Below are 144,179 nucleotides of genomic sequence, written 5' to 3'. Positions count from 1 at the left end.
GAGTTACAAATATGGAAAGTTACATCCGGGTAGGAAATCTTCGCGCGCACCCCAGTGTTCAAACCTCGAGGGTTTTGCCGGAACCCGTGATCCGACATTTGGCGCGCCAGGTAGGGGTGCGCCGAAGCTTCCTTCCGTCGCTGCACACCCCGTTGCTCCATCGACTCCATGGCGGACGCTCGCCGCGCTCATGCTGAGCGCCGGGCTGCCCTCGCCGCCCGCGTCGCTCTGACGGCTCCCGTCGGCAGGCCACCTCATCGTTCCCCATCGCCTGCCGCCAACGCCACCACCGGCCCGGCGGGGAACGAGCAGCAAGCATCCTCACTGCACCCCTCAGTGCGGCGGGACCGCCGCACCGCCACTCCATCACTGACCCCGGCCGGTTCTTCGTCCCATGCACGTAGTGCTCCCATGGACGCGCGGGCCGCGCTCCTCATGGTGCACGAGCTCCTATGCTACCGCCTGGTCAATGACCTCTACGAGGACTGGCTCGACCGCATCGCCGAGCTCGTCCGTGCCGCAGGGGGCTCTCTGGCGCCGTCCCTCTCTCTACCTCGCCCTCTGCCAGCCACGGGCGACGTGGCTCACGGAGCACCTCCACCACCTCTGCATCAAGACGGCGCCCTGGCGCCAAGACGCGCTGCTCCATGCCGCGACCCACCGCGTCCAGCGCTTGCGCGTGAAGAGAGAAGCTGTCAAGAAGTCCCTCTGCCGCAAGAAGACGCTCCGCCGCTCCTCGCACCACCGCGCTAGGACTGGCTGCTGCGGCAAGACCGGGCGTCTCCTATAGCGGCAGGGCATGGACCCCACCAAGACCAAGCTCTACCTCCAAGGCGGGCCCCGGTTACCACGGCCAGCTGCCGCGATTTCACCCCCGAGCTGCGTAGCGTCGCCTGGCCGAGAAAGTTCAAGCTGGATCTGCCTCCTCGCTACGACGGCACCCCCGACCCCGCGGAGTTCCTGCAACTCTACGAGCTGAGCATCAAAACGGCCAACGGCGACGAGAAAGTCATGGCGAACTGGTTTCCCATGGATCTAAAGGATGGCGCCCGCTCCTGGCTCCTGAATCTGCCACCGGGCTCGATCTCCTCCTGGGACGAGATGCGCAACCACTTCGTCACCAACTTCCAGGGCACGCGCGACCGCCCGCCGGCTGCGGGTGACCTGCGCCGTGTCAAGCAGCAACCGTGAGAGACCCTCCAGAAGTACATCTAGCGCTTCAACAACGTCCGCCTCAAGATCCCCAAGGCGACGGACGAGGCCATCATCTCTGCGTTCTCCGATGGCGTCGACGACATCAAGATGAAGGAAGAGCTCCCTATCCACGAGGAGTTGTGCACGTCCCTGGAGTTGTTCAACCTGGCGACCAAGTGCGCAAGAGCTGAGGAGGGGCGCCTCTCCCTCCTCGAGCTCCCAGCTGCAGACCCGGAGGAGAAGAAAGCCAAGGCCAAGGACGTGAAGTGCAAGGGAGCAGTCGTGCTCGCAGCGGAACCAGACACCAAGCATGGCAGGGACCAACCGGAGTCATCCAAGAGAAGCCGTCCATTCTGCACCTTCCACAACCTGAATACCCACAACACCAGTGACTGTAAGGAGCTCAGAGCCATTCGCGAAGGACGCTTCGGTCGACGCCCCGAGCGCGGTGACCGGGGCTACGGCCGGGGAGGAGGACGTGGTGGCGGACGCTGGGACGACCGTGGCCCGCGCCAAGAGTGGCGCGACCGGCCTCGTGAGGACCGCTGGCAGGATCAGCCTCGCGAGGGCGCTTGGAGGGATCAGCCTCGCGAGGATCGTCCTCAGGGCAACGCTGGGCTCCCTCCGCTGCCGCCACTGCCAAGAAGGAATGATGACCACCATCAAGATGAGGGGGCTGGGGGCTTCAAGGAGCCGCGTGCTATCGCCTGCATCTTGGGCAGAGCCCAGGCCCCAGCCTCGCAGCGTATCTTCCAGTAGTTCGCCTGTGAAGTGAATGCGGTCGTCCCCAAGCTCGAGGCCACATGCCCGCTCAGGTGGTCCCAGTGCCCCATCACGTTTAACTCGGCAGATCAGCTAAAGTGCGCAGCTACCACTGGCGCCCTTCCGATGCTTTGCTCCCCAGTCATCAGCAACATGCAAGTTACCAAGACCCTCATCGACGGCGGCGCATGGCTCAACTTCCTGTCCGTCCACATGTTCGACAACCTCCCAGTGCCATATGACCAGCTTCAGCCTACCAAGCCTTTCTCAGGAATGACCGACGGTTCCAACACACCGATAGGGCAAGAACTACCGCACCGCGCTCCTTGACTTCGACGTCGCGCACATCCGTCTGCCGTACAATGCCATCCTCGGGTATCCAGCCTTAGCCAAGTTCTGGCCGTGACACATCACGGCTACAATGTCCTCAAGATGCCGGGGAGCGGTGGTATCATCACGGTCCCATGTGAAGAGACAGATGCGGTGTGCTCCCTCGAGCGTGCCTTCCAAGCTGCAGCAACCGACGACCCCGACGGCAAGGGCGAGGTCCGTCCTGAGGTCATCCCCAAGAAGAAGAAGCAGCTGCGCTGCGCAGGGCCTCGGGAGGGTGGCGTCGCAGCTGGAGCCTCGTCAGGATCAGCGCCCGCTCTAGGAGCACCTTCCTCCATCGCATAGGGAGACGCGCCCGGCGCCATTCTCGGGCAGGGCTCGGGGGCTTTCTTCTGGAAGGCCTCAGACCTTGCCCACATCACGAGGGAGGCGCTTGGGCACCACTTGGAGCCGTGCTTCGCGGCACGTTTCCCTCAGGAGGACACAGGGCAAGGATCGCCCACCTTTCAGGAGTTCATCACCAAGAGCACCCAGGAATTGCAAGACGCAAGGGCCATGCGCGGCGACTGCCGCTCACGAGGCGCAGCTTCCCATCCAGGCGAGGATGCCGGGCTACGTGTCTGCATCGACGTTCTAGGGCTCAACAGGGCCGCTTCTCAGGAGCTTTTCTGGCCTTCGCGCGTGGGACACTGCGAGAGCCCACCGCACAGCTACGTTAGCATGCCCTTTGGCCTGCCGAGCGTGCCATCCGCCTACCAGCAGAACTTGCGGCGCATCCTGGCGGCTCAGGAGGCCAGGCACCACGCCGTCCTGACGGAGATGGAGACGGTCCTCAAAGAACCACCTGGGCCCCCGGAGCCTCCTGAGGCTTAGGGCCCCGGTGGCTCGTGAGGAGCAATTCCTTCACTGCGTACCTTCAGCTGCCCCAACTCTCCTTCGTCAACAGAACCAGGTGACATTTTCCAAGTTCATTTAACTGGGAGCGCCCCTCGGGCTGCATCATTCTCGGGCCACGTGGGTCTGTCCCTGTGGCATGTATCCCTTTTCTTATGTCTTTAGCTTACCTTGTTGGGGGCGACCCTCGGGCTGCATCATCCCCAAGCCGCTTGGGCCTGACCAAGTGGCATGTATCTCCCATGCATTTACTTAAGCCTGTTGCTCTCCATGCTTAATCTACCTATGATTATTACCCGCTCGATCGTCGCCTCCCACGGGGCCTTCTCACACCGGCACAACGCTGGTGCACGGGTCCGTCCCTGCCACGTTGATAAACCTGAGCGGTCAAGCTGTGGCTCGCAGCATGCCTCGCGCACGTCACCTGACCAGGCCCTCAGTGCCTTCACTCCCTCACGGAGCAACTAGCGGCAGGCTATCAACCATGACGGCAGATCGCATTCTTCCTTGTACTGGCTCGTAGGAATCTCACGAGGACAACATCAAGTGGCACCGCGAGCTCCCACCTCTTCCATGTAATACGCTTGCACGTTAAAAGGGTGGCTCCTGAGCATCGCGACTCAGGAGCTCTTACTGGCTCTCTAGCCCTCACCCCCTGGCCTTGACCACGGCATGCGACCTGGCATAACAGCGGCGGCTGAGCTCGCTAGAGGGCCGGGACCTGAGGACGTAGAGCACAAAGGAGAGCATGGGAAGGGGGAGACTCGTATGGGCTCGACCTAGCTATGCAGCGGATGTTTCCGCACCGGCCTAGCGCATCGCGAGGAATCGACCCCGGACCGCCCAGATAAGTCACAAGCTCAAATCAATTAATCGTTGGAACCTAGGGGACACACTCGCCGCAGCCCTGTTGCGGCAACGTCGCCTCCCTTTCTTATCTTACCACGTCTGCTTGTGCGCTAAAGGGGACCCCCTGAGCATCGCGCCTCAGGGGCTCTTACTGGACCTCGGGCCGCTCACCTCCTGGCCTTGATCACGGCACGCGACCTGGCATACCAGCGACGGCTGAAGCTTGCCTGGGGACCAGGACCTGTCAGCGTAGAGTGACAAGCTGTCGCGTGATTCGAAAGGGAATACCGAGGCTAAACAGGACTTGCGCTCACAAGACTTCCATAATCAGGATAATATCAACAAAAGACATTGCATACTTTTTACACGCCCCCACGGGGTACTTCTTGACTCCTCGCAGGGAACTTAAGACGAGAACCTAGGAGAATCCTATCTACATACCCCCGCGGCCGACGCCACCATCAACAGTGGGCCGCGGGAGGCCGGAGCCAACCTCATCCAGATTAGCGACGGCGGCGGCCGGACGTTGCGGCCCTGCTCCTAGCACGACGAGAGCTCGGGGGCACGTAGCTGTCGTCACTCGTCTCCGGAGTCTCGTAGAGCTCAGGAGAGCCGCTGGACTCCCAAGAGTCGTTGCTGCTGGAACCGCCACAAGCGGGGCGTGCCTCACCCTACCGCTCCCCCTCGGGGCAACACTCCAAGCGGCGACCCTCTGCGTTGAAGACCTTGAAGAACAGCATGGAGGCACCGTCGTACTCGAAAAGGATCGCGAGGGCGCCCTCCGCACGGCAAACCTGCGCGACCTCGCCCCAGCCGCGCGTCATGAAGATCTTTCCGGTGGAGACCGCTTCAACCTCAGCTCCGGTCGGCGGAGGGTTGCAGTCAGCATGCTAGAACCAGAGCTCGAGAGGCCCCCTCGGCGACATCACGCCGGAGAAGAAGCGCGGGAAGCGGATCCAGGAGCTTGGGGGCATCACCGCCCACGGCACAAGCACGCATGAGGAATCCGCGGCATGGACTCCAGGAGCGACGGCGCTCGTCGTCGCGGCGCATCGACCTGGCCCGCAGCGCCTGCGCCGGCGCTCGTTGCTCCTTCCTCCTAAGCCCCCGACTTGGGCATACAAGGGCCGTGGATACCCAAGAGGAGGCCACTCACACCAAGGCCTCGTCACCACCTGCATCGCTGCAGCGTCGCGGCGGTGGACCGACCTCTTCTTTGGCAGAAGTAGCGCCGGCGAGTCGAGGGGGACCTTTCCCTTCTCCTCAGCTGAGAACCTTCGGATCGGCGCCATTGAAATTGCTGCTAGCAGTGAAGCGGAGGAGGAAGAAGCAGGCGGAACAAGAAGAAATGGGTGACGGGGGCTCCGCCCCCTCCCTCATTTATAGCAGGAGAAGGCCAACCAGCGCCCCCCACGGTCAAAGGTAATGATGGTTTTCCTTGCATGTCATAGGGACTTGTCAAGTCGGGCAGTTGCCGAGGCAGCATGGGGAAGCGGAGACGCCCATGTCCAATCAACCGCCACGCGTCGACCGAGCCCGCATGCTTTTGGGGCCCGCGGCGCTCCGCTCTTGACCTTTGGCTTCGCCTCGAAGCCAAGCCCGAGCGCGCCTTGGGCCCGGGGGCTATTGTCGGTGTTCTGGGAATGGGGGTCCCCAGACTTGCCTGCCTGCGGCCCACGGCATGGCTGAGCGAGCAGGCCCGTACATCCCATCTTTATCGACAAGGCATTCAAGACCCTCGCGAGGGGCCATGCCTCGCGAGGCGGACGACACAAGACCTCCTCAGGAGCGGCCTCGCCAGGCAGGCTCACGAGGGGCGGAGAGATCAAGGCAAGGCAAACCGCGTGAGGTCCTCGTGACATGAGCCATGACGATCGAGACCAGGCGGGCGCCAGCGCGCGCAACGTCCCTGTTTCCTCTTCGGTGCCAAGGGGGCAAGCGCAGGCGCGGAGTACCGAGGCATGAAGCAAAGGTTTCTATATCGGTGCAACGAGACCAAGACCAGCAGGACGGCAAGACGGAGGTCACCATGGAGCCCAAGACGGCGTCACCACCAGAGCCTTTTGCAGGCGAAGACTACTTTTGTCAGGATAAGCTGTACTAGCTGTCCCCTTTCAAATAGGCCGTTGTTGGCTCCCTTCCCGCTCAGTATTTGGGGAGAGGACCAGGGCTTATATAAGTAGAGCTAGCCACCACTGTAGGGGAGAACTCATTCTGAGGCATCTCACCCACACAAGTTCGCCAAACACAAGAACACGTCAACCTTAGGAGGCAGTTCTTCCCCTTGTACTGTTCATCATCAGCCCAAGAGGCAATCCACCACCACCACACTGGAGTAGGGTATTACACCACAACCGTGGCCCGAACCAGTAAAAATCTTGTGTCTTACTGTGTTGTGAGTTCATCGAGTTTGTCCGTGAGATCTTAGAGAGCTAGGGCGTGAATCGATACGGGGGAATCTTCGCGCGCACCCCAGTGTTTGAACCTCGAGGGTTTTGCCGGAACCCGTGATCCGACACAGCCCCCTTGCGCAACTCTCCCATGGGAAAGGTGGCGCGGTGGGGCCGGACGGCGTGTTCAGGGGCTCTCCTGAGGTTACTGTAGCCACTAGGGTGCCCTTAGTTGTTTATTCACCTGCGCAGAGTATGGTGCTTCCACTCTTGCGTGGGCATAGCTGCTCCTCGATTGTGTCATCCGCCAGCGCGGAGCATAGGGCTTCCACTGATGAGTGGGTGGGAGCTCCCTCTGAGGGGAGACTCCGGGGCGTGTACAGCCTCATCCCGACACGTGGCTTGCACGACATGACTAGAGGAGGTGTATATGGGCACCCATGAGCCAGCGCGGAACTCACGGGGCCCTACCTCAAGGCGGGTTGTGCCTCAATTTTTGGTTCGGAACGTTTGTGAGGGTCCTGCGAGATGGTCAGGTCACCTACGCCGAATGAATCTTCGGAGGACACTGCATGAGAAGGCCAATCACCAACGACCCCAGGAGTTGACGTGAACGGGGCCAGCCCGCTAGATAGAGCTCAGCCGCTGGGTTTATCGATGTTGCAGGGACGGACCCGAGCACAGACGCCATGCCCAGTCTTCTCATGCAACGATCCTGAAGAAAGACAACCGACGCGTGCCTCCCGCGGCGGCGAGGCATCGGCTCGCGTGCCTAACTCACCCGCTCGCGATTAGCTCATACGAGAACAAGGCACCCAGGACCACGGGAGGTGAAGTACACAGAACTGGCCCGCGAGACAGAGCTCGGCCACTTGGGTTTAGCGATGCTGCAGGGACGGACCCGAGCACAGACGTCGTGCCAGTCCTTAATCATGAGGCGGTCGAGGGCGGGTTTGTGAGGGCGCACGATATTCATGGTGGCGAAGCACCGGACATGCAGGTGGTAACATGAAGTAACTCATGATTAAGGATAATGCAGCTTGAGGGCGGGTTTGTAAGGCTAGTTCTGATATATGCGCAAAATGATACACGTTGGAGGGGCAGGCCCATACAGCTTGAGGATAATGCAGCCCGAGGGCGCCCTCAATTGAACAAACCAAAAAGTCACCTGGCACCGTCGCTGGAGAAGTGTTGGGGCAGCTGAAGATGCGTGCTGAAGAGGTTGCTCCTCAAGGGTCGTTTGGCTCCTAGGTCTCGTGAGGCTCCGGAGGCTCGGGAGGCTTGCGAGGGTCCAGCGCCTCCTCCGATAGGATCGCCTAGCGCCTGGCCTCATGAGCTACCAGGATGCCCTGCATGTAGCGCTAGTGCATGGCAGCCATGTTCAGCAGGCCGAACGGCATGCGAAGATGGCTGCGAGGGCAGCCCCCACTCCTTCCAACGTGGGACGGCCAGAAGAGCTCCTGAGAAGCAGCCCTGTTGAGGCCCGAGATGTTGACGCGGACTCACAGCTTGCCACCCATGTTCGGGGCGGCAGCTGCATTGAGTGATGCGGGGTGCCGCTCGCCGCGCATGGATCGCGCCTCCTAAAGCTCTTCTATTGCCTTGGTGATGAATTCCTGAGCGCCTGCGCCCTACTCACGGAAGCGCGCATGGAAGCATGCCTCCACATGGTGCCCAAACGCCTCACTCGTGATGCTGGTCAGGTTAGAGGCCCTCCAGAGGAGAGCCCCCGAACCCAGCCTGAGAAGGGCGCTGGGCGCGCCTTCCTATGCGAGAGGGAAGGGCGCCCCAGCAGTTGGCGCGGGGCTTGAGGCACGATCATCGGACGCCCGAGCCTCTCGAGGGCCCCTGAGGAGGAGCTGCTTCTTATTCTTGGGAACGGCCTCGGGAGGGTGGATGGCACCCTCGTCATCTGAGTTCTCGACCCTTGCGGCCTGGTAGGCGCGCTCGAGGGAGCACACTGCATCCTTCTCATCGCAGGCGGTCGTGATGATGTCGTAGCTTCCTGGCATCTTGAGGACGTTGTAGCCGTGGTGAGACACTGCCATGAACCTGGCAAGGGCTGGATACCCGAGGATGGCGTTGTACGGGAGGTGAATGTGGGCGATGTCAAAGGTGATGAGCTCGGTGCAGTAGTTGTCGCCCTTGCCAAAGGTGAAAGGGAGGTGAATCTGCCCCAGCGGGACGGTGGAGCGTCTGTCACCCCTGAGAAAGGCTTGGTGGGGAGGAGCTGGTCATAGGGCACCTGGAGCCTCTCGAACATCTTAGAAGAGAGGACATTTAGTCCCGCGCCACCGTCGATAAGTGTCTTGGTAACGAGGATGTTGCTGATGGTCGGTGAGCAGAGCATAGGGAGCGCACCGGTGGTGGCTGCACACTTGAGCTGATCCGTAGAGTCGAAGGTGATGGAGTACTTGGACCACCTGAGGGGATGCGATGCCTCGAGCTTGGGGAGGGCCATGTTCACCTCATGAGCAAACTGCTTGAAGACGCGATGGGAGGCGGGGGCCTGAGCACCACCTAGGATGCAGGCAATAGCACGAGGCTCTTGGAAGCCCCCGACCCCATCATCCTGGCGGTGGTCACCGTTCCTCCTTGGTGGCGGCAGCAGCGGGGGGAGGCCAGCGTTGTCCTCAGGACGATCCTCACGAGGCTGATCCCTCCAGGGGGCATTGCGAGGCTGGTCCTGCCAGCGGTCCTCACGAGGCTGATCCCTCCAGGGGGCATTGTGAGGCTGGTCCTGCCAGCGGTCCTCACGAGGCTGATCACGCCAGTCCTGACGGGGGTCACAATTGTCCGAGCAGCCTCCACCACGGCCTCCTCCACAGCCATAGCCATGGTCGTTGTGGTCAGGGCGGCGGCCAAGGCGCCCGTCTCGGATGGCCCTGAGCTCTTGGCAGTCGTTGGTGTTGTGGCTATGCACGTTATGGAAGACATAGAACGGGCGGATGCCCTTAGAGGACTCGGGGTGGTCACAGTTGCGCTTCATCTCAAGCTCAGCCGCGAGCACAGCCGGGCCCTCGTGCTTCACATCCTTGGCCTTAGCCTTCTTGTCTTCAAGGTCGGACTCTGGGAGCTTAAGGAGCGAGAGGCGACCTTCCTCTACCCTCGCGCACCTGGTTTCCATGTCGAACATCTCCAGAGCCAAGCACAGATCCTCATGTATGGCGAGTTCTTCATTCAGCTTGACATCATGAACACCATCAATGAATGCAGAGATGATGGCCTCATCCGACACCTTCGGGATCTTGAGGCGAACGTTGGTGAAGCGCTGGATGTATTTATGCAAGGTCTCCCCTGGTTGCTGCTTGATGCACTGCAGGTCGCCCGTAGCAGGGGCACGGTCGTGAGTGCCTTGGAAGTTGGCGATGAAGCGCTCACGCGGCTCGTCCTAGGAGGAGATCGACCCCACCGGGAGATTCAGGAGCTACGAGCGCGTGCCATCCTTGAGAGCCATGGGAAACCAGTTTGCCATGACCTTCTCGTTGCCGTTCGCCGCCTCGATGCTTAGCTCGTAGAGCTGGAGGAATTCGGCAGGGCCAGGTGTGCCATCGTAGTGTGGAGGTAGATCCGGCTTGAACTTGTCGGGCCAGACGCCATGGCACAGCTCTGGAGTGAACGCTCGTCCGCCTGCCGCGCTCATGGGTGCCTGCTGTGGAAGGGAAGCTTGGTCTTGGCGCCCACGTGCTGCCACCTCGGGCGGCACACGGTCTTGACGTGGCGGTGCCGGGAGCGCATGCGCCTCTCCTTGAGGCCGCTGCACCACCTGGCAGTTTCTTCGTCGCGCACCGGCGCCCTACGCGGCGGGTCGCGCTGGGGGGGCTCACGCCTTGGCTCCGGGATGATATCGCACCGGGGAGGAGGAGGAGGCGCACCATAGGCCACGTCGCCCGCCTGAGGCAGTGGGGGAGGCAGTGAGCGAGACGGCGCAGGAACCTCTCCAGCAACGCTGACGAGCTCGGTGATGCGCTCTAGCCAGTTCTCGTAGAGGTCATCGGCCGGACGATTGAGCAGAAGCTCGTGCGCCATGAGTAGCGCAGCCGGCGCGTCCACCCGCCTGTGGCGAGCGTGGGAGGATGATTCCATGGCCGGAGTGGGTGACGGAGTAGCGGTGCGTACATCATGCCGCACGAAAGGTGGCAGTGATGAGTCCTGCTGCTCATGGATGGCAGGGTCAGTGGTGGCGTTGGCCGCAGGTGAAGCAGAGCAACGCGGGGCGCCACGACCCACGGGCGCCATCGTAGGGACGCGAGCGGCCCGGTGCTCGGCACGGATCCGGCGGGCATTGGCCATGGGAGCGACGAAGAGGGAATGAAGCGGAGGGAAAAGGAAGACTTCGACACCCCCCTACCGGCGCACCAAATGTCGGATTGAGGGCTCCGCAGACCCAAGAAAGGTTCAAACTCAGTGACGTGTGCGAAGAACTCGACCTCTCCAGCCAACGAATGCCTCGCTCTCATTGCCTAGCTCGGTGAACGGAAAAGGGAAGGGACTTGGCAGTTTACCCAGGTTCGGGCCACCTTGCGGTGTAAGACCCAACTCCTTCTTTGGGGTGGTTTAGCCTCGTGAGGGGCTGAGGATGAACTAGTGCAGAGGAAGAACAGCCTCAGGAGGTCAGTTCTTGTGTGGGTGTGAACTAGTGAGGGTTCAGGTTCTCCATCAGATCCCCTCCTACGGTGGTGGCTGAGCTATATTTATAGTGGCCTCGCTCCTCTTCCTCCAAAATGAAGGCGGGAAGGGATCCCACAATGGCCAAGTTTGAAGGGAAACAAGTAGTTCATCTTATCCTGACGAAAGGTGGTCTTCGCCTGCAAAGCCTCTACTCGTGGAGCCGTGATGGGCTCGGCGATGACATCCGTCCTGCCGTCCTGGTGGTTTGGGTCTCGTTGCACGGGAATGGAAACTTTTTGCTGATTCCTCGGGACCCGGCGCCTGCGGTTGCCTCCTTAGCACCAAAGAGGAAACCTGCCGCTCTGCGCCCGCTGGCGCCCGCCTGGCCTTAGTCGTCATTGCTTATATCACCTCAACCTCATGAGGTGAGCGCCTGCATAGGAATCTCCACTTCTCAGGAGGCTGTCGGGGGAGGCCGCTCCCTCCGGAGGTCTTGGTGTCGTTCGCCTCGTGAGGGTCTTGTCTTGTCGATGCTGAAGATGGGCCATAACAGGCCGTCGATGGATCCACGTCGTGGTCCGCAGATAGTCAGGTCTAGGTACCCTGGTTCCCAGAACGCTGGCATCTGGAGATAGCCAGGCTCCCTCCGCTCAAGAGGGGGAGCAGGAAGAGGACGAGAAGGAGAGTGACTCCTCCCGTTCGAACAAGAGTGCAACATCGGACAACGCTGAGGAGGAGCATCCCCCTCATGCCCCAAAGAAACATTGTAGGCCCAAGCTGGTCCTGCCTGATAATAGCTCGTAGTCCGACAAGGAGTCCGTAGCGTCCGAAGAGGTTCCGGAGAGGAACCCCAGGGTCAAGCCCCCTGGCCAAAGGTATGAATTCAGATATTTTCCTGGTGCTTGTTTCGTTATTCTATTGTTGATAGCATGTGTGCCCTTCATGTTGCAGCCCACCGCGTGCCCACCCTATTGACAAAACCTCAGAGGGGACTTCTCCGCTAGCCGAACTGGTGGAGAGTGGGTCTGCATCATGTTATGGGCCTCCTCCAGTCACCGAGGAGACCGGAGAGGTACTGCCCGAAGGACCCCTACTAGCCCGGACACGGGAGGTGGTGGGACGAGATCATGGGCGAGGCTAACACCTCGGTCACCAAAGACGAGGAGGAGGGATCCCTCCTGGTGAACAAAAAGGGAGAGCTTGGTCATCCGAGCCCTCCCGAAAGACGGCTTCAGAGCCCCCAAGGCCCCCGGAGGCGTCAATTCCACCCTCCACCAAAGGAGGAGCTGGGGCCCACCGCCAGCGCCAAACACCGGTGATCGAGTTGCGGCTGGGTGGCCAGATGTGATGGACGGGCCTTGAACAGCTCCTCCATCATTGTGTTGCACCACGCCCTAATGGGTGTGGTGTTGCAAAGTATTCGGTACGTTAACAGTGGACTGAAGGCCTGCTGACGGACTTCGAGGTAAGCCATGTAATGCTCTTTTCATAAAGCGGATTTTTTAACAAAGTTGTACACTCCTTGTATATAGCAACCCCGGAGACTCTGTCGGGATTGAAAAATCTAGCAGAGGATCGAAAATCATTGAATTGGGAGTCTGAACTATGTGAGTCTTTCTGTTTTTGTTATTGTAGGCCTCGAATCTAGCGGCGGCCGCAAATGCCGCGACGCTGGATGAGATGAATTGGAAGCTCAAAAGCTCAGATGAGGAGCTTGACCTCGTCAAGAAGCGATTTGACGAAGCGCAAGGTTATCCCGGTCGAGACTTTACATTTCTCTTGTTGATCAAAGTGTTCTGGATTATTCCTAAGCAAAAGGTGCTTAATTATGTTCGCAGCTGTCGTCACGGAGCTCGAGGGACTCAAGGCCAAACTAAAGAAGGCCAAGGAGGAGGCGGCCGAACATAAGGCAGCGGCCGAATGAGTGGCCACCGAACTCAAGACGGTGAAAACCGTGAGTGGGAAGCATGAGGCCAGAGTGGACGAAGTGTAGCAAGAGCTCAAGGATGCCGTCACTAAATGTGAGGACCTTGAGCAGAAGAATAAATATCGGGCCTCTGAGCTGTCCAAGGTGAAGCAGGAGTTCCAGGATGCGAGGACGGAGACGCGGGGAGGGGGGCAAGAAGTGAAGCAAATTGTTGATGGTAAGCCATACTTACTGCAGAGTGTCTTTGGTGGCCGCCAGTTTGCATTGCTCACGTGAGTCTGGCATTGCTCAGGCGCGTTTGCGAAGCTCCCATGGAGTCCGGTGGATGCGGCGAGGCATTATGCAGCTCGGGAAGGTGATACCAAACACAAGCTGTTCTGGGCATAGTTCAAGGCGCCCGGACCCCTCCCCTCCTGAGCAACTAGATGAAGTAGTTGATGGAGCTACATCGGATGCCTGAGCCAGCCATGAAGGACCTCTGTGTCCGGCTATGGCCCGCGGAGCCAATACCGAGCAGTTACTTCGACCTAGTGTAGAAGTTGTGCCACGCGTCCTCCCTGATTGACGATGTGAAGCGCTCCGCGTGTATCAAAGGAGCTTGAATGTCCTTCATGAAGACCATGGTGCACTGGCCAAAAATCAAGCCAGTTGAGATGGCCACCGGTCCCCCACCTGTTGGAAAGCAGCATGGTCGTCCCGAGTAGTATTTCTCCATTGTTATGTATGGTGCCCGGGCGATAGACGACCTGTGTCCCAAAGAATTAATCCTTGAGTGAACTATCATGTATAGAATGACCATTAGACCATTTGTTTTATAATGCGGACCTTTGTATGGTTTATCATACTTGAATCTGCTTTGATTTTATTTTGACTATTGTGCGGGCATTTTGAATCTGAAGTTGCCACTCGTCGGCTTCAGCCCCCATGTAGATACTATGAGGGGTGTTTCATTCTCCGCACTATGACCCTTAGCCGACGTCTCTGTGCCCGGAGGTGGTAGTGCATGAGGGGAATAGGGCAATCGGACTAGGTGGCTTTATTACCTTCACTTATCCATTGGAGCTTGACTGCGGGGGCTAGTGACTAGCCCTGAGTGTTTTGTGATGTTCGGTAGATCCGAGTTATATGCCTTTATCACATGGTTTATGCAAAGACAAACCCTTCATATAACACAGGCTAATTGTTATCGATTCTTAGTTTAACACTTGTCATCAGATCGCCGACCAGTTCTAGCTTATGATGACAGTCAGTTTTCGGCTTTCTCCTCTGAGGTACTTAACCAGGCTAGCCAGAAGTACAATCGCAATGGTTGTCCCTTTACCTTGTTAGCCAAACATGCGGAACGTAAGAAGGTAAGCACAGGAGCCGGGCAACCCAGCTATTGATCCAAGACATAATTCGGAATCGATGCATATAATGCAATATCTGAGACGTCAAACACATAGAGAAAAGATAGTGCCAAACTTGATGCATAGGGTGAGTATTATGGTCGAGCCCCCAGTCTATTAGCCAATTGCATCTTTAAAGAAAATGTGTACCGAACTAGTGTATGGTGGCGTTGAAGAGCGGAAGAAAGATGAGTGCAATGTAAATGACTGCAGGGTGACCGGAAAGGTGGTCTTTATTTCCAAAAAGCTCATGATGTCTATCCTACAATTCAAACTACCAAAGCATCTGTTACAAGCACTTTAAAAGAAAAAGGAAAAAGTTTTACAGATGAAAGGTTTACGCAGGGCCTTGAAGCATGGGTTGATGTCCCTACTGTGCCCTGCTGCATGTTTGCGCCCCTTTTCTTATGTTGGGGAGAAGGACTCCGTGGAAGGGGTGATAATCAGCTGACGGGTCGTTGACAAGGAGCCTTGAGAGGTCGCCGTGCTGTTCTGGGTTAATGTGGGATCAGTCCTTAATGGTACCCGTTTGATGTCAGAAGACGTATCTGACCGTAGTTCGATTGAGCCCAACGCTTTTAGTTTAATTAGTCCCCACAGCTGCCCATGGTGTTTTGAGTGCGAAGTTGTGCTAACGAGGCACGTAGTGTGTGACTGGGGTAGGCATGTTGTGGGGGGTGTATACCTATTTACGTGAACCGTAGGGAGGCTCCTCAAATGGATAGATCTCGGTCCCGTTTCCTTGCTTCTCATGCCTTGAAGGCGGGTTGGTTTTTGGGCCCCTCGATACTGGTTTGGACTTCGGCCGCCAGGGTCGTTGTATGTTCCTCTGTCCGGAGTGAGCGTTTCGTATTGCCATTGACTGTAATGACACCCTTAGGTCCAGGAATCTTTAACATTAGGTATGCATAATGGGGGATGGTATTGAAACGAGCAAACGTCGTTCGGCCCAGGAGTGCGCAATAGCTGCTTCGAAAAGGGACAATGTGGAAGATCAAGTCTTCCCTGCGAAAGCTGTCCGGCGAGCCGAAGACCACTTCCAAAGTCAGGTTGCCCAAGTAGCGGGCCTCCACGCCTGGGATTACCCCTTTGAAGGTAGTGTTACTGGGTTTGATCCTTGACGGGTCAATGCCCATTTTTCTCGTTGTATCCGCATAAATCAGATTGAGGCTACTGTCTCCGTCCTTTAGGACTCCGATAAGGTCCCATCGATAATGGGGTCAAGAACTAGGCCCGCCGATCCTCCATGACGGATACTGGTCGGATGGTCCCTGCGGTCGAAGGTGATCAGGCATGTCGACCATGGGTTAAATTTCGGGGCTAGAGACTCTACAGCGTAGACGTCCCGAAGTGCATGTTTCCACTCCTTCTTGGGTATATGAGTGGCATAGATCATATTCACCGTCTTTACCTCAAGAGGGGATTTTTTCTGGGCCCCATTGTTTGGCCTGCCAAGTTCCTCATCATCCTCGCTGCAGGTGCTTTTTCCTGGGTCCTCGGCTGTGAGTGCCAGCCTATTTGATCACCCAACAATTATGGTTGGTGCAGTTGGCGGGCTTGTCGAATGTGCCGTGGATCTGACAGGATCTGTCTAGAATTGTGTCTAACTTGGTGGGTCCATCCTGATAACCCTTACAGGGTTTCTTCTGTGCTCCTGTTTTGGAGTTGCAAAATCGGGCATTCACTGCCATGTCTTCGGCCTTGCCGCCGTTGTGGTGACATTTATTTCTGTTGCGCCGTGGTTTCCCGTTTGCATCCCGGACTTCCGAGGTGATGACGTCTTCTGGGTTGGTGCTTCTATGAGCCAACCAGCTGTCTTCCCCCATGCAAAAGAGGTTCATAAGAGAGGTAAGTGCTGACATCGTCTTCGGATTATCCTGGCCGAGCTGGCGCGCTAGCCATTCGTCCCGGATACTGTGCCTAAATGCAGCTATAGCTTCTGCGTCCGGACAGTTGACGATCTGGTTCTTTTTGGTCAAAAACTGATTCCAAAATTGTTGGGCTAACTCTCGGCGCTGTTGGACCATGTGGCTCAGGTCATCGTCATCCAGAGGTCGGACATAGGTACCTTAAAAGTTAGCTTGGAAAGCATCCTCGCGCTCTTCCCAACTCAGTATGGAGTTTTCGGGGAGGCTATTCAGCCAATGCCTAGCTGGTCCCTTGAGCTTGCATGGCAAGTATTTTATCACATGGAGGTCGTCTCCTCGAGCCATATGAATGTGGAGAAGAAAGTCTTTGATCCACACGACCGGGTCTATAGTCCCGTCATATTGTTCGATGTTTACGGGTTTAAACCCTTCGGGGAACTAGTGGCGTATCACCTCATCCGTGAAGCACATCGGGTGAGCAGCGCCCCTAACTCAGGCTACGTCACTCCGTAAATCGGCGGCTGCATCGGCCCGATGTCGCTCCCGAACTCTATCGTTCTAGTCATGCCATGGCTGGAATCCGTTACGTCCAGCCGCGGCGTACTCTCGAGATCCATAGATGGATCTTGTCTTTCCTCCTCTATTGGCCAGGTCATGACGGAGCTCGTATTGGTATTCTGGATGTGCCGCTTCCTTGCCTTTATGGCGAGGAGGAGCGAGTGGGTATTCAGCCTCTCCGTCCAGCCTATCCCTTCATCGAGGGGGCGATCAGGCTGGTCTGCCTAGGTATATCTTGGTGGAATGGGCACAAGGGCCTCATCGATAAATTGCGACAACAGTTTTCACTGAGGATAGCTTTTTGTCCGCCGCTCATAGCCGTACCCTTCTTCAACAGTTAGGACTTTAGTTAATTTGTCGTTGAGGGTGTCTTGTTCGGGTTTTATCCGTTGCTCCTTTTTCTTCAAGCTTTGTGCGGTGGCAATAAGTTGTCTTTTGAACCACTCTTGATCCAATGGATCCTCGGGGACAATGAAATCCTTGGCTCCAAGACTGACCTGCTCTTCGGAAAGAGGGAGGTAGTTACTGTCTTTGGAGTCATTGAGGTCCTCGGGTTTTAACTGATCCTCGCGCTCCTCCGAATCAGCTGGCTGTTGTTTGGCGGCGGCGGGGTCGCCGATGTCTCCCATGTTGTTCGGGGTGTCGTTTTCACCAGTGCCCGTGTTGCTTTCTCTGCCTTGACGCCCCTTGGATCGTCGGTGCTGTCTCTGGCGTTTAGGCGACTCCTCGCCAGGCTTGTTGTTATCTCTCCTGGGGGTGTCGTCACCATTATTGTCACCATCGCCGTTGTCCTTGGGGTGTCTACCATCTAAACATCATAGGTGGAGGTGGTCATCCATCGGCCAGTGACGGGAGGGGCAGTATCATCGTGGGCCATGGTTTCGACGTCGACGTCCATGTCGTCGGCCTCCTCAGAGGCGTAGTCCAACATGTCGGTTAAGTCCTTGATAGTGGCTACTAATAAGTGGGTGGTGGGTGGGACGTAAAATTCCCTGTGGCCCGCCTCAAGGTGCCGCCAAATGTAGGCCGAGGATGGGCCATCCAAGATAGTCATCATCTGGATGTGATCAAGTGCCTCGTTTAACAGGGCGAGTCTAGTCGGATTGGCATATGGGATTTCCTCGAAGTCGACCTCCAGTGTGATGGTGAAGCCAGGGTGGGCCTGGCTAGGGCTAACTCCTGGTCTTCGGGCGCCGAACTCTCGCCAAGGCTCAAAGCCGGATCTACGGTAAGGAGGGCAAGTCCGACCAAGGGTGATTCTCGGTGCTCGGGTGCCGAACCCATGTTGAGGCTCAAAGCGAGATCTGTGGTGAGGGGCGCTGAGTCTGGACGGGGGTTACCCTCTGTCTTCGGACGTGGTGGTAGCATCCAGGCTAGAAGTCGAATGCGAGGTAAGAGCCGATCCGGAGGTCAGATCGGGTAGAGGTCCCAAAATCGATGATTCGGGGTCCGTGGGCGTTTTAGATGAGGTTGAGAAGCCAGCAAAGATTAGATCGCCCCAAGTGTCAGCGGTGTACTCTAGGTTACTGAATCTGATCTTGTGCTCAGGGGCGAAACTGTCGACCTGGTCGAGATGAGCGGTCGAGTTGGTATGCAGAACAATGCTGCCAAACGCGAAGAGCTAGCCAGGGACGAAGATGTCCCTGGTGTTAATGCCATCTTCGATGATCAAGCGAGCCATTGATCCTTCGGCGATCCAACATCAGAACTCTCAATGAAATTACAAATGTCGGTGTCAAAACCTGCGGATCTCGGGTAGGGGGTTCCGAGGTGTGGATCTTGGATCAATGGGGAACAAGGAACGAAGGACACGATGTTTACCCAGGTTCGGGCCCTCTTGATGGAGGTAAAACCATATGTCCTACTTGATTATATAGAAGTCTATAGGAGGATTACAGAGTCGATCTATCACGAGATCAGATGAACCCAACCATAGGCTAGTAGGATGATGGTTGTTGTTCTAGCCTTTACGGACTAATCCCTCTGGTTTATATAGACACCAGGGGTACTAGGGTTACACATGGTCGGTTACAATAAGGGAACATGCCAAATCTTCTATCTTGATTTGGAGAACACACCAAGACTTCGAGGGTTTCTTGTCCAGATATGGAGTCACCTTATAGCTCGGCCTTGTAGTAATCGTATTGTGGCCCACTTATCCGGCCCACCAGAGGTAGGCCGGGCAGCCCGAGGACCCCCTAGTCTAGGACTCCCTCAGAGGGGATCGGACGGATCCAGACGACAGTGGGGAAGTGAACGGTGGCGTCGCGCAGGCCAGGGGAGGCCAGGCAGGTAGGTGGCATGGCGCGCCGAGCGTGTGCGCGCGTCAGGCACACGCTCGCGTCTATTGGCGCCAGAAGGACGACGACTGGCGCTGGGTTAGTGGGCCTGCGCGGTAGCTGGGTCGGCTAGGTAAGTTAACCCATGTAAGTTTTTACCTTTTTCTGCTTCTTTTTTCTATTTTGTTTTCTCTGTTCTGATTTAGTTTAGGGACTAAATCACTCTAATAAATTCTAAAAATTATTGTGGATGTTAACTGAATTATTCCACAGGCCCACAACTAATTTCAGAATATTTGGACCATTTAAAAAAAATATATATATATATATCATTTAAATGGCTCTAATTCAAATACTTTTGGATTAATCCAATGCCCATTTATGCCCTGGAAAAATATGCACCATTTTTGGTTTAGGTTTTCACCTTGTGCGAAAAGTCATGAATATTTTTGAAGGGCATTTTGGTTTCATTGAAAAAGATTTTAGTTAAACCTAGTTGGTTTAGTTTGGTTCTAGGGTTTGGATCAATCTCCAATTCAAATTTAAATGAAATTTAATGATGATGCAAGCAAGATTATAGTCTAATCATTAGTAGAACTAGGGATGTAACAACGGCTCTCATATGGGACTCTGACTCGGAGTCAAGATACGAGACCGTGCATGAGACTTCCCCTTCGTTCTCAAAGGAGAGTGATGATTTGCCACATCATACGACATTCATCTTTTGTGGCGTTACGGATCAGGAGGTTGAGCAAGGTACTATCCCTTCAACCAAGGCGGCGAAATGAGTTGAGTATGGAGACATTTGAACCTACATCTCTCCGACACCCACATATGACGAGATGCCCCAATTTCCATGTGAGGAGAGCCACCACCCCATGAGTAATATGAGTGACTCCACCATATGTTACATTGAGCGCATTTCCTATGAGAGGATGAGTGTGAGCAACATTAATCCCACACACGAGAACATGCCACGCATCCTATGTGAGGTTGAGAGCCATCACCACCATTTGAGTGACCCGACCAACCATATGAGTGAGGGCATACTAGCGGGAGCGATTGAGCCACACCACTTAGTGAGTGAGGTAGTTGAGAGGGCATGTGAGGCCACACTACTGCAGGATGCTGCTAACGCGACACTATGATCACAGACCCTTTGACGAAACTGTGTGCAATGCATTAATCATAAATGGTGATGTAAAAAAACGTCAAAAAAGATGCAAAACGTTTGCGATGGCGGAGCCATCAAATATGGTTCCAATTTTAGTTGTGTGTGCGATGCAGGGCATATGGTTTACTTCAATTAACTGTTTGCGATGAGGAAGAAGAACATAAACGGGCAGACAGATGAAGGCGTGTGCGATCTACAGCATACAGTTCACTCGGATGAACTGTTTGTGATGAGGCGGAACATCAGAAACGGGCAGCCAGATGAAGGTGTGTGTGATATACGGCATACAGTTCACTCGGATGAACTATTTGTGATTAGGAAAAACAAAAGAAATGGTCAGCCAGATAAAAGTGTGCGCGTTATAGGACATACGGTTCATTGCGATAAACTGATTGTGTTGAGACAAGAGACCAGAAATGTTTCACATAAGCAAGATGTGTGTAATACGCGGCAAACATCCAATTACATAGGTGGCTAGTACACACATGACATTTCCATGCACCAAAGTAAACTATTACATGCATAATTAACTAGGATAAACGATCATTTGATCATCATCTACTTCTTGTGCTCGCTCGATGTTCATTTTGTGCTAAGTTTCCATTAATTGATGGTGTTTTATGAACACACCACTGTTTCCCGCCATTTCCTCACCTGTTCCATGCCACCCAGCAATATTGCGCATAAACCTAGGCGGCGCGCGACAAACGGAGGCAACAAGCGCAACCTATAGCACCTCCACCTTTTCCAAGCAGACCAACCCACCAAAGCGCCGCCTCTGGCATCAACCTCGTTGATGAGGAAAACGAGAAGGTGCCACGGCCCGTCGAGGCTGAGGCGCTCCCCGGCAACGCGATGGACGACGCTGTGATGCGCGTCATCGCCAGGGTTGAGCAGACCCTTGGCGCATCACGTTTCAGCATCGCAGATCAAGATAGGCATGTCAGCATCGAGAGACTACAGCTCGCCGCACAACATGATCGATGGCGCGCCGCAGAGCAAGCTAGGCGCGTCTGCGCCGATAGGCTGCGGCTCGCCACACGTCGAGACCGTTGGAGCGCCACAGAGCCAGAGGCGCAGCACACCGCACAGCAAGAGCGGATCCATCAGTGCTTGACTGCTGTCGACAGGGCATCGCAGCTGGGTACACGTCCCGTCAGTACCCCCATTCCTCGCCAGGAGTGGGCAGAGGCCCTCTGCGTCATACTTGCACCAGAGGCCGGCCGCGCCGTACTTGCACCGGACGCCCGCCGCGTCGTTCGCATGGGTCGCGCCATTCGCCTTGTCCGTAGCCCACTCGATGCGAACGTGCTGGTCGGTAGGCTCGACCGCCTCCTTGGCCCAGGTGTCCACCTGGGCGCAGTGGAGCAACATGGCCGTCGCATCCTCGAGCTGGTGATCTCCAATGAAATAGCGAACTTGGAGCTCGAGATCACGCTCCAGATGTATCGCGAGCGTGTCGACCGCCAGGACGAACGCCTGCACGAGTTCAGGCAGAGCCAAGAGATACCGTAGGCAAGGGCTACTGGTCATAGTCTCATGGACGCGTTTTATTTTTTTGAGTCGTTTCGACGTGGATCGCTATGTATTCATAGCAATAATAATATTGCTTTCTTTATTGCTTTGTTTCAATGTGTGTACTCTATTTCCTGTTCTTATATGTTTTGTTTCAATGTGATACGCTTTCCATTCTATATATGTGGATGATAACAGTTAGATACAAATTAGTATAGAAAAATAGATCGGAAATGAAATTCATAATATATATATTAATTGTTCATTAGTTCATCACAGAATATATGTAATATCATCAGATATACGTGATGATACTTAACTACTAGGTACAATGCATAAAATAGAAAACAAACAATACTAAAACTAATAATCCCTCCTGGGGCAGTATTCCGTCAGCCCCTCGCCAGCAGCTCCCTGGTGCACGGCGTCTTCCCAGCGCGGAGGCAGTACTCCGCCTCCTCCGCCTCGCGGCGCTTGATGTACTGATCTGCCTCCTGCTGGCAGAAGAGCACGAACGATCTTGCCTTTTCGCTGGGCGCCCACCGGAGCTCGTCGTCGGTGGCACGCTGGAGCTTATCGGCCCACCTCATGCAGCGATGAGGCGCCGAGCACCTTTGACCTTCCTCGCGAAGTACCCGTCTTCATACACCTCCTCTGCACGGCGACGCGCCCACCCCCAAAGCTCCACTGCCTCCTTTTCCAGGCGGCATCACGGGCTTCACAGGCAGCCTGGTACCTGGCTTCCTCCTCCGCGATCTCCTTACTGAACGCCACTTTCCTGGCTTTCTCAGCCGGCGGTCGTACTGGCCCTAAAAACAATCCAAAATTGGGGGTTCCAGTGCAACCTCATCCGGCGCGCGTAGGGGTCCTCCTCGTCGCTGCTCTTTGACTGAGCGTCCTCAGGGGGCAGCGACTCCTCGTCGGCGCATGGGCAGATCGGCGGCGCCATGGCAGAGATTTGAGAGAAAGAAAGAAAGAGAGAGAGAGAGAGAGAGAGAGAGAGAGAGAGAGAGAGAGAGAGAGAGAGATAGAGATAGAGAGAGAGAGGGCGAGCGAGGGGAGGATGTAGATGAGAATGCAGGCGGGACAACATGAGCAAGGTAGTATTTATTGGCGGCCAGAATTTAGATCGACGGGAACAGTACACACGCCGGTCGCCAGAATTTATGAGTATTGTGTGAACTTAATAGCTGACGGTTTCCAATACAGAACCGTGTTTGATTAATAACCCCTGCCACTCACCTTTCAAACCTAGAGGCGCGAAATAGAGTGCCAATCGTGTGGGGCAGTTGTCTTGCCAGATCTTTACAGTTTTTTTCTTGAACACCAGATATTTACATCGTCTGGTGATTTTTTAACTCGCACACAAGTACAGAAATATATGATTCTTCAAACCGTTATGGTTAGCCGTTGCATGTACATGTAGTTCAAATTTGAATTACGGTCATTAAATGGCTAGAAAATCACTTAAATGTCTTTAAAAGGTCAAATGACCCCTAGAATTTTCCAAATTTTCACATGACAGTTGTATTAGTGCATTTTAAATGTAGAAAAAAATGAAGGCCATAAGAAGAAGCTATCTCATGTTCGTCATCAAACATACATTGTTCCCTCTCAAAACCACGAGCCTTCTAGTGAGTTGCTCCAGTTTGTGAGGGGTGTGTGTCCAAACTTTCGTCAAACAGGCCAATTTTTTTACCACATCATCTTGGTGGCATGACATTACATCAAGCAAGGTTTCATGTTTTTCTGATCATTTTTTAATTTTTTGGAATTAAAATGCCATGGCACTCCATGCATGTGTCCATGCCGTGAGACCAATATGTTTGAAAATTCCTTCTAATTAACTGCACATGGAATTAACACTCACACAAGTACACAAATATGATTTTTCAAACTATTATGGTTAGCCGTTGCCTGTAGATGTAGTTCAAATTTGAATTGCGGTCATTAAATGGCTAGAAAATAACTTAAATGTCTTTAAAAGGCCAAATTACCCCTGAAATTTTCCAAATTTTCACATGACAGTTGTATTAGTGCACGTTAAATGTACAAAAAATTTGAAGGTCGTAAGAGGAAGCTATTTCCTGTTCGTCATCGAACATGCATTGTTCCCTCTCGGAACCATGAGCCTTCTAGTGAGTTGTTCCGGTTTGTGAGGGGTGTGTGTCCAAACTTTCATCAAACATGCCAATTTCTTAACCACATCATCTTGGTGGCATGACATTACATCAAGCAAGGTTTCATGTTTTCCTTATCAATTTTAATTTTTTGGAATTAAAATGCCATGGCACTCCATGCATGTGTCCATGCCGTGAAACCAATATGTTTGAAAATTCCTTTAATTTACTGCACATGGAATTAACTCGCACACAAGTACACAAATATGATTTTTCAAACCGTTATGGATAGCTGTTCCATGTACATGTAGTTCAAATATGAATTACAGTCATTAAATGGCTAGAAAATAACTTAAATGTCTTTAAAAGGTCAATGACCCTGAAATTTTCACATGACAATTTTATTAGTGCACGTTAAACATAGAAAAAATTTGAAGGCCGTAAGAGGAAGCTGTCTCCCGTTGATCATCAAACATGCATTGTTCCCTCTTGGAACCACGAGCCTTCTAGTGAGTTGCTCCGGTTTGCGAGGGGTGTGTGTCCAAACTCTCGTCAAACAGGCCAATTTTTTTACCACATCATCTTGGTGGCATGATATTGCATCAAGCAAGGTTTCATGTTTTTCTTATCATTTTTTAATTTTTTGGAATTAAAATGACATAGCACTCCATGCATGTGTCCATGCCGTGAGAACATTATGTTTGAAAATTCCTTCCAATTCACTGCACATGGAATTAAGTTGCACGTAAGTAAACAAATATGATTTTTCAAACCGTTATGGTTAGCTATTGCATGTACATGTAGTTCAAATTCGAATCACGGTCATTAAATGGCTAGAAAATCAGTTAAATGTCTTCAAAAGGTCAAATGACCCCTGAAATTTTTCAAATTTTCACATCACAGTTGTAATAGCGCATGTTAAATGTAGAAAAAAATTGAAGGCCGTAAGGGGAAGCTATCTCCCGTTCGTCATCAAACATGCATTGTTCCCTCTTGGAACCACGAGCCTTCTAGTGAGTTGCTTCGATTTGTGAGGGGTGTGTGTCCAAACTTTCGTCAAACATGCCAAAAAATTTAGCACATCATCTTGGTGGCATGACATTACATCAAGCAAGGTTTCATGTGTTTCTCATCTTTTATTTTATTTTTTGGAATTTACATGCCATGGCACTCCATGCTTAATTGTGTCATAGCCGTTAGACCAATATGTTTGAAAATTCCTTCCAATTTACTGCACATGGAATTTAATCACACACAAGTAAACAAAATATGACTTTTCAAACCGTTATGGTTAGCTGTTGCATGTACATGTAGTTCAAATTTGAATTACAGTCATTAAACGGCTAGAAAATCACTTAAATGTCTTAAAGGGTCAAATGACCCCTGAAATTTTTCCAAAATTTGACATATGCAGTTGTATTAGTACTAAACAATTTCTCGTACATTTAAAACACCATCCGTTGTCACTTTACTCCAAATTCCTTTTTCACAGGTAATAAAAAATATCAACAACATCACACAAAGTTTTTTGTAGGAACTGTTTGCGATGAAAATTCCTGGGTCTATTTAAGTCTTACTCTTTAAGCTTCGCCGGCTCGTCTGCTCCAGTGCCGGCAACCCCTGAATCCATGAATCTCGATCCCCATTCCCGCAACCCCTTCTTGCATATATGACGTCATGGAAACGCTTCGTGAAGGCTCGTACGATGGTCGTGTCCTCCCCGAGCGCCGCCGCCTGCGTCGAGAGAGCGGCTGCCTATGCCGAGAGTGCCGCCGCATCTGCATTCAGCGCGGCCGCATCCGCCGAGACGGCGTCTGTGGTAGCCGACAGGGCAGCTGCAACAACCGAGACAGCTGCATCTGCTACTGCGATGGCGGCTGCAAACGCCGAGAGCGCTCGAGTTGTCGTTCGTTCCGCCGATGTCGCCCTGGCCTGGGTCAAGGCCCTTCGCGCCAAGATCGAGGATGCACATGCAAAGATATTCCAGGCCACCTCGGAATCCAGTATGCAACCCACATCTGAAAAGGCGACAGTTGCCATGGAGCACCTGCTTCCTCATGAGATCACCGAGCGGGAGCTGGAGATGCAGGAGGCGACGGAGATCAAGGAGCGTCGGGAGGAGGAGTTGCGCATGGTCAAGGTTGAGAACAGTTTGTCCGTCAAGGAATCGGTGGCGGAGTACTAGTGCGAGCTCTGGCGCAGCCACTACTACGAGTACTACTACCTTGAGGGCGGCGCCGAGGCGGTCGACTTCAGCAGGGGGGACGCGGAGTCCACCAACAGCGGCATGTCACCAGGACAAGTCATCGACGTCTCATCTCACACCGGCGATGCATAGGCCGGCGCGGCGGCGGATTTTTTATAATTATGCTTACTTAGGCTTTGTTTTTAATGTTGGTCTTTTGTTAGAACAATGTTTAGGTCAACTGGCTCTGTTTAATTACTAAAATTGCTTGATTCAGTAAGTGTGGTATGTGTGTTGTACGCTCTTTTGTGTGCCAAATTAGCAAGCAATGTTAAATTATGCAATGACGTACCCAGGGAAATTTCCACCAAAATTTGAATTATCAAACTCATCCCATGCGTGTAAAGCAGAAGAATCATTTGCGATGCGCACAATCGTTGAAAGTGAATGGTGTCCGGCAGAACCGCGCGCAAAGTTTTCCTTCACATTTCGAAATTTTTGGCCTACCGCCAAAATATCTACCCCCTTCCCCACCCTCTTTTCTCCCCGACCACAAGTCACATTTACCCTGTTTCCTCCATCCTTCCTTACTTCCTAAGCTATAGCCACTTCCTCGCTTGCTTCCTCGCTCTCGCCCTCTCGCATCCTACCGCCGGGTCGCCATGGTCTTCTTCAATGACCTCTCCAGCGGTTCCTCCTCCTCCTCCGACTCCTTCACCACCTGGGTATGCCTCTCTTCTCTCTCTCGGGATATGACTTGGAATGAAGGATTTTAACCCGGTAGTCGATTTGAGTCATTTCTTCCTCTTGTAGCTCCCTAGGGCCATCAGTTGCAACGAATGGAGCGGGGTGGATGAAGATCTGTCTGCTCGTTGTCACCATCAATCTCCATGCATGAAGCTAGTCGCGTTTGAATTTTTGGACAGTGGGAGGAAGTTTCTGGCATGTGCTCAATATAAATTTTGTTTGGCAGCGTCGTCCACCCAAAGTCAAAAACATCACAAATTTTGTGTTCAATATAACACTTATATAACACAAGTCTAGGTTGCTTACCTTGAGACTGCTCGAACCTCTGGTTCATCAGGTTGAGGTCCTCCTGGGACCTCTCGAGCTTCCAGTTTACCTCCGCACTCTCCTCAGAGATGGAGCTCAGAGCCGAGGTCGAAACCTGCAGTCAAGAATTTTTTACAGAAGCCCACAATGAATTTATTGGAACTCTAGGATGATTGCCTTATTTTGTTTGGCAGCGTCCTGGGGGCTGCATGTCAAGCTCCCACTAATACACGACCTCAATGCCGGTTTCTTGAAACTAGCATTGGGCTTGGGGGCTACTCACCGACCGGGCCGTTTAGAAGGACACAAGGGTATTTCCTTGGACTCGTGCATGGATTTACAAAGAAAATATAATCACAACAATTACTCATGTACAAGGATAAAAGAGTACCTCGAAGCTCATGACGAGGTTCTTGAAAACCTCGTGCAGGCCGGCCCCGCGACCTAGAAGCTCTGCAGCACCGTGCCTATCAAGGCATGATGATCCTCCTTGAGGGAGGAGCCCTTCAAGGCCTCCTCCACTTCTTTGGTCCACCCCGTGCTAGCCCGCCCTTGGTCAGTAGGCGGGGGTGGCATGACGACCTCGGACCCAAGCGCATGGGTGCCGGGGCGAGTGCTCTCCAGCTGCGATGGTGGAGCTGGAGCAGACATTGGCTGGGCCGATGACTGGCCCAACCCCTATTTGACGATCTCGGGGATCTTCTCCCCCAAGTCCTGTTGGTCCGAGGCTTCGACCTCGCCCATGGTGCCCGACTCTTCGGCCCATGCCATGTTGACCTGGGGGCGCAGTGGATGTCGCCTCCCTCAGTTTGTCATGAGCTGGTGGGGGAGCAGCTAGCTTCGAGATCCCGCTGGCAGATGGCAGCCCACTCGAGGAGTCGCTGGGGCGCACCTTCGATGGACTGTGTAAAAAGATTCCTTATGAGATCACTATTGCTAAAAGAACTTATCAAAAGTACAGGGTACAAAAGCAATAACGTACCCTCGGGCGGTTTTTTCCTTACCATAGCAAGGGGGTCTTCCTCTGATCCGTCGGAGAGCTCGACACTCTCCAGGGCCCTGGCTGAGGTCCTCCTCGGCCTCTTTGAGCCCTTGGGCTGGATGCCAGCTTCGGCATCCCCCGACGCCACCCTCCTCCACGTAGTCTTCATTGGCGGAGGAGGAGTGGATCTCCTTGGACTGGGTGACCGAGGTCTCCCGAGTCCGAGCACTCACCTTGCCCTTCTGGTACTTCGGTCCCATGGGGGCCACCATGTGCGGCTCCTCGATGAGGAGCGCTATGAGCAAGGGAGCTCTTGGCTCCTTTGTTAGTGGGGCCAGACATCGCACTTTATGCACCCAGGCCAACCAGTTCTTCAAGTATCAAGCAGAATGAGTCATTAGAATCTACCCCACAATGCAAGAGATAAAAATTTAGATTTGTGTGTTAGAGCACTTACCGGGGGGCTTCGTATCCATCCTCGAAGCTGAGGTCTTCCCCCTCCTTGGGGGTCTTGTATGTGGACAGCTTGTGGAGCCGTGTCCACATGCCGGCTAAGGAGGAGCGAAAGAATGCACTTGATGGGGCCCGTGTCCTCGGTTTCTGCTCCCACATCAGGGTGGCCCAGAGTTGGAGTGGGAGGATGCGGCGGTTGAGCATGATATTGAAGACGTCGGTGAGCTAGAGGTTCCCCGTTGCGGACCACCACTTGATCATGGTCTCCACCTCCTCTAGGTTTCCCCAGGTGATGTTTTCTTCCTCTAGGACTTGAGCTTCTTCGGAGGCCCGGCCAAAAAGGCTGGGACCTCGGCTTGGCCAGGGGCGAGCGGCTCGATGATGTAGAACCACTCCCACTACCACTCCTTCATGTTTCAATGAAGGTGCCCTTGAACCATTCTGTGCCCTGGTTCTTGCTGACCATGGCCCCTCCACACTCCGCCAGATTGGAGCTGCTAGACTGTAGCTTGACCCAGAAAGTCTTCAGCCATAGGCCAAAGTGCAGCTTGCAGCGAAGGAAGGCCTTGCAGACCATGATGAAGGAGGTGATGTGGAGGATGGAGTTTGGGGCCATGTGGTGGAATTCAAGCCCGTAGTAGAACATGATCTCGCACACGAATGGGTGTAGTGGGAACCCGAGGCATTGGATGAGGTGGGGGACAAAGACTACCCGCTCACCTACATTGGGAGCGGACACTTGTTGATCTGCGCCTAGAGCACATGCGGTGATGTTCGCGGGGAGGTATCCTGCAGCCCGCAGCTCTAGGATGGTGCAGTCCGTCACCGTGGAACTGCCCAGTGCCCTTTGAGGGTATTGGGCATCGGTGAGTGGGGAAGGTTTGGACTCGCTAATAGAAAGGAGTGTGAGATTGGATCTGGGCACTGGAGCTAGACGAAGCGGTGGGTGGGGGAATGAGAGCGTGGTTGCTGGCCTTCTCCTCCCTTTTGCTCTTATAGGCTGTCGAAAGGCCAACACCCCCCCCTTGCTGCGCCGATAAAAATGCCACTCCCACGAAAGATACCGTTAAGTATATGGGGGGAAACAAAATCTTGATGATATCCCTGAGAAAATGGGCATGATCTCCACCTCGATGGGATGTGCTAGTAAAAATGCCGCCTCAAGTCGTCATTTAGGGGAAGCAGTAACTGCAAGACCCGTCGTGGGGGGAGCCGTTTCAATAAAGTTGTCAGACTAGGTGAAATTGTTCACACCTAGGTGGGTGGCCTTCAAGGTTAAGTTGCCCAATCTCTTCGAGCAGGGTACAAGCTTGGTTGAGCCTTGGTTGGCACCGCTCCTTTAAAAGAGTGGTTTGAGAATCATAAAGGGGAACTCATCTGTCGAGCCAAGGACTCCGTATCCGAGGTTGCTTTCGTCAAGAGCATCATCCTCGGCATAGAAGACCAGTTCGGGGGCTACTGACACTGTCCTGGACTAGGGGGTACTAACCTAGTCGGCCCATGCTCCATGGATTGGACTAGTGGGCCTTCATTCATTCTCAAGAGGGACTCAGGAGGCAGTATGTAGGAGGCTTGATCGAGACTACTTCCACCGAAGACTTGTCGTATATTCCAAGATTTCTCCTGTCGCCTTGTACCTAGATACCGACCTTGTAACTCTAGGTACCTTACCTGGCGTGAATATAAGCCACGCAACACGATTCACCTAGCCCTAGAGTTAGACCACATCTTACGATCTCGAGGTAGATCAACTCTGTACTTGATACATCTCCATTAATATAAACAAGAGCAGGAAATAGGGTTTTACCTCCAGCAAGAGGGCCCGAACTTGGGTAAAACATCATCTCCCTGTTCCTGTTACCATTTGTTTGAGATCCACATCTCAGGACTCCCTACCTCGAGGTCTGCCGGTTTTGACACCGACACTCCTTTCCTGAGTTTTGCATGTCTTCTCTCTAGATGTCGAGTAGTAGCAACAACACTCATGCTTAAGGCGATGTATCTTCATCTGAGTCCTACAACCCTAGGTCTCTAGCAGATGGTCAGGGATCAAGTAATCTAGAACGGGATAGAGCCGCCACAATCACCCTTCCGGTCAGGACACAGAAGAACGCTCAAAGAAAGCCCACACACCAGCCTTAATGTGTATATGAAGTAACCGACATCGATTTAAAGTCTTATTTTCCAACTAAACAAGATAAAGCACGCACGAGGTTCAGGAGTGTGTGTGGATTTGTTGGTAGGGCAAGGCTCAACATTAATCTGCGAGGGTTTCGGAAGGCTGACACAGAAACATGGCAAAGGATAGTCCGAGAGATCATGGATTACTTCAACGTTCTAGAGCAATGGAGAATGCAGGTGGAACACGCAACACTGAAGAAGGCCGGGGATGGTTGAAGAAACTGGAAGCACGTGTTGTACAAGAAGTACTTGAGTGAAGGCAAGGACCCAATCCCCGCATACCCCACAAATTACAAAGGCAGACTGGACAGAATTACAAAGGGTTAGGGCAACTACAGAGTTTACTGAGAAGAGTGCCAAGCAATCAGAACTTCAGAAGAGGAACACACACCCCACCATATGAGTGTGGCACGATACTACGGCATGAAACCGATATGGGATCAGGAAGACAAAGAAGCAGTAGCCGTGGGTGGGAAACTAGCCTTTAGTGAAATCAGGGGCGAACACGCTAGAGACTACTTGCAGGCATGTGCAAGGGGGCGTGACGACGAAACTTATTACTTTGAAAACTCACATGACGAAGAACTATATCGTGTGATGTTAAAGGCTTCCAAGATCCCTGGAAGGTTCTATAGGAAATCAGTGCCCTGTGACATTATGTCTGATGCTTTGGAAACAAAAGACCCCCTGGTCGTGCAAAGGGTATAGGTGTCAATGTCCCGCACAAGAGGGCTTTCACACTAAGCAAAGAAGAGAGGCTCAGCATAAAAAAAGTGAGGAGTGAAATGAAGCAGAACCAATTGTATGAAAGGTTGAGGAGGGAAATGTATCTGGGGCTTCGAAAGGAAATTAAGGAGTCAATGATGATGTAGAAGACCCTGTTGGCATTCTGGGAACCAGGGTACACAGACTTGCTTGCCTGTGGCCCACAACGTGGCTCCATCGACGGCCTGGTACGTCCGATCGCAAGCTATGATGACTGAAGCCAGGCGGGCGCCAGCGGGCGCAGAGGAGCATGTTTCCTCTTTGGTGCTAAGGAGGCAAGCGCAGGCGCGGGGTCCGGAGGAATCAGGCAAAGGTTTCCATTCCCGTGCAACAAGACCAACACCGCCAAAACGGCAAGACAAATTTCATCACCGAGCCCACCGCAGCGTTACGACCAGAAGCTTTGCAGGCGAAGACCAACTTTCATCAGGATAAGATGTACTACTTGTCCCCTTTCAAATTGGACACTGTGGGATCCCTTCCCACCTTCGTTTTGGAGGAAGAGGACCGAGGCCACTATAAATATAGGCTAGCCACCACCAAGAGGGAGGCCCAATCAGCCGATCGGAACCTCTCAACTCATTCACTCACCAGAGCAAACCCTGCGAGGTGGTTCCTCCCTTGTACTAGTTAGTCCTCAGCCCCTCGTGAGGCAAATCCACCACAAAGTAGGAGTAGGGTCTTACACCGCAAGCTGGCCCGAACCTGGAAACTGCTGTGTCCATCTTCTTCCTTGTTCATCGAGCTAGGCTGTGGGGGTGACGAGCTGGTTGGCTAGAGAAGTTGAGTTCTTTGCACACGCCCCAGAGTTCGAACCTTTTCTTGGGTCTGCGGAGCCCTGAATCCGATATTTGGCGTGCCAGGTAGGGGCGTGTCGAAGCCTCTTTTCCACCGTTCGCTCCGCCGCCGTTCCACCGTTCCCATGGCCGACGCTTGCCGTGTCCGTGCCGAGCGTCGGGCCGCTCGTGTTGCTCAGACGGCACCCGTGGGCAACGACGCGTCTTGCCACTCTGCCTCCCCGGTGGCTAACGCAACTACAGACCATGCTGCCCAAGAATAGCAGGACTCGTCGCTGCCATCATCCGTGCGGCGCAACGGCCGAACCGCGACTCCATCACCCACTCCGGTCACGGCATCGTCCTCTCACGCTCGTCACGAGCTTGCGAACGGGCAGGCTGCGCTGCTCATGGCGCGCGAGCTCCTACGCTATCGCTCGTCGAATGACCACTATGACGACTGGCTCGCCCACATCGCCAAGCTCGTCAACACCGCTGGTGAGGCCCCTGCGCCATCTCGTTCGCCTCGCCCTCCGCCATCCCTGGCGGGTGACGTGTCTCACGGCGTGCCTCCTCCCCCTCCTTTGCATAGCGTGGACCCCGAGCCGAGGCGTGAGGCACCCTAGCGCGACCTGTTGCGCAGGGCACCAGCGCACGATGAAGAAAGCTGCCAGGTGGTGCAGCAGCCCCAAGGGGAAGCACACGCGCTTCCAGCACCGCCACGTCAAGACCGTGTACCGCCAGAGGTGGCGGTGCACGAGTATCAAGATTGGGCTCCTCCTCTGCGGCTGGTTCCCATGAGTGCGGCAGGTTGCCGTGCATTCACCCCGGAGCTGTGTCGCGTCGTCTGGCCCAGCAAATTCAAGCCAGATCTATCTTCGTGCTATGACGGCACTCCTGACCCTGCTTAGTTCCTCCAGCTCTATGAGCTGAGTATCAAGGTGGCAAACGGCAATGACAAAGTCATGGCGAACTGGTTCCCCATGGCCCTCAAGGATGGCGTGCGTTCATGGCTCCAGAATATCCCGATGGGGTCGATATCCTCCTGGGACAAGCTGTGCAAGCGCTTTGTCGCCAACCTTTAGGGCACTCACGACTGTGCTCCTACAACAAGCGACCTGCGGCACATCAAGCAGCAATCGAGCAAAATCTTGCACAAGTACATAAAGCGCTTCACAAACGTTCGCCTCAAGATCCCGAAGATTCAGACGAGGCCATCATTTCGGTGTTCTCTGAGGGTGTCCGGGATGTCAAGATGAAGGAGGAGCTCGGCATACACGAGGACTTGTGTTCGGCTCTGGAGTTGTTCAACATGGCCGCCAGATGCGTGAGGGTAGAGGAAGGTCGCCTCTCCCTCCTAGAGCTCCCGGAGGCCGATCCTGAAGACAAGAAGGCCAAGGCTAAGGACGTGAAGCGCAAGGGCCCTACTATGCTCGTGGCTGAACCTGAGATGAAGCGCGGCTGCGACCATGCCGAATCCTCTAGGGGCAGCAGCCTACTCTGCATCTTCCACAACGTCCATAGCCACAACACCAACGACTTCCAGGAGCTCAGGGCAATCCGCGACGGGCGCCTCTGCCACCGTCCCGAGCACAACAACCGTGGCTACGACCACTGAGGAGGCCTCTGTGGGGGCCGCTAAGACAACCGTGACCCATGCCAGGACTGGCGTGATCAACCCCGTGAGGACCGCTGGCAGGGTCAGCCTCGCGATGGCTGTCGGTGTCAAAACCGGCGGATCTTGGGTAGGGGGTCCCGAACTGTGTGTCTAAGGTCGATGGTAACAGGAGACCGGGGACACGATGTTTACCCAGGTTCGGGCCCTCTCTATGGAGGTAATACCCTACTTCCTGCTTGATTGATCTTGATGAATATGGGTATTACAAGAGTTGATCTACCATGAGATCATAATGGCTAAAACCCTAGATGTCTAGCCTGTATGATTATGATTGTCCCTATGGACTAAACCCTCTGGTTTATATAGACACCGGAGAGGACTAGGGTTGGACAAAGTCGGCTACAGAGAAAGGAATCTTCATATCCGGACGCCAAGCTTGCCTTCCACGACATGGAGAGTCCCATCCGGGCACGGGTGAGAGTCTTCGGTCTTGTATCTTCACAGCCCATCAGTCCGGCCCATGTCCAACAGGCCGGACGCCCGAGGACCCCTTAATCCAGGACTCCCTCTGTAGCCCCCGAACCAGGCTTTCAACGATGATGTGTCCAGCGCGCAGATTGTCTTCGGCATTGCAGGGCGGGTTCCTCCTCCGATGACTTTGAAGAGCTGTATTCGGCCTTCCATTTAATGTCGTACCCATCGGCTTCTGTGCATCCATGGCTTCAGCTTCCACATGTCGAGCGAATACGAGAGGTCAAGGTATTTTTTGCATATAACCCCCCGGCCATGTAAGAAAAGCGTCTATTTAAAGAGATTGTATCTTAGATCCATTCCACACCACTCGGAAAATCCTCAGAGCTTGCTAGGAGGAACGATTCCAACATGGCTAGCGCTCCCAGTTCTTCCTCCCGTCACCACGGTTCCGAAAAAGGCGATTGGGAGAGATGTTCCGTATCCCACGGTCAGCTGGTGAAGCTGCAAACACAGGGATTTCTTCCCCCCGCGGGTCTAGTCCCCGTTCGAGCAGGATTGACTTCCTTCAACGGCGGGGCTCAGGCGGAGAATTTCCCCAATCCATCCAGGGGGAACGAGTGTGCTTCGTTCCCTACTTGTTAAGAGGCGTCAAATTTCCAATCCACCCGTTCCTCTAAGGACTTCTGGAGTATTACGGCCTCCAACTGCACAATTTCACTCCTGCCTCTATCCTGCACATCGCGGGTTACGTTGCTCTTTGTGAGCTATTCCTGGGCTGTGAGGCCCATTTTGAATTATGGAGGAAACTATTCTGCCTCGTCCCTCGTAACCAAGAGGGATTAATATTTGAAGTGGGTGGAGCCGAGGTATGGCGCATCGCCGAGACCGGGTACCTGTCCGGTACGCCGAAGAAGGTGTCCGAAGAGTGGCCTTCCAAATGGTTCTATATTGAGGACGTCGCCCTTCCTGACCCAGTCCGAATGGGTCTTCCAGAATTTTCAAATGCTCCGTTTAAGAAACGCCATAGCTGGCGCCCTCGGAGCCTCGGGGAGGAAGATAGTGCGGAAGTCTGTCAATTGACGAGCAAGATAAGGACACTTGCCAAGTCCGGACTATCAATAGTCGAGGTAATGGCGACTTCCATAGTGAGGAGGGTTCAGCCACTCCAATACAGAGGGCTTCCCATGTGGCACTATAATGGGGAAGATGACGCCTCCCGCTATGTTCGGAAGGGTCCGGACACCCCCGCCCCTTTGGAAAATCTTCGAAGAGAAAGGCGAATGACAACATGGCAGAGCCTTTATCAAAGAGGTATGGTTTTTTAATCATGCCCCTTGGTAGTCACATCAAACTGTGACATTTATTCGCTGTGTCTTATCAGAAAAAGCGTTCGCCGAACTATGTTCGGGGATCCTGCTGCCCACGCCTCCACAAGTCAGGTTCCCGACCCTGCCTTGAAGGCGAGGGTTGATACGGGAGTGACGCCGGATTGTCCTTCGGCAGAGGAGTCGGATGATGTATCCGTGACAAACTCTAAAGTGGAAAGTGCCATGAATCATCAGCGCCGGCGGGCCACTCTTCGCGACCCCGGCTTTACAAAAGAGGCATTCAATGCCTTCAGCTCGACTAATGCATACATCTGAGCTGCTCGAGACGGGCTTACTAGACCCACAAATCAGCATTTGAAAGATATGCGGGTAAGTACACATTTGTGCAAATCTGATAATTATATACCAGTAGCCCCCGAGACTTGAAGTAGTTGATACAGCTGATTTAAGGATCATTGCATAACCAGGTGCTCACAGAGAAGAACAACCTGTTGTCTCAAGAGCTGGAAAAGTGTCGGACCCAGCTAGCTGCTGCTACCGCCGGACTGGAGGAATCCAAGAAGGCATCGCCTGGTAATGTTTCCCTCTATCGAGAAAATATAGTCATATACCAATAATATTAAAAAAATTTGTACTCCCCCTGGCAGGATCGTCTGATCAACTGAAGGAGACCCTGCAAGCCGCGCAAGAGGCCAAAAGGCAACTGGCCGCGGGTGATCATGTGCTGACACGGGTCAAGGATGAGAAGAATAAGCTGCAGGATTCCAACACTCTGCTGGGCGAAGAACTAAAAGATGTGCGAGCCCAGCTAGCCGACTCCGTGAAGAAGAATAAGAGGCTACGAGGCGGCATATTCACTATGCTTTTTCGAACTTGTCTCCCTATAATTCGGCGAGGGCAGGAACTGCAGATTTATGTCTGCAGGTATGCTGACTGGCCGTCCCGAAGAGGAAATGTCCGGATCTCAGGGCGACCTGCTACAAGAGCTTTCCCAAAGGCACGAGCGAGTTTGGCAAGCAATGCGGAGTGTTGCCAAGGCTTTCTGGCCATCCGCCTCCCCTCCAGGAAGTATGGCGGAGCTCATGCAGCTATTCAAAGGAGCCCGGCGGTGTATTCGATTATGGAAGATATCGGCCCGCCGAGAAGGTGCGCGAGAGGCCTGGGCCTTGGTGAAGACATGGTACACCAAGCTTGATCCAAATCATATGGCCTGGGTTGGACCTATAGGGTCGGCCGGAAAAGAAATTCCCGTTAGTTTGGTATATGACCAGGTAAAAGTAGCCGCAAAATATTCCCAACATGGTTGTAATTTAGACAGCCTGTTATATGGCATAGAGGAGGAAATTTTTGAGTCCCAGTGACTATATACTTTCCTTGACATATTTGCCCCTAACCGGATTGTAAAGCAATCGTCATGGCAGACCTTTTCGCTTCGACCTCTGTACCCGAAGGGACGGAGTGTTTCCGAATACCTAAGCGGCAAGATAGACCGGGGTATGCGTGGAAACTAGGCATAGGGGTCAGAGTTGCTTAAACAGACAAGTTGTATCCGTCTAGCTATGTTATATTACATTGTAATTGTAAGAAACATCTTCCAGAGAGAATAGTTCCGTTAAGGGTTCCTTTCCCCGGGTGAACATGTGTTAATATGCATGTCCGAACTGTGATTGAAAAATCGCAGTATATGTAACATCTGGGGGTTCATAGTGTAATGAGCGTCAAAACATCTTTAGTCCGCCAACCGAATATTCCCTTAAGACCGCTAGCTTTCGGCTTCACCCAGTCTGAGGTACACATCCGAATGACCCGACAGTAACAATCGCAGAGGTGCTCCCTTTATGCCCTAGCCAAACAAACGGGAACGTAGGGCATAAGCACAGGAGCCAGGCAACCCAGCTTGGCCAAAACTGAAGTCATGACGATGCATATAATGGCGAAGAAAAGGTACATATGAGGAAAAAACACATATGTGGTGAGCTTGATGCCCGAAAAATAATAATAAGCTTCTGTACAAGAACCCCCAGGTATTATGGGCGTACATATTTAAGGATGTGTACGTCGTAGGTGCGCGGTTCACCCGCACGAGAGCTTTAAAGCTAAATAAAAAAGCCAAAAAGAGAGGAAAAAGTAATGGAAACAAAAGGGAGAAGAAGACGAACAAAGAGTTTGGCTCTAGGCATAGAATCTTCGGAGTCTGGCCGCGTTCCATGGGTTCGGCTCTAGGTGATTGTCTGATGCATCACGCAGGCGGTACGCTCCTCCGGTGAGAACTTCATCAATGATGAAGGGACCCTCCCACTTGGGCTTGAGTTTCTCCTTTTCTTCTCTGGCAAGCGTAGAACAAGTTCGCCAACATTATAGGACTTGGCCCACACTTCTCTGCTTTGATATCTGCGAGCCTGCTGTTGATAAAATGCGGAACGGGCTTTTGCAACGTCGCGCTCCTCCTCCAGGGCATCTAAGCTGTCCTGCCGATCAAGCTCGGCCTCTCTCTCTCTTCATACATGCGCACTCGAGGTGAGTCATGAATAATGTTGCAGGGCAACACAGCCTCTACGCCGTACACCATGAAGAAGGGTGTATATTCGGTAGTGCGATTGGGCGTGGTCCGCAGCCCCCAGAGTACGGAGTCGAGCTCCTCAACCCAGTGCTTGTCTGATTCCTTCAAAGACCACACTAGTCTAGGCTTGATGCCGCTCATAATAAGACCATTGGCTCGTTCGACTTGGCCGTTTGTTTGCGGGTGATAGACGGAGGCGTAATTGAGCTTAATGCCAGATTAGCACACCAGGTTTTCACCTCATCGGTTGTGAAATTGGAGCCGTTATCGGTGATGATGCTGTGTGGGCCACCATAACGGTGCACGACACCGGATATGAAGTCTATCACTGGTCCGGCTTCGGTCGTTTTAACTGTTTTGGCCTCTATCCACTTAGTGAACTTATCTACCATGACCAGCAGATATATTTTTTTCCTATGGCTTCCTCCTTTAAGGGGTCAGACCATATCAAGCCCCCAGACCGCAAAAGGCCAAGTGATGGGGATTGTTTGTAGAGCGGTGGGTGGCATATGGCTTTGGTTGGCAAAAAGCTGGCATCCGACGCAACATTGAACAAGGTCTTGTGCGTCTGCTCGGGCTGTCGACCAATAGAAACCCGTACAGAAGGCCTTACTTACAAGGGCCCGAGCCACGGCGTGGTGACCACCGAGACTGGCATGAATTTCCGCCAAGAGCTATCGTCCCTCTTCTTCGGAGACACATCTTTGAAGTACTCCGATAGCGCTTTTCTTGTAGAGCTTTCCGTCGTGGACCTTGTAGGCTTTCAAGCGCCGGACAATGCAGCGAGCCTCATTCTGATCCTCAGGGAGTTCTCGCCTATTAAGATAGGCCAAGAAGGGTTCGGTCCATGGGGCGATGACTGCCATGAAAAGATGGGCCGATGGTGTTATTTCGGTGGCTGAGCCCCCGATGATATCGGTATTGTGTTCGGAATCTGGGGGTATAATCGGGTCTGGAGTGGTGTTGCTGCTCTCTCCTTGCCACACCACGGATGGCTTGAAGAGCCTTTCAAGAAATATGTTAGGCGGGACGGGGTCGCGCTTGGCACCGATGCAAGCAAGGACATCCGCCGCTTGATTACTTTCTCGAGCCACACGATGAAACTCGAGCCCCTCGAACCGAGTTGACATTTTGAGAATGGCGTTATGATAGGCCGCCATCTTCGGACTTTGGCGTCGAAATCTCCATTTATTTGGGATATTGCGAGGTTTGAATCCCCGCGCACCTCCAGGCGTTGTATGCCCATGGAGATGGCCATCCGAAGAACGTGCAGTAAGGCCTCGTATTCGGCTGCATTGTTGGAGTCTGTGTATAATATTTGGAGTACGTACTGAACTGTGTATCCAGTGGGGGATGTTAAGACAACACCCGCTCCTAAGCCCGCTAGCATTTTGGAGCCATCGAAGTACATGACCCAGTTGGAATATGTACCATACTCTTTAGGGAGTTCGGCCTCTGTCCATTCAGTGACGAAGTCGGCCAATACTTGGGATTTAATGGCCCGGCGCGGTTTGTATGTTATGTCGAATGGAAGGTGCTCAATGGCCCACTTGTCAATCTGGCCTGTGGCATCGCGGTTGTTTATTATGTCATTCAGTGGTACTTCGGAAGCCACTGTGATCGAGCACTCTTGGAAGTAGTGTCGCAGCTTCCGGGATGCCATGAAGACCGCGTATGCTATCTTTTGGTAATGAGGGTACCGGGATTTGCATGGTGTGAGGACAGTGGATACGTAGTATACCGGCTTCTGAAGCGGGAATTTGTGTTCGTCCTCCTCTCACTCGACGACGAGCACCGCGCTCACCACTTGGTGAGTTGCCGATATGTATAATAGCATGGGTTCACCGATGTTCGGTGTGGCCAGGATTGGGTTGCTAGCTAAAAGAACCTTTATTTCTTCCAGTCCGGACGTTGCTGCATCCATCCACTCGAAGTGGTCGGTGCGTCGGAGAAGGCGATAGAGTGGTAGTGCTTTTTCGCCTAGTCTGGAGATAAAGCGGCTTAAAGCTGCCACACATGCGGCTAGTTTTTGGACCTGTTTCAGGTCTGTTGGCGTAGCCAATTGGGACAAAGCTCGGATTTTGGCTGGGTTTGCTTCAATTCCTCTATTGGAAATGATGAAGCCCAGCAGTTTTCCAGCGGGAACGCCGAAAATACACTTTTCCGGATTGAGCTTGATGTCATTTGTACGGAGGTTGTCGAATGTGAGACGCATATCGTCTATCAATGACTCGACATGCCTAGTTTTGATGACGACGTCATCCACATATGCTTCAACTGTCTTGCCAATCTGTTTCTCCAGGCATGTTTGAATCATGCGTTGGTAGGTGGCCCCGGCGTTTTTGAGCCCGAAGGGCATAGTGTTGAAGCAGAATGACCCATATGGGGTAATGTATGATGTTGCGGCTTGGTCGGACTCCTTCATTTTGATTTGATGGTATCCAGAGTAGGCGTCGAGGAAATACAGTGAGTCGTTTCCTGTGGTAGCATCAATAATCTGATCGATGCGAGGGAGGGGGAAGGGATCCTTTGGGCAGGCCTTGTTGAGGTCTTTGAAATTGATGCATAGGCGACATGATTTATCCTTCTTTGGCACCATCACCAGGTTTGCTAGCCAGTCCGGATGTTTTATTTCTCTGATGAATCCGGCCTCGATTAACTTGGCTAGCTCCTCCCCCATGGCTTGTCGTTTGGGTTCGAAAAAGCGCCGTAGTGTTTAGTTGACTAGTTTATATCCCTTCAGTATGTTGAGGCTATGTTCGGCCAACCTGCGTGGGATTCCTGGCATATCAGAAGGGTGCCAGGCGAATATGTCCCAGTTCTCGCGCAGGAACTCTCGTAGCGGGGCGTCAACCGTTGGGTCGAGCTGTGCCCCGATGGATGCTGTCTTCTTGGGGTCCGTCGGGTGGACTTGGAGTTTGACTATTTCGTCTGCTGGTTTAAACCAGGTCGATTTGGGTCGCTTCCCCAAGATTATGTCATCCCTATCCACTGTGGAGCGCAGCGCGGTTAGCTCTTCAGCGGCGAGGGCTTCAAACAGTACCTCGAGGGCCAGGGATGCAGTTTTGTTTTCGGTGCAGAGTGCTATGTCCGGATCACTGGCAAGAGTGATGATACCATTGGGCCCAGGCATCTGGAGCTTCATGTACCCGTAATGAGGTATAGCTTGGAAGCGTGTAAATGCATCTCGCCCCAATAGGGCGTGATATCCGCTGTTGAAAGGGGCCACTAGGAAGGTTGTCTCTTCGGACCGATAATTCTCTGGCGTGCCAAATACCACGTCAAGTGTGATTTTTCCCGCACATCGCGCCTCCCGACTAGGAATAATTCCTCGGAAGGTCATGCTGCTTGGCTCGATGCAGCTCCTGTCTATTTCCATTTTGTTGAGTGTATCCTCATAGATGAGGTTTATTCTGCTACCGCCGTCCATGAGCACTTTGGTGAGCCGAAAACCGTCCACAATTGGATTGAGGACCAAGGTGGCCAGTGCTCAGACTGTCCAGAATTTTGGTTCATCACTGCCATGGAAAGTTATGGCCGTGTCATCCCAAGGGTTTGTTGCCGTGACTTGGCAGACTTCGGTGAGGTCGCGGAGGGCCCTTTTGTGCCGATTGTTTGAAGCAAAAGTCTCAAAGACCGTCAATATGCTGAGGTCGTCGTCTTCTGGGGGGTGTTGCTCTGGGGTATTTTTGGTGAGGATATCCTCACCGCTCTTGGCCACTTGCCGGAGTATCCAACATGCCCTAAGGTTGTGGGTTGGTATGGTATCCGGTGTTGTGTGTATTTTGCATGGCCTATCGAGCCATACCTCCAGAACGGTTCCGCGCCCCGTAATGTGCTTAGATTTCTTTACTATTGGCTCGGGTGCCCCGCGAGGGAGCTTCCTTTTTACCCGGACGAAGGGTTGAGTGGAAACCGCTGGTTTCCAGAGAGCTGCCTGAGTTTTCCAGGCGCTTTCCACTGCGCAGTACTTCTGTACGATGGTTTCCAAGTCAGCGAAGTGCAATACGCAACGGCGGTTGATGGCGCTGAGGATTCCTAAGTCTGTGCAATTATTGCAGAATGCTGAGATCGCGTCTTCGTCGCGGCAATCTTTAATCTTGTCTTTGACAAGGAGGAATCTGGCCGAAAAGTGATGGACTGTTTCCTGAGACTACTGCCGTATGTACATGAGATCACGTATATCTAGGTGGGTGGTTGGCTTTAAATCCAAACCCTGACCCAATTTGGGATCCGGTGTTCGAGAAATCTCCGAGCTTAATGGTTCGGGCTCCGGGATATCAACTAATTTTTCAGGCCCATCATCCGATTCTAGGTTCGGAGGACAGGGCACGTCGTTCCTCGGACAGGTATCCGGCTCTTCGAGCTCAGAAATCCGAACATAGTTCGTCCTCAATATAGAGGAAGAGTTGTTGTTTTGCTCCTCTACTACCGCTATCTGATGGGTGATCGGCGGAGATTTAATTTCTCTCTCATCGGGTTTAAGCCCAATCCGATCGTAGTCTGTAGCGACCCCCAAGGCGGCGATGCGACCTTGGAGTTCGTTTAAAGATGACAACTCCGTCGGATCCATCCGTTTGGAGTATTCGGAATCAACACGTAGGTGATTTTCGATGACCAGAGAAGTCATCGTCGGCTTCACGGCCGTACGAGCGGTCATGGTAAAGCTTCCCAGCCGGAGGGTTTGGCCTGAGGCCAGGGCTCCTCCGGAGGTGATACCGTCCTTGATAACAAGGCGAGCCATCGATCCTGTCTTCGACGTCACAGTGGAACTCTCAATGAAAGCACCAATGTTGGTGTCAAAACCAGCGGATCTCGGGTAGGGGGTCCCGAACTATGCGTCTAAGGTCGATGGTAACAAGAGACAGGGGACACAATGTTTACCCAGGTTCGGGCCCTCTCTATGGAGGTATTACTTCCTGCTTGATTGATCTTGATGAATATGGGTATTACAAGAGTTGATCTACCACGAGATCGTAACGGCTAAAACCCTAGAAGTCTAGCCTGTATGATTATGATTGTCCCTATGGACTAAACCCTCCGGTTTATATAGACACCAGAGAGGACTAGGGTTGTACAAAGTCGGTTACAGAGAAACGAATCTTCATATCCTGACGCGAAGCTTGCCTTCCACGCCAAGGAGAGTCCCATCCGGACACGGGTGAGAGTCTTCGGTCTTGTATCTTCACAGCCCATCAGTCCGGCCCATGTCCAACAGGCCGGACGCCTGAGGACCCCTTAATCCAGGACTCCCTCAATGGCCCCTGGAGAGATCAGCCCTGTGAGGACTGTCCTCGAGGCAATGCCGGCCTCCCTCCGCTGCCACCGCCGCCAAGGAGGAACGACGACCACCGCCAAGACGATGGGCCTCGGGGCTTCCAAGAGCCTCGTGCCATTGCCTGCATCCTGGGTGGCGCTCAGGCCCTCGCCTCTGATCGCATCTTCAAGCAGTTCGCTCGTGAGGTGAACGCGGCCCTTCCCAAGATCGGGGCGTCACGTCCCCTCAGGTGGTTCAAGTACACCATCACCTTTGACTCTACGGACCAACTCAAGTGCTCAACCGCCGCTGGCGCACTCCCGATGCTTTGCTCGCCCACCATCAGCAACGCCCTCGTCACCAAAACACTCATCTACGATGGTGTGGCGCTCAATGTTCTCTCTGTCAAGACGTTCGAGACGCTCCAGGTGCCCTACGACCAGCTCCTCCCCACGAAGACCTTCTTAGGAGTGATCGACGGCTCCACCGTTCCCCTGGGACAGATTCACCTCCCTGTCACCTTCAGCAAGCGCAACAACTACCGCACCAAGCTCATCGACTCCAACGTCGCCCACATTCGTCTCCCGTACAACGCCATTCTCGGGTATCCGGCCCTCGCCAAGTTCAAGGCAGTGACTCACCATGGCTACAACGTCCTCAAGATGCCAGGAAGTGGCGGCATCATCATAGTCGCTTGCGACGAGAAAGATGCGGTGTGCTCCCTCGAGCGCGCCTACCAGGCCGCAGCAGTCGAAAACTCAGATGGTGAGGGTGCGGTCCCGCCTCCTAAGGCCACCCCCAAGAAGAAGAAGTTGCTCCTCCTCAAGGGCCATCAGGAGGCTGGAGCGTCTGACTACCGTGCCTCAGGCCCCGCGCCCACTGCTGGGGCGCCCTTCCCTCTCGCATAGGAAGGTGCGCCCGGCGCCCCTCTCAGGACGGGCTCAGGGGCTCTCATCTGGAGGGCCTCTGACCTGACCAGCGTCACGAGGGAGGCGCTCGAGCACCATGTGGAGGCGTGCTTTGATAACCCACAAGGATAGGGGATCGCAACAATTTTCAAGGGTAAGTATTTAACCCAAATTTATAGATTCGACACAAGGGGAGCCAAAGAATATTTGAAGGTATTAGTAGTTGAGTTGTCAATTCAACCACACCGGGATATTAATTATCTGCAGCAAAGTGATCGGTAGCAAAGTAGTTCGATCGTTTTGATAATAGTGACAGCAGCAACGGTAACAGTAACAATGATAGCAGTAATTTGTAGCAAGTGTAACAGTGATGATAGCAATAGCAATGCAGCAAGATCAATAAGGATAAATTCGTAGGCATTGGATCTGTGACTTGTTGGATGATATTCATCATGTGATAGTTATAACCAGGGGGCTACGACACTAGCTCCAGTTCATCGATATAATGTAGGCATGTATTCCGTAAATAGTCATACGTGCTTTATTAAAAGAACTTGCATGACATCTTTTGTCCTACCCTCCCGTGGCAGCGGGGTCCATATTGGAAACTAAGGGATATTAAGGCCTCATTTTAATAGAGAACCGGAACAAAGCATTAACACATAGTGAATACATGAACTCCTCAAACTACTGTCATCACCGAGAGTGGGTCCCGTTGTTGTTACTCCGGGGTTGTCGGATCATAACCGTAGTTGGTGACTATAACTTGCAAGATCGGATCTAAAACATGGATATAATGATGAATTCATAAACGGTTCAGATCTGAGTTCATGGCACCCAGGCCTAAAGTGACAAGCATTAAGCATGGCAAAGTCATAGCAACATCAATCTAAGAACATAGTGGATACTAGGGATCGGGCTCTAACAAAACTAACTCGATTGCATGATGAATCTCATCCAACTCCTCACCGACCAGCAAGCCTACGAAGGAATTACTCACTCCCGGTGGGGAGCATCATGCAATTGGCGATGAAGATGGGTTAGTGATGACGAAGAACGAAGACCCCCCCCCTCTCCGGAGCCTCAAACGGACTCCAGATCTGCCCTCCCGAGGAAGAACAGGGCTTGGCGGCGGCTCTGTCTCATGGATCACGATAATTCTTTCTCCCTGATTTTTTTCTGGAATAATGTGATTTTATAGTATTAGGGGGGTCATCAGCGGGGCCACCAGGTGGGTACAACCCACCTGGGCGCGCCAGGAGAGGGGGCGCGCCCTGGCGGGTTGTGCCTACCCAGGGGCCCCTCTTTGGTGGGTCTTGGCTTAAAAATCCTTATTATTGATATAAAAAATCCTCATAGAGTTTCGTTCCATTCCGAGAACTTTCGTTTCTGCACAAAAACAACACCATGGTAGTTCTGCTGAAAACAGCGTCAGTCCCGGTTTAGTTTCATCCAAATCTTGCAAATTAGAGTCCAAAACAAGAGGAAAGGCGTGAGAAAAAATAGATACGTTGGAGACGTATCAACTCCCCCAAGCTTAAACCTTTGCTTGTCCTAAAGCAATTCAGTTGATAAATTGAAAGTGAGAAAGAAAAACTTTTACGAACTCTTTTGCTCTTGTTTGCATAAATACGCTTAAACAACACCCAGGTTTTCAGCCAACATTATAACTAACCATGTCAACAGTAACTCTCAAAAATTATAATGACTCATATCAATGACATAATCAGCTAGCGAGCAATAATAAGATATCTCAAATAGCAACATGTCAAAACAACCATGATATAATATGACAATAGTGGTATCTCGCTAGCCCTTTCTGAGACCGCAAAACATAAATGCAGAGCACCTCCAAAGTTCAAGCAGCGACTAAACATTGTAATTCATGGTAGAAAACATCCAGTCATGATGCACCCAACTTTAGCTATACACAATGCATAAATCATGACAGTTGTGCTCTACTCAGTTTCTGGCGCTTGGTTTTAGAAGGTGGTGACACAACATAAAAGTAAATAGAAAGTCCCTTCGCAGAGGGAAGTAGTGATTTGCAGAGGTGCTAGAGCTCAAATTTTAAAACAAAGATAAATGATATTTTGAGACATGCACCCTTCTCATTCACTTCACGACCATCAGTTATCAACATCTTCCATGCTAAGCACACTAGTGGCGGTCCAAGTAAAGGTTTTGACTCCATTGGGAGTTTTTGTTTGATTATTCAAGAGATGAACTCTTTTTCATATTTGCATTTTGGGACTGGGCATCCCTAATACCGCCCATTTCCTCGTGCGATGGCGAGTGAATAAACACTCGACCTGAGGATAGCATGCTTAGCACGGAAGATATCGACCACCTCCTGTCGTTCCATGAACAATCCAGGCACACAAAAAGGATAATTTTTTAGAAGTTTTTAGAGGTGGCACATGCAAATTTACTTAGGACGGCAGAGTAATACCGCATATAGGTAGGTATGGTGGACTCATTTGGAATAACTTTGGGTTCAAGGTTTTGATGTACAAGCAGAATTCCCACTTAGTATAGGCGAAGGCTAGCTATTAAGATTGGGAAGCGGACAGCTAGAGAGCAACAATGATGATGACCAAGCATTATGCATAAGTAACATTGGACACTAGCATGAGTAGGATATGAACACCATGAACATAAACATTATAGAGGCTATGTTGGTTTTGATTCAACTACATGCATGAACATGTACCAAGTCAAGCCACTCAAACATTCAGAGGAGGATACCATATCATCATACTACATCACAATCATTTTAATGCAATCTTGATATCCAAGATAAATCATTATCAACTCGCAGCTACTTATGCATGGCATGAGAAACTATATCTCTAATTGTCATGGCAAACATGTTTAATCATAATGGGCTGAAGCCTGGATACTAGGTTAAACATATTTACACAAACAGAACAAGTCGAGTTCATACCAGTTTCTCTCTGCCACGTCCAGCTCATCGAATATCGTCATTATTACCTTTCACTTACATGACCGAATGATATGAAAATAATAATAATAGTGCAAGAGTGTCGTGGACTAAGCTGGAATCTACAAAACATTTTATTCAACAGGAGAAGACAAGGTAAAATGTGCTCTTTATTAGTTCAACAGTTATTCATATGAGAGCCACTCAACATTTTCATCGTGGTCTTCTCCTCAGTACAACTCAAATGAAAAGAAAAGAAATTCAGAGAAACACACTGAAATATTTTTGGAGTTTTTGGTTTTCTAGAACAAGCAAATAGAAAGCAAAAACTAGAAAAACTATTTACACGGGAAAGCTCCCAACAAGCAAAATAAGAACAAGGAAATCTTTTTGGATTTTCTTTTCAATACTACTACTAAGCATGCATAGAAAGTAAATTACTACAACTAATTTTTTTTGGTTTTTTCTAAAGTTTTTCAAACACACAAGAAGAAAGCAAGAAAATAAATCTAAGCATAGATGATACAATGAAAAAGTATGAGCACCGACAGATAGAATAATATGTGAATATGAATATAATGTCGGTGAGAAACACGTACTCCCCCATGCTTAGGCTTTTGGCCTAAGTTGGTAATCGATCAGTAGCCTGGAGGGTAGTAGGGATCCCGAGGAGCGGGCATCCACTCTTCCCACTGCAGAGGTGCCTCTGCAGCCTCGGCAGCAGCCTGAGCGTTCCAGTAGGCAAGGATGTCTGCAGGCATAATCCGGTATCCGCCCCTGGCAACAGAATCAAACAAAGCAGGTGCAGGCAAGGGGATAACATCACGAGTGTCAACGCTATGGACCAAGTTATAAGGAATGGCAGTATCAGAATCATCATGTGCAAGAAAGTGATGGTGATCCATGGCTGCACGGTCTAGGTAAACTGTGGTAAGAGGGACATCATGGGGGCGTATCGCAACCTCAAAGTGAGCCGCCAAACGAATAGGAAAAATCCCACCATGTATTTTCCCTTGATATTTATTAAGATGGAGGCGACAAGACACAATAGCTCCCAAGCTATAAGTGTTGTCGCCCTCTATTGCACGACGTAAAACAGCAAGGTCTGGTGAACTATGTGCACCCACCTTCACCCTAGCAAGCAAGCATTTGGTAATGAAGAGTGCAAAGTAACGAACATCAGGAAAATGTAAGCCACCGGAAGTGATGCCTGACACTCTCCTCTCATCAACCACTGTCAAAGAACGACAGAAATCCTCAAACTCGGCCGGCCTCTCAGCCAAGCTCCCATCAGACGGGATCATGCATATGTCACAAAATTCAGTAAGTGGTATCTGGTGGTTTTCAGCATATAAATGAAAGCTCACTTCAGGAGGTTTATTTCTAGGCAAGAATGTAAAGCATTAACAAAGACATTTGTGAGGATTTGGTGCTGGTCACACTCATCTGCGATGAAGTCGGTGAGAGTGGCGTTGGCAATGAATTACTTGAACTCCTCATGGATTCCAGCTTCTTACAGGAACGGGATGTGCGGCCACTCGCACGGCCGTACCTCCGCCAACCTCCGAGGGTGGAGATCATTGTCAGAAGACTCCCCAATAACACCCTTGGAGTTCTTCTTAGTGCCAAATTTCCTAAAGATATTCATGTCCGCATACAATTTTTCCTATGAACAAAAATCTGAATTTTTAGTTCACAATTTTTTCCCAATAAAACTTCACAAAACTAATAGCAACTACTCATAGGGATACATAGAGGCCATAGCAAGCATTCAAACTACTTAGAACACTAAGAATTGAACATGCAAGCACATCTACAGCAGCACCAAGAGTAGCTATTTATTCAAAGTACAAACCACTAAAACAAAAACTAATTGGACAAATGATGGAGTCACATACCAAGCAACAATCCCCCGAAACAGTTTGGGAAATGGAGCTTCAAGCAAAGAGATCGAAATCTGCGGGTTTGAGCTCAAGAACACGGGAGAGAGAGCAATGGGGATTGTTGTTTCTCAAGGTGAGTGATGACGTGGGCTAAAGGATAAGTGAGGGGGCCCACGTGGGGACCACAACCCACCAGGGCGCGCCTGGGGGTCCTGGCGCGCCAGGGTGGGTTGTGCCCACCTGGTGCACCTCCCTCTCGTAATTTTTGAACCAAAAATTCTTAAATATTCAGGTAAAAATCATATAAAATTTTCAGGCCTTTCTGAGAATTTTATTTTTGGGTTATTTCTTTCATTGCACGGGAAATTCGGAAAACAGACAAAACATGGCATTTATTTTATTTAACTAATGAAAACAGAATAAAAAGTAGGGATAGAAAGTAGTGCTTACTAAATTCATCAACTTCATACCGTTCAAAAATGATCCATTAATAAGGTTGATCAGGTCTTATTAACAACCAATTTCGATTAGCATGAAACCGAAGAGCTTTCGTAAATCACTAAGTTACCTCAATGGGGATATGCATTTCCCCAACAGTAAGCATTTCATATTTCTTTTTGACAGTAGGTAGAGGTATTTGAAATTTCCAATAGTGATTGTCAGAGATTTTTCAATAACATTAATACCATTCACTTGGAATTGTTTCTTCAGAAAGTGCACCGTATGCTCAACCATTAATATGAAAAGTGGCCTTCCTTTTATTGCAATCAATAACAGCCCCTGCAGTATTCAAGAAGGGTCTACCAAGGATAATCGACATGTTGTCGTCCTCGGGCATCTCAAGTATAGCAAAGTCAGTCAAAATAGTAACATTAGCAACAACAACGGGCACATCCTCACAGATACCGATAGGTATGGCAGTTGATTTGTCAGCCATTTGCAAAGATATTTCAGTAGGTGTGAGTTTATTCAAATCAAGTCTTTTATATAAAGAGAAAGGCACAATAGTAACACCAGCTCCTAAATCACACAAAGCAGTTTTCACATAATTCTTTTTGATAGAGCAAGGTATAGTTGGTATACCCGGATCTCCAAGTTTTTTAGGTACTTCATCTTTGAAAGTATAATTAGCAAACATAGTGGGATTTTAGCTTGCGGTATTTTCCTCTTATTTTTGATGATGTCTTTCATATACTTTGCATAAGGAGGCATTTTCAAGATATCAGTCAAGCGTGTACGCAAAAAGACTGGCCTCAACATTTCAGCAAAGCGCTCAAATTCTTCATCATCATTCTTTCTAGTTGACCTGGGTGGAAAATTCATAGGTTTTTGAACCCACGGTTCTCTTTCTTTACCATGTTTTCTAGCAACAAAGTCTCTTTTATCATACCTTTTATTTTTAGGTTGTGGGTTATCAAGATCAACAGGTGGTTCTATCTCAACATCATTATCTAGATCTTTATCATTATTTGGTTGAGTGTCTTCATGGACCTCATCATTATCTTTTTCATTATCACTAGGTGAGTGTTCATTACCAGATTGAGTTTCAGTATCAGAGATAGAAGTTTCATTATCTTTGTCAGGAGGTTTTTCTATTTCAGGTTCACTAGAAGTGTGCAAAGTCCTATCTTTTTTCTTTTTCTTTTTATTTTTAGAAGGACTAGGTGCACTAGTGTTGTTTCTTTGTGAATCTTTTTCAATTCTTTTTGGGTGTCCCTCAGGATAAAGTGGTTCTTGAGTCATTTTACCTCCCCTAGTTGCAACTCTAGCAACAAAGTCATGCATATTAGGATTCATTTCATCAAGCAATTCTCTTTGTGATTTAGCAACTTGTTCTAACTGGGTTTGTACCATAGAAGCATGTTTTATCACACCTCTAACATCATTTGATATTCTAAATAACAAGTCACTCAAGTGAGCAATCATATTAGAATTATATTTCAATTATTTCATAACATTTGCATTCAAGTGGTCTTGTTTTCTAATGTAGTTTTCAAACTCATAAAGGCATTGACTATGATGCATATTGTGAGGATTATCATTTTCATCGGACTTCATAAGAGAATTTACCTCTACCACCTTCGGCAGTGGTGGTGTATTAAGCCCATGTATTTCTTCAATAGGAGGTGGATTTTTAACATCCTCAGCTTTAATACCTTTTTCCTTCATAGATTCTTTGCCTCTTGCATATCTTCAGGACTGAGATATAATATACCCCTCTTCTTCGGAGTAGGTTTAGTCGGTGGTTCAGGAATAGTCCAATCATCATAATTTTTCAATATGTTATTCAATAATTCCTCCGCTTGAGCAATAATTCGTTCCCTAAAAACACAACCAGCACACCTATCTAGGAAGTCCCTAGAAGCATCGGTTAGTCCATTATAGAAGATATCAAGTATTTCATTTTTCTTAAGAGGATGATTAGGCAAAGCATTAAGTAACTGGCAAAGCCTCCCCCAAGCTTGTGGGAGACTCTCTTCTTTAGTTTGCACAAATTTAAATATTTCCTGTAAGGCAGCTTGTTTCATATGAGCAGGAAAATATTTTTCAGAAAAGTAATAAATCATATCCTGGGGACTACGCACACAACTAGGAGCAAGAGTATTGTACCAAGCTTTAGCATCACCCTTTAATGAGAAAGGAAATTATTTGAGAATAAAGTAATAGCGAGTCTTCTCATCATGAGTAAAAAGGGTGGCTATATCATTCAACTTAGTAAGATGTGCCACAACAGTTTCAGTTTCATAACCATGGAAAGGATCAGATTCAACCAAAGAAATTAACTCTGGATCGACAGAGAATTCATAATCCTTATCAGCAATACAGATAGGTGAAGTAGCAAACTTAGGATCACATTTCATTCTAGCATTGAGAGATTTTTCTTTGTACTTGCATTGTAATTTCTCTAGATCATCTCTATCATTGTAAGCAAGAATATCTGTCACATCCTAGCTAGTTCATGCATTAGAGTGTTGCATCATGTTTACTTTTTCCAGAAACTTGAAATGGGGATGACAGAAACCCCAGCACCCCCCCTGAAAACAACTAGGGTTTACTAAAATTATTTTCAATGAACCTGAAATGCCCTTCTAAAAAGTCCACCCTTTTTGTCTTGGGTTAGGACCTCTGACAAAATGGGTTCACAATTTTCTAGGACACATAAGGTCACTGGATTAATTCTTTATCTATTTGCATTTGGGCATTTAAATGCTATAAAATAATTCAAGTGCCCAAATAATTCTGGATTTAAGTGAGGGCTATTAGGAATAATCCCAACAGAGCCCACAATTATTTGCAGGATTTTTGGAAACGTTTTAGTATTTTTAATAAAGCCACACAGTTACAGAAAAAATAGGAAAAACAAAACAGAATAAAGAGAGGGAGAGAATCTTACCTGGCAGCCCACTGGCCGGCCCAGTACTGTGCTGGCCCGCGCCAGTCAGCTGCTTCCTCTTGCCAGAGCAGGCAGAGAGGTGACGCCAGCGTGCGCGAGTTCACCACGGCGCCACCTGCTTGCCGCCCGCGCTGCTAGACGCGCTGGTCGACCTCCACGTCGCCCGCTCGACCGCCCCGACACCCCCATTCGGCCCCTGCACCTCTCCCTCGCCTCTCCTCGCCATGGCCGACTCAGCCGCGCTCGCGCCGACGTGAAACCCGCAGCCACCGTCGCCCCCTCGTCGCCTCGCCGTGTCCACAAGCTCCGGCTTCGTCCGCTACGCCGAGCCAGCCGAGCCCCGAGCGCTTGCACGCTCTGCACCGCCTCCACCGACCCCGTCTTCATCGATCACCGCCGGAGATCCATCTCGCCGTCGGCGCCGCAGCAGCTTGTCCCCGACCTCGCCGTCTGCTCCGTCGCAACCACCGTGAGCCTGGCCACCTCCCTATCCTCTCCATTCTCCCTCTCGAGCCCCGTAGCGACTGCACGGAGCTCACCCGCACCGACCGCCGCCGAGCTCGTCGCCGACGAGGCTCCGGCCATGCAACGGCCACGCCACCTTGCCCGCTAACCTCACCGCACTCCCAAGAGCCCGAGCTCACCCGAGCTCCGGCCGCCACCAAACTCGTCGCCGGCGTTGTTTCCGGCGACTCCGAGCCCAACCACCACCACCATTGGACGCGGCTCGTTCCCAGCTGCGCGTAGATAGCGTCCGCCGCTCTTTTGGTCACCGGAGCACGGATTCCTCAGCCTCCGCCACGTCTGGACGTCGCCGGCGGCTAAACGCCGGCGAGTCAGCGTGGTTTGACCACGGGTTTGACTCCCCAGAGTCACTGACATGTGGGCCCTGCCGTCTGGTCAAACCTGGGTTAGTTTTAAACTAATCCTAATTAACTTAATTAACTAACAGAGACACTGACACGCGGGCCCCACCGTCCAGGTTTGACCTGGACCGCCCAGTTGACTTGCTGACGTCACCCTGACGCAATGCTGACGCAGTAATTTGATTACTGGAATTATTCTTATACACGAAATTCCAGAAAATACTACAAACTTCAAAAAATCATAGAAATTAATCTGTAGCTCCAAATGAAAAGATTTATATATGAAAAATGATCAAAAAAATCCAATCTATCCATCTGCACTGGTTTCATGCATGTTTAAGCAAGCTAACCTGCTGTTTAGTGCAGAACAAGATAAAGCACTATTAAGGGCCATTTATGAGCTGGGAATTTGAATCTTTAATTCAAAATGGTTCAAACCCATATGGTCTTAGTTGCATTAGCCCAATACACTCATTTTTCCATGTCTCATGCATGCATCATATTGTTGCACTTTGTTTGGTGTTGATTGTATATCGGTGCTCTCTGCGGCAGGTTCTGCCCCCGAAGGGTATCGCGAGTATCCAAACGAGGAGCAATACCAGTCCACGGACCCGCAAGGCAAGCAACCCATTGATCATTTTGATACAAACCCAACTTCTCGCTTCTGCTCTCGTCTACTGCATTAAGACAACGCATTTCAAATTGCTGTGTGTTGCGGTAGTTGAACCCACTTCCTCTGCATGACCTGTCATTGCCAAAGTAAATAGATGAAACCCACTAGCATGTGTAGGAGTTGATTGAGCCATGTTTGTGTTTCCTACCATGCTATGCTTGCTATGCTTAGAGTCGTGTCAGGTCTGGCTCATCAGGGTGATGAACTAGAGTGAAGGGTTGTGTCGGTAATGAGAGTGAAGTGTTGAACATGATTTGGTAAAGGTATCGATGAGAGGCCATGTAGGAGTACATGGTGGGTTGTTTCATTGAGGTCGTCCTTAAGAACTGAGATCTGTATGCGTGATTTAAGATTCAGCTACTACCACACATTGGGATCCTTAATTGACTCTCTCGACTTATTAACCACCCCCGTCCTCTGTCCAGGAGTTGCAAGTAGTTTCTGGTGTTTGTAGTTGCTGGAGGCCGTGCACAGTGCTGACCTTAGGGGTGGGCTGTGATGCGGTAGGCTCGTGGCACGGTGTACCGAGTCGCCCGTTTGGTGTCTCGGGAACCCTGCACATATCGTTTGGGGCCGTTAAGGACACCCCGGCCGGATTTCCTTGCGGATGGAACCCGAATAGGCAATAAACCTGGACTAGGGACTCGTGTGTTTAGTCAGGTCGTGGCCGACATCCTCGCTGGGCTTCCGCTTGAAGGTTGCCGAGTACATGTTGTGTAGCGGTGATAAGTGGTGAGAGCGTGTGTGACGAAGTACACCCCTGCAGGGTATAAAACTATTTGAATAGCCGCGTCCGCGTTAAAGGACTACTTGGTCGCTTATGCAGTTCATAGACAAGTAAATGGCTACTACTAAAAGACTCAAGATAAGTGTGAGTACCGTGGATGGCCCTCTCGCGGGATGACGAGGGAGGATCCACGGTGGAGTATTGAGATGGTGATTAGTGGACTCATGTGCGAATACTATTTTACAAGTGGTGTCTCGTAGGATAGCTTAGCCAAGAGTCAAAGCTGGCTTGCTGCAATAACTCCACTACCTTCTTGTGAATGTGCATGTATAGTAGGATCTGTTATAAGACTTGCTGAGTACCTTTGTACTCATGTTGCTTTAATTACTGTTTTCAGACGACAACACCGCCCCTTTCGATGGGTTCTATGTAGATCTCGACGTTGACGAGTGACTTGCCACCCAGGTGGTGATCTAAGCTTGTGAAGGGCCTATGTAAATAGACAGGCTTTGTCAAGCCTTCTTTCTTCCTAGTTGTCTGTACTCAGACAAGTTTGCTTCCGCATGTGCTTGTATGTTTGTATGACTTGAGTGTCGGGTCATGTGACCCCTATCTGTATGAACATGTTATGTATGGCTCTCTGGAGCCTTTAAATAAAGTACTTGGAGTTGTAGAGTTTTGTTGTGATGCCATGTTGTATTTACACATATCGAGCATATTGTGTGTATGATTGAAATGCTTGGTATGTGTGGGATCCGACAATCTAGTTGTTTATCCTTGGCAGCCTCTCTTATGGGGAAATGTAGTCTAGTGCTTCCATGAGCCATAGTAGTCCGCTACAGCCCGGTTCACCGGAGTCCTGCTAGCCCAGCACTACTGCTCCGGACACTTGACTGACCGGCATGTGTTTCACTTCGTTCCTGTGTCTGTCCCTTTGGGGAAATGTCACGCGGTGACATCCGGAGTCCTGCCTAGCCTGCTACAGCCCGGGTTCCCGGAGTCCTGTTAGCCCAGTGCTACAGCCCGAATTCACACGCTGCTGACCGACATGTTCGATGTTGATTCATGTATGCCTGTCCCCGTAAGTTAGTGCCGCTTTGGGTTCACGACTAGCCATGTCGGCCCGGGTTCTTTGTCATATGGATGCTAGCGACGCTATCATATACGTGAGCCAAAAGGCGCAAACGGTCCCGGGCCATGGTAAGGCGACACCCGTGGGAATACCGTGCGTGAGGCCGCAAAGTGATATGCGGTGTTACCGGCTAGGTCGATGTGACTTGGAATCGGGGTCCTGACAATATCTCTAGTTGCTTCTTCACTCATAACATAACCTTCCGGTACCTTAGGCAATTCATATCTAGGAAGGCTAGTTCTAGCAAGTGTTTCAGGAGTTTCAGTATCAAGCTCATCATCAGATTCAACAACATCATGTTGTATTACTCTAGCAATTTGTTTATCAAGAAAATCACCAAGTGGCACATCATCATTATCAACCAAGGTACTAGCATCATCATAAGCATCATTCATAGTAGAAGTAGCATCATCAATAACTTGCGACATATCAGAATTAATAGCATGTGGTGGTGTTGCAAGTTAGTCATAACAGAAGGTGAATCTAAAGCAGAACTGGATGGCAGTTTCTTACATCCTCTCGTACTTGAGGGAAATATCTTCATTTTAGGATCCTTTAGTTTCTTCCTAGTAATAATATGATAATAATCCCAAGTGACTCAAATAATATAGCTATGCTCCCTGGCAACGGTGCCAGAAAAAGGTCTTGATAACCCACAAGTATAGGGGATCGCAACCGTTTTCGAGGGTAAGTATTTAACTCAAATTTATAGATTCGACACAAGGGGAGCCAAAGAATATTTGAAGGTATTAGCAGTTGAGTTGTCAATTCAACCACACCTGGAGATTAATTATCTGCAGCAAAGTGATCAGTAGCAAAGTAGTTTGATAGTTTTGATAATAGTGACAGCAGCAACGGTAATAGTAACAATGATAGCAGTAATTTGTAGCAAGTGTAACAGTGATGATAGCAATAGTAATGCAGCAAGATCAATAAGGGTAAATTAGTAGGCATTGGATCTGTGACTTGTTGGATGATATTCATCATGTGATAGTTATAACCTAGGGGGCTACAGCACTAGCTCCAGTTCATCGATATAATGTAGGCATGTATTCCGTAAATAGTCGTGCGTGCTTTATTAACAGAACTTGCATGACATCTTTTGTCCTACCCTCCCGTGGCAGCGGGGTCCATATTGGAAACTATGGGATATTAAGGTCTCCTTTTAATAGAGAACCGGAACAAAGCATTAACACATAGTGAATACATGAACTCCTCAAACTACGGTCATCACCGAGAGTGGGCCCGGTTGTTGTCACTCCGGGTTGTCGGATCATAACCGTAGTAGGTATTATAACTTGCAAGATCGGATCTAAAACATGGATATAATGATGAATTCGTAAACAGTTCAGATCTGAGTTCATGGCACCCGGGCCCAAAGTGACAAGCATTAAGCATGGCAAAGTCATAGCAACATCAATCTAAGAACATAGTGGATACTAGGGATCGGGCCCTAACAAAACTAACTCGATTACATGATGAATCTCGATTACTCTACCCTCCTGAGGAAGAATAGGGCTTGGCGGCGGCTCCATCTCAAGGATCGCGATAATTCTTTCTCCCTGATTTTTTCTGGAATAATGTGATTTTATAGTATCAGGGGGGTCATCAGCAGGGCCACCAGGTGGGTACAACCCACCTAGGTGCGCCAGGAGAGGGGGGCGTGCCCTGGTGGGTTGTGCCCACCCAGGGGCCCCTCTCTGGTGGGTCTTGGCTCCAAAAATCCTTATTATTGATATAAAAAATCCTCGCAAAGTTTCATTCCTTTCCGAGAACTTTCATTACTACAGAAAAACAACACCATGGTAGTTCTGTTGAAAACAGCGTCAGTCCCGGGTTAGTTTCATCCAAATCATGCAAATTAGAGTCCAAAACAAGAGGAAAAGTGTGGTAAAAAGTAGATACGTTGGAGACTATCATGCTTCAACGCGCGCTTCCATTAGCACGGCGCAGGGCGCGAGGCGCTAGGCGCTTAGGAGTTCATCACCAAGGCGATGGAAGAGCTTCAGGAGCCGGGTTCCATCACCGTGGGTTTTGAGGACTTACATCTCTTCTTCAACTTCAACGTGCTCGATGCCACTCTTGTTAGATGCCTGATTTTGTAAGTACTTAACAAACTCTAATCAACTTCTCCATACAAGGTTGTAAACGATAAACTACTAAATGTATTTTATTCCTCTCAGGGGATTGATCGCGCAGACAAGAAAAAGGCAGAGTGTGTATTTCATAGATCCCGCATTAGCAAATGGCACAGTATTACATTCTAAGGATGAACAGGAGTGGGCCATTAACAAGGTCACCCGTATCTTCGAAAACACGTCCCATGCAGACTTATTTCTCTGGCCATATCATTAAGGGTAAGTCAAATAAACAACCACACGTACATTGATTGTCTTTCAGATTTTGACATAGTTCGTAAGTTCATGGTTTTCTTAATCTGTAGCAATCACTGGACCTAGGTATTTGTTGTTCCAAACAAGAACATTTACTACCTGGATTCTCTCAAGAGAGTCAATAAAGCATTAAGTATGTGAAAATTCATCTTCATTTGCAGTGTGTTGACATTGTGGAAAAATAAACCAGGGAACCTGTTCAAGAGGGAACTACCTCTGCAGCACGAGATCATTTCTCTGGTAAGACACCAAAATCTGTTATTTTCAGAAAATGCATCCAATAGTTTGCAAATAACTTTTCTTACACTAGTCAAATGTTCAAGTTTCTAAACAAACCTCTTTCTATTTCTGTCCAAAGAAGAAAAAATACATCTAACACCGGTTAGGTTGTTCCTAACATGGCAAATACATGACTAAATTTGTACAAAAAATTTCAGTGTCCTCAGCAACAAGTGGGGACCAACCTTTGTGGATACTATGTTTGCAGACACATGATCTCCATTTGCAAATCTGCTGAGTGTTGTGAAGATGCTCACGAATTAGTACCAGTAACTCTATCTTTATTAATATATTCTACTCCACTCATGTGGCACATTCTGATCTTAAAAATCATGCAGCTCATCTTTGAACCGAGGACGCCTGAACCGCTCCCCGCTAGTGAATTGTTGATGGTTACGATATTTATCAGCAAATTCTTCCTGAATCACTTCATCAAGCCCACTCGTGATAATGAAGGTTTCAGCATGGCTTCTCCTAAAACAATGAGTAAGAGGTAGCCGCTGAACACAAAAGAACAAGATCCAAGTTTTTCCTCAAGATTTTCGTCAGCAAGATCCTCAAAAATTTCAACGATAACCTCCCCAGATTTAGACATCACGGCAAGACACCAATCTAGCACGCAAGCAAACGAAAAGATGAACGAAAGAAGGGTGAATAAAAAGGGAAATGCTTTTGTATTTTTCTGAAAACGTTTTAGAAGTGGGGGAGAGGAAAACAAGAGGAAAATGGCAAATAATGTTAGTGCAAGAGATGAGAGTTTATGATGGGTACTTGGTAGGCTTGATGTAGAACCTCCCCGACAACGACGCCAGAAATTGGAAGTTGACAGGAGGCTAATCTTGACTTGGTGTGAATCCTCCCCGGCAACAACGCAAAAATTCTTCCTACTACTTCTTGAGCTTGCATTGATTTTTCCCTTGAAGAGGAAAGGGTGATGCAGCAAAGTAGAGATAAGTATTTCCCTTAGTTAAGAACCAAGGTATCAATCCAGTAGGAGGCACAAGCAAGTCTCCAATATATGCACATGCACAAACTAACAAACACTTGCACGCAACACTAAAAAGGGGTTGTCAATCCCTTCACGGTCACGAACAAGAGTGAGATCTAATAGAGATAGATATAAAAGGTAAATAAAAGAGCAAACAAAAGTAAATATAACTAAATTGCAGCAAGGTATTTTTGGGTTTTTTGGTTTATAGATCTGAAAATATATGATGGAAAATAGACCTGGGGGGCATAGGTTTCACTAGAAGCTTCTCTCTTGAAAGAAAACATACGGTGGGTAAACAAATTACTATTGAGCAACTGATAGAAAATCGCAAAGTTATGACGATATCTAAGTCAATGATCATGAATATAGGCATCACGTCCGTGACAAGTAGACCGACTCCTGCCTGCATCTAGTACTATTACTCCACCCATCGACCGCTATCCAGCATGCATCTAGAGTATTAAGTTCGTAAGAATGGAGTAACACTTTAAGTAAGATGACATTATGTAGAGGGATAAACTCAAGCAATATGATGTAAACCGCATCTTTGTAACCTTGATGGAAACAATACAATATGTGCCTCGCTACCCCTACTATGTCACTAGGTGAGGACACCGCAAGATTGAACCCAAACCTAGGCACCTCTTCCGTTTCAAGAAAAACCAGTCTGGTTGGCCAAACCAAACCGATAGTTCAAAGAAAAGTACAAAGATATCTTAATCATGCATAAAAGAGTTCAGAGAAGACTCAAATAATATTTATAGATAATCTGATCATAAATCCAATATTCATCGGATCTCAACAAATGCACCAAAAAAGATTACATCCGATAGAATTCCAAGAACATTGAGGAGAACATTGTATTGAAGATCAAAGAGGGAGAGAAGAAGTCATTTAGCTACTAGCTATGGGCCCGTAGGTCTATGGTAAACAACTCATGCTTCATCGGAAGGGCAGCAAGGTTGATGTATAGGCCCTCCGTGATCGAAGCCCCCTCCGGCAGAGTGCCGGAAAAGGCCCCAAGTTGGGATCTCACGGGAACAGAGGCTTGCGGGTCTAAAAAAGTATTTCGGTGGAAGTTTCTGATGTTTGGGGAATATTTTAGAATATATAGAGGTGGAACTAGGGTTCGAGGACTCCCAAGGGGCCCACAAGCCCTCAGGGTGCCCCCTGGGGCGCGCCCTAGAGGCTTGTGGCCTCCTCCGGACTCTTCTGGCCCTCTCTCCAAGTCATGTAGGTGTCTTCTGGTCCAAGAAAAATCATCGTAAAGTTTTATTCCGTTTGGACTCCGTTTGATATTCCTTTTCTGTAAAAGTCAAAAACAAAGAAAAAACAGAAACTCGCACTGGCACTGGGCTCTAGGTTAATAGGTTACTCCCAAAAATAATAAAAAATAGCACATTAATGCATATAAAACATCCAAAACAGATAATATGATAGCATGGAACGATCAAAAATTATAGATACGTTGGAGACGTATCAAGCATCGATGTTGGTACTGAGAGCAAAAGTTTTGTGTTGATTTCTAAACCTTCTCACAACTTTGTCTTTAGCTCCCCTGTAATTTTATTTGTCCAGCTATTAACTAAATGTTGGCTATGATCTATCAATCATTGAGTTGTATAAACATTTTATTTATGAGTTGATTCTAAATTTTTGCGACTATTTAATTATGTTGCCACACTTTGATAAAAAATATTACTCATATAACTACATAAAAAATATGAAGCCAATAATATTTATATTTTGTTGGCATGTATTAGCCGTATGATAGTTAAATATGTAGTTAGACTTTGATAAAAAATATGATGTGGAGTAAAAACCTGGACGGAGGTAGTACGAGATATGGTGGCACACTGATTTAGGCCGAACACAACAACCCATAATTAGTGGGAGAGGGCAAACTGTACATACAAATTAACTGAAATTGAATTTATCAACTGAAATTGAATTTATCAAAAAATATTAAAATTGAAGGTTGGTGTAGCCCACCTTTCTCATAAAGAGTTTCGTTTCATACACAATTTACAGCGATTGTTATGGAGAGAAAAATAAAACCACTCCACTATATTAGTACTATATATGAGTACTAAATAAGATGGAGCCACATCGCTTGTTCACTAGGGTTTGCACTCTTCACACTCTCTCTCTCCACTATATATATACACGCTGGAGGCTCAGCGTTTGTTTGCTAGGGCTTGCTCTGTTCACACTCTCTCACCCTCTTCAGATCTAAATAAGACTGCGTTGGCCTTCCACCCCCCCCCCCCCCACCGAAGGTCAAGGAGCCGTCTGGATCACATCGAACTGGGAAGGGGAGGAGGTGCAGTGTTCACTCTCCTGCAGTTGGTGAGGGAGGGAATCCACTACTTGTTGTGTTGTTCTCTTTCACCCAGCGCCTACGCGGGAGGGCTTCCGACCCCTTCTTCCTTGTTTGTCATACAAAGTGTGGGAAGATCAAGCCTCCCGCCACACGCCTAGCCACATCTTGACGACCCTAAGGTATAACTTACTTTGAAACCATCATTGCTCTAGCTACATGTGGATCTTTTTCGCTTCTGCAGTCGAATCTAGGTCATGGTTCAAGGAGGAAATAAGGGGGAGCATGAATCTAGGACGTGGTTCAATGAGCAAAGGAAGGGGGAAAGTAGTACAGACTGGCTATCCATCCGCTTAGTTGGTCGAAAAGTGAAAAGGGAGTAACGTAGTACACACATATGTAAGGAACTGACCTCTTTGTTGAAAAAGGAAAGAAACTGGGGGGCCACGAAGTTTGTGCATGATTAGATTACCTGCCCTCACATAGAAAAAAGGTTTAAAGAGAACAAATATGGGACCAACACAGATATGCTGATTTGTTCTTGGTTGCAACATATTCTGCATCACCCATTTATACGTGTGGAGGCACATGGTGCTGGCGTGTCCCATGTCCCATACAACTATTTAGTTGTTGTTAATATAATAATGCCATGTGACTACTAAAAGTGAATTAAATTTTTAATGAATGTTATTTTAAGAGAATGTCTCTGTTAATATGAGTTAATGCCACTATTTTAGAAATGTTATTGTCCTACTTTGTTCTCCATTAAGATAAGCTAGATGCTTCTTTTCGTGGTTGTATGTTCCATCCTCCTTTATTGGTCAGTAATTGTTTCCTTTTTTACCTCTATGGAAATAGGGATATCTATTCAACTCGTTGCTATTGCGACCTTTTAGTTCACTGCACAAAACACTTTTGTTTGAAGAGTGTTTTGTGTAGTTCAGCTAAAATGCCACATCGGCAATGTTGCTAGATTTAGTGGAACTACACACAAGAAGATTGGATTTCTTATATCCGTGTAGGCAGATTGGTATTTGGTATTGAGGGCTTTCAAGTATGCCTCATGAAAGGTTAGTACCGACCTTCATCCATGTGATTGTGTCGTGTGCTTTGATATATCATGATATTTGTATTGGTACTATTTTAAATAAATGTTGAACTGAAGCTACTGTATTGCTGTCATTTCCCATTAAGTGAACAAAAATGGGACCAACCCAGACATGATGCTTGCTTCTTTGTTACAACAAACTCTACATCACCCCATTATACGTTGATGGAAGCACATTGTGCTGTTGCGTCCACTATCCCATGCAACTGTTTATGCTTTTTGTTAATCTAATGCCACTGGTAAAATTAAGCAATGCCAGTGTTAGAATTAACTACTGAACCTTAATTCAAAACTGCAACACTATTACAGATCGGCGGGAGTATTATTGAGATAATGTCTCTCAGTTATAGTGTTTCAGAAATGGTACTATCCTGCTTTGTCGTTCTTTCTACATGTTTAACCAAGGTATTTTTAAGATAATGTCTCTGTTAATATGAATAAGTTACACTATTTTAGAAATGGTATTTTCTTGCTTGTCGTTCTTTCTACATGTTTAACCAAGATATTGCTAAGATAATATCTAAGTTAATATGAATGAATGACACCGTTTGATAATTGCTACTGTCCTGCTTTGTTTCCCATTAAGATAAGGTAGACGTTTTTTCTTGTGGGCGTATAAGCCATCAAACGTTATTAGTCAGTAATTGTTTTCTTTATACCTATTTGTGCAAACAGGGATATCAAAACTTCTACCCGTTGCTATTTCGGCTTTGATTTCAGTTAAACTACACGAAAGGAGCCAATGTGTTTAATGCAAATTGTTGCATTATTGGGTCCAGTTGATCTTTCCACTTTGTAGAAAGAAGCAATCACTGTTTGCGGTGCATTACAAAAGGAATAGTCGAGAAGCTTTACAGAGTATTAGTAGACGCTGGTGACATGACCAGACTGCAGAGCTCTTGTGGCAACTCAACAACACATGAAGTGCAAAATTCTACAACAAGGGAAAGTATGACCAAGTGAGTAGTGGACACAGCTCTAACAAATGAGGTCAGTATCGGCCTTCATCCATATGATCGTGCTTTGTTATGTTGTGCTACTTATATTGTGGTACTATTTTGAATAAATGTTTAATTGAAACTATTGTATTGGTATCTTTTCCTATTAAGATACTGAAGATGATTATATTTGTGAGCGTATGTTTCATCAACTAGTACCACTATTATAATAATCACACTTTTTCTTTATTCATGCAGTCAGGGTTGCTCAGCAAGATTTCAGTGGAACTGCACAAAATGTCTAGATGGTTCGTGTCCTCCATAATACTTCTTCATGCACAATACATCGAATGGTTCTCTAATCATTCGTTGTCACCTTGAGCCACCAAACTATCTACATGAAAGGAGTTGTCAATGTCTTGAAGGCCTTGCAACATATAAATATGAAATCCACCATGCTATGCAAGCCATTAGTTGATTTCAATGGAACTGCACAAAAAAGATTAGCTGGTTAATCCAACTCCCATGTTCCATTTCAATGTGCAAACTGATGACAAACCCCGCCCTTTCCACAATCATAGGCATTAGATATTTTGAATGGGAAAACCTTGTCGAAGTTTGCTCATTGATGTTAGCAAGAATACATAGGTTTGATATTTTGGACTTGGCAAACCTTGTGAAATTTGCTCATTGATGTTACCAAGAAGACATGCATTTGATATTTTGGAATGGGATGCCCTTTGTAGTGAGCAGCATCGATCATTTTTTCCTATTCGTGTCTTTAGTTCAGAAGTAAATATTGGCTCTCACATGAGATGCATAATCATGAATGTTGACTAGATATGGTATTTTAAGAGCTTGTTGTGAAGGATGTCTATGAAATGCTAGGCATGTGAGTTTGATTGCAAAGTTGAGCTCGGAATGTTGTGGCACACGGCATGACGATGCAGGGTGCAGCACACTTAAAAGCTCTTCAAACTTTGTGGTCCATGTGAAACAGCGGCAAACGAGTTGTTCAATGTGCCTCCTGAGAACAATGCTATATATTGTTTTGCATGTTGATATAATGCTAGTGTTACAATGAGCCTGTGATTTGCATGTTATTAAGAATAAAATTGGAAGTGCCCACGTAGAACCACGACATCATTGAGCGCACTTGTAGGTCTAGATGTGGGTATTGTTTCTACGCTTATTAAGTTTGTCGTCTTAGTGTTTAATTCATAGCCTATACAACAATAAGTTCTTGTAGGCTAGAGCTGAAACCATATGATCCTCCAACCAACTCATGCATAACCTATGTTATAAAATATAAATGTATGGAATAACTTAAATCCTCCGTCCTTTCAGTGGTAAGAGCATCTTCAACGTTTTTTGAGAAACTAGAGAATCTACACCCGGACACCCCAAACCCGCCTCAAACAACCTGGCGGATGGCTTGTTCACGAAAATTCGACCCAGACGGGATCCTCAAACGGGCCTCAAACGCCTGGGCCGACCGGCCCTCATATACATCCCAAATATGGGGCGCCCGGGTGCATCCGCCACATTGGACTGACATCGGGGTCCCATGCGGGATCACCCAGAAACCCGACGGTCCGATGGATGTCTCCTCCGATGGGTAGGTGGGGTGGAGTGTGGTGTGAACGGTGCGTGGTGCCGGTCCGGCTCACCTCTGAGGCCAATAAATCCCCCCACTCCGGCACCCTTCCCATGCTCTCCGGCTTCGCCATGGCCGAGAAGAAGATAACCACCTATGCTATGCTCACGCCAGAGTGTCGGTACCATATCAAGCAGGAGATCCGGGCAAGGCGCGCAGCCCGCATCGCTGCTGGGCTGCCTCTAGACTTGCTGGAGCCAGAGGAGGAGGAGCAGGTGGAGGAGAAGGGAGAGGAGCAGCAGCCGACTAATACTTCTCTGTTGTATCTACTTTTCCTAACGCTTTTCCTCTTGTTTTGGACTCTAATTTGCATGATTTGAATGAAACTAACCCGGACAGATGTTGTTTTCAGTAGAACTACCATGGTGTTGTTTTTGTGCAGAAATAAAAGTTCTCGGAATGGAATGGAACTTTTTGGAGATTTATTTTAGAATAAAATAAAAATACTGGAGCCAAGAACCACCGGAGGGGGCCCCTGGGTGAGCACAACCCACTAGGGCGCGTCCCCCTCCAGGCGCGCCCAAGTGGGTTGTGCTCACCTGGTGGCCCCGCAGACCCTATCTCCGACACCATAAATACCTATATTTGGAGAGGAAAACAGGGAGGAAAAATTATCACGTTTCACAATACGGAGCCGCCGCCGCCTCCTATTCTTCATCGGGAGGCCAGATCTGGAGTCCGTTCCGGGCTCCGAAGAGGGGGATCTTCGATCTTCGTCATCACCAACCCTCCTTCATCGCCAATTCCATGATGCTCCACACCGGGAGTGAGTAATTCTTTCGTAGGCTCGCTGGTCGGTGAGGAGTTGGACGAGATTGATCATGTAATCGATTTAGTTTGTTAGGGCTTGATACCTAGTATCCTCTATGTTGTAAGATTGATGTTGTTATGACTTTGCCATGCTTAATGCTTGTCACTTCGGGCCTGGGTGCCATGAATTCAGATCTGAACCGTTTATGTTTTCACCATTATATCTATGTTCTAGATCCAATCTTGCATGTCATATTCACCTAGTACATGTTATGATCCGTAAACCCTTGAGTGACAATAGTCGGGATACTTTCCGGTGATGACCGTAGTTTGAGGAGTTCATGTATTCATTATGTGTTAATGCTTTGTTCTGGTTCCCTATTAAAAGGAGGCCTTATTATCCCTTAGTTTCCATATGGACCCCGCTGCCATGGGAGGGTAGGACAAAAGATGTCATGCAAGTTCTTTCCATAAGCACGTATGACTATTTACGGAATACATGCCTACATTATATTTATGAACTGGAGCTAGTTTTGTATCACCCTAGGTTATGACTGTTATATGATGAATATCTTCCAACGAATTCACCGATCCAATGCCTACGAATTTCCTACATATTGCTCCTGCTAATTTACTACTGCTGCTGTTACTGTTACACTTGCTAGAAAATCATTGCTATCACTATTACCGCTACTGTTACTGATACCACTATTATCAAAACAATCATACTACTTTGCTACTGATCATTATGCTGCAGATAATTAATCTCGAGGTGTGGTTGAGTTGACAACTCAGGTGCTAATACTTGCAAATATTCTTTGGCTCCCCTTGTGTCGAATATATAAATTTGGGTTGAATACTTGGCCCTCGAAAAGTGTTGCGATCCCTTATACTTGTCGGTTACGAAGACCTTTTTCTGGCGCCGTTGCCGGGGAGCATAGCTATATTTGTTGAGTCACTTGGGATTATTGTCTATTTATCACTATGAAGAATCTAAAGGATACTAAAACCAAGATCGTTCCCTCTAGGACGAGGGGAGGTAAGGAACTGCCATCACACTTTGCACTTGATTCACCCTCTGTTTTGAGTAGACTTGCAACACCAGCACATGCTATTAATCCTAATATGTCGCAATTCATAGATGATGCTACTTCTGCTATGAATGATACTCATGATGATGCTAGTACCTTTCTTGAGGATAATGTGTCACTAGGTGAATTTCTTGATGAACAACTTGCTAGAGCTAAAGTTATTGAGAGTGCTGAAATTGATGAAACTATTGAAACTGATGAAGTACTTGAAACTAAAAATCTTAAAACATCTTAGACCTAGCTCTCCTAGATATGAATTGCCTAAAATACCTGAAGGTTATGTCATGGACGAGGAGACAACTAGAGGCTTTCTTGCTTGCAATGATAGGGATGATCTTAAGAAATTACTATGCAAACTGAAAGAAAAATCTTTGAATGCTAGAATGAAATGTGATACTAAGTTTGCTACTTCACCTATCTTTATTGATGCTAAGGATTATTAATCCTCTGTTGACCCGGAGTTAATTACTTTAGTTGAATCTGATCCTTTCCATGGTTATGAAACTGAAACCAGCGTTCTGGCACCCCGGCTCAGAGCAACCGGATTACCATGTATTGCCAGCCCAAAGACCATGTCTTCTGGCAACACAAAACATCTTGGTACAGAAAACAACTGCTTTATTGATGCTAGCGGAACAAGGTTCATATTACAATGAGTTGCGAGGCCAAGCGGCATACACGATGCAGCTGAACAATATGTACATTATTTAGTGAACATAAAGGGGGCCTCGCTCATGACAAATACGCGGTAGCAGAATGACGTCGAAGCAGAATTCCATAGCCCAGGGACACCGATGTGGATACGATCTAGACTCGGACATCACTCCTTTCCAACGAGACTTTCCTAAAAGCTAGCATGACACGCCATGTCAGTACATTGAATGTACTTGCAAGCTCACAACAAACATAAACATAATAAAAAGAAATATCATGATAATTAACCAATTGAATCACTAATGAAAAGTCATATCAGGAATGAAGTGATCATGATCTCGTGATATAAGTCCCTTGGACTTCCTTACCAAACGGTGATCGCTCCTGGATCACAAACAGACCAACCATCTCGGTCTTTGATCGGGTTACCTCGTAACCGAACGGTGATCTTTCTGAGATCACAAACTGACCAACAACTTGGTCTCCATCATCAAGATGGTTTCTCAACCACCATCTCCTCAACAGTGCAAGGTTCATAGCTTAGTGTGCAAAATTAATTAAGCGTTGACCCATGGCATGACCTACTTTCGAGCATGTCCGTAATCGTGGACTCGGCTATCGATAGATTGAATACACTTTGCAGAGATAGCGCACTGTACCCACACCACAGAACCCATGACCTCACACTCTCATTCGGGTGGACCAACGGCATTCCGACGAAACCGCTCCATTGCCATGACACTCTCCCGGCCACTCCGACTTACTCCACACTGGGCTAGTCCTGGGTGGCCCCGTGTCAACCAAAGACACCAACGGCCACAGTCGTGGAAAAACATAAAACAAGGTACCATGACAACAACGGGCACACAAGGTTATGTCTGCTTACTGGGCCAGGGTAACGCACACCCATAACCTTCCCTCGTTGGAGGCACCGACCAGAGGCATGACAACGGACCGTATAAAGGCCTTCCCATAAAGGAAAATGTGGTTGCACTGGGAAAACTCGATTCAGTGGCACCATGACCCGATCAACGATATGTTCAAGTTGAGTTTTCAACAAGTTCAACTTAGAGTGAAAATAACCGGTGTCATGATATGCCATGAAAATACAACACTAACATATGCATCATATATCAACGGAAATAACTGGGTCAACTATATCAAACACTAAGCATAGATATCAATAACTCATAACACCTCTCTGGTTATGATTAATCATCAAATTTAAACAGAATCTTTACTTTAGCATATTTTCTTTTTTTCATTCAAGAAAAACAACTCAAAATAATTCTTTTTCCATAACCATATTACTTCTTCATAAACAAATATTACTTCTAATGAATTAGCCAAACTAAGTTAGCTTCAAACTACTGTAAACTAAGCATATCAACTCAAACAAGCATCCAACAGAATATAAATATTTATTTTAGTGATTTAAATGCATGGATTAAACCATTTGTTCAAGTTGCAAAATCACAAATATTGCAATGGCACCATGAAAATGTTGCAGTGGCTTGCCTTAGTGCAGATGAGGTTCACACTCCTCCTGGTGATCCTCAAGACAAGCTTCACTTTCTGAAAACAATTATAAACACAAAAAGGAAACATCAAGAAACATTCTAAAATTCACCAGAAAATCTAGACAGTAGAGAAAAAACTCATTTTGGTGAGCTGATAGATCTTTTCATAAAGAACACAATGCAAAAAGAATCAATTCATCTGGACTTGTGGTTAAAAAGTTGTGGCTGTTTGATGCTCTCTGGAATATTTTGAATTTGATTTAAATAAAACAGAACTGGGGGTGACGTCGAAGGCGTAAACCCCGCGGGGTGCCACCACTCGTACCGCTTCGGGCGTGGCCAGAGTGGCTAACTAGTGGGCCCCGCTTGCTAGGTGAGAGGGAGGGGAAGGGGGAAACAGAGTGCGGCGGGGCTCCGCCGGATCACACGCCGGCGAGGAGGGCATCTTGGCCCGAGCTAGAGGGATGGATCGAAGGAGAAGACGAAGGCGCACCTGCCTGTACTCATAGATTAGCAAGGGGTGGTCGGACGGCGTGGGAAACGACCTCTCCAGCGGCGACAGATAGCGGGGGTCACCGGAGTTGGGGATGACGACGACCAGAGGGGGCACCAGTGGCTCCAATTGGGCAGGACGGCACCACCGAAGCACGGCGGAGGCCCTGGAAGGGTGGCCCGAGCCTGGGAGGGGCTGGAGCTACGGAGACGACCCGAGGGGATCGCCGGCGAGCTCGAGCTCGGGGACGGTGGCCCGTGGCCTGCCCGGCCGGGCTACGGCTTCCTAGTGGCTTGTGGAGTGTGGGAGAGGAGTGGATGATGCTCGAGAAGGCTGCGGAGGGCTGTATTTATAGCCGAGCGAGGTGAGGGGTTCAGGCTCCGCCGGAGGACACCTGGACATGGTGCCCGTCGAGGAACGGCGTCAGTGAGCGAGGGGGAAGGCAACGCAGCTCACGCGGGCACTGTGGGCGAGCGGAGACGAGCACAGGAGCGACGGGGTGGCGACAAACACAATGCGCAGCGCAATGTTGGGTTGGCCGGACCACGCCCGTGCTCGCTACGGCGAGCTCCGGCGACGGCAAGCACCAGGAGGGAGTTAAGGGGGTCAGGACGATGATCGTGGCGAAGATTGGCAAGGCACGGCAGGCGGGGAAGCGAGCACGCGCTCAACAGCGGCTCGGGCCCGTCGCAGAGCCCGTCGGCCGTATGCCAGCACGCCTGGACGAACGCGGTCATCACTGAACTATGACATCAGGCCATGCTAAGCTTAAACTTCATGTCTAGCGTGTAGTCCTTGGTGGTTTGAGTGGTTACAACACTTTGAGTTGAGCTCACGCGCAGTAAGTTGGAGTTTCACTTGCTGGTAAGTTTCTGGACAGTAACTTTGAGAGCTTACTGTGATCAAAATACTAAGAGCTGGGAGCTGGGCTTTGGAGGTTAGCAATCATCTAGGAGGGTACTGATGCACAAGAAAATTCAGCAGCATTTGAGCAAGTAAAATGGTAGTTGCTGTAGAAACTACCATTTCTGTCCAAAACAGAAAATATTTTCTGTAGCAAAAATATTCCAAAAAGTGATGCAATATTTTTGCTTGGGAAGGTGCCCTAGGGTTCAAAGAATATTTGGGAATTTTCCCAGATTTTTGTGGGCAAGTAAAATTGGGGTTCCTTTGGAACACAATGGGCTAGTTAGGGTTTTGGGAGGGAAAATGAATATTTTTCATTTAAGAAAAATATTCATAATATTATTTTGAGGTGGATCAGAGAACAAATGATGGCTAGAGAGATAAATGAGTCACTTGGGTGAAAGTCAAGGTGGTACCCAAGTACTTAAGTCCATCTGAAGTCATTCGAAATTCCAAATTCAAATCCAAACCAAATGAAAATCAGACAAGGAAGAGAGGGCAAAAACCAGGCTGTCACAAACCTAACCCACTTAGGATGAATCTCGTCCTCGAGATTCGGTTGCTCGGGAAAACCATTCTGGATAATGTGCCGTTAGAAATTCTTCTCGTTCCCAAGTTGATTCTGCCTCGGTGTGATGCTCCCACTGAATTTTGTAAAACTTCCTTGCTTTACTACAAGTGACCCTTTCCATCTCATCCAAAATTCTGAACGGTCTCTCTTCATATGTTAAATCCTTAGCCAACTCTATTTCTGCCATAACAGTCTTTTTCTCAGGCGGCGATATGCATCGCCTCAACTGTGAAACATGGAACACATTGTGCACTTCTGATAGTTCTAGGGGCAGTACCAACTGATACGCAACAGTACCTACTCTGTACATAACTGGGAATGGACCAATATACCTGGGTGCCAATTTTCCACGAGTCTGGAATCTCTTGACTCCTTTCATAGGAGTGACTCGTAGCTATACATGTTCTCCAGGTTCAAAACTGATTTGTCGGTGCTTTGCATCATAATAACTCTTCTGTCAAGATTTAGCCAATTGTAATCTGTCTCGGATTTCCTTGACTTGCTTCTCAGCTTCCATCATCAGATCCATTCTGAAAATACGGCTATCTCTAGTTTGAGACCAATTCAAAGGAGTGCAGCACTTACGGCCATATAGAGCCTCATAAGGTGACATCTTTAGACTGGTCTGGAAGCTGTTGTTGTATGAGAACTCGGCCTACCGCAGACATCTTCCCATTTAGGTCCTTGGGCCAAGGCACAAGCTCGAAGCATATCTTCGAGTATTTGGTTTACTCGCTCAGTATGTCCATCGGTCTGAGGATGATAATCGGTACTATATTTTAGCGCTGTCCCCAAGGCTTGGTGGAGACGTGACCAGAAAGTGGAGGTAAAAAGTGACCCCCGGTCGGAAGTGATTGTTCGAGGTACTCCATGCAGATATAGTTGTGCGAGTTGATCAGCTCGGTATGTGGTTTTGATGGGGATAAAGTAAGCTACCTTGGTTAAGGTTTACACTATGACGTAGACTGCGTCATTGCCTCGCTGAGTCTTCGGTAGACCTGTGACAAAATCCATGCAGACATCATCCCATTTCCATTGTGAAACGGGCAACGGTTGGAGGAGTCCGGCTGGTTTCTGGTGTTCTACCTTCAACTTGTTGCATATGTCGCAACAGTCCACAAAATAGGCAATGTCTTTCTTCATCCCCTCCCACCAGAATATTTGTCGAAGATCTTCGTACATTTTAGTACCTCCAGGGTGAATAGAATATGAAGATTCGTGTGCTTCTGACAGTATTTTCTTCCTTAAATCCTCTTGACTGGGTACACAAATCCTTCCACGGAATTGTAGTGTACCTTGTTGATCCTTACAAAAATCTGAAGTCTGTCCTGCTAACATATGCTTGGCATGTTCCTGTAGGACAGTGTCATCTGGCTGGGCCTTGCGGATCTCTTCCTCGAGGGTAGGAGTAACTTCCATAATATTAGCAAGACCAGCACCAACTTTGACTAGGTTGAGCTGAGCAATCTGTTCTTGAAGTTCAGGAGGCAAGGATTCCATTATGGTATTCAGGTTGACAGGTTTTTGGCTGAGTGCATCGGCAACCACGTTGGCCTTACCCGGGTGGTAATTTATTCCAAGATCATAGTCCTTGACTAACTCAAGCCATCTTCGTTGACGGAGATTTAAATCTGGCTGAGTCAATATGTACTTGAGACTCTTGTGGTCGGTAAAAATTTGGCACCTCTTCCCAATGAGGTAGTGCCTCCAAATTTTTAGAGCATGAACCACCGCGGCTAATTCAAGATCATGAGTAGGGTAATTTTCCTCGTGTGGTCGTACCTGTCACGATGCATATGCTACCACCTTGCCATCTTTCATAGTACGCATCCAAGACCATGTCTGGAAGCGTCACAGTACACATCAAAGCTGCGGTAGATGTCTGGAAGAGTCAACATAGGGGCTGTCGTCAGTCGTATTTTCAGCTCATTGAAACTTTTCTCACAGTCCCCAGTCCAGTCAAACTTCTTATCTTTCTTGAGCAGCTCTGTCATAGGTTTGGCAATCTTGGAAAACCCTTCAATGAAGTGACGGTAGTACCCAGCTAGTCCAAGGAAACTCCGGATTTGGGATACGGTTGTGGGTGCCAACCAATCGAGCACGCCCTTCACTTTGCTCGGGTCCACGGCTATACCTTCTGCGGATAGCACGTGTCCAAGAAATCCCACCCGCTTGAGCCAAAACTCACATTTACTGAATTTGGCGTACAACTGATGGTCACGGAGTCGTTGTAACACAGCTCTAAGGTGTTCTTTGTGCTCTTACTCGCCTTTTGAGTATATGAGTATGTCATCGATGAAGACCACCACAAATTTATCGAGGAATTCCATAAATACTTTATTCATCATATGCATGAAGAAAGCAGGGGCATTGGTGAGGCCAAACGACATAAGTGTATATTCATAAAGACCGTACCGGGTAGTGAATGCGGTGTTAGGAATATCTTCCTTTTTAATCTTGAGTTGGTGGTATCCTGTCCTTAAATCAATTTTGGAGAATACCTTTGCCCCACTGAGCTATTCAAACAAGTCATCGATCCTGGGAAGTGGATATTTATTTTTGATGGTGACATCATTCAGCTGACGGTAATCCACACACATACGGAGACTACTATCTTTCTTATCCACGAATATAGCAGGTGATCCCCATGGTGAAGAGCTGGGACGGATATATCCTTTCTGTAGCATCTCATCAAGTTGTTTCTTTAGCTCCACTAATTCTGTGAAGGCATCCGATAATACTTCTTGTATAACGATGCGGTTCTGGGCACAAGATCTATTGCAAACTCAAGCTCTCGATCTGGCGGCATGCCTGGCAGTTCTTCTGGTAATACATCGGGAAATTCACTGACCACAGGAATTAATTCCAACTCACCAGCCACAGCGGTGAAGACCATTTCTTTCTTGGGTATGCTCCTGCGGGCATAGAGTTTCGTATTCTACCCCTCTTGACTTGTCAAAGTGACTTCTCGGGTTGCGCAATTTATCCATACTTGATATTGCGTTAACAAATTCATCCCCAAAATAATGTCGCACTTTAAAGACTCAATGACTATCAAGGAAGTTGGAAAACGGGCTCCGTTGATATTAATTTCCAGATTACGGCAGACCAGATTGCTTCTGAGCAAAGATCCCGGGGATTGTACCAGCATATTCTTGCTCAAAATCGAACAAGGAAATTCGTTTTGGGCAACAAAACTCCGCGAAATAAAAGAGTAGGAAGCCCCAGAGACAAATAATATTATGGTAGGTATGCTATTAACAGAAAACATACCAATGACGACTTTGGGGTTCTCTTGGGCTTCGTCTGCGGAGAGGTGATGGACGTGCCCAGTGATGTTTTGCTGGATAGGGTATGACCCCATGAAGTTGACTTGTGGCCTGAATGGAGCATTTGTCTTGCCGTTCTTGGGACACTGTGTGGCATAATGTCCGGTTTTCCCACAACTGAAAGAAGAATTGTTGCACTGGCACTCTTGTCGCACCGGGTTAGTCACGACATTCTTAACTTGTGTAGTGGTTTTGTTAACATTCTGCTGCAAATTGGGCTTGTACTCCACGTGAGTATGCTGCATGGTACGGGCCTTTTGCACTGGCTGCACTTCCTTTCTTGGCTCGAACTTGCGCTTGTGATCGTTATTAGCAGGCCTATTGTCATGTATGGGCTTGTTCTCCCTCTCAGCAATGAGAGCCTTGTTTACGAGAGTTTGGAAATCAGGGAAATCATACATACTGAGGGTGCATCGGAGATGTTGGTTTAATCCCCCAAGAAACCTGTCAATCTTTCTTTCTTCGGAGCCACATCATAAAGGGAGTAACGAGCCAAATGGTTGAACTTTTGCAAATATTCACTCACAGACTGACTTCGTTGGAGGAGCGTGAGAAATTCATGTTGCTTGACCTTCTAATTCCAGTAGGAATATGATATTTCCGGAATTGATCCTTGAATTTTTCCCAGGTGATTTCTTCATCAGCAGGCCACATGGCTTTTGCATTTTCCCACCATATGGCGGCAGCGCCTTCAAGATAATGAGTTGCAAACAGGACTTTGACATCCTCTTCTGTACGAGCAATCTCAAGCTTCTTCTCAATGGTTCGCAACCAGTCGTGTGCATCGAAGGGATCAATAACCTGACCGAAACTGGGAGGCTTGGTTCTCTGAAAATCTGACAGCTTGGAGTGATGACTGTTCTGATTTCCATTCTTCCCAACCATAGCTTGCACACTCCTAAATATTTCAATCAGATCATTATTCTTCCTTTCCTCAAACATACGTAGAATTTTCTCGGTGGAGTGCGGATTTGGCGGTGGAGTCGGTGGTGGAACGTACGTCTTGGGGGAATGTCCTGCCTGTCGTGCCAAACGACGAACATGAACATCTTCACAAGCGTCGCTACTGCTACCACCCCGCGTCATCCTATTGTTGGTTTTTTCCAAGACAACGCAACCGAGATGAGCAACATCGAAAATAAAGTGGAGAAAAGCCAGTGTCAAAACCAGAGAGAAAACGAAATAACAAAGGGAACACGTCGAATAAAAATAGAGGTCCAACATAATTGTACATAGACTCATACATGAAAGATAAACAACATGGCAAGTTCAACTACTCTCATACATGAAACGGAACATCATGACTCGTACAACTACATCCGTACATCATCCTGACAGCTGCGGATACTCGAACGCTCTACTGCTCTGCTGGTGCTGCGGGCTCCTCTCCTGAAGCGGACTCGGATCCTGAACTGACGATGTTAATTGAAACCTCCGGGTTAAAGGTAACACGACGACGCTGCCTCGAGGGCTCTCCCTCCGGGGCAGGTGCGGGGTGAGGCTGAAGCATCGGGGCTACTGGAGTAGTGAGAAGTGAAACCCACTCAGCAGGAGCACTGAGAGGATTCATGGTCGCGGTGCCCGAGCTACTCGGAGGAGTAACCGGTGAAATGGGTGAACTAGAACTGGATGGAATGTAAGGAGTAAATCCCGTAGATGAGGGAGTAGTGAAAGATCTAGTAGTGGCTAAAGCAGTACGAGCATGAGTCAGCTCTCGAGCCAGCTCGTGAATCATAAGGTAGCTAGCAGTGATATAACGAGAAAGGTGGCTAGCAACACTATCAGACTCCGGATCAATGATAGGAAAACGGACATGACCATTGTCGTGCAGGGAGGGATAGTAGTGGAAACCTGGGTGGTTCTGCATCCGGACCTCGTTATAACGATGCTCGACAAGGACCTCGAATGCAGCAAACTGGACAGCCTGAGAAGCGGTGGAAGCGAAACCGCTCCAAGAGATACGAGTGTAAGTGCTGGAAGCTAAACTGGTGCGCAGAGTAACCACTGCATGATACTCATACACTAAGTCTGCTAGACGGTCCCGGTACACACGATAGACTGGATCGTCACCAAGGGGGTACAGCCGACGCCACACGTTACGGAGGAGATGCGGCGACGTGTACGGCATCAGCTGCAACTGGCACGGATACGGCAGCGGAGCCATCTACACTCACAACCATTAGTAGGTTAGCATAAAAATAAAACAAGTGCATGCAATGCAACAACCAGCTACAAACGCTACCGGCACTTAACTTATATTCTTAACTAACGTCCAGTTAACACGTCGGTAGTCTAGTGTGGCCTACAGTCAGTGCGGCTCTGATACCAAGCGTTGTGGTACCCCAACTCAGAGCAACAAGTTTACCATGTATTGCCAGCCCAGAGACCATGTCTTCTGGAAACACACAACATCTTTGTACAAAAAACAACCGCTTCATTGATGCTAGCGGAACAAGGTTCATATTACAACGAGTTGTGAGGCCAAGTGGCACACACGGTGCAGCTGAACAATATGTACATTATTTAGTGAACATAAAGGGGGCCTCGCTCATGACAAATACGCGGCAGCAGAACGACGTCGAAGCAGAACTCCATAGCACAGGGACACCGATTTGGACACGATCTAAACTTGGACATCATTCCTTTCCAACGAGACTTTCCTGAAAGCTGGCATGACACGCCAGGTCAGTACATTGAATGTTATTGCAAGCTCACAACAAACATAAACATAATGACAAGCAATATCATGATAATTAACCAATTGAATCACTAATGCAAAGTCATATCAGGAATGCAGTGATCATGATTTCGTGATATAAGTCCCTTGGACTTGCTTACCAAACGGTGATCGCTCCTGGATCACAAACAGACCAACCATCTCGGTCTTTGATTGGGTTACCCCGTAACCAAACGGTCATCTTTCTGAGATCACAAACTGACCAACAACTTGGTCTCCATCATCAAGATGGTTTCTCAACCACCATCTCCTCAACAGTGCAAGGTTCATATCTTAGTGTGCAAAATTAATTAAGCGTTGACCCATGGTGTGACCTACTTTCGAGCATGTCCGTAACCGTGGACTCGGCTATCGATAGATTGTATACACTCTGCAGAGGTAGTGCACCGTACCCACACCACAGAACCCATGGCCTCGCACTCCCATTCGGGTGGACCAACAGCATTCCGACGAAACCCCTCCATTGCCATGACACTCTCCTGGCCACTCCGACTTACTCCCCACTGGACTAGTCCTGGGTGGCCCCGTGTCTACCAAAGACACCAACGACCACCGTCGTGGCAAAACATAAACGGTCCCAAACGGGGACAAGGTACCATAACAACAACGGGCACACAGGGTTATGTCTGCTTGCCGGGCCAGGGTAACGCACGCCCATAACCTTCCCTCGTTGGAGGCACCGACCAGAGGCATGACAACGGACCGAATAAAGGCTTTCCCATAAAGGCATATGTGGTTGCACTGGGAAAAACTCGATTTAGTGGCACCATGACCCGATCAACGATATGTTCAAGTTGAGTTTTTAACAGGTTCAACATAGAGTGAAAATAACCGGTGTCATTATATGCCATGAAAATGCAACACTAACATATGCATCATATATCAACGGAAATAACTGGGTCAACTATATCAAACACTAAGCATAGATATCAATAACTCATAACACCTCTCTGGTTATGATTAATCATCAAATTTAAACAGAATCTTTACTTTAGCATATTTCCATTTTTTCATTCAAGAAAAACAACTCAAAATAATTCTTTTTCCATAACCATATTACTTCTTCATAAACAAATTACTTCTAATGAATTAGCCAAACTAAGTTAGCTTCAAACTTCTGTAAACTAAGCATATCAACTCAAACAAGCATCCAACAGAATATAAATATATATTTTAGTGATTTAAATGCATGGATTAAACCATTTGTTCAAGTTGCAAAATCACAAATATTGCAATGGGACCATGAAAATGTTGTTGTGGCTTGCCTTCGTGCAGATGAGGTTCACACTCCTCCTGGCGATCCTCAAGACAAGCTTCACTTTCTGAAAAAAATTATAAACACAAAAAGAAAACATCAAGAAACATTCTGAAATTCACCAAAAAATCTAGACAGCAGAGAAAAATCTCATTATTTGGTGAGCTGGTAGATCTTTTCATAAAGACCACAATGCAAAAAGAATCAATTGATTTGGACTTGTGGTTAAAAAGTTGTGGCTGTTTGATGCTCTCTGGAATATTTTGAATTTGATTTAAATAAAACAGAACTGGGGGTGATGTCGAAGGCGTAAACCCCATGGGGCGCCACCACTCATACCGCTTTGGGCGCGGCCAGAGTGGCTGACTAGCGGAGCCCGCTGTCGGTGTCAAAACCAGCGGATCTCGAGTAGGGGGTCCCAAACTGTGCGTCTAGGATCGATGGTAACAGGAGACGGGGGACACGATGTTTTACCCAGGTTCGGGCCCTCTGTATGGAGGTAATACCCTACTTCCTGCTTGATTGATCTTGATGAATATGAGTATTACAAGAGTTGATCTACCACGAGATCGTAATGGCTAAACCCTAAAAGCCTAGCCTGTATGACTATGGTAATGAATATATCCTTTCCGGACTAACCCCTCCGGTTTATATAGGCACTGGGGGGATCTAGGGTTTACATAGAGTCGGTTACATAAGAAGGAATCTTCATAGTCGGTCGCCAAGCTTGCCTCCCACGTCAAGTAGAGTCCAATCCCTACATGGGTACAGTCTTCGGCCTTCATGTCTTCACAGCCCATCAGTCCGGCGCATGGATAACAGGCCGGACGCCCGAGGACCCCTTAGTCCAGGACTCCCTCAGTAGCCCCTGAACCTGGCTTCAATGACGAGGAGTCCGGCGCGCAGATTTTCTTCGGCATTGCAAGGCGGGTTCCCCTTTTTCCGAACTCCAAGATAGTCTTCGGATGCGATGATAGTATCCGGACCTGTCACACACACCATACACAACCGCAGAGACAATATATTTTTACACGAGTTCCATCCGCCGACAACTTTTTTGCCGCACGACATCACGTCAGACCGGTCACAATTCCGAACCGCTTTTGTGTTCGACGTTCCACGTCCCGAGACGCGGTTGCCATTGGCACGTCTTGTCAAAGCAGAGATCGTGTCCCCTTATCGCGGGATTCTCATCAATGTGGGTATGGGTAATCCAACCGTGCTGTTTATACGGTCCGTGGGAATAGGCGAATCTTAAGGCGAGTGAGGAGGCGCTCGATATTCAGGGCCTTTATAAGGGGATAAGGATTCCCTCTTCCCCTCTCACGCCTTCTCTCTTTTTCCGCCCTTTCGATCTCGAGCTCTAGCACCCAAGTTCTCATCTCCTTTCCACTCAAGCAACCATGTCCGGATCCGGAGGCCAGGGCAAGTGGATGGTCTCCTCCGTCAAGGAGGAGGACACTACTGAGCTTCGGGCAATCGGTTATCTGGCGAAGGATATTGCCCATCGTCTGGCGGTCGAGGAACAGGTCGTCCCCACGCCAAAGCCCACCGAGAGGGTAGTATTCATCCCCCATTTCTTCCACGGGCTAGGGTTTCCGCTCCACCCTTTCGTTCCCGGGTTGATGTATTATTACGGGATAGATTTCCATGATATCTCCCCGAATTCCTTCCTCAACATCTCGGTGTTCATAGTCGTGTGTGAGGCCTTCCTCCGTATCCATCCCCACTTCGGGCTGTGGCTCAAAGTCTTCAATGCGAAGCCGAAGGTGGTGGATGGCCAGCACGCGGAGTGCGGAGGAGCCATGGTGAGCAAGCTACCCAACGTCTCCTGGCCGAAAGGCACTTTTGTGGACACAGTAAAGGAGTGGCAGAGACAATGGTTCTACATCACAGAACCCCGCGGCACCACCTGGGCCGTGGCTGCCGAATTCCGCCCCGGTGCTCCCATGCGACTCACCTCCTGGGTCGAGAAGAGTCCGGACTGGTGCTCTCCCGATGAGCTGATAGCGTTGCAGACGCGCGTCCAGAGCATGATAGCCAAGGATGTCAAGCTCGTCGATGTAATTCAGGTGATGCTAGTTCGCCGGATTCTCCCGTGCCAGCGCTAAATTCGCCCTCTATGGCATTTTAATCCGAAGAAGCATCAAACCCTGGTGAGGCTCTTCGAAAACACCCATGAGGATGCCTGGAAGTTGCTTTTGAAGGGCAACGAGAAGCCACCGGCCACGGATTCAGACTGTGGTCACGATTGTAAACACCCCGCCAGCGAGGTATGTTATTTTTAACGTATCCCCAACTTAATTGTTTCGAAGATGATGTCTGAGTTTATGATTGCGTTTTCAGGACTCGATGGAGAGGGCGAAGCGGATCCAGTGTCCAGCTCCGCTGCCTGAAGAACCGGTCATCCCGCGTCTAGCGAAGATGCTGGTGCCGGTGCCATATAAGGCGCCGGAGAAGAAGGCCAAGAAGAAGGCAAAGGGGGCCAAGAGTGGCCCTGTCACAAGGGCACTTCAGACGTGATGTCCGAAGACAACGAAGCTCATTCCTCTGTCCCTGAGGACAATGACGAGGAAGAGGGGGAGGTGGAGGAAAACAACCCTCCCCCTAAGGAGAGGAAGAAGAAGAGGACGGCTTCGGCGTATCTGGAGGCGGAAACGCCCAAGAAGGGGAGGGGCGTCCCAGCGGTCAACACCGCGTGGGACGTTGACAGCAGTCCAGATCGATGCCCCCGCACTAAGCCCCAGGCCGCATCATAAGTGACATGGCTCACTCATGTGCACATCCGGCCCTTTTTCTTCATTATCTTGACATAGGTAACTGTACTATTGCAGTCCAGCCCACGACCTTATCCAGCGATCCTCATCTGGAGGTTCGCTGGCTCCGTCGGAGATGGCGAGCATGTCGCCACCGCCTGCTTACTCCCCCGGGGCCAGGGATGACACCGAAGTGCCGTCCCGGAGGACCGCTCAGAACCGGGGAGGAGCCCAGGCCGCTGTCCGGGAGGCGCCACAAGGTGAGACCTCCACGGCCGGACACATGGGGGAGCCGATCCCCATGGAGACTGGCGAAGAGGGCCGCATCCAGTTTGGCCCTCAGCCGAATACGATTTCGGAGACCCACGTGGCTCCGAAGTCGGGCGAGCAGCCCCCTTTGAAGGAGGGGGGTGCGCCGCTTCCACCGGTGGCCCCTATCCATCAAGGGGCACCGGATAACCTAATGGAGGCGCTACGAGGCGCCTCCGTCATGGACGAGCACCGTGTCCTTATGGGTGCGGTGATCGAGAAGGTTCAGTCCGCCAAGAGTGGACTGAATGAAGCCTGCAGCAACCTGTTCACAGGTTTCGAGGTAAGAAAGAGAAAAACCTCGTGTAGACAGTAGCCCCTGAGACACTGTCCGGTGTTCGGCAAGAAGAACCGGACAAAGGATCAATCTTTTGTTATAGGAGACTAACGTAATATGTATGGATAAGGAGGCGTCGCTGCTGGCCGCAACCTCGCATGCTGCCGAAGTCTCTGAACTGAGGTAGCGGCTGGAGCGGACCGAGAACCAAGGCGAGTGACGACTTGCTGTGTGTTCGGAATGAGTAGGCGCTTTATATTTACCGCGGTGTCGTAATATATGCAGGAGCCGCGACCGAGGTCGAGGCCCTGAGGAAGGCCCTGGGCGAGGCTGAGGAGAAGGCTGTCCACCAGCAAGCCGCCCGTAAGAAGCTCAAGGCCCGGGTCAAAGAAGTCCAGCAGGAGCTCCAGGATGCGGTGAAAAAATGCGAGGCCTTGGAACCTGATGCATCTATTCAAGGGGCCGAACTCGCCAAGGCTCGTTAGAGAGCGGAGACCGCACGGAATGAGGCCCAGGCCGCCCTACAGGAGATCCAGGAGGCCAAGAAGATCACGGCGGGTTGGCATTTAAGATGCAAAGCAAGTATGCGGAGAAGCAGTACCTTTTACTAACCCGGGTTCGGAGTTCCCCAGGGGCTTTTACGGATTTGCCACGCAATGTATCAGACACCGCGGAGTTCTATCAAGCTGAAGGATGGGGTTCTACAGAGAAGCTGTTCTGGTCGCAGTATGCGGTGCCAGAGCATCCCGTGTCCTTCACCGATCAGCTGAAACAGCTGGTGGAGCTGCATAGGGTGGCCGAACTAGCCATTAAGGATTTGATAATCCGGCTATGGCCAGCCAAAGCTATGCCAGGCAGCTACTTCGGACTCGTGAGGCGGATAGTGAACGCATGTCCTCGGCTGGACGTCGTCAAGCGCTCGGCCTGCATTGAAGGTGCGCGCATGGCCTTCGCCTGTCGCAAGATGGGGTGGGTGAAGATGGACGCCGTCGAGGTGACCAGAGGGCCACCGGAGGGCAAGGAGCACCGCACACCCGAACGGTATTTTGTGGATGTCTTGGAGGGGTCTCGCCTTGCGGCAGCACAATGTTCGCAGGACATTGTATTTGAATAAATGTATTCATGTTGCCTTTGCCTTGTATTATGAAAACAAAGCCTATTTTGTAATGTAATTTTGTTATGCTTTAATTGTTTCCTCCGGTGCGGCCGTGTTGTATGTAATCTGAGGGTTGGCCAGTCGTCGGCTTTTGACCCCACGTACGTATTACGGAGGTGTTGGGGATGGAATCTAAACAATCTTGATCCAATTATAAGGTCCTTGAAGGAGTTGTTTAGCGCAACGAACAAGGCAATCAGACTATACGGCTTAAACGCCCTCACTTAGCCATAGGAGTTTTATAATAAAGCATGGGCGCAGCCCCTGGTTGAAGCCAGAGTGCTGTCAGCATCTGATCGGGAAGTGCCGATCTTTCACATAATGCGGAAAAATTTTCCAACGATTTGTAACCCTCGAACAGCTGACCGGCTCTCGCCGTATCATGACAATCAGTTTTCGGCTTTCTCTACTGATGTGCTCATCTGTTCAAGGCCAGGGCACAATCGTAGTAGTTGTCCCTTTACTACCCTAGCCGATTTAGCGGAACGTAGGGTAGCAAGCATAGGAGCCAGGCAACCCAACTATTGACCAAAGACAAGATTTGGAGCCAATGCATATAATGCTAAATTCGGGGTGCCGAACTTATCTTTAAGGATTGTTCGGGCTTTGTTGCCGTATCGTGGGGCGATGGGGAGCCCCTGGCAAGTATGAAACGTACTAGAGTGTACGGTTGCTAGGAAATAAGTAATTTAAAGGAAAACAGAGGGAGAACAGAGATAGGATCTGGGGCCCTTGAAATTGGATCATGAACTATTTCCATTATAGTTGGGTTAATGCGCCTAAGCACATTGGTACAAAATAATGCAATAAGCAACTGGCTATTTGACATGCCACAACCGAAGGCGAGCTGCGCGCGGGTTCTGAAAACGGTTAGCCTCTAGGGCTTCCCATGTACGCCTGTGCTTCGTGTCAATCCGGTGTGCTTATCCTTTGATAGGACCATTAATCAGGCCGTGGAAGGAGGCCCGCATAAGAGAAACCTGAAACAAGGGGAAAGGAGATAGTAAAGTTATATGTGTGTCCGGGATCGGTTTAACCGAACTATAGATCCCGAGCTAGCTTGTGCCTCCGTCGATGCCCATGGAATTTTGAGTGCATAATTATGCACGCGTGGTATGAATGCCACTACCTCATCGGGACTGGGAGGGAGGCTGAGTTGCTAATCGAGCTCTTGACGAGCCGCGATGTCCTGCTGCAGTGTAGTCTGGGCCCTCTTAATGATGTTCAGGGGCTCGGCAGCGAGACTATGGTGCTGCTTGAGAAGGCCGTTTTGTACCTCTGCTGCTAGGGCGGCGGTGTGCTCCTCTGTCCGGAGGAAGCGTTCTGTGTTTCCGTTGACTGTTATGACGCCGCGTGGACCGGGCATCTTGAGCTTGAGGTAAGCATAATGTGGCACCGCGTTGAATCTAGCAAACGCGGTTCGCCCGAGCAGCGCGTGGTAGCCGCTGCGGAAGGGGACGCTATCGAAGATTAACTCTTCGCTTTAGAAGTTGTCAGGGGAACCGAAGACCACCTCCGGTGTGATTGAGCCGGTGCAACGGGCCTCTACACCTCGTATGACTCCTTTAAAGGTAGTCTTTGTGGGTTTGATTTGTGAGGGATTAATGCCCATCTTCCGTACTGTATCCTGATAGAGCAGGTTGAGGCTGCTACCACCGTCCATTAGGACTCGTGTGAGGTGGAATATGTCGATGATTGGGTCGAGGACCAGTGCGGCTGAACCGCCATGCCGGATACTAGTTGGGTGATCTCGACGGTCGAAGGTGATCGGGAATGACGACCACGGATTGAATTTTGGGGCGACTAGCTCTACCGCATAGACGTCCCTGAGTGCGCGCTTGCGCTCCCTTTTGTGGATGTGTGTAGCGTCTATCATGTTCACCGTTTTGACTTGAGGGGGAAATTTCTTCTGCCCCCCAGTGTTCGGTTGTCGGGGCTCTTCGTCCTCGTCCTCACTTTGTGATCCCTTTTCTTTGTTCTCAGCATTTAACTTGCCAGCCTATTTGAAAACCCAACAATCTCTGTTGGTGTGATTGGCTTGTTTGTCTGGGGTGCCGTGTATGTGGCACGGGCGGTCGAGTATGCGGTCCAGGCTGGAAGGCCCCTCATTGTTCCTTTTGTAGGGCTTCTTCCACTGGCCGGACTTGGAGCCGCTGAATCCGGCGTTAACTATGGTGTCATCAGTGTTATCGCCATTGCTTCGGCGTTTGTGTCTATTGTACCGGAGCTTGCCGGTGCTGTTCTTGGCCTCAGAGGGACCTACCTCGCTGGCTGTGTTTTTGCTACGAGCCAGCCAGCTGTCTTCACCCGCGCAAAAGCGGGTCATGAGTGCCGTCAGGGCAGCCATAGACTTCGGCTTTTCTTGGCCGAGGTGGCGCGCTAGCTATTCGTCACGGATGCTGTGTTTGAAGGCTGCTAGGGCCTCGGCATCCGGACAGTGAACGATCTGGTTCTTTTTGGTTAGGAACCTAGTCCAGAATTTTCTGGCTGATTCTCCAGGTTGTTGAACTATGTGGCTTAAGTCATCGACATCTGGTGGCCGGACATAAGTTCCTTGGAAGTTATCAAGGAAAGCCTCTTCCAAGTCCTCCCAGCTGCCAATGGAATTTTCAGGCGGACTATTTAGCCAGTGTCTAGCCGGTCCTTTTAATTTTAGTGGGAGGTATTTGATGGTGTGGAGATCATCTCCTCGGGCCATGTGGATGTGGAGAATAAAATCTTCGATCCACACTACGGGATCGGTTGTTCCGTCATATGATTCAATACTGACGGGTTTGAACCCCTCGGGGAATTCATGATCCAGCACCTCATCTGTGAAGCAGAGAGGGTGTGCGGCACCTCTATAGCGGGCCGCGTCACGGCGCACCTCCGATGAAGTCCGTCTGCGGCTATCGACCTGTGTGTGACTAGGTTTGTCACGTCCGAATGGGTAGCCATCATCCCGAGTAGGGAAAGCATTCTCGCGATCCGTAAATCGATCTGGTGTGTGCTGCTCTACTGTCCAATTCCTGCCGAAGGTCGTATGTATGGCCCCGAGCTGGTCTGTCCCTGTGTTTACGAGGCGGTGGGGCGGGCTGTTGTTCGGCCTGAGTTGTCATTTTATCCCGACTACGGGGTGGTCGGTCCGCCGCACTATCCCGACCTTGTGGTGGTCGTTCCGTATTACGTCAGGGATCTGGTGCTTCCTCGTCGAACTGAAGTGGCAGTCTGCGCTTTGGGTAACTCTTGGTTCGGCGCTTGAGGCCGTATTCTTCGGCTACCAGTACATCGGTCCATCTATCGATGAGTAGGTCTTGATCGGCTTGGAGCTGCTGCTGCTTTTTCTTTAGGCTTCTCGCAGTAGCTATGAGCTGGCGCTTAAAGCGCTCCTACTCGAGGGGTGCCTCAGGCACGATGAAGTCCTCATTGCCGAGGCTCTCATCATCCTCGGAGGGTGGATGGTAACTATTGTTCTCCAGGTCACTGAGCCTGGCCTGTTTAGAGCGCCGGCGCCTGGACTGCGTCTCAGAGGGTTTATTCGCATCTGGCTCTTCTTTGTCATCGCCGTCAGATCCTTTAGGTGTATGAACCATGTACACGTCGTACGAAGAGGTGGCCGTCCAACGCCCAGTGAATGGCGGGTCTTGTCCTTGCTCCTTGTCGGCGTCGTCGTCCATACAGTCGATGTCTTCGGAGCCATAATCGAGCTCGTCGGTTAAGTCCTCGACGGTAGCTATGAAGTGGGTGGCGGGTGGGAAGCAAAATTCTCCGTGGTCAGCCCCTAGATCGAACCGGACATAGTTCGGCTGTGAGTCCTTCTCCAAGGACAAATTCTTTAAAGAGTTCAGCACATCGCCCAAAGGTGAGTGCTCGAAGATGTCTGTGGCGCTAAATTCTGAAATCGATAGCCGATCCAGCTCAGTGTCCGCAGGCGCACCCGGTCCGGAACTTATAGCCGGAGACGAGTCTGGAGTTCCATGGACGCAAATATTGGAGGGTGTTGGACCCGTGTGCGGCTCCAACGCCGCAGACTCTGTGGCTCGGATGGCACGATCTGCTTTGGTTCTAAGGCCATTGCACTAACAGGAACCATCTCCTGGATGTGATCCGATGACATATTTAAGTCATGTTCATCGAGGCGAAGGGGAGCGATCACTGCGGTCTGAAATCCGTTGAAGATCTAGTCTCCACGGATGTCCGCTACGTAGTTCAAGCTTCCAAATCTGACCTGATGGCCAGGGGCGTAGCTATCGACCTGCTCTAGATGGCCAAGCGAGTTGGCCCCCAGTACGAAGCCGCCGAACACGAGAATCTGTCCGGGGAGGAAAGTTCCTCCTTGGACAGCGTTATTATAGACGATTGAAGGGGCCATCGAACCTTTCGTCGATGGCACAGTGGAACTCTCAATGAAGGCACCAATGTCGATGTCAAACCAGTGGATCTCGGGTAGGGGGTCCCGAACTGTGCGTCTAGGATCGATGGTAACAGGAGATGGGGGACATGATGTTTTACCCAGGTTCGGGACCTCTCTATGGAGGTAATACCCTACTTCCTGCTTGATTGATCTTGATGAACATGATTATTACAAGAGTTGATCTACCACAAGATCGTAATGGCTAAATCCTAAACGCCTAGCCTATACGACTATGGTAATGAATATATCCTTTCCGGACTAACCCCTCGGGTTTATATAGGCACCGGGGGGATCTAGGGTTTACATAGAGTCGGTTACATAAGAAGGAATCTTCATAGTCGGTCACCAAGCTTGCCTCCCACATCAAGTAGAATCCAATCCAGACCCGGGTACAGTCTTCGGCCTTCATGTCTTCACAGCCCATCAGTCCGGCCCATGGACAGGCCGGACGCCCGAGGACCCCTTAGTCCAGGACTCCCTCACCCGCTAGCCAGGTGAGAGGGAGGGTGAAAGAACATGCGGTGCCCCCATGTTTGGTTTTGGTAATTGATGACAATCTCTATGGACTAATGGTTGCCTTGAGTTATATTTGAAGGATTTGTCCATAGGCATTTCTTGAAGTTCATGTGTTGGTTTCATGGAGTTTATGTGGTGACCAAGGTGTTATTAAGGAATTATCCAAAGATTGGTCATGTGAGAGTTGAGCTTATTGCAAGCATGTCTTGGAGAAGAAGATTGTGTGATCATTCATGTATATCTTCAAGACACATCCAAATGAAGAGTGTTGAAAAGATTCATGGTTGATCAAGACTAAGTCAAGAGTGAATCAACTTGATCAACTCACAAAGCGTAGAAGATGTACCGAGAGGGATCAAGCGATCCCATGGTGTGGTAAGCATTGTCAATTACGCTTTGTGTACTAACCCATGATCTTCGTGAGAGTTCTTTGTGGGGTTAGGTTGCGGTGTGCAAGTTCAAGTGAAGCATCATGAAGAGATCAAATTCTGAAGCTTGCCGTCCATTGTGGTGACAATGGACTTGTGAAGATGTTGCGGTGTGCAAGTTCAAGTGAAGCATCATGAAGAGATCAAATGCTTGAAGCTTGTCGTCCATTGTGGTGACAATGGACTTGTGAAGATGTGCGGAAGAGTGGCTCACCCATAGTGGAGCATGGGGGAGAAATCAACTAGTCTTCATCGAGCCAACACAACCAAGAAAGGTGGTCCAACTTGAGGGAGTCAAGATCGCCATCATCTAGCTCAAGTGGACCATGTGCAAGGAAAAGGTTTGCCCTTGATAGGTTTTCTATTTTACCGGTCTCATGATGGTAGTTGGGAGACCAGGTTATAGGATCGATTGCCGTACTATCAAGGGGGGCTCTCGATGAGTAGCTTGATCGTATCATTCGTAGAGAGCTCAAACCATTGCATCCTTGCATCATCTTTATTGGTTCTTGTTTGGTTCTTTTCTTTGTGAGTTTTGGAGCTTATGGTCATCTTGATGACAAGCTCGAGTTCATCGAAAACGGATTTCACTCGCATCTTCTATGATGTTTTCGATGTTGGAGGTTATGCCGGTTCTTCTCGGTCGCTGTTTTGATGCTACTCGTCATCCTCTATCCAACAAGCTTGAGTTTGCTCAATTCGGACCTCATATGCAGAAGTTATGGCAGTTTTGGTCCCAGCGATAGTACCGCGGGCCAGAGCGGTAGTACCGCTTGGGTGCTACAAGCGGTAGTACCGCTCTAGAGAGGTAGTACCGCTGGTAGCCCCCAGCCGTAGTACCGCTGCGGTCTCGTACTAGTACCGCCTCGATTCGAGGGGTCTTTTTTCCTGTCGGGTTTTACGGTACTAGCCGCGGCAGTGGGGGCCGTAGTACCGCTCGTTTGCAGTAGTACCGCCCTGCCACCGCGGTAGTACCGCTCTGGGCCCAGCGGCAGTACCGTGAGGGGGAGCGGTAGTACCGCTTATAGGGGCAAGCGGTAGTACCGCTCTCTGCGGGGCTGAAGTGGGGGTAACGGTTGGATTGTTCCCCCCACTATATAAGGAGGTCTTCTTCCCCAATGAATCTTATCTTTTGAGCTCGTGTTCTTCCCCCATTGTTGACCTTCTTCGAGCTTGCTAACTCTCAATCCCTCCATGGATTCTTGCTAGTTTCTGAGGGAAAAGAGAGAGGAGATCTAGATCCACATTTCCACCAATCACTTTCTCCTCTATGTGAAGGGAACCCCTTGGATCTAGATCTTGGAGTTCTTGGTGTTCTCCTTCTTGTTCTCCATCTCCTTTTCCTCCCTAGCATTAGTTGCTTCGGTGGGATTTGAGAGAGAAGGACTTGGGCACTCCGTGTGCCCTTGCCATTGCATTTGGTGCATCGGTTTGAGTTCTCCACGGTGATACGTGGAAGTCACAAGTTGAGAAGCTTATTACTCTTGGGTGCTTGGTGCCCTTGAGCTTGTTCCTCTTGGGTGCTTGGGCGCCCTAGACGGTTGGTGGTGTTTGGAGCTCAATCATTGTGGTGTAAAGCTCCGGGCAAGCGTCGGGGTCTCCAATTAGGTTGTGGAGATCGCCCCGAGCAATTTGACGGGTACCGGTGACCGCCCCCAAGGGTTGCCAAAGTGTATGGGTTCGGTGACCGCCCCCAAGGGTTGCCATTTGTACGGGTTCGGTGACCGCCCTCAAGGGTCCCTTAGTGGAATCACGGCATCTTGTATTGTGCGAGGGCGTGAGGAGATTACGGTGGCCCTAGTGGCTTCTTGGGGAGCATTGTGCCTCCACAGCGCTCCAAACGGGGATTAGCATCCACAAGGGTGTGAACTTCAGGATACATCGTCGTCTCCGCGTGCCTCGGTTATCTCTTACCCGAGCCCTTTACTTATGCACTTTACTTTGTGATAGCCATATTGTTTCTTGTCATATATCTTGCTATCACTTAGTTGTTTACCTTGCTTAGCATAAGTTGTTGGTGCACATAGGTGAGCCTAGTTGTTTTAGGTTTTGTGCTTGTCAAATTAACCGTTAGGTTTATTCCGCATTTGTTCAAGCCTAAACCATAATTATTTTAAAGCGCCTATTCACCCCCCTCTAGGCGACATCCACGATCTTTCAGAGGGGAAGGGGGAAACAGAGTGCAGCGGGGCTCCACCAGAGCACACGCCAGCGAGGATGACATCTTGGCCCGAGCTAGAGGGATGGATCGAAGGAGAAGCCGAAGGCGCACCTACCCGTACCCGTAGATTAGCTAGGGGTGGTCGGAAGGCATCGGGAACGACCTCTCCAGTGGCGACAGAGAGCGGGGGTCGCCGGAGTTGGGGATGACGGCAACCAGAGGCGGCACCGGTGGCTCCAATCGGGCTGGACGACACCACCGAAGCACGGCGGAGGCCCTGGAAGGGTGGCCCGATCCTGGGAGGGGCTGGAGCTGCGGACACCACCGAAGCACGGCGGAGGCCCTGGAAGGGTGGCCCGATCCTGGGAGGGGCTGGAGCCAACACGCGTGGACAAACGCGGTCACCGCGTGAACTATGACATCAGGCCGCGCTAAGCTTAAACTTCATGTCTGGCGTGTAGTCCTTGGTGGTTTGAGTGGTTACAACACTTTGAGTTGAGCTCATGCGCAGTAAGTTGAAGTTTCACTTGCTGGTAAGTTTCTGGACATTAACTTTGAGAGATTACTGTGGTCAAAATACTAAGAGTTGGGAGCTGGGCTTTGGAGGTTAGCAATCATCTAGGAGGGCAGTGAGGCACAAGAAAATTCAGCAACATTTGAGCAAGTAAAATGGTAGTTGCTGTAGAAACTACCATTTCTGTCCAAAACATAAAATATTTTGTGTAGCAAAAATATTCCAAAACGTGATGCAATATTTTTGCTCATGAAGGTGGCCTAGGGTTCAAAGAATATTTGGGAATTTTCCCAGATTTTTGTGGGCAAGAAAAATTGGGGTTGCTTTGGAACACAATGGGCTAGTTAGGGTTTTGGGAGGGAAAATGAATAATTTTCATCTAAGAAAAATATTCATAATATTATTTTGAGGTGGATCAGAGAAGAAATGATGGATAGAGGGAGAAATGAGTCACTTGGGTGAAAGTCAAGGTGGTACCCAAGTGCTTAAGTCCATCTGAAGTGATTCAAAATTCCAAATACAAATCCAAACCAAATGAAAATCAGACAAGGAAGAGAGGGCAAAAACCAGGCTGTCACAGTTGTGGCGCATCTTACTAAGTTCAATGATATAGGCACCCTATTTGCTCATCATGAGAAAATTTGCTACTATTATATTCTCAAGTTATTTCCGTTCTCATTAAAGGGTGATGCTAAGACATGGTATAATATTGTTGCTCCTGGTTGTGTGTGTAGTCCCCAGGATATGATTTACTACTTCGCTCAAAAATATTTTCGTGTTCATGAGAAACAAGCTGCCTTACAGGAGATATTTAACTTTATGCAAATTGAAGAAGAGAGTCTCCCACAAGCTTGGGGGAGGCTTCTCCAATTGCTTAATGCTTTGCCTAATCATCCTCTTAAGAAAAATGAAATACTTGATACCTTTTATAATGGACTAACCGATGCTTCTAGGGACTTCCTAGATAGTTCTGTTGGTTGTGTTTTCAAGGAACAAACTATTGAACAAGCTAAGGAATTATTGAATAACATATTGAAAAATTATGATGATTGGACTCTTGCTGAACCACCGCCTAAACCCACTCCGAAGAAGAGGGGTATCTTATATCTCAGTCCTGAAGATATGCAAGAGGCAAAGAAATGTACGAAGGAAAAAGGTATTAAATCTGAAGATGTCAAAAATTTACCTCCTACTGAAGAAATCCATGGACTTGACATACCACCACCACAGGTGGTAGAGGTAAACTCTTTAATGAAATTTGATGAAAGTGGCATCCTTTACAATAAACATCCTAGTCAATGCCTTTATGAATTTGATAATTACATTAGAAAACAAGATCACTTCAATGCAAATATTATGAAACAATTGAAATACAATTCTGATATGATTGCTCGCTTGAGTAACTTGTTATTTAGAATCACTAATGATTTTAGAGGTTTAGGAAAACATGCCTCTATGGTTCATAATAAGTTAGAACAAGTTGCTAATTCTCAAAAAGAATTGCTTGGTGAAATGAATAATAATATAAATGACTTGGTTGTTAGAGTAGCAACTAGAGGAGGTCAAATGACTTAGTAACCACTTTATCCCGAGGGACATCCTAAACGAATTGAACAAGACTCTCAAAGAATTAACATTGATGCACCTAGTCCTTCTAAAAAGAAAAAGAAAAATGATAGGACTTTGCATACCTCTAGTGAACCCGAGATAGAAAAACCTCCTGAAGCTAATAATGATGTTTATATTTCTGATGCTAAACTCAAACTGGTAATGAACATTCATTTGGTGATAATGAAAATGATAATAATGATGTTCATGAAGACACACTAGACAAAGATAAGGAACCAGATAACGATGTTGACATATAACCAACTATTGATCTTGATACCCACAACCCAAAAATAAAAGATATGATAAAAGAGACTTTGTTGCTCAAAAGCATGGAAGGGAAAGAGAACCATGGGTTCAAAAGCCCATGCCCTTTCCACCAAAATCAACTAAAAAGAAAAATTATGAAGAATTTGAATGCTTTCCTGAAATGATTAGGCCAGTCTTTTTGCGTACTCGCTTGACTGATATTTTAAAGATGGACCCTTATGCAAAACATATGAAATACATTATCACTAATAAAAGGAAAATACCTGAAGCTTAAATCTCCACCATGCTTGCTAATTATTCTTTTAAGGATGTAGTACCTAAAAAAGTTGGAGATCCGGGAATACCAACTATACCTTGCTCCATCAAAAGAAACTATGTGAAAACTGCTTTATGTGATCTAGGAGCTGGTGTTAGTGTTATGCCTTTCTCCTTATATAAAAGACTTGACTTGAGTAAACTCACACCTACTGAAATATCTTTGCAACGGCTGACAAATCGATAGCCATACATGTCGGTATTTGTGAGGATGTGCCCGTTGTTGTTGCAAATCTTACTATCTTAACTCACTTTATACTTGAGATGCTCGGGGACGACAACATGTCGATTATCCTTGGTAGACCCTTCTTGAATACTGCAGGGGCTGTTATTGATTGCAATACAAGGAAGGTCACTTTTCATATCAATGGTAATGAGCATACGATGCACTTTTCGAAGAAAAAATTCCAAGTCAATGGTATTAATGTTATTGAAAAATCTAAGACACTCACTATTGGAAGTTTTCAAATAGCTCTACCTACTGCCAAAAATAAATATGATATACTCAATGTTAGGGACATGCATATCCCCGCTGAGGTAACTTAGTGTTTTACGGAAGTTCTTCGGTTTCATGCTAATCGAAGGTGGTTGTTAATAAGACTTGATCCACCTTATTAATGGATCATTTTTTATAGGTATGAAGTTGATGAATTTAGTAGGCACTACCTTCTGTTATACCCTCTCATTTTCTGATTTTCCTAGTTAAATAAAATAAATTTTCATGTTTATCCTGTTTTCTGGATTTTCCGTCCAATAGAAAAATGACCCAAAAATAAAAGTTCTCAGAATGTCCTAAAAATTTAATACGATTTTTTCTGAATATTTCTGAATTTTACTAGGTGGGCACAACCCACCTGGGGCTGCTAGCGTGCCCTGGTGGATTGTGGGCCCCACGTGGGCCCCCTCACTTATCTCTTTAGCCCATGTCATCTCCTACCTCTAGAAAATAATCACCATTGCTCTCTCTCTCCTCTCTCTCTCTCCTCTCTCTCTCTCTCTCTCTCTCTCTCGTGTTCTTGCTCTCAAACCTGTGGATTTCGATCTGTTTGCTCGAAGCTCCGTTTCCGAAACTGTTTTGGGGGATTGCTACTTGGTATGTGACTCCTCCATTGATCCAATTAGTTTTTGCTTTAATGGATTATATTTAGAATAATTAGCTACTCTTGGTGTTGCTGTAAATGAGCTTGCATGTTGAGTTCTTAAAGAGCTAAGTAGTTTGAATGCTTGATATGGCCTCTACACATCCTTATGAGTAGTTGCTAACAATCTTGTGAAGTTTTGTTGACAAAACATTTTGTGGACTAAAAATTTCAGAATTTTATTTATAGGAATAAGATGAGTTTCTTTAGGAAAGTGCCAAGGGAGTCATTGGGGAATCATCGGACAATGACCTCCATACTTGGAGAATGGCGGAAGTGCGCCCGTGCGAATGGCCGCATAACCCCTTCACGGATGGAGCCGGAATTCGTCAAGAGTTCTCACAATTTCCTACTAATGCTGGCCTCACCGACTTTATCACAGCTGACTGTGAACAATACCATCTCCTCACAAATTCCTTTGTGCAAAGTTTTCATTTCATGAGTAGGAATAATCCCCCTGAGGTGCAATTTAATTTATATGCTGAAACGCATGAGATACCACTTACTGAATTTTGTGATATATGTTTGATCCCTTCTGACGGGGAAATAAGAGAGCCTAGGCCTACAGAGTTTGAGGACTTTTATTGTACTTTGTCAGTGGGAGATGAGAGAGGGGTGCCTTGTGTTACCGCCACCAGGTTGCAGTTTCCTTCTATGCATTATTTTGCTATATTTATTGTGAAGTGTTTGCTTGCTAGAGACAAGGTTGGTGCACTTAGTGCCCCCGATTTCGCTGTCTTACGCCATGCACTAAACAGTGATAACACCTTTAGCCTAGGGGCTATTATTGCGCATCGTTTACACCTTAGCAGGACCAAGGGTAAAATTCATGGCGGTATTTACTCTACTCGCTTGGTGAGTCACTTTAACGTTCAGATACGCCAACATGATCATTGCTTTCCCAAGGTTTACTTAGATCGTGAGGCGATGGCAGCTCATCAGTTTATTAATGGCAAGAACACTACTAATAATGTTCCTTACAACCTGGTTTTCAGTGTAGATACCCGTGATATTATTCTGTTGCATGCACCTACTTTTTTGATTCTATTGCCGGGGGCGGATACAGGATCATGCCAGATGACATCATTGCCTACCGGAACGCCCAGGCAGTGGCAGAGGAGGAGCCTCAGGAGAGGGACGCCCAGGTGCGCGCTCCACAGCACTTCAACGTGGGACCGGATGGCTACTATGAGTGGTGATTACCAAGCTAGGCCAAAAGCCTAAGCTTGGGGGAGTACGTATTTCCACCGACATTACATTCATGTTCACACTTTTCATTCCAGTTGTCGGTGTTCACAGTTTTTCATTGTATCATCCATGTTGGATTTATTTTCTCGCTTTCTTCTTGTGTGTTTGAAAAACTTTGAGAAAACCCAAAAATGTTTCATGCTTCTTTTCTGCTTTTATTTTCCATTTTAATTAGTTGCAGTATTAAAAGAAAAACCAAAAAATATTTCTTGATTCTTCTGTTGCTTGCTGGGAGCTTTCCCGTGTAATTATTTTTTCTTGTTTTTATTTTTCCTTCTTTAATTTGCTTTCTTCTAGAAAAATTAAAAACTCTAAAAATATTTTAGTGTGTTTCGCTGAAATTCTTTTCTGTTTATTGAGTCATACCAAAGAGAAGACCACAATGAAAATGTTGAGTGGCTCTCGTATGCATTATTGTTGATCTAACAAAGAGCCTAAATTACCTTGTCTTCTCCTTTTGAATAAAATGTTTGCAGATTCCAGCTTAGTCCACGACACTCTTGCACTATTATTATTTTCACATCGTTCGGTCGGGCAAGTGAAAGGCAATAATGATGATATTTGGTGAACTGGCTATGGCAGAGAGAAACGGGTATGAACTTGACTTGTTCTGTTTTTGTAAAGATATTTAACCTAGTATCCATTATTCAGCATATTACGATCAAACATCTTTGCAATGACAATTAGAGATTATAGTTTATCATGCCATGCTTAAGTAGCTAGGAGTGGATAATGATTTATCTTGGATGTCAACATTGTGTTAAAATGATTGTGATGTAGTATGATGATATGGTATCCTCCTCTAAATGTTTTGAGTGGCTTGACTTGGCACATGTTCATGCATGTAGTTGAATCAAAACCAACATAGCCTCTATGATATTTATGTTCATGCATGGTGTTCATATCTTACTCATGCTAGTATCCAATGTTCATTATGCATAATGCATGTTCATGACCGTTTTCGCTCTCTAGATGGCCGCTTCCCAACCTATTTGCTAGCCTTCGCCTGTACTAAGTGGGAATACTGCTTGTGCATCAAAATCTTAAAGCCCAAGTTATTCCAGATGAGTCTGGCATACCTACCTATATGCGGTATTACCCTGCCGTTCTAAGTAAATTTGCACGTGCCACCTCTAAAAACTTCAAACAAATATCTGTTTTTGTGTGCCTGGATTGTTCATAGAGCGACAGGGGGTAGTCAGTATCTTCCATGCTAAGCGGGTTATTCTCATGATGAGTGTTTATCCACTCGTCCTTGCACGAGAGGGGCGGTAATATATATTGCCGGTCCCGAAATCAAAAAATTGCAAATAATTAAGCAAAACTCCCCCAGGATTGTTGTTGGTATGGACGGTAACCGTGGATTTGGCTAGCCGTGGAGTGTGTTTATTGGTGGAGGGGGAGTAAACCTTTACTTTTATCGCTTGGGAACCACCACTAATGTGTCTACCATGGAAGATATCGATAAATTTCGGTCGTGACATAAATAGGAAGGGTGCATTTCTCAAAAATTAATTTACCTCTGTTTTAAAAACTGAGCTCTGGCACCACTGCAAATCCCTGCTTCCCTCTGCGAAGGGACTATCTATTTAATTTTTTGTTCAGTCATCACCTTCTCAAATAAGCACCAAATTCTGAGAGCACTATTGTCATACTCATGCATTGTGTATAGTTAATGTTGGATGCATCATGACTAGAACTTTTCTACCATGAATTACAATGTTTAGTCGTTTCTTGAACTTTGGAGGTGCTCTACATTTATGTTTTGCGGTCTCGGAAAGGGCTAGCGAGATATCACTATTGCGGTCCCGTAGGAGGACCATGGTTACAACAGTCCGTGTGTTGCCATGATTATTGTGGCCTAGTTACCAAAACTAGATTATTGTGGCCACTAAAAAAACACGGAAAAATAACTGCAGTGACTACAAGCAAACAACTAAACAAGACAATAAGTTAATAAATAAGCAAGCAACTAACGCTAGCCTATTACAGCTATTACACATATTACATCCACTGGGCATCAAAGTTCGCCACCAGTGCAACTATAGGGAACAAAGCAGCATATTACATACATTGGCCATCAAAATTGGCCACCAGTGCAAATAAACACAGCAGCAAAACAAGTCCATAACTGAAACAACTTCAGAAGAGCTCAAGAAACGTTATCCTTGGTATCCACCATGCTGGCAATAAGCTTAGCAAGCTTATTAGCTTTGTCCTGTTTGGCGCTAAAATCCTCCAACGCTTGCTGTTGCACCTGAACGTATGCATCTGAATGCTCTAGGGACTTCCGCAGTCCTTCCGCTTCTTGTCGCAGCACAACTGATCGATGTCTTTCTGCTTGTAGTTGAGACTCGAGAAACCGAACTGATTCAGACAGTGAGTTTGAATAGCTTGTGCAAGCGGTAGTGGCCAGTAACTCAAACAGTAAACTAAGACAGGACTTTGAGGTTGCCTCACTGTCTTCAAGATAGTTTTCATTGGCTGTTTTATTAGCTTTGTTGGAGACCAACAAGGATGTCTCATGATCCTGAACCTTATCTGCATTACGTCCTTTATCATTGCTTAATAAGGCACTCTTCTCTAATATTCTGTCAGCATCCTAAAAGAAGAAACAAGCAGACACATAACAGGTTTAGCATGTACTAGTATATGAAACTCATTTCGGTGAACCAGTTCATTAGTAAGGTGGACAGGATTAAACTACCAAGTCTTCTATTACCAAGTAGTACATTATAAAAGCATCAAACAAACATATATCTATATCCTATGGTCACTACATTGTCTTGCCAAATCAAAATAGAGACACGGTTCAAATCATATCAATTCAAGAGAAAGCAACACTGAAATAATACAAAGCGTGGGAAACTAAATGGCACAACAAGATTTTAGATGGGTACCACGGGTCTATATGTACAACAACACTATTGGCCCTGTTATGATGCTAGTAATGTGCATGATATGAGAAGTAAACTGTATACACAATTGAAATTGAAATCAACAGAGCTATTTATAAGAGCAAACCTGTTAAAGAAACATGCGTAAACATACCTGTTGTGCCATTGGAGTTTCCATTGGATAGTTCAATTTAAAAATAAGTTTGCATGAGTAAATACAGTGATACAAGAGCAAAGCAGTATGCACGATAGCAATGGAACCTTAAACGAGAACAGTTGTTCTTCAGGTTTAATCACTTGTTCTACATGAACAGAGTATAGTAAGACGCAAGCATATAGTACTTAAAATAAAATGAGCTCATATACCTTACCACATTCTTGGTTCGGGACCAGTAAAGAACAAGGCGTTCCCAGTCATCGTCTAGTAAATGTGTCTCAGGAGAACGTAAGGGAATTTGATGAGTTTCTTTGCCAGTGAAGTACGTTTTCTTCAGGTAATTCCGATACTGCCACCAAGCATTCTTGAAGATAGCAGAGGTATTAGCACAGGTTACCTCATCCTGAGGTTCCAAATCGGTCCTTCTCTATAGAGAAAAATGGGAAAATTTGTTGTATTATAACCATCATGGAGGTAGAATGTATGGGACAAAGCAAAGTAATTGCCATGAATAACATTACTTACACATAACTCCTGGACAAACACCTGCAACTGGCATTTTCCTTCATCTTCAGTATAATATTTCCATGATGGGAAGATACGCACATAGGATTTAACAACATCAAATGCGTTAGATGCTAAACTATGAATGGTTGGTCATGCTTCCTCCATAGGAATATGTGTACTAACTAGTGGAGTTGGGGTTCGCCGTGGTAGTACTGGCGCTTTGGGCACTGGAGCTGCCTTACTAACTGCTCTTGTTTGGGAGCTTTGTGGTGGAGATGGTGCTGTGTCAACAGGAACTGGATTACTATCAGCTGGGGTTGGGGTTAGATTGGGTGAAGCTGGTTCTCTGTCCATCGCAATAGGGGTAAAATCTGCGAGAGTCTGGGTTATGTGTGGTAGGGCTGGTTCTCGTGCATGTACAACCGGGGTGCTATCTCTACCAAGAGGTAGCACTGTTTTATTTGAAGACAGTGTTTTTACTCCGCTAGATACTGCCATCACCCGCTCCAATTGAAATGGCTGATAAACAGGAAACATAATTGAATGTACAAACATTGTATGAGAGACAGATGCAATAGATAGTGTGGAAAAAAGAGGGCATTAAATAATTGACATGTATATTGTTTAACTAAAACAGATAGCATGACATAATGTCACATATATGATGTCTATCTAAACTGGATAGCATAGCATAACGTAATTCAATGATATGATGACTAACTAAACATGATCGCATGAGATAATTCACATACATGTTATCTAAGTAACCAGGATCGCATGATTTAATTCACATATGTGATTTATATGCTAAGCAGAGGGCATTCGCATATATGATGTCTGAACTAAGAACATGGTGTTGAATATTGTGTATATGATGTCTAAACTATGCAATACAAGACACCATATGCATGATATGAGCAGTAGAACCGTGCCAAGTTAGAGCATACACCTCGGTGGGGGAATAGGTCTGGTCATCTGTCTCCGAATCCATCTCTGAGGAGCTATCGGGACCCAGCAAGAGATCTGCTTCGACAAGTAGCACTGTCTGCTCTGAAGGCCTTGTTTTCACTCCAGATTTTTCCATCACCCACTCAAATGGCTGATTCACGGGAAGAGTAGTTTAATGTACAAACATTGTTGACAAATGGAAATTTAATGAAGAAAAGGATGGGTTAGATATCATTCAAATATATGATGCCTGGTTATACAGGATGGCATTGCACATTTCACATATATTATGGCTGGCTAAAAGACATGAGACTGCATAATTCCCATATATGATATTGAAACTAAACAGGTGGCATTACAGAACAAGTCTAAACTAAGCAGATGACATATATGATATGATTAACATCATCATGCCAAGTTAGAGCAAACACCTTGGGGGGTAAATAGGAGTGGTCAGCTGCGTCTGAATCCGCCTGAAAACAGATATCTTCCTCTGGATTACAATCTGGAGAGGGGGGAGGGTTTGCCATTGAACCCACCACGGAGCGATGTCTGCATGACATTGTATTGCCGCGCAAAACTCTTCTCTTTTTCACTACAGGTTCAGCATGACTATGTACAATATCTGACATGCATACAAAAAATATAGTGAGATTATGTAAGGAGAGCATGCAGAAATCTAGAGTAATGGTAACAACCAGTGGATGGATCCAGAAATAATGATAGCAGGCTGATGATTGCTTTAATTTAATAAAAAACAGATGATGATTGCTTTACTATTTGTTTCCCACCCAAGATGAACAACATAGGCATACCCTAGGTGAACCAGATATTAGATAGAGATACTATTCATTGCTGCCTCGATATGTGCCCCACAACTAATTTAGAACTCAAGTTTGAACATCAATTTGGACCTGACTTGGAGTATAAGAGGTGAACAAGACAATAAAGTAGCAGGTAATATTAAGCAATGCATAACATAAGCAGAAACAAAAGAGTGCGACCTCTCTTGTGGACCCGTGTACTCCTCAGGTTCATCTGCTGAGTCGATGATGGTGATGCCGTTGCGGTGGGTGCCGGCGGCAGGGAAGGAGATCTGAGGCGGCGAAAGACGGTCAGGAGTCGTGATGTCTGGTTTGGTGGATGCTTCTGTCGATGGAGCAGCTCAGGTGAGGTGGACGACGTCGCGGCAGGAGCAGGACAAACCACACAAAGTTTTCTTCGACACCTACCTGTAACTGAAGTAATTCTGTAAGGGCTCATTTGGCTTGCATGATTCTAAAAACGCAGGGATAGGAGGAAAAACACCGGAATAGGATAGGAATGCACATGGGAAACATAGCATTTGTGGACACAGGACTTCTGTCAACTTGGGTGTTTGGTTCACAGGAAAAGGAGGAGCAGAGGAATGCAAAGAAACATGGCCAAAATAAAGTGAAACCATATGAAAGCGTGTACAGTTAGAATGTTATTCTGCCACTAATGCACTTGGTCTTGTTTTCATGCATAGGATTTTGAAAAGTAGGTCTAGGTGGATGTTTTGCTCCATTCCTTTCAACAAAATGCATGAATAATTGAATAGTAGAGTGCCATCGGAAAATTTCCTATTGCTATGTTTTTCCGTTGAACCACTATAGACCTAATGGATCGACATGAATGTAGAGTAATAAGTGATGTGACAAGTGTACAGCCTCTTTACCGTAGCCGTGTCGACCTCAGCATCGTTGGGTAGGTCGCTGAAGAAGTTGAGGCAGAGGTGGTTGTCTGAGGTGTGGAGGAAGATCTAAGGAATCTGTAGACGGCGTCCAGGGCACTGCTCTATTGTGATGGATCATTCGGTTCTTGGAGCAGCTCCGGTGAGCCGTAAGACGTCAATGCTGAAGCAGCACAAGACAAACATCGTTACTCTCAAGTGGGATTCTAATAGCATCTCCAATAGATGATGTAAAACGAATTACCAAAAAGTGATAGATGTAAAATTTACATCACCAAAAACCACCTGACTACAACAGATGAGGTAAAAACTGTTGACTCTGAACTTAACTGTCCAAACTGGAATTTACTATGGAATCTGAATGCTACTATCGAAACTGGACGCAATGGTAGTAGAGAGGCACTTCACATGGGATAGTTTAGGGAGGGCCTACAGTTTGTCTTCAACATGCACCCCCCTGAGCCGCCAGCCACCACCGGCCGAACCCCGCGCCGCCTTGCCGCCCCGAAACAACTACCCACCGCCGGTGCGCCGCCGCCTCGCCGCCCTGAAACAACTCCCCACCGCCGGTCCGCCGCCGCTTCGCCGCCCCGAAACAACTCCCCACCGTCGGTCTGCCGCCGCCCAGCCAGCCCTCTAGCCCCCCCCCCCCGCGCCAATCTTTTTCTCTGGCGATCCCCACACCGCCGTCCCACCACCGCCCCCCACCGCCGGCGAGCAGCACCCCACCCAGAACCCTAAGATAGATAGTGGGGTACCTCTCCGGCGAGCCCCCTTCCCCGCTGTGGGTGGTTCTTCCTTAACTCCGGCGAGACCCACCACCCCCTCAAAATCGACTGACCCAAAAGTCGATTCAATCGACTGAAGTGTAGCTAAATCGGAGCAGAGCAGCAGCACGAGTGAGGGGGAGAGCAGCAGCGTGAGCGAGCGAGCGAGAACCGGAGCAGCAGCAGCAGTGCGAGCGAGAGCACGGGCAGCAGCAGCGAGCGAGAGCTGGAGCAGCAGCAGCTGGGGGAGCGAGCGAGCGAGAGCCGGAGCAGCAGCAGCAGCGCGAGCAACCGAGCGACAGCTGGAGCAGCAGCAGCAGATCCGGCTGGTATGGACGCCGCCGCCGAAGGGGCCTCGCACTGGGGAGAGCCGCCGTGGAGATGTCGCCCGCGGCACCGACTTCGAGGTAGCCGCTCCATGGGGGTGCGGGATGGAGCACCGTCAGTGCCGGGAGGTTGAGTTAAGGAGAAGGTGCGATGCGATGAGTGTACAACCTCTTTGGTGGCGCCGAGTAGGCCTCGGCTTCGTCCGAGGAGTCGGTGAGGATGTTGCGGTTCCGGTGGAGCAGGTTACGGCAGTGCTGTGGGGATGGACCAGCCGTGATAGACGAGGCGATCGTCGGAGCAGCTGCATGGAGGTGGAGGACGGGGCGGCTGAGCCGGCGGGGCGACGGGATGGACAACGGATCCTCATCCCGGGAGGCGGATGAGGGACGTCGAGCTATTGCGGTGGACTACATCGTCGGGAAAGAGGCTCTGGCTGGGCAGCGGTGAGGTGGTGGACGGAGGAGGGTGGAGTTTCGCGGCTGGAGCGGAGAGGTTATGGCGGCCATATTTCGAATGGCGAAAAGGAGGCGATGGGAGGGGGGAACCATGACTTAGGGACACGCTTGTCCAAAATGTAGGGTGTGTTACAAAAGTACCCCCACCAATTTGAACTAGCGGCCCTTTCGGCTTAGGGTTAGAAGGGGGATTTTGCGTGTCGGGATTTGGCAGCTGGAGGGAGTTTTCGTGCACGTTGTAATCCCGGGATAGCAAGGCGCGGCTTGTGAAGGCGCCACTTTTGGGAGCACGATATCTGAATTTTCGGGATATAACAAGGCGCAGGTTGAATTTTAGGGACAAGCCTAACTGTAATATTGTACTTGTACGTACCAAATCAATTCACACTTCCCTCAACGAAAAAAATGAAAAAAATAAAAACTATTCACACCACACAAAGAGAGAGTCTTGTCTTGTTTTACTATACAAATGCTATTCAAAGCTACTCCCTCCTTCCATCTATATAGGGCCTAATGCATTTTTCGAGGCTAAATTTGACCAACCAAATATTAGAGCAATAATATATGACATGCAACTTACACAAAGCACACAGTTAAATTCGTGTGTGAAAGGAGCTTTCAATGATATAATTTTCACATTGTGCATGTCATGTACTATTAATCTTGTCAATAGTCAATGACGGTCTTAAAAAATGAATTAGGCCCTCTATAGATGGAAGGAGGGAGTATGGATCCATGTTATGTCCAATTAAATTTTTTCGCTGGCTGTATAATGCATGTAACCTACTCATGCCAACATTTTAGTGCATTCCAAATGTCTATACTACCACTGCAATTCGAACTGAATTTGAATTCGTCTCTCTATTTCAATAAGAATCTACAATCATGATTGTTGCCAACTTCAACCATCATTCGTGTATTACCTTAACAACACACTACATGATTACTATAGAGATAGATATGAACTATGTGTACTATATGAACTCGAATTCAATTTTTTGAATACACTTGATGTTGATTCCAAATAATAGTACATTTGATGTACTAACTATATATTCATAATCTAAACCATGTTCCATACGTACACGGTGTTTATCACACAAAGTATAGTGCCCCGCCCCCTACATTATGACAAGTATTTATCCCTGAGCTGCAAAAGCCACACATTAGCCCAAATTATAATCAATGTTCTACATTATGATATCTTCTTCAAGTATCCGTATCCACTTTTTTATAATGAATTATGATCTATGTTCGTCTTTAACACCTTCACGATCCTCTTCTCTTTGTAGCTAGCTAGCGCTAATTTTCTATCGTGCATGCACACGCCCGCCCCCTCTCACCCTCCCTCAGCGTCCCCTTCATCACGCACGTTCGTTATTTCTCTTTAGGTCGTTCACCTGCGGTGTGTGTAGGCCCCCGACTCCTTCTTTCCGGCACAGACCAGTCGATATACCTCTCTAGCCAAGTGTGCCTACCACAAACACATACTTCCCCTCTTCTCTTCTCACCGTCCATGCCCCCTATGTCCAATACGGTTTCACGCAGGTGCACACTCCCGCCCCTCTTTTCATCGATCTCATATTCGCACACTCCTCCCCCTCAACGTAGTAGGCCTCTCGCACCACCTCCTGGCCGCACCCCTCTCCCCATGTCTGTCTCTCCAGACCTTATTTGCTTCTAACACATGCATGCATGTATACGTACTGATCTCCCCACATATAGCTAGGTCAACTATAATTCTTTTCCCCACGCACCGACAGACTTACCTCACTAGTTATGTCTCTCCCTTTCTCGGACACACGACAGTTGATCTTCCTATGTAGTTACGTATGCTTACCACAACCATATCGTCTCCCCTCATAATCCTTGCATACCTCCCGACCCATCTCTCACATGCACGTGCATAGACAGATAGACATCCCCACCCTCTCTTATCACTCATACCCTCTGTTTGTCTAGCAGGCCTCTCCCACCATTTGTGAGACGCCACTCCACCACCAACCCTCCGACACTCTACCTTTGTCTTTCTCCCAACCTTATTCCTCTACTACACATATCCATGGATGCCGATCGATCTCCCTCTATACATAGCTAGGTCTCTCTCCTTCTCCACACATATACTAGTCGATCTACCTCTCTATATTCAGGTCTCTGCCCCCCCCCCCCCCCACCGATAGTCGAATGTTGTAGGTAGGTATCCATGCCACAGAGAAAAACTGCACCTCTGCCCTCTCAAATTCCAGTAGGCCAACCGCCCTGTATCTTCGACGTGGGCAAACACAATATCGATGGCTCTCTTTATCGATCGCATAGCCACACACTTCATCCCTGTTTTTTATTCTATCGATATCTCATGCCGATGATCCCTCCACTCTCTTCTCGTGGATCGCTCCCTCTATATATGATATATCCATGACTCTGTTTCACACACATTGCATATGTTACGTTTTTTTGTTTGAGATATCATCGAGACATTGCCTCGGTTTCGCACAAACCATCTCTCTCACACCCACCCACGTACGTACCTGCACCTAAAGAAGAGGTGCACGCAGGACGCACGTACTCACGTCTCGTTCCTGGCCACACCCGTGCGGGTACATGGTGATGTTCGTTTCTGTACGAGAAGGCAGCCCACGTGATAATTTGACGCGTGTAGCAGTTGTTTACTCGAAGGAGGGTCGGGTACCACGCCTAGACGGAACAAAGTTCGACTTGACTCATTTGTATTAAATAAAGTTATATATTCCTCCTCAATGGCGCGTAGTACAGAATATAAAACGATTGCCGTGGGGAAAATGGAAAAATCCGCTCCACTATATACAACGGAGCCTGCCTGCCGGGGTTCGTCTCTCGTCACACCATCTCACACAAGGCGGCGGTGGCCTCTCTCTCTCACCGTTGGTCAGTGATCCGGCCGCATCCCGTCCGCCGGCGGAAAGGGAGGATGTGCATCGTTTCTCCGTTCGACGGTGTTGAGGCAGCACGTCCCGATCTGCGGTACCCGCGGTTCTCTCTGACCAAGCTCCGGCGTGGTAGGGCCTTCGCCACTTTCTCGCTGCCGCAGTATGGGCAGATCCCGGCCGACGGCACCCTCCTAGTAACATCCCGACGACCCTCAGGTATAGCTTCCTCCGGCCCACCTCCACTGCCCATCTTCCCACGTTGCTGCATGTGGGTCTTCTTTAGTTGTTTGCTTAAAACGTATCTCGGCCGGCGTACTTTCCATCTTGCAATCTCATCCTCAAACCATTTTTGATAAACCACCATGATGCTATCTTTCCCTTATTACATGGAATATGCTTCTTTTTTGTCGGCTTATGTGTCTTCAACTCGTGTTATTCGCCAGTAATTGCTTTCTTTCTACCTCTTTTTTGCAAACAGGGCTAGCCATTTCACCTCGTTGCTATTGCGACCTTCTGGTGAACTGCACAAATCACTTTTTTCTTAAGAGTGTTTTGTGCAGTTCTGCCAAAATGTCACACAGGCAACGTTTTTACATTTCTGCGGGACTGCAGAAAGGGAGATTGGTTTTGCTATCCTTCTCATCCAACTCCTGTCTATCTTCTCCAACAAGTAGTTAGTCCTAAAGAGAGATCGCAGAGGTGATCGGCTTCTATTTGTGTGTGTTATGTTTCATCATCTAGTTCCACTATTATTGTAATCACACTGACTGGATATCTTTGCAAACAGGGATGGTCAGCTCAATTTTAGTGGAGCTGCACAAAATGATCGGATTGTGGTGTCCTCCGTACACCCCCTTTTTGGCTACAACGCTGGGTGAAACTAGCTGCCAAGCAATGAACACTGTGCCCAGGAAATGGACCCATGCCTACAAACAGCATCGATCAATTATATATTTTTCTTTATTTGTACACCTTCTCACAACTTTGTCTTCAGTTGTGATGTGAATATTGGCGCTGATCTACGAACCATTGAGATGCATTAGCAGCCATGGTAGTAGTTTCATTTGTATTTGATGGAATATTGTAACGAGATAATCTTGAGGCAAGAGGACACATGAATCCTAAGTTGAAACCTTTTTTCTGCAGGAACCAAAGTTGAAACCTTCATATCATCACAGTACAATTTCATTAAAATTATGCGTACATATAAACAAATCCTGAAGGATTGATAGCAATGCCAGAAACAATTCAACTTCGTTTCGCCGACATGTGGGACATCCTTCATCCGGCTCCACCTGCCGTGCAGCAATATTGAGTGCACAATTGCAGCGAAAGATTCACCCTAGTCGTTGCGCGGCATTAGTAATGACTAGTGAGCAGTCAAATCACATAGCCCCACCCTCGCCACAGTAAGTTGCTCGGACGAAGCAACCATCATTTCTCTGTTCCTTGAATCTGCTGGTACTCCCATATTCCCAGAGTAATAAGTTGCTTGGGCGAAGCAACAATCACTTCACCTTTCCCACAGTAAGTACCTCCTTGGGCCCACTGAAAAATCACTTTTCTCTCTCCATCAAGTGCACTTATTCTCAATCTAACCCTGTCACCGAAACACCTCTTTGGCTATAGTTAGTTCAGGGTTATTCATAAGTTAGTCTAACCTCTAGCTAAGTTAGAGTATCCAAACAGGAGCAGTATAGGACATGCAAGTTGCTCAAAGCATACAGTCAAATTCGTACGTGAAAGGATCTTTTTTCTTTTTGAAAACGGAATGTGAAAGGATCTTCGAATGATATAATTTTGAAATTATATAAAATCTTATCAATAGTCAAAGGCATCCTCGAAGAATACATTAGGCCCTACTCCCTCCATCTAGGTGTATAAGTCCCCTTATGAAAACCAAATAATCTCAAAATACTTAGGCACGGTGCATTAACTCCCACCATGTTTCTTGTTTCTTGACATATCCACCAATAAGAGATGTGGGGCGTGCATATTTTCATTGACTTAGACTACCAAACACGACATGCAATGGTTAGATCATTGGATGAAATGCTATTAATTAGCAAATAAATATTAATTTCTCTCATTTTCCCCTCTTCCTTGGTCACGGTGTACAATCTAATATGACTTATTTACTAGATGGAGGGAGTATATAAAATCTTACCAATAGTCAAAACCAAGTGTTACTACTACACTAAACAAGTTCAAAATGAGAAACTGGACCCACTCACGGCACGGCACGCCTCTCTCGTTTGGTCTGTCGGTCAAAGCGCTTCCTCTTCTTGGCATAACAATAGAGTACAGTAAAAAAAATTAATGCTCTTGGCATGTCGCTAACATGTGATGAGTTAACCGACCTCAATAGACGGCAAAAACGCCAGCCCGCCGCACTTTGAGAGAGACGAGGAGCGAGAAGCGATACAGGCTGGTGGATTACTAGAGCTAGGTGTCGCACGGAGGCCAAGAAATATGGTGATAGCGTGGGTTGGCCACGTACACTATGATGTAACTACACTGGGCTGCCGTGTTTCGTACTCTTCCGGTCTACAGTGGACATGATTGGTTGATTTTATATCGCTAAATAATATAAAATACTATGCGTGCAGACGCTCCACCACGAGGTTCCTTGCTCCTTTTTGGTTGTCGGGAATCTATGTTCTTCCACTCTCTTTTTTTGACATGATCTTTGTTCATCCTTTTGCCAACACGCGGGACATCTAGCATCAAGGTGCACGTGTCAAGCAAGAAAATGCAGATAAGCAGTGCGTAAGTGAGTCGTGCACTACGATGGCACCTAGTACTACGTAGTAATATTTTTCCTCCTCGATGGCACGTGAATACTGCACGTACTCAATGATGGAGCACGGGATGGTAGCCATGGACTGATGGACATGGTCGGCCCTTTTTGGAGAGAGTACTGAATATATATTAAATTTGATGTGTCCCGTCAACTCGCAGAACGACGAGAAGCACATACTGAATGACGGAGCACGGGATGGTAGCCATGGACATGGTCAACCCTTTTTGGAGACAATGCACTACTTTTGATGTGTCTGTTCTACTCGCAAATGAGGAGAAGCTTTGCTTACTAGTAGCACACTATCGATTGTAGTACCATCATCATTGTTCGACTTTCGGAAGAGACGAGAGAACTTAATGTTTATTTGCAAATTAATAGCATTGCATGCAATGAACTAACCACTGCATGTCCTGTTTGCTAGTCTAAAGTCATTAAAAGCATGCACACCCACATCTCTTTGGTTGATATGTCAAGAAACAAGAAACGAGGTAGAAGTTAATGCACCGCGCCTAAGTATTTTGGGATTATTTGGTTTTCGTAAGATGACACCTAGACGGAGGGAGTATTATACTTGAAGGCTACAAGGTTGGCTATAGATGACATGGCAGTGTCATGCAGCCATCAGCTGGTTATACTATTAACCATGCTCTTATAATACTCCTATATTTAGGAACGGAGGGAGTAGTTGGCATGCATGATACTACCTATAATACTCCCATTACAACCAGCCTGGTAGAATTAAAATACCTAATCTAAATGGTCGCCACCCGAACTCTTTGTCCTCCTCTAGCATCCGGCAGAACAAGAATCGAGCAAGACACCGGCTGTATTCGCCGGCGTCGCCTCGGCGGTGGCCTTCATGGGATACAATCAGCGGCGGCCTCCCGTGTTCCAGTTTTCCTCGACGATGGCAGCGGGCGGGGACGTGTTGCCCGTCACCTCGTCCACATCCGCGTAGCTGCATCACCTCGTCTACATCTGCGTAGCTGCATCACCTTGTCGACATTCGCGGCGGCTTCTTTCTCTGCCTGCATGTCACGGCTATGCGCGTGTCGACGGTGGATGGCACAGTCGCAGACACTGGAGGCATTGTACGACGCGGCGGCGTCGAGGGCAGTGACGATGCCCGTGCCGCCGTGCTCCCCGACAAGCCAGTGTGGAGCAAGTTGGCACTCTTCCTCGAGCTCTATTGGAGAGGCTAGCTGCGGAACCACGCGCTGGCTTAGTGCGGCAACTACCTGCGACGGGCTAGTCTAGGTAGGTGGAGAAGCGAGCTGCCGGGCTCGGTGGGCCACCCAGACGGCTTTTATGCCGGAGAATTGCTCTTCCTGCTCATCGAATGCTGCCGAAAGAGTGGACAAAATGGAGGAAGGAGGAGCTTGGCCGGCGTCCTGCTCCTGAAGGGACGTGTGTGGCCGGAGTTGGTTTCTCGCATTCCACGCGGGCTGTATATATGGAGGAAGAGGGGGGGGGGATTTCATGGCCCTGGGAGGAGGGGTCCGAAAGCCACCCTAACTCTTGTTTCCCCACACATACGGACTCTAAAAACAGCCTATATTGAAGTATTTAGAAATTACATGGGCCTGGCACAAAATAAGGTGACGCAGCACCTAGAATAGCCTCTGGACGAAAATTATGAAGTGGCATCTTGTATATTTCGTCCAAGGCTTCATGCACTCATTATGGTGGCTTCAAAGTCCTGAAATCATCACTTGAAACTCTGTTCTTGTCTCCCTTGCACATGCCATCAACTCCATGCTTGTTCTTGCTCCAATGTTCATCCTTCTCCAAGCTAGGCCATTCATTTGTAAGCAAAACAAATGTATCCAATTTAGGCAGCATCATATTATCATGAACATTAGAAACATTACCAAGAAACGAAAGTACCTGGTAATTTAATTGGCGTGTGCGAGCTCTAGTAATCGGTCCAGTATGTATAGTAGCAGGGGTTGTGGGCGTAACAATGGTATTGATGTCCTCATCATCCTCCCCTTCTTGAAATGAAGTCGTCCTCGACGGAAGCTCATCTTCCTCACCCAAATAAGGCTTCAAATCTGCAATGTTAAAAGTGGGACTAACCCCAAAATCTGCAGGCAGCTCAAGTTTATATGCATTATCATTTCTTTTCTCTAACACCTTAAAAGGACCATCAGCACGTGGCATTAGCTTTGATTTGCGCAAATTAGGAAACCTATCCTTACACAAATGTAACCAAACAAGATCTCCAGGTGCAAAGACAACATGTTTTCTACCCTTATCTCCAGCAAGTTTATATTTAGCATTCATACGCTCAATGTTTTCCTTAGTTAACTCATGCATTTTTAAGATCAATTCAGCACGTTGTTTAGCATCAAAATGAACCTTCTCCGAAGATGGAAGAGGCAACAAATCAATGGATGCACGAGGTAGGAAACCATACACAATTTCAAAAGTGCACATCTTAGTAGTAGAATGCAACGAACGATTATAAGCAAATTCAATATGAGGCAAGCATTCTTCCCACATTTTCTTATTATTCTTCAAAACAGCCCTAAGCATAGTAGACAATGTTCTATTTACTACTTCAGTTTGACCATCAGTTTGGGGGTGACAAGTAGTACTAAAAAGCAGTTTAGTCCCCAACTTAGCCCATAAACATCTCCAAAAGTGACTACGAAATTTAGTATCACGATATGAAACAATAGTATTTGGCACACCATGCAAGCGAATAATTTCACGAAAGAACAAATCAGCAACATTAACAGCATCATCACTTTTATGACATGGTATAAAGTGTGCCATTTTCGAGAACCTATCCACGACAACAAATATGCTATCCCTCCCCTTCTTTGTTCTAGGTAAACCTAAAACAAAGTCCATAGATATATCCCCCCAAGAAACACTAGGTACAGGCAAAGGCATATATTAACCATGAGGATTGAGTCGTGACTTAGCTTTTTGACATGTAGTGCAGCGAGCAACAAAACGCTCAACATCCCGTCTCATCTTTGGCCAAAAGAAATGTGTAGCAAGTATATCCTCCGTCTTCTTCACGCCAAAGTGTCCCATTAGTCCTCCTCCATGCGCCTCCTGCAACAACAAAAGACGAACGGAGCTAGCTGGAATGCATAGCTTGTTAGCACGAAACACAAATCCATCGTTAACGACGAACTTGTTCCATGTTCTACCTTCTTTACAATTCTGCAATACATCTTTAAATTCAGCATCATGCACATATTGATCTTTGATGGTCTCCAAACCAAATATTTTAAAGTCAAGTTGTGAAAGCATAGTATAACGACGAGACAATGCATCAGCAATAACATTTTCTTTACCCTTCTTGTGTTTAATGACATAAGGGAAAGTCTCAATGAATTCAACCCATTTAGCATCTCTACGGTTCAGTTTTGCTTGACTTTTAATGTGTTTCAAAGATTCATGATCAGAATGTATAACAAATTTTTTGGGCCATAAATAATGTTGCCATGTTTCTAAAGTCCGAACAAGAGCATATAATTCTTTATCATAAGTAGAATAGTTCAGACTAGGCCCACTCAATTTTTCAGAAAAGTATGCAACAGGTTTGCCATCTTGTAATAACACACCTCCTAATCCAATTCCACTAGCATCACATTCAAGCTCAAAAGTCTTATTAAAATCAGGAAGTTGGAGGAAAGGAGCATGTGTCAACTTATCTTTTAATACCGTGAAGGCTTCTTCCTGTGCGGTACCCCAAACAAAAGGCACATCCTTCTTTGTAAGCTCGTTGAGAGGTGCAGCAATGGTGCTAAAATCTCTCACAAAACGCCTATAGAAACCAGCGAGTCCAAGAAAACTCCGCACTTGTGTGACCGTTTTGGGCTGCGGCCAACTCTCAATAGCTTCAATCTTGGCTTTATCAACTTGAATTCCCTGTGGAGTAACAACATAGCCAAGAAAAGATACTCGGTCGGTGCAAAAGGTGCACTTCCCAAGGTTACCAAACAAACGTGCATCACGTAGAGCAATAAAAACAGCACGTAAATGTTCCAAATGTTCTTCCAAAGATTTGCTATAAATCAGTATATCATCAAAATAGACTACCACAAATCGTCCAATGAAAGCACGTAAAACTTCGTTCATTAGTCTCATGAAAGTACTAGGTGCATTAGTTAACCCAAAAGGCATGACTAACCACTCATATAAACCAAACTTAGTTTTAAATGCTGTTTTCCATTCATCTCCCAATTTCATACGAATTTGATGGTATCCACTACGCAAATCAACTTTGGAGAATATTGTAGAGCCACTCAATTCATCAAGCATATCATCTAGCCTAGGAATAGGATGACGATAACGAATAGTAATATTATTAATGCCTCTACAATCAACACACATACGCGACGTACCATCCTTTTTAGGCACTAGTATAATAGGAACAGCACAAGGACTAAGAGATTCGCGTATATAACCTTTGTCGAGCAGCTCCTGTACTTGACGCATAATCTCCTTCGTCTCCTCTGGATTGGTACGGTATGGTGCACGGTTGGGTAGCGATGCACCGGGAATTAAGTCAATTTGATGCTCAATCCCTCGAATAGGTGGTAATCCCGGTGGCACGTCTTGTGCGAAGACGTCAGCAAACTCCTGCAAAATGTTAGTGACTGCAGGGGGCAAAGAGGAAGGCACGTCCTCGAATGAAAATAATGCCTCTTTGCACACAAAAGCATAGCAAACAGATTTGCTAAAAACTAGCTCATCAATATCAGATTTGGTGGCAAGTAAACATGCACTTTTCAATTTAATTTCAGAAGCAACACTAGATGGTTTATTATTAGGCTTCATTTGTTGCTCAAATTCTTTTGCCACAATCTGATTTTCACTCTTATTTTTCTCCTGTTTTGCTTTATTAGCTCTATGAATATCATCTTTCAAAATGGAATCAGGAGTCATAGGAAGCAAAGTAATATTTGTATCCTTATGAACAAGAGTATACTGATTGTTTCTACCATGGTGTACATAATTTTTATCAAATTGCCATGGTCTACCAAGTAATAAGGAACATGCTTGCATAGGTACCACATCACAATCAACATAATCAGCATATGTAGAGATACTAAAATGCACCCGAACAGTACGTGTTACCTTAACCTTGCCGCTGTTGTTGAACCATTGGATGTAGTAAGGATGTGGATGTGGTCTTGTGGTGAGAGATAGCTTCTCCACCATCTCCATGCTAGCCAAGTTGTTGCAGCTCCCTCCATCTATGATGACGCGAATAGAACGTTCCTTCACAACTCCCTTTGTATGGAACAAATTATGCCTCTGATTTTGCTCAGCTTGTGTAACCTGCACACTCAAAACACGTTGAGCAACTAAACATTCATACCTGTCAGCATCTTCAGGAGCCATGTATTGCGTCTCATGATCAGAATCATCTCCACCGTGTTCTTCATGTGTAATAAGAGCCAAAGTCTCCTCATCATAGTCACTAGCGGACTCATACCCACCATCCTCAGTAGCAATCATCACACGCTGAGATTTGCATTCTCTCGCAAAATGTCCTCTTCCCTTACAACGACGACAAATAATATCACTTGTGTGCCATGTTGAGCCATGGAAGAAGAAGAGCTCTGTGCAGGCCCGGCAGGTGTGTTCTTGGCAGATAGTGGTGGTTGTGCCTGCTTTCTTTTATCACGGTTGGAGGTGGCACCTGAAGGAGGTGATGGTGCTGTGGAAGTAGATGATGCACGTGGTGTCCATGATGAAGGTCGACCTGCCGAAAAGTTAGTTCGCGCCAATGCCTGTCGATCCTGCACTTCACGTTCAGCTTTACAAGCAAGATGGAATAAACGAGTGATATTATTATAATCCTTATACTCTAGAATGGTCTGAATCTCTCTATTTAATCCACCCATAAAACGTGCAAGCATAGCTTCATTCTCCTCAACAATACCACATCTAATCAAGCCAGTTTGTAATTCCTGATAATATTCTTCTACAGAATTTTTTCCTTGTCTTAAGCGCTGCAATTTTTGAAGTAATTCACGTTGATAATATGGTGGAACCCAATGAGTACGCATAGCAGTTTTCAAAGCAGCCCAAGTAGCTGGAACAGGATATAATCTACAATGTTCAGACCACCAAACACATGCAAAGCTAGTGAAAGAACAAACAGCAGCGGAACACGTCTTTCCTCAGGATATTGTAAACATGTAAATCGTTGTTCAGTTTCTAACTCCCAAGTAAGATATATATCAGGAACATATCTACCCTCAAATGGTGGAATATTCAATTTCAGTTTAGGGAGATGGTCATGATCTTGTACCTGAGGGGGAGCCCTAACATTGCCATTATTTGCGTGTGGACGACCTGGTGGTTGTGGTGCTGGTGGTTGCACGTAGTTCTGATTTTGATCAACCTCATCCTCGTAATCTCCCGCATAATCATCCTCCTCCACATCAGGAGCAAGAGCCACAGAAGTATCAACAGCAGCACCAGCAGTTTGGCCAGGCTGAAGAGGGACACGACTCGCTCGGCGGAGGGCTGTTTCCCGACGTGGAGGTAGTCGTTGTTGTTGTTGTTCTTGTAGAGCTGCGGCAGGTGCAGCCGGTGGTGGAAGACGCGCAAGCAATTCATTAAATCTGTTATCGAGCTTTGTTTCGAACGTCTTCTCAAGGCCAGTGATCTTCTCCATGGCCTCTTCAAAATTGTTCAGCACATCTTGCACCTGTTGAGTCATCATTTTCTGAAACTTATCATGAAGCTCCTTGTTCGTTATGTTCTCCCTATCAATCTCGTCGGCTTGTGATCCTGGCATGGTTAGCAGCAATAGAAACACACAAAAATATGATCCTATAGACTACTAACAAGTGGTGGTGGTGGTGGGTGTCACAAATCCGTCAAGCAAATCGCAAATTCTTACCAGTTCTTACCCAGCAGCAAGCGGTGATCGGCAACCGATGTAGTCAAAACTCTCAAAGCTTGGATAGAGCGATTACCAGGGAGAGTCAAACACACGATGTAGATGTATGTGGAGCTGGGAAGGCTTATCATATGGTAGGAAAAAGGGTCAGCAATAATCAATTCAGAGATGCAAAGTTGAATAAACGCTCAACGATGGTGCTGGTCCTAGGCTAGACCGTACTAGAGACGAGAGCCTAGAACACTAACAAAATCACGGCGCTGCACATAAGCAAGGGAGGAGCACACTGTGATTTTTTTCACTTTTTTTTCTCTTTTTTTGCTCCGCAACAATTTTTTTTTGAAAAAGTCTACAAATGTCCTAAAAACTGCCTAGCCATAATTTTCCAGACTTAGTTTTTTTTGAAACTGGAGCTATTTTTCTTCTGCGGTGGCTCGGAAGTTGGGGAGTCCTACTCTGTCACGACTCGGAGTATCACGTGATCTGGATAACAAGAACAAAGCAATAATTACTGGACTCGGACTGGTGGCGGAGATGAATCTGGTGGAAACTCGGACTGGTGGCGGATATTTGCAGGGCAATGGAACACGGACTGGTGGCGAATCTGTGATGGAGGTGGACTCAGATTAGCGTGATGGCGGTGGATATGTGGTATATGGTAGCGGCGATGACGATGGTGGTATATGGCAGCGGTGATGACGATGGTGGTATATGGCAGCAGTGATGATGATGGTGGTATATGGCAGCGGTGATGACAATGGTGGTATATGGCAGCGGTGATGACGATGGTGCGGCGGCGGCGTGACAACTTGTGAACAGAACTCGAAACTCTAAAGTACTAGACGCTAGGACCAGCAACTTGACACGACGATGCAACCGCAAATTCAACAAAGCAAATACAGAAATGATTATGCAAAGGCTCAGATTGGTTCGGATAAGATGAACTAACCCTAATATTATTATTTTTGGCTTTTTCGTGGACTATAGGTATGAAGAACAGACTCGATCTAAACTACACAAAACTGTAAAATCTCACCGAGCAACCTGGAAATCTGATACGACTTGATAGAGGCAAAGGTGTCCCGTCTTTCGATGAGATGGTGGCTATCGTTTTGGAGGAAGTGGACTTTGACGATCCGACTACGAACGTGCGAGGACGTCGCGCCTTAGCAATCGCTAAACCAACTCCGAGAGGTTATTGACCACACCGGAGCACGATCAACTTGACCACGAAGGTCTGTTTCCTGCAGGCAAACGAAGAACAAGCAAGAAACTAAGATTACAATCTGGATATTGCGAATATAAGAGGAAAGCTTTATTGATCAAGGTGGGGTTCTGTGACGCCTGTGTCTGGTCGTCGAACACAAACGAAGTACGCGAAGTTGCGGCTATGGCGAACTTTTAATCTAACAAAACCCAAAGTCTAAACGATGCCCTAGGGGCTGTATATATGGAGGAAGAGGGGGGAATTTCGTGGCCCTTGGAGGAGGGGTCCTGAACCCACCCTAACTCTTTTTTCCCCACACATACGGACTCTAAAAACAGCCTATATTGAAGTATTTCGAAATTACATGGGCCTGGCCCAAAATAAGGTGACGCAGCACCTAGAATAGCCTCTGGACGAAAATTATGAAGTGGCATCTTGTATATTTCGTCCAAGGCTTCATGCACTCATTATGGTGGCTTCAAAGTCCTGAAATCATCACTTGAAACTCTGTTCTTGTCTCCCTTGCACATGCCATCAACTCCATGCTTGTTCTTGCTCCAATGTTCATCCTTCTCCAAGCTAGGCCCTTCATTTGTAAGCAATACAAATGTATCCAATTTAGGCAGCATCATATTCTCATGAACATTAGAATCATTACCAAGAAACGGAAGTACCTGGTAATTTAATTGGCGTGCGCGAGCTCTAGTAATCGGTCCAGTATGTATAGTAGCAGGGGTTGTGGGTGTAACAATGGTATTGATGTCCTCATCAATATCTATATCTATACTACTATATCTATTACTATATAGTGTACCAATTTTAAGTAGGACTCAGAACATCAATCATAACCGTTGATCTTCTAAATCCAACAGCCGATATCAGTAGGATTCACATGAATAGTACACTGCTGCTACCTCACCTGTGTTCTAGAACAATGAAGATGGAGGGATGTGATGGTTGCTTGTCCGTTTATTTTACCAGGCCACTTATTAGTGGTTGGATTTTGTGATATGACGGCTTTACGGCCGCGAGACTCGCGTGCAGCGCCGCCCTCTACACTAGTACTACATCGGTCGTGGTTTATTAGTCCCCCATTGAATTTGTCTAAAGATTTAACTGACAAAATGTTAGTGCGTGTCAACAAAAACTATATCGTTGGATTAGTATTTGAACATAGTTTTCAATGATATAATTTTAGGTGACACGCATCAGCATTTAGCGTACTATATATAATGTTAGTTCAATTTTTGGTCGTACTAATCTATAGTAAGGTGCCCGTGCGTTGCACGGAACAGTGAAATGCATTGATCGGGGAGTTGTTTATTTTGACAAAGGATGTGGGGGTCATCTCATGTGTAACGGGTATCGATAGGTTTCTTCGAAGGGTGTGGCTAGGTCTGAGTCCAAGTCTCAGTCAAATGATACAGTATAAGAAGAAGAAAAAACTGAAAATAAATTTTTTGTACTAATCTCCATGCAAAATCAAAGGACTAAATCATCGACTGAGACATAACGAAGTCTCAGTCGACTGAGACATAGCAAAACTGTTCTTCGAATATTATTTCATCTCTAGAGCTCACAAACATCCGGGTGAAATAGATAAAAAAAGTACCTTTTGCAAACAAAAGCGTTCAACTGTTCAACCTGCATCCAAACATTGTGAAGAAATAACACTTATTGTGCTTTGCAAGAAATGATCTTTAAGAATTAGTTTTTGAGTATCGATTGTTATACATGTTGGCTACAGATGACATGGCACTTTCTTATAGTCAATAGTTGGCTATACTATTAAGTATTAACTATGCCCTTATACACCTAGACGGAGGGATTACATAAGGATGACTTGGAAGGGGGCAGAGGAGATGTAAGAAATGGTTCATCATAAGTCTTTCACCAGTACTATAGTAAAAATTTCCTACATGGAAGATTCTAGACTAAACCATAAATGGATACACTTTTATTCATGTGCATACTCCAATAGAGCAAGATCATGCATGGAAGTCTCCACATGCTTACACAGCGGATTACATTGAGCGAAGACTAATGATCAACATTTAACTTGGTAATGCATATGTCCAGGAGAACCTCCTTGGAGTCCCCGTGCACCTCGTTGGGGGCCAAATCATACCATGCATCTTCCATGTCCACATCGGCGGGAAGATCCCGGCTCTGCACAGTCCTAGTCAGCTTGATGTAGCCAGCCCAGCCAGTGTCGGCGCCCACGTACCTCTGAGGGGTAGTAACAGTGAGCACGCACCCGTACATCGGCATCATGTCAGTGTCAGCGTCAGCGGCGTCGCCCCTAAAGCACACTATAGAGACGGGGCGGCGGCCTGCGCGGGCCTTGCCGGTGCCCACGATCAAGAGGAAGACGTTGCCGTCCTCCTCCGAGACTAGCAGGCGACAGTGATCCTCCAGCGACTCCGGCACGGTGAACGGGTAGCACGTCTCGTACTTGATGTTCTCCGCCAAGGGCCAGTAGTAATCGCCGCACGCCTGCGTGAGGTGATGCACGATGTCCAGCGGCGAGCCCCAAAATGGCATCGAGCACTCATAGCAGTAGACGAAGGGCTCTTTGGAGGCATCGACCAGGCTTCCATGAAATGGGAGTGGCTGTAGGGGACGTTGCGCCAGTTGAATATATGAGCAAGTTACTAGGAGATTTAGTCTGAATAAGCACAAAATAAATTATGACGGCTATAACAGAGATTAAAATAATCATGTGGACTAGCATAGTAGATGAACAAATCAAATCTAGGACACAGACTAGAAACATGAATTCTGCCACGATTTCGAACAGGAAGGAAAGAAACACATACGGCGCAACGGGAGCAGCATCGTTGGCGTTGAGGTTGTCGCCCATGTCATTGAGGAAGAGGTTGCCTAGGTCGGGGAAGAAGTCGTAGCTGCCAGCAGTCGCGAGAGTGCGCTCCCCAAATTTCAACAGCGCCCGCCGAATGGAGCGCAGGAGGGAGTGGCTGTAGGGGACGTTGCGGCCGCCGAATGGAGCGCAGGAGTAGCCCATGAAGCAGTAGATGGTGCTCCTCCCTAGTCTCTACTCTTATATCTATCTCTACTACTGTTCTTTGTTTTTTATAATATACTAGTAGTAGCTGTCAAATCAAATAGTACTGCGCCGTCCGCTGCACACCCGGCTGAACACGCCTCCTCGCCTCCATCAAACCCCTCTGTTAAACCCACATAACTAGCTCGTAACTAGCTCCAATGGGATGTGTTACCACATGACCACAAGATGGTTTGATTGAGCCCAGTCGAGATGGTTTAGTAGGACTATGTGGATATTTCTCAAAAAAAAAACACGTGGAAAAAGTGAAGCATTGTGCAGTTCTTTTTAAATGAACGTACAGTTTTATGGCATGAATACTACTTCCCGCTTTTACAATATTGAACTAATATTGGCATTTATACATCACTATAATTTCTTTTTCTTTGTATCTATTAGCACATAAATTACTTCTTTTCCCTTTTACCAAAATCACTCTGTTATATTAAGACGTGCCTTGAACGTGTATACATACTAGTAAATGTAGGTTTTTGAATGCGGCGAGGAGGCGGGTACAGCTGGGAGTGCAGCGGGCGGCGTCCTGGGCCGGCGCACCGCTTCAAATGGCGGATGCAATGAGAGGTCGCGTCCGCCCTGACCCCCTTGACGGTGCACGTCACCTTGTGTCCAGATCTGAGATGCCACGTGTACCAGATGAATGACTCCAAGCTCGACCACCGTGATGCAAGAGGTGTGAGCCGAGGAACGCTGTTGGAGACACCCTCCTCGTCATCATCTAAGTCCTAGAAGATCTCACCCACATCATCATTAGGCATGCAGCCACCTTCATAGACAACGTGCGCAGAAGGAGTAGAGGCGACTGGGGATGCACCACGTCATGGGCACTCCGTACGTGCTCGTGTGTGTGCAGCGGGCGTGCTTTTCCATCGGTGCTAGCTCTAAGGCCGAGGCTGCGGTCATCTTCGTCTCCGGCTAGTCGTTGAGCAACGATGGCAAAGAGGTGCTGCAAGAGATGCATAGGCGCCGTTGTGTGCGAGCTTCGCCATAGCACGACGAACCGGACGTCACCGCAGATGGCACACGCCTCCATGCAGCTGAGTGTGTGCGCATGCATGTGTTATTCATGTGCATTCTGCGGCCGAGTGTGTGTGCATGCATCTGTTGTGTATGTGCGTTGTGTGCTCCATGCTGTGCGCGTTTGTGCATGAGTTGGATCGGCATGAGTTAGTGCCTTGGCGTGTGTACATGCGTGGCTGCATGCGTCTTGTACATGCATGGCTTCTTACGTGGTTATCAATATAAACTAATAAAATATCTTCAACTTAGCATCCTGATGTATCGTCTCTAGTGGTTAGCAACGAGTTCATGTTCTTTTATTTGTTTATAGGCGGGCAGGCGGCAAAAAACAGGGGAAAACGCGCAAGATTCCTTGCAGACGCTCCACCACGAGGTTCCTTGCTCCTTCTCGGTCGTCGGGAATCTATATTCTTCCACTCTCTTTTTTACGTGAGCTTTGTTCATCCTTTTGCCAACACGCAAGGCATCTAGCATCAAGATGCACGTGTCATGCAAGAAAATGGAGATAATCAGATAAGTAGTGCGTAAGTGAGTCGTGCACTTCGATGGCACCTACTCAACGACGGAGCACGGGATGGTAGCCATGACATGGTCAGCCCTTTTTTGGAGAGAGTACATACTACTAAACAACTTTGATGTGTCCTGTCAACTCGCAGAACGACGAGAAGCTTGCTTACTACGCCTTCTCCCTCGCCAACGCGTGCGCGGTGGTTCTCAGCACGAGGAGAAACTTTTGCTTACAAGCGGTGGACGTGCAGTAGTTCATTTGGTGTCAGATTGCCAGAAGTACTACTGTAGTACCACCATTATTGTTCGACTTCCGGAAGAGGTGAAGAGCCAAGCGCAAGGCTAGCCATAGTGGGAGTAACATCAGTAGGAGTACCTCCTTTTTTTATTCTAGAAACAACCACACGCGAATATTGGATGGTAGCAGCACAGCAACTGAAATCAAAAATCGAAACCTTCCCGCCCGGCGCCAGCTGAGCCCGCCGCTCGACATTGATGGCAAGTCAGGGCGACGCGACCTCTCACCGCTTCCGCCGTTGAAGCAGTGCACCGACCGAGGGCACCACCCGCTGCACGCCCGACATTTCAAACTACACATTCTTTGTGAGACAAAAGGTGGGGCCATTATTAATGATATAGTATTATACTAAAGGGACTAACTATTGTAAGCAGGCTACGTATTAGGTTGGTTCTATATGATGTGTCAACTTCATATAGCTGGATGTTGGCTATACTATTAACCATGCTCTAAGTGTGGTGTGTGTCGGAAAATTTATGAAGTCATTAATTAATAATTAATGGATGCCTTAATTACCCAGCCGTGTCTGATTCTTTTGGATAGTGGGGCAATTACTGACTTGGACGTGGGGTTTGGGCCAAAGGCCTACTATTATACAGTACTTGGTCTTACTCGCATGACCGGCCTGACAGGCTCTACACTAGCCGCCACTATATCATATGGTTTCGCACCATTCCTGATCTTAGCGCCGCCACGCAATTCTTCTCCATCCCTCCTTCCGGCGTGCACCGCGAGAAGGGACAGCAGTCCTCCGAACCCCGCCTTTCGTGATCCTATACGGGAGTGGGGCGATCAGGTTTTTGGGGAGCACACTCCTATGACTGTTACCAGCGACGACTTCCTCAACGGCAGCCTTCTTCCCCGACCTCGGTAACCTCTTCACCAACGACATGACACTACTAGGGAAAACCCTAGTAGTAGCGCGGGTTTTGAGGCTATCAGCAGCGCGGGCAGCCGCGCTACTAATAAGGAGCTACAGCTAACTGTTAGTAGTAGCGCAGTCTGTACCCGCGCTACTACTATTTACTATATCAGCAGCGCTTTTCCAGAACACGCTACTGTTAGTTAGTTGTAGCGCTTTCCTAGCCCCGCGCTACTGCTATGTGTTTCATCATCCCCCCCAGCTTCCTACCCAGTTTCAGTTTCAATTAACTGCAATTTCCAGATACTAGGTACTACTAGATATCAATTTCATAAAGCATTATAGGTATTAGGTAGTACTACCTCCGTTCCAAATTACTCGTCGTGGTTTTAGTTCAAATTTGAACTAAAACCACTACGAGTAATTTGGAACAGAGGGAGTACTAGATAACAATTTCATATATGGTCAACACGCATCCTCAAGCAGTACAAGGTGATATCGACGATGATCATCATATGTAGTTCTAGATGATATCGACGACGATCATCATATGTAGTTCTACATGATATCGACAACGATCATCATATGTAGTTCTAGATGATATAGCCACACACACATATGTAGTTCTAGATGATATCGACGACGATCATCATCCTCAAGCCTGGGCGGTGGGTGTTCCTGATAGTAATTAGGATGGCCTGTCCAACACGAAGATTCTTGCCAACGAGGAATCTCTTCCACCCAACCGAGTTTAAGTGTGTGCGACCGTCTGTGTCCATGCGGTAAGTACAGGTGGTGACGGAGCCCCTTGCGGTAAGGCGTAGTCCAGCTGAGCCTTCTTCATCAGGCTCGATACCACAACTCACAGATAGGTTCTTTGGCAATTTCTGAATAAGAAAAACATATCAATTAATAAATAGCCTCGCACATACTCTTGCAAATATATTTCTATTAAGTATAGATTTCTACACTATCAAAAGACACAGTACTACACATTTGTACTAATTAAGCATTAATTCTACTAATAAGTATATATGGATTATCTACACTATTAATAGTTCCTTGGATTCTACACTAATAAGCATGTGATCAGACTCTACACTAAAGCATATCATCGACTAGATTCCACACAGCATATCATTGGACTCTACACTAAGCATATCATCGTATTCACTAAGCATATCATCGGATAATTTGCATTTGTAAGTATAACAATAAAGCATATATATATCATCAAATTACTACAGTCAGTATAACATACCATTTCATGCCGATCGACCATGGTACTTGTCAGGCGGGTCACGAATGGCACCCCGACAAAGTCATCACGTGGCGGAATTATGTCCCATAGGTTGCACACCTCCTCCTCGCTCAGCCTCATTCTTTGAGCTACGATGGCTTCATGAAGTGGGTTCTCATCATCTTCATCGAGTGGGTCCTCATTATCTTCATCATCTTTGTCATCTTCATCATCTTCCACCAGGTTGATATAAATGACAGCCAGCTTGGGTCTTTCTGCTCTGAAGGAGAAGCTGATCAACTCACCACCAGTAAGACGCATGCGGCGAGGAAACGGGCCCATCCATCTCCTCCAATCTGCGACATATTGCGTCCTTTCTCGACCTCCATAGTGTACGGCCCCCCAGGAGCCTCAAATGTCACAGTGTCTCCTGTCAGCTTGTTGAATTTCAACCTCATATTGCATGGGACGACCTGTGTAAAAAAAGCAAAATGACACAATGTAGTAATGCCAACACTAAAAATAAAATAGTTGTTACATTTCATCTAATTTCTTACCACCGCATGACGAAAACTCGGCTGGAAGTAGATGCCGAATAGCTTGCCAGTTGCAAGGCTGCTAGCGCACCTTAACTTGCACAGTCGACATGGTGGTGGTGGTGGTGGCGCCATTTTCCTAAAGCAATATGAGCAAAGGATTAACGATCCACTTCACAGGAAAAAAACAGTAGCATGTGATATTTTCGGTTCTTCCGCGAGAAGCAATTTGATGGACAATTATAATCCTAAGATCTAGTAACATACTAGATGACAAGGTACCACCTACCAAAGCATTTCAGTGGCACCTATTGCTGAAAAAACTTTTCACAAATATCTACCAAATCAGGGTACCAGCTACCAAGACATTTCATCTAATTTGGCCCCTATTGCCTAAGATAATTGATTAAAAACAAGTGGCAAATTTAACTAAATTGGCACCTACATTTTGCCAAAAAATAAGTTATTACAGAAAAACAAAAGCATCTAGATATCCATGTACAGAAAAAATAACAATAAAATGGTGCATACTAAATCAACTAAATCAACAAGCCTACTAAATCAACTAAATCAACTAGCCTACTAAATCAACTAGCATACTAAATCAACTAAATCAAAATGTTATAAATCAACTAGCCTACTAAATAAACTAAATCATATCAACTAAATCAAAATGTTGCATATGAACTAGCCTACTAAATCAAAATGTAGCATGAAGAAATTCGTAAGCCCTCGCTGCATCTAGGTAGGGCAGCCCTCGGGGGGTGCTGTCGAGCGGAGGGGGGATGGCATGGTGACCTCGATCGGGGGTGCTGACGAGGGGAAGGCCAGTGACTTTCCTACGAGTGGGGGCGACGATAGCGGCCGGCGAGGGGATCGAGGGCGGTCGGCCAAAGGCGCCCGGCTAGAGCTTGCAGCCAGTGACAGAGTGGGCGGTGAGAGGGTGGAGGAGCAGCGAAGGGGCGGCGAGAGGGGGAAGGAGCATTACCTGCGGTGGCGGTGGCGGAGGAGAAACCCTAACCGCAGCTGCCAGCATTGGGCGGAGGGGGACGATTGAGAGACGACCGTGAGGGGCCGGCCAGGCCGCGTGTTTTGTTTTGCTTTAGCAGTAACGCGGGTACAGGGAGCGCGCTACTGCTAAGCCCAATATCAATAGCGCTTTGTCCTAAAAAACACTACTGCTAAGTCTAAGCAATGTAAAAACATCAAAAATATACATTGGTCATCATTGATCTTTTTGTGTAGAATCTAAAGAGTCAACATGGATCCTCACCGTACCTGTATAGGTACAGGAGAGGATTCATATTGCAGCCACAAATCCTACACATATAGTTCAATGAAGACCAAGTGCTCGAGATAGTTTGACAAATAACATATTTAAGGTGGTAAACACCTTGTTCGCTTAGCAGTATGGGACTAAACTTAATTAGTTGCAAGGGGGTGATACTTAGCAGCAGCGAGTTTTGAAGAAAAATGCTACTACTAAGTACTTTAGCAGTAGCGCATCCAGAAGATGGGCGCTACTACTATATCTAGCCTGGAGGTAACACCGTGGCAATTATAGTAGTAGCGCTTGTTTCACCTAGAGCGCTACTGCTACTAGGCTATTAGTAGCGCGGTTTCCTGAAGCTCGCTACTGATAATTAGCAGTAGCGTTTGTTTTTAAACAACGCTGCTGCTAAGATTCTGTGTATAAGGTTTTCCCTAGTAGTGTGAGTGACAACATCAACCACAGCGGTTCTGCTCCCGCTGTACAGTATGTGATTCTGTCCTCCTGGTTTAGTCTCCATCATTACTTTGATCTTTGCAATTGTCGTCATGATCTATTTACTATTGATTCGAATTACATCTCATAGTAAATTGCTCAAATATTCAACAATCCAATCCAAAAACCTGATTATAGGCAATTTACTCCGAGTGGTTTTGCTGCACTTTTGAAGCCGCCTACTTTTAAGGGGGTGCAATATAAAAGGTGGCGCACAAGAGCAGTATATTGGTTTCAGATCATGTACTTCTATGACGCCACTAAGGGTAAGCCTGAGGGCGATCTTAATCCTACACAGCAGGAAGCTTTTGAAAACATGGATACCCTCTTCAAAGCCGCCCTGCTGAGTGTTCTTGACGATTCCATTGTGGATTCATATATGTCGTTTGACAGCGGCAAAGACATGTGGGCTGCGCTCGAGGCCACGTTTGGGGCCTCGGGCGCTGGCAGCGAGTTGTACGTCATGGAGCAATTCTGTGACTACAAGATGACTGATGAGCGCTCTGTTATTCAGCATACCCATGAGATACATTCACTCGCTAAGGAATTTGAGTACTTCAAGTGTGTGTTGCCGGAAAAATTTGTTGCTGGGACCATCATTGCCAAGCTTCCACCTTCGAGGAATGATTTTGCTACATCTCTGAAAAACAAGAGACATGAGTTTTCCGTTTCGGATCTCATTAGCACTCTTCATTTTGAAGAGAAGGCGAGAGCAAAAGAAACACGTGCTTGGGTCGCTGAGGGAGCTTCTAGTGCCCACATGGTACACGAGAAGAACTTCCAGCCCAACCAGCCCCAAAACAACAAGAACAAATCTCAGGGGAAAGGCAAGTTTGATGCAAAGAATAAGCCGTCACATTCTACCAACTTCAAGAAGAATTCTCATAACGGGAAGGGATACAAACCACAATTTTGGTAGCACCGCACAAAACTTATATGGCTGCGTCTACCTGCTGTCAGCTAACCTCATGGTGCTCCAGGTATTCCTACATTCGTAACTAGGTACAATCACCACCGCATGATGAAATTACCTTATTCATACGTTGACTTGCTGATTGCAGTGCGGAACGATGCTGTCATGTGTGGAGTAGCAAACAAGCAGTGCAGCCGAAGGTGGAAATCAACCAAGGACTTATGAAATTATATATAATCTTCCTCAGGTAGGTCAGTATCCCCTTCGTCCAGACGATCATGTTTTGTCATGCCGAGCTATTGATATGTGCTACTGTTTTGTAACACCGTTTACGTATAGCTATTGCTTTCCTATCTTTTCAGATTCAGGACAATGACGATAATTTCAGGGGAACTGCACAATATGGACTCATGTTGAGTCATCTCTATTGCCTCATGTGTTTGCTGCAAATGTGTCAGCATCAATTGCAAGATGAGGCAGCTAGCTAGCTGTGGAGTTGCCAACATGCTCAAAGTGCTCGCAACATTGAGAAGAAATAAGCGTGCCCAGGAAAATAAGGAAATTAATGCGTGCACAGGGAGGCCATTTGCTCAGAGAAGCGTCGACCGATTTTCTTTATTTCCACACCTTCTCACAGCTTTGTATTGGTTATAGTATGGTGAATCATTGAGATGCATAAACATGCTGAACTTTTGTTCTTTTGAATGTTAGTATGCATACCGTATCTTCTGAAGCTTAGTTTAATGTAAATGTAGACTAGCCTGTGAACCTTCACAATCTAGTAAGTATATTGTAGGCCTGTTATTTGACACCTCACTTTGCAGCGCTACGCGACCAGTGTGAGTTTCTGCATCCAGTACCGCATCCTCTAATTTGGTGGATGCCAAGTTGAAAAAGGTTACCGATGAGTAGCCATAAGCTGGAGGCATCTCTTTTTTTGAATAGGCACTAAGCTGGAGAGTGTCACGGGCTGCCTCTAGCACAAGGCCCTCCAGTACGAAACACGGGCAGCCGACTGGGCTGATACAAAAGCCTATCCATCTTAAAGCCCATTTGTTTTTTTGCGAGGAGAAGCCCATATTTCTTGAAGAGGGGGCGATCCCAGGAAAACCCTCCTTCCTCCTCGCTTCCACTAACGCTTCCGTCTCGCCCCAATTCCCCCCGCTACCCATCTTCCTCACTCTTCCAAAAAAACGCTCACCTTCTTCCTCGCTCGTACAGAAAACGCATGCTCCTCTTCTTCCACTCCTACAGAAAACCCAAGCCCTCCTTCTTCCCCACTCGCACTGCCACTAGGCTTGTCTCTAGCTACTCTGCTCAAACCCGTGATCTCGGCGCGACGCCCACAAGGAAAATGGAGTCGGCTGGCCCCAGCGCCAAGAAGATGAGGCTCCCGCACCCAACATCGTGGGGAGAAGCGGCGAGCCCCCCCCCCCACCTGGATCTGAGGAACCGGTAGAATCTTCGGTGGACCACATCAGCGATCTCCCGGACGTCATCCTTGAGGAGATCATCTTGCTTCTCCCCACCAAGGATTGCTGCCGCACACAAGTCCTCTCAACTCGGTGGTGCCCTCTATGGCGCACCACGCCCCTCTATCTCGACTGTCGTCAGATATCTGTCCTTCCTGAATTTGATCTCCTCAGAGCCGTCGTCTCCTCTCACTAGCAGGGCCCCGTTCAACGCCTCTGCATCTGGACACGCTACCTGCTGTCCATACCCGGCATGGTGGACGCTTGGCTGACATCCCCTGAATTCGGAAAACTCCAGCAGTTGAGTTCTACCATTACCACAAAAGTTTCATACCACGAACATACCAAGAATTCGTGCCCACACCACCGTTGTCCATCTCGCAGTTTTCCTCCTCTCTCCACACCTCCACCTTCGCCCGGTGCCATCTACCACATGATCTGGTACAAATGCTTCAACTCCCACTTCTAAAAAGACTTTCGCTTGTGGTGGTTTATCTGTCAGAGGCCTCACTGCACAGCATCATCCACACCAGTTGCCCTGCCCTGGAGCGCTTGCTGATTGTTTTGGGAATAGAAATCCCTATCAGTTGTCTCCAAATAAAGTCGCCTCACCTTAAAAGCATTGAAATTTGTTTTCAAAGACAACAACTCATCATCGAAGATGCCCCTTCACTTGAAAGGTTGCTCCTTGATAATTGTTATAAACCTTCGCAAATAACTGTCGTCTCTGCGCCCAAACTGGAGACCTTGGGTGTAATTCGTGATCCATTTAATGATCACAAGAAGTTGGTGTTTGGCTCCTCACCTTTTCAGGTACCGTATATTATCATCTACACATTTGTAATCATAAGCTGCATTTTTGATTTGTGCGCATAAGTTTTATATCATCTTGGAGAACACTTTGGGTACTAATATTATGTTTTATGCTCCATGAAGAGTTCGTCTATGGATAGCCTATCAATGCTGCTGGATTCTGTCAAGATCTTATATATCGGAATGTATAGTTATGATCTGAACATAATTATTGGCCTTCTACGATGCTTTCGGTCTCTGGAGAATTTATATATGGAGGTGACGATTTCATGCACATTGAAAGACTGTATATATTGTAGTAGAATTAACCGTTCAGATGTTGCTCTTTCGACATACTCTTTTTTCATACCTTAACTGTTTACAAATCTTCATCTCTACTTAAGTACTGGAAGTACATGGACAAAAACATATAACCAATCAGTGGCATAATAAGCCCCAGGATTTTCTTAGTTCTCATGACATTCGTTTGAGGACAAACAATGGAAGGATATGCATCCAACCAGGCAAACAGAAGCTTTGTCACATTCTTCCTATTGAATGCGAGGTTACTATTGTCCCTAAGGCTTAAGTTTTACCGCAAGAGATTTCTCATGGACGGACACGTTGAAGAGCAAAAAAAGAAGTTTCAGGTGGACAAATGGGCTTCTAAACGTGCTCGGCTTCTATTTACAACAAGTTGTAGTCATCGTGCAATAATTTTTTATGCACATGATGTTGATTTTACGGATCAGACCGATTCATTTGTTTGTGACTACGAAAAAGTGTGGTTGGGTTAGATGTTACTGCCATGTTCAATCTGGGCTTTGTCTAAAAATTTGATGAACAATTAATCCTTGGGCTTTTTGTACCGTTTGTAAGCTTGAGTTGCATGTTGTTGCCCTCGTACTCCCCTCCACCTGCCACTACACTGCCGCATCTTCCACGGCTGCTGTTCCTTCACATCCGAGGCCTCGCCGTCGTTCTCCGCCTTGGTTCGCTCGCTGTGCCCGCCTCCGTCTGGCGTTGTCAACATGGTCAACAACCAAGAGGAATCAGGAGATGACTGTACATGGAGAGGCTGACAGTAGGGACCCACCAGGGTCATTGCGTTACGCAAGCAGGTGCCTCGTTATTACAAGCCAAAAAAAATACTTCCTCCTAATTCCTCACTGCTAGAAAATCACTTAAATGTCTTAAAAGGTCAAATGACCCCTGAAATTTTCCAAAATTTGACATGACAGTTGTATTAGTACTACAAAATTTCTCGTTCATTTAAAACACCATCCGTTGCCACTTTACTCCAAATTCGTCTTTCACAGCTAATAAAAATATGTACAACATCACACACAGTTGTTTTCTAGGAACCGTTTGCGATGAAAATATCTGGGTCTATTTAAGTCTCCCTTCTTAAGCTTTGCCGGCTCATCTACTTCAGTGCCGGCAACCCCCGAATCCACGAACCCCAATCCCCATTCCCCTTCTTGCAAAGATGACGCCGTGGAAACGCTTCGTGAAGGCCCGTACGATGGCCGCGTCCCCCTCTGAGCACCGCCGCCTGCATCGAGAGCGCGGCCGCCTACGCCGAGAGTGTCGCCGCATCCTCATTGAGCGCGACCTTCCGCTGAGAGGGCGTCTGCGGCAGCCGAGACGGCTGCAGCTGCTGCTACGACGGCGGCTGCAAACGCCGAGAGCACTTGAGCTGCTGTCCGTGCTGCAAATGTCGCCCTGCCCCGGGTCGAGGCCATCCACGCCAAGATCAAGGATGCACACGCCAAGATATTCTAGGACACTTCAGACTCCAGCATGCAACCCACGTTTGAAAAGGCGGCGGTGGCCATGGAGCACCTGCTTCCTCATGAGGTCGTCGAGCGGGAGCTGGAGATGCAGGATGCGGCGGAGATCGAGGAGTGCCGGGAGGAGGAGTTGCGCGTGGCCGAGGTGGAGGTAGAGAAGAGTCCGTCCATCGAGGAATCGGCGCTGGAGTACCAACGCGAGCTCTGGTGCAGCCACTACTATGAGTACTACTACCTTGAGGGTGGCGCCGACGACGAGGACGAGGATGAGGATGCGCTCGACTTCAGCAAGGGGGACGCGGAGTCCACCTACGGCGGCATGTTGCCAGGACAAGTCATCGACGTCTCATCTCACACCGGCAATGCATAGGCCGGCGCGGCGGCGGATTTGTTAAAATGACACAACGAGCGGATAACACCAGGGACCCAGCAGCTCGCCCAGTTGTTTTTTTAGTTTCAGAGACGGAGCTCAACTGCGCGCTGTGCGGGGGCTGTGGCCCGTCTAGCCCACGCTTATGCTTTTATTTAAGCACATGACGAGCCCAGTTGATATCTTTTTTCTTTCAGAAAATGGCTAGCCCAGTTCTTTTTTTGGAGAACACCAAAACCGAGGCCTACTTGCTTTTCTCAGCCCTGGTGGGCAGCAAATCTTTCAAAACGAGGAGGGAGGGATGTAAAGTAGTAAGAAATGGGCTTCCCCGGAAAATGGGCTATAAGTTGTAAGAAATGGGCTGTAAATTTTTAAACCAAAGCCAACCGGCAATTACATTAAAATATCATATTTTTTTCTGGATTTCTCTACTCTCTACTCTTATAAAAACCAAAGCCAACTGGCAATTACATTAAAAGATCGTCTTCTCTCCCACAAGATAAACTACTCATACAAATGCATCTTCATGTTCCGTGCAACGCATGGGCATCTTGCTAGTTAAGATTTTAAATTTCATTCATTTTCTTTGCGAAGAATTGTTTCTTGAATTTTATTTTTATATTATATTTAAAAAATTATTTTTAACGCGACTCGAAATTTCGTGATTAAAAGAGTTCGGATCCCACCGAAATATGAAAAAATTCGTTGAATTTTTTAGCACTGCCCAGAATATATGGTCTGTAATGCTAATAAAAAGAATATGGGCTTCAAATATCCTTAAGAATTAGCAAATGGGCTGTAAATTATTGAAATTAATGGCTAATGGGCTGTATGTTGTTTTCCACAGATTTGGAGACTGAGTTCTGGGCCTACTAGGTTGACGATGACGCTATCCTAATTTTTTTTGACGCGTACGCAAGGCTTTGTCAACTTAGTCAACACAGAGCAGTGAATGTTGGATGTCCATCCAACGGCCGCCGTGCTTCTCAATCTCTGATCTTCCTGCTCCAGCCGCCCAAACCAGCGCTGGCGGGACTGCCTGCTCCCTTCTCCCATGGCTGGCTGTGCTACCGCCAGGCCATCCCTCTACACACCTGCACATCCTGTTATTTTCCGGCGACGTCAGCCTCACCCCGCAGCCGACCAGTCAACGCTCGTACACCCCTTAACGTGGGCATCCGCTGCGATGGCTTCGTCGGCTCTGGGTCGTTACCTTCCTGGCCTCACCCTCGTCCACTGCGTTTGTGCTCTCGGAACGGCGAGGTCAACATGGTCAACAAACAATAGCCATCGGAAGAGGCTGACAGAAGGGGTCCACACAAGGAAATACCTCATTACGCGCAAAATAATGATTCCTCCACCTGACAGCTGGGACCCATCGGAAGGGCCTCTGTATTACTTGAAAAAAACATTCCCCCCGCTGTCAGCTCGGACCCACCAGCTATATCTTCGTACACAAGGAAGTGCCTCCTTATTACGCACAAAAAATGAATACTCCCCCTGCAAGCTAGGACCCACCATTGTGGCAGGCTGACTTGTGGGCCTACTAAGATGACGGGGACAGAGGGCTTTGTCAACTTACTCAATATGAACGATTCTAGCTCCAGTGACCGTACGATGTCCACCCAACGGTGGTAGTGCTTCTTCAACCTCTGGTCTTGTTGCTCTAGCCGCCCAAACCAGCGCCGGTCGTGCCGCGTGCTCCTGCTTCCTGTGGCAGGCTGTGATGCCACGGAGGCGTCACCGCCCCCTACTACTCCCATCGCTGGCTAGGCCCTGTGGCGACGGCAGCCTCAGACCGCAGCCGAACCAGTGAACCATCGTACTCCTCTCCGTGTGGGCATCCACTGCCGCGTCTTCCCCGGCTCTGTGTCGTCCCCTTACTAGGCCTTGCCGTCGTCCATCGCCCTGGTGCTCTCGGCGCGGTGTGGTCAACGTGGTCAAGGAACAACTTCCATTGGAAGAGTACTGTACGTAGAGAGGCTGACAGCTGGGTCCACGGCCGCAGCAAGGAAGTGCCTCCTTATTACGCGGAAAATAATGATTCCTCCACCTGACAGCGGGGACCCACGAACGGGCCACCGTATTTCACGGAAAAAAAAGTTTCCGCCTGACTGCTGGGACCCACCAGCTACATCTTCGTACGCAAGGAAGCGCGTCCATATTATGGGCAAAAAAATGATTCGGCCCCCTGACTGCTGGGACCCACCAGCTACATCTTTGCATGCAAGGAAGTGCCTGATAGTCGGGACCCACCCCGTCGAAGCATATGTAGCATTCTCATTCTGGTCGCGAACGTGTACGTACATACTGGTCGATGTAGAGGCGCGCACATGTGGTAGTAGAGGTGCGCACGTAGCATGTACACGTACGTACAGCGGCCACGGTGCAAGAAAGTAAATACAGCCACGTATGTACATACGGGCGGGGTCTCGAATGCCTACTCGCGCATACGTACGACCAGGGCTCGTGTACATGGCTATGGATGGGTCAGAACGGAGAAACTGCATCGTCGTCGTGTTCATGGTGAGGCAACAGAATGCGTCGTGTTCATCGGGAGGCAACGGAACGCGTGTTGTTCATCGGGAGCCAATCGGCTTGGACGGAACAAGCGATGGAAACGAGGCCTGGCGTACCACTGAATGGAGGAAACGGCCTTGTGTTCGACCGGCCACGGTGGAAACGGGATCCTGTTCATCGGGAGGGGTCTGGCGTACCGCAAAACGGAGGAAATGGACCTCCTACGGTCGAAACGGGGTCCTGTTGATCGGGACGGGTGTGGCGTACCGCAAAACGGAGGAAACGGACTTGTGTTGGAGCGCTACGGTCGAGACGGGGGTCCTGTTCATAGAGAGGGGTGTGGTGTACCGCAAAACGGGACTCCACGGGATACTGTTCATCTCCACGGTCGACCTCCTCCAGCCTCCACGGGCTCCTGTTCATCCACCGTCGACCTCCTCCAGCCTCCACCTGCGACTGTTCATCCACAGGCTCCTGTTCATCCAGCCTCCAACGCCCGCTCCTCCACCGGCTACTGTTCAACCAGCCCTCTCCGTGGGGGTCCTGTTCAACCACCCCTCCACAGGCTACTGTTCATCCAGCCCTCCACTGGCAACTGTTCAACTAGCCCTCCACCGGCTACTATTCAACCAGCCCTCCACGGGGTCCTGTTCATCCAGCCCTCCATGGGGTCCTATTCATCCACCGGCTCGATCGATCTGGGTACTGTTCATCTAGCGGCAACGGGCTCTACTACCACGGGGTCCTGTTCATCCAAGCCCCACCGCGAACTATTCATCCAAACCCCCCAACAATGCTCACTGTTCATCAAGGGAAGGAGGCAGCAGTGTTCGATCGTCTTTAGTTAGCAGCAGGTGCGAAGGAATCACTCGGGTTCAGTTAACAGCAAGGGATCGATCGATCGCTTGGGTTCAGTAACGCGTAGCCTACAGTGCAATCGCTCGGGTTTAGTTAAAGCCCAACGCCTCGCTTGGGTTTAGTTAGAGCGCAACGCCTCGCACACACGCGCGTACGTACGAGAGAAACGCGCATCGCTCGGCCTCCGACCACCCACCGTAACCGGGAACCACCCCCCTGATATTTTCCTCGCCCTCGCTTCTACCACAGTTTTCGCCGTCATGGACGGCCCAAAGAGTGTCATGCAGCTGCGTCTCCGGCCCGCCCAGGACGAAAAGCCCATTTTCTGTCATGATTTTTTGTCATAGAAGTAGGAGCCCACCAAATCTATGATGATACCGGGTTTTGTCACAATTATCGTCATAGAAGTGTCATAAGTATGACAGAAAAAATTTGTTCGGCCCTAAATGTCACAGATGTGTCCTTTTTTTGTAGTGTACACTAGGAGGGATGCATACGGCTTGCCCAGAGAATGGGCTTTAAGAAATAATAAATGGACTGTAAGTATAAAAATCGCACAGAACCGGTAAATAGTATCAAAATTCGGTTTTTTTTACTTTTAATTTCATTACTTGTTGCGCGCGCAAAACTTAATTGGATTTTTACCTAATATAAAATTTATTCAATTAGATTGAATCTGACTCAAAATTTTGGGATAAAAAATAGTTCGGATCCCTTTAAAATATGGGAAATTTGGTTGAAATTATTAACCATTGTCTTGGCTAGAAAATGGGTTGTATTGTTAACAAACAGTAAAGGGTTGTAGTAACTTTCATTAGAATCAAAAAATGGGTTTTAAATTATTAAAAATAGCAAATGGGTTGTATGTTATCCACCACAGATGTGATGCTCACCTATGGGCCTACTAAGTTGACGCGTATGAAAGGCTTTGTCAACTTATAGTCAACACACGATTCTAGTAGCAGAGGCCGTTGGATGTCCATCCAACGATTGTCGTGCTTCTTCAATCTCGGATATTCTTGTTTCAGCTGCCCAAACCACTGTTGGTGGTACCGCCTCCCGTGGCCGGTTGTGCTGCCGCACAGGCCTCACATGCCCACCCTACTCCCATCATGTACTATCCAGGTCATTCGTCTACTCACCCACACCTCATGTTATTCTCCAACGACAACAGTGTCACATAGCAGCCGAGCTAGTAAACCCTCGTACTCCCCTCCGCGTGGGCATCCACTGTTGTGTCTTCGCAAGATCCAGGTCATTCCCTTCCTAGGCCTCGCCGTTGTCCACTGTGTTGGTTCTCTCAGCGCGGCATTGTCAACTTGGTCAACAAATAGCAGCCATTGGAAGAGGAATGTACGTGGAGAGGCTGACAGTAGGGACCTACATGGTCCATGGCCGCACGCAAGCAAGTACCTCCTTATTATGCGAAGAAAAATCATTTCTCCCCCTGACGGGTTTGACCCACCAGCTACATCTTCGCACGCAAGGAAGTGCCTCCTTATTACGCGGAAAAAAGTTTCCTCCCTCTGATAGCTGGGATCCACAAGCTACATCTTGACACGCAAGGAAGTGCCTCCTTATTATGCGTAAAAAAATGATTCCTCCCCCTGCTAGCTGGGACCCACGAGATTTGGAGGCATACTTGTGGGCTTACTAAGTTGACCTGTACGCAGGCATTGTCAACTTAGTGAACAAACGATTCTAGCTGCAGTGACCGACAGATTAACATCCAACGGCCGTGATGCTTCTTCCACCTCTGGTCTTCTTGCTCCAGCCGCCCAAACCAGCGTCGGCCGTACCGCCTGCTCTTACCTCCCATGGACAGTTCTGCTACCCCGCAAGCCTCAGAGCCCGACCCTACTTCCACCGCTGGCCAGGCCTTCCCTCTAATCACCCACACCCCCTGTTATTCTCCGGCGATGGTAGCCTCACACCGCAGCCGAACCAGTGAACCCTCGTACTCCCCTCTGCGTGGGAATCCACTGCCGCGTCTTCCCCGGCTCCACGTCGTTCCCTTCCTAGGCCTCGCCATCATCCACTGCCTTGGTGCTCTTGGCGTGGCATGGTCAACGCGGTCAAAGAACGACAACCATCAAAAGAGGATTGAACATGGTGAGGCTGACAATTGGACCCACCAGCTATATATTTGCACGCAAGGAAGTGCCTCCTTATTACGTGCAAAAAAATGATTCCTCCCTCTAACTGCTGGGACCCAGCAGCTATATCTTTGCACACAATGAAGTGCGTCCGTATCCTCCCTGATAGCTGGGACCCACCCAGTCGAACCGTAAGTAGCGTTTCTCTATCAGGTCGCGAACATATGCGTACATATTGGTCGATCGGACTCTCTGCAAGGATGAACGTGGCCGAGTAAGTAGCGGTAGCAGTTCAGGCAATCCCTTCTAAATCATGTAACATACGTACAACCACCCTGCAAAAAAGATGGTGTCGGTGTACAAAAGTAGGGGCCTTCCTGTACCCCTTTATTTGTGCACGGGCAGTTGCAACCACACCTGCGGCCACGCCTGGCAGGGCAGAGGAAGCAAAGACACAAAACTACCAGGGTAGTGCTGAAGCCAAAGGCACGAAGAGCAAAGGGACAAGATGGGTTTCCCCCGGCAAGAGCCTTGTCGGGGGCGACCTACGCTGCCCCGGCAAGAGCCTTGCCGGGGCAACTTGCCCAACACCAGCAAGACCGCCACCCTTGAGCCAAGAGTTCTGGAACCATCAACAACATCAGAACCAAAGCTCGAGAGGCTCCTGCATGGTGGCATGCAGTTCTTTGTGAAGACTAGAGGCCTGCAAGACTAGATGAGAACCAGAAGATGAAGACCCAAGGCAAGACTCTTGCCGGGGACGCCTGTGAGATCCCAGCAAGATCCTTGCCGGGCCTCGGCAAGACCCTTGCTAGGGACATTTGCGGGACCTAGGCCATGCCCGCACTTGCCAAGGTTTCGCTGCCCCGCACCCTTCCCAACGTGGCGGCTAGTCCGCCAACTAGACCAGCGCATGCGTGGCAGCATGCAGCTTCTAGGCCAACTAGCCAAGCACATGCGTGGTGGCATGCAGATCTTCATGAAGACCCTGCCACCGCACCAGCTCAGGAGCCAGCCAGCCAACGTGGTGCGGCATGCCTCGTCACCTTAGACGCGCATCAAAGCAGGGCGAGGCGGCGACGGACGGGACGAGCTTCTTTGTCGCCCCGGATAAAGTGAGAGGGCACATCGGCAACGCATTAAATGCGTTTGTCCTTTGGTGCCAGGTGATAGACTTGTAGGGATTCCCCTTGATCCATAGGTGTCGTCCCTGAGCCCCGTGATCCCATAGGTGTCGTCCTTGAGCCCCGACATCTTTGGCGCGCCAGGTATGGGTGCTGAGGCTACGAAAATCCGCTTTTGTAGCCAACTCATCGACTCCTTCATCGCGATGGCTCCCAAGAAGAAGGCGATCACCGTGATCGGCTCGTCAGGGGCCGAACCACCCGTCCCAGCGCGGCGGTCGACGGAGTGGTCGCGGATGGTGGCAGAGGCATGGTCCGCGAGCATCCACGACACTCTAGCAATCAGAGCCAGGCGAGCGGCGTCGTGCGTGCCCTAGACGAGGAGCCGCGCGCCGCTGGGCCCGGGGGCGGGACCGTGCGGCCCACGGGCGGCGCGGTGACCTCCTGGACGCCCCAGCCGGTGCCCACGCCGCGACCTTCCCAGGCCGCATGTGACGAGCAACACCGCGACGTCAGTGCCTCCGGGCACCGCCGTGGGAAGAGCCCTTTGCGTCACTCTCAAGATGCACCGGGCCGACATGCACGGCCAGACGCTGGCGGAAACGACGCGCGACAGCAAGATCATGATAGAGCTCCTTCTAACATGGTTAGAAGTCGGAGCGCGTCACAGTCCATGCAGCTTTCGCCGCCACCCACGCCAACGAAAGCGTTGGCACGCGTGCAACTACTCCTCGACTTCCCTCCAGCAGTGGAGAAGCTCGACGAGTGGAGGGCCACCATTCGAAGCCTCATCAGCTTCGCCAACAAAGATGAGCCGCGCCCAGCACGACCCTCGTGCCAGTGTTCTGTCGAGCCGGGGCCTGCTGGCGGTGGCCGGACCGGAGACGCTACGACCACGGTGCACTCTCCTCCCCCACGGCCGCGACAGCAGCCGCCGGCTCGCCGGGCCGACGCCCGTGACAATGTTTCTACGGCGTCATTGGACCCGCGAGCCCGCTGCCACCAACATCAAGTCCTTCAGGAGCGAGCTCTGGAAGATACTCGGACCACTATTGAGCGGCTGTAGGACGCGCACCATCGGTCAGATAGGCGCGCGGGACCCACTATGGACCGCCCAGTGTCGGGGGGCGCTGGTGACCTACCTTACGAGGTGGGTTATCCAGCCTTTACCCGTGAGCTGCCGCAGCTCCAGTGGCCCACCCACCACATGTTCAAGCCTGAGGTCGGAGAAAAATACAATGGCAAGACTCACCCGTCGGAGTTCCTCAGCATCTACACCATCGGGATGCAAGCTGCTAGGGCTCGCGACGATAAGGTGCTTGCCAATTATTTCCCATTGGCACTTAAGCCCAACGTCATGTCATGGTTGATGCACCTGCCAGTGGATTCCATCTCTTCTTGGTCGGATCTGTGCCATGATTTTTTTGGCGCCTTTACCGGAGGCCACCAGGCTCCTGGCCAGGCGACCGATCTGCATGTCATTCCCCAGAAGGACGGCGAGTCCCTGCGCAAGTACATACAAAGGTTCAGCCGTGTGCAGTACAACATCCCAGATGTTCATACCGCCACTGTCATCAATGCATTCCATCAGAATGTGCGCAACCGCAAGATGCGCGAGGAGCTGGCGATGCACAAGGTTAAGGATGTATTTGAGCTGTATGTTCTGGCTGATAGGTGCGCTTGGGCTGAATAGGGAAGGAAGTACCCCCAGCAAAGATGCTGGCGTGGAAACCGACTCCACAGGCGAAGACGTCGTCGCCCCAGCAAAGAAGGGCCGACGCTGCAACAGGAAGCATAAGGGAAAGACCGTGCTTGCCGTCGAGGGATCCGACGACCCCGGCGCCGCCAAGAAGGCCAAGGTTGACTACCCCAGCAAGGAAGTTGTCGGGTGCGCCGCCTGCCGGGCCTTGGCGGCTGCCGACAAGCCAGGAGGCTCCGACAAGCAGTACTGCAAGATCCACCGCACCAAAGTCCATGACCTCCAGAATTGCCGACAGGTTGAGCTGCTTGCAGAGAAGCAGAAAGTTGAATATGACCGCCGCGACAAGGAGAAGGGCCAGGATGGTGCTGAGGGGTCCGTCAAGAAGCATGGTGGTCGAGGAGGCCGCCGCGACAAGGATAATCAACAAGAGAGGCCCGCTCGGGGCCGCGACAAGAAGGAGGAAGATGATGATCATGATGAGGACGACGAGTCCGGCGAGCACGAGTTCCAGAAAGCTACGGAGGCCATGTGCGTCGATGGTGGCGCCTCGTTGCACACCTCTCACCGCCAACTAAAGCAGTGGGCGTGTGAAGTCACTGCGATGGAGCCATCGTTCGATGCCCAGAGGCCACTGAAGTGGTCCAGCACGCCTATCATTTTTTACACCGAGGATCACCCTGATCGCACAACTGCGGTCGGGTGTTTGCCGTTGTTGATTTCACCAACAATATGCAATCTCAAGGTAACAAAAGTGCTAGTTGACGGTGGGGCTGGTCTGAACTTGATCTTGCCTGCCGTGATTGAGAGGTTGCAAATCCCCGATGGAGATCTCAAGGAGACGAGCACGTTTCAAGGGTCAACCTGGGGAGGAGTCGGCTGAAGGGTAAGGTCACGTTGCTCGTCACATTTGGGGGCGAGTTGAACTATCGGACGGAGAAGATCGTTTTTTATGTTGCCAAGATCCCCTTGCCCTATAATGGGATCCTCGGCCACCCAGCGCTGGCCAAGTTTATGGCGGCATCACACTATGCTTACAATACATTGAAGATGCCCGGGCCGATGAGCATCATCACCGTCCCCTCCGACCAACTCTACCGGGAGGCAGTTGCGGTGGCTGCCACCAAGGTACTTGTTCCTGCTGCAGAGGCTCAGTGAGGGAAGAAAACCAGCAAGGCCTCTGCCTCTACCAGCAAGGCCCTTTCCGGCAAGACTTCTGACCCTGGCAAGGACTCCTGCACCTCCTCCAGCAAATGAGCCACTTCGGAGCGCCACGTTACCGTTGAGGACGTGCCAGAGAGCTCTGCCAGCGGGAGCAAGAGGTCCAAGGCGGCCCCACTAGAAACCAAGAAGGTGCCCGTCAAGGAGGATGGCACGGGTGGAGCTTTTACCATAAGCTCCAACCTTGACAGCAAATAGGAAAGCGCGCTCGTCGCCTTCCTACGGGCGAATGTCGATGTGTTTGCATGGCAAGCATCCAACATCCCCGGCGTTCCCAGGGAGGTGATTGAGCACCACCTTGCTGTCTGTCCCCATGCACGACCCATCAAGCAGAAGGTCAGAAAGCAAGCTTTGGAGCGACAAGAGTTCATCATCGAAGAGATCAGAAAGTTGGAGGCGGCAGGCTTGGTCAGAGGAGTGCTCCACCCCACGTGGTTGGCCAATCCAGTGGTAGTGCGTAAGGCAAACGGGAAGTGGAGGCTGTGTATTGATTACACTGATATTAATAAGGCATGTCCAAAGGATCCTTTCCCTTTGCCACGCATTGACCAGATAGTGGACTCCACTGCCGGATGTGACCTGTTGTCATTCCTTGACGCCTACTCAGGGTACCACCAGATCTTCATGATGAAGGAAGACGAAGAGAAGACTGCGTTCATTACCACATGTGGTACATACTGTATAGTACGGATGCCTTTCGGGTTGAAAAGCGCCGGTTCGACATTTGCCCGAGTAGTCCAAATTGGGTTTGAACCCCAGCTGCATAGAAATATGGAAGCCTATATGGATGATATAGTAGTCAAAACCAAGGACAAAGCCACGCTCATGCAGGATCTAGAGGAAACATTCGCAAACCTACACAAGATCAACCTCAAGCTCAACCGAGAGAAGTGCGTATTCGGCATCCCATCCTGCAAACTTCTTGGGTTCTTTGTGTCTCAACGCGGAATCGAAGCAAATCCCGACAAGATCAAAGCAATTGAGCAGATTGAGGCGCCAAAACGAGTCAAACACGTCCATAGGCTTGCCGGTTGTGTTGCTGCTCTAAGTAGGTTCATCTCCAAATCTGCTGAGCGCGCCCTCCCCTTCTTCAAAGTTTTGAAGAAGGCGGGTCCAATGAAATGGACTCCGGAGGTAGAGGTAACACTGCAAGATTTGAAAAGGTACCTCTCCTCCACGCCAATACTAGTCGTGCCTAAGCCATGAGAGCCATTGCTGCTATATCTAGCAGCTACGAATCAAGTGGTCAGTGTTGTGCTAGTAGCACAGAGGGAACTTGAGGAAGAAGCAGCGGTGGTAGCGGAGCCATCGGATGATTGTCCATAGCTCTTCCCGGCAGGGCCTCACACCGGCGAGGCAGGACCCCCGGCAATGCCCTGTCCCGGCAAGACAGAATCTGCGCAAATGGGCGAAGTTGAACAGAAGAAGAAGGTGGTGTAGCATCCGGTTTATTTTTTCAGTTCCCTCTTGCAGGGGGCTAGATCAAGATATTCTGGTATGCAGAAGCTTCTTTTCGGCCTCCTTATGGCCTCGAGAAAGCTGCGTCACTACTTTCAAGTGAATGAGATCACCGTCGTCACCCGCCTCCCTTTGCAACGAATCTTGCACAACCCAGATGCGACTGGGAGGATTGTGGAATGGGCATTGGAAATGTCGAGCTTTGGCCTCAAGTTTGAAAGTACTTCAACAATCAAGAGCCGAGCCTTGGCAGAGTTCATAGCAGAATGGACCTCAACGCCCGACGAGGAGATTCAAGAGACCACCCTTCCCGGCAAGGAGACGAGCCGTGATTCGGTCATGTACTTTGATGGAGATTTCTCGCTGGAAGGTGCTAGTGCCGGCGTGCTACTCGTCGCACCCATCGGAGAGCACCTCAAGTACGTAGTCCAGATGCACTTTCTCCGGGAAAAACCAACAAACTACACAGCAGAGTACGAGGGATTGCTTGCCGGTCTCAGTATCGCAGCAGACCTCGAAATCAGGAAGCTCATCATCAGAGGTGATTCGCAGATCGTCGTCAAGCAAGTTAACAAGGATTACCAGAGCCCGTTGATGGAGGCCTATGTGGATGAGGTGAGGAAATTGGAGGAGCATTTTGACGGTCTGCAAGCAGAGCATGTTCCCCGAGTAGAGAACAGCATTGCCGACGACTTGTCTGTGGAACCAGGTACCTTTGTGCTTCAATTAACCCAACCGTCCGTTGAGCCATCAGTAGGACAGAACAAATGAAGGAAGGTGGGCCCCGACAAGTACTTTCCCGCTGAGCTCCGAGGAGCCGCCGGCAAGGACGTTGCCGGGTGCCCCAAGCTTGCCGAGGGGCAGCAACCTCCGGAAGGTCCC

This window comes from Triticum aestivum, chromosome 5D, assembly GCF_018294505.1.
Source record: "Triticum aestivum cultivar Chinese Spring chromosome 5D, IWGSC CS RefSeq v2.1, whole genome shotgun sequence".
In the NCBI taxonomy this organism is placed as follows: Eukaryota; Viridiplantae; Streptophyta; class Magnoliopsida; order Poales; family Poaceae; genus Triticum; species Triticum aestivum.
Note: the sequence above shows the minus strand (reverse complement) of the source record.